Raw genomic sequence first — 104,402 nt, forward strand, 5'->3', positions numbered from 1 at the left:
AGCAGTGACTTTACAGTGATGTCTGGCCCCGGCTGCCCCGAGGCCCTGCCCCCGGCCCTCCCCCTGGCCTAAGGACCTCCCACCAGGCTCGCCCTCTAAACACTGTAACTCGATTAAGCTTTCACCCTCTTGGTACCATCAGTTTATGACTCTGGGCTTTGACGTCCTGCAAATCGTTCGAGAGACAAATCATGTTCAGACCACAGCAGTTTCTACTGGGGTCTCTAACCCGGTCCCAAGGGCATGAGAGCCACAGAGGCTGCTGTGTTAGCACAGGTATGGGTCACACCCTAAGTATTCTAGTCCCTCCAAAATATCCAGCTGGTTCTAATCTATACTCAGGGTGTGGAAGTAGCATGGCTGCATTAGGTGCCAGAATCCAGCTGATTCCTACTTCAATGGGGAGTCTCCAGGTGATTTTCCTGGAGGCTCTGGGGGAGGGGCAGGTAGCCCAGGTGGTGCCTGACCTTGGAATTTCAGCATCCTTGAGACCAGGTGTAAAGCAGGTCTCAGCTGGAGCCCCAGTTCTTTGCTCTTGGAAATCGGCTTCCTCAGTTGGCAGTGTGGCCTCATCTCATTCCTCGGGGGAACCCTGCGCACAGGAGCACAATGACCCCACCTGGGTGTCTGTGTTCAGCCAGTGGCGGCGGTGGGCATAGCCACCGTGTGCGGGCGTCAAGGAGAGAGGCCAGGCAGAAGGGCACCCGCTGCTTCTCAGAGCAGGGGGTAAGAAGCACACCAGCATGGAGACTGCAGGAGACGGCGGCACGGGACCACTGCCGCTGCTCACGCAGAGATAGGCGGTGCCTGCTCCGTGCCATCCCCGGCACCGAGCAGGAACGATCGATCCCGACATAGAGCCCCACGGTCCTGATCATCTGAACTTGAACTGCTCATTGGAAGCAAGGGTGCAATTCACCTTCAGCTTGCGGTTGGGATGGTGGGAGGGGGCAGAGCTGAGCTGTCCAGTAGGAGGCAGCAACCCCATGTGGCTCTCATCACCACTATGAAGCTTTTTTCTTTTTTAAGATTTATTTATTTATTTGAAAGAGTTAAACAGAGAGAAGGAGAGGCAGCGGGGGGGGAGTCTTCCATCTGCTGGTTCACTCCCCAATTGGCTGCAACAGCTAGAGCTCTGCTGATCAGAAGCCAGGAGCCAGGAGCTTCTTCTGGGTCTCCCACAGGGGTGCAGGGACCCAAGGACTTGGGCCATCTTCCACTGCTTTCCCAGGCCATAGCAGAGAGCTGGATTGGAAGTGGAGCAGCTGCTGAGGCACTGGCATCGAACCAGTACCCAGTGCTTCAAGCCAGGGTGTTAACCCGCTGCGCCACAGCGCCGGCCCCCATGAAGATTTCCTAAATAGAAATGTGCTTCAGGTGCAAGATACGCACGGGGTGTTGATTTATATGTGAAAACGGTCATCATTTGAATAGTCAAAGGTGCGTGCCTTGTTCTCAGGTTCTTTAATGTGGCTCCTGGACAGTTTATTTCTTCAAACCTCAGTCGAGTTGTTTTCTCCAGGACAAAGCTAGTGTCAGCTCAGAGCCCCTGCAACACCCAGCTGGTCCAGGCTGGTGGTGGCACAGGCCTGTGGCAGCAGCTGTGAGGCTGAGTAAGTCAACAGCAAACCCACCTCCCCGAGTCCCGAGTAGCCCAGCCTGTGATCTGAGTGAGAGGGGAGAATACGCCCCGTGGCCGGCTGGCTGTTGAGAACCTAGGCCTGCCTACGGCTCCCACAGTGGAGGCCCCATGCCTCTAAGTCCATCCATACTGCCCGGTGTGGGCTGGCTGCAGGCTGCACTTTTTTTTTTTTTTTTTTTTTTTTTGACAGGCAGAGTGGACAGTGAGAGAGAGAGACAGAGAGAAAGGTCTTCCTTTTTCTGTTGGTTCACTCTCCAATGGCCGCTGCGGCCGGCGCACCACACTGATCCGAAGCCAGGAGCCAGGTGCTTCTCCTGGTCTCCCATGGGGTGCAGGGCCCAAGCACTTGGGCCATCCTCCACTGCACTCCCTGGCCACAGCAGAGAGCTGGACTGGAAGAGAAGCCACTGGGACAGAATCTGGCGCCCCGACTGGGACTAGAATCTGGGGTGCCGGCGCCGCAAGGCGGAGGATTAGCCTAGAGAGCCGCAGCGCCGGGCTGCACTTCTTTTTTTAAGGAAGATTTATTTTATTTATTTGAAAGGCAGGGTACGGAGAGAGGGAGATAAAGACAAAGAGAGGTTCACTCCCCAAATGGCAACAATGGCCAGAGCTGGGCCGGTCCAAAGCCAGGAGCTTCATCCAGGTCTCCCCCGTGGATACAGGAGCCCAGGCACCTAGGCCCTCTTCTATTGCATTCCCGGCTGCATTAGCTGGGAGTGGGATTGCAAATGGAGCAGCTAAGACTTGAATGAGCACTTATAGAGGCTGCGGGCACTGCAGGCAGTGGCTGAGCCTGCTGCACCATAGCGCTGGCCCCAAACTTTTTTTTTTTTTTTTAAAGAGTTACTTTGTTTACTTGAAAGGCAAAGTTACAGGGAGAGAGACAGAGAGAAAGGTCTTTCATGTGCTGGTTCACTCCCTAAATGACCACAACGGCTGGAGCTGGGCTGATCTGAAGCCAGGAGCCAGGAGTTTCTTCCGGATCTCCTACATGGATGCTGGGGCCCAAGCACTTGGGCCATCCTCCACTGCTTTCCCAGGCATGCCAGCAGGGAGCTGGGTTGGGAAGAGAGAAGCTCAAATTGTTTTGTTTGTTTGTTTTAAATCACAAAGTAAAACCATCTCATATTGAGGTCAAGGAAATGGAATGAAACCTGACCAGAAATCTTCATAAAATTGCACTCATTAGACCACAATCACTTCTTCCAAAGGGCTTTTTCTGTCCATGACTGTGACAATCTATGTTAAGAAGGTTAGCAAAGGGGCTGGCATTGTAACATCCCATATCAGAACGCAGGTTCAAGTACTGGCTGCTCCACTTCTTCTTTCTTTCTCTCTCTTTTTTTTTTTTTTTTAATATTTATTTATTTGAAAGGCAGAGTTACAGAGAGGCAGAAGCAGAGAGAGAGAGAGATCTTCCATTCACCGGTTCAATGATTCACTCCCCAGATGGCCGCAATGATTGGAGCTGTGCTGATCCGAAGCCAGGAACTTCTTCCGGGTCTCCCACATGGGTGCAGGGGCCCAACGACTTGGGCCATATTTCACTGCTTTTCCAGGCCACAGCAGAGAGCTGGATTGGAAATGGAACAGCCAGGACTCGAACCAGCACCCATATGGGATGCTAACACTGCAGGCGGCAGCTTTACTCACTACGCCACAGCGCCTGCCTCTGCTCCACTTCTGATCCAGCTCCCTGCTAAAGTGCCTAGGAAAGCAGGAGAAGGTGGTCCAAGTTCTTAGGCCCCTGCACCCACGTGGGAGACTCAGATGGAGTTCCAGGCTCCTGGCTTCCACCTGGCCCAGCCCCAGCCATTGCAGCCATTTGGGGAGTGAACCAATGGAAGATCTCCTCCGCCTCCCCTCTCTCTCTAACTCTGTCTTTCAAATAAATATAATATTAAAAAAAGATTAGTGAATAAACCTCATACTCAGGCAATCAGTTGGCCATTCAAGGTCCTGTGTTTATTTTTTCCTGTTAGTCTCCATATCAAAAGTGAAAAAGATGTTTCATAATCTTACTATTTTCCCTATATGACAGTAAATAACATGATATGCATTTATTTTTTAGAGTCTTCAAAAAAGTTCCTTTCGGGGGGCCAGGGCTGTGGCATAGCTGGGAAAGCTGCCGCCTGCAATGCCGGCATCCCATATGGGCGCCAGTTCGAGTCCTAGCTGCTCCACTTCCAATCCAGCTCTCAGCTATGGCCTAGGAAAGCAGTAGAAGACAGCACAAGTCCTTGGGCCCCTGCACCCACGTGGGAGACCCGGAGACACCCTTCTCTGAGCATAGGAGACCCTGGATCGGCACAGCTCCGGCCGTTGTGGCCAACTGTGGAGTGAACCAGCAGATGGAAGACCTCTCTCTCTCTCTCTGCTTCTCATTCTCTCGCTGTAACTCTGAATTTCAAATAAATAAATAAATATTTTAAAAGAAAAAGTTCCTTTCAGGTTTGCGATGACTCACAGATGGTCCAAGGGCAAGGTGACATCAGAGTGAAAACCCTGGGTGGGTGGGGGTAGGGCAGGGAAGATTAGATCACAGGAGATTACTAAGGGATTGGATTTAGTTCTCTTTCACTTCCTGGTGATCATTTGCTGGTTTTTGTCCAGTTGAGGCGAAAATACATCACGAGCTCTAAAAGTCCTGTTCGAGGCCGGGCTTTGTGACTGCTCAGCTTAAGCCGCTGCTTCCCACACCAGCATCCTATCTCAGAGCACCGGTTCAGGTCCCAGCTGCTCTCTGGAGACGTGCCTGGCAAAACAGCAGGTGATGGCTCAAGACCTTGGGCCCCTGCCACCCACGTGATAGACCCCGGTGGAGTTCCAGGCTCTTGGCTTTGGCTTGATCCAAACGGCTGCAATGGCTGGGACTGAGGCAAGGCAAGGCCAAGAGCTTGGAACTCCATCTGAGTTTCCTACATGAGAGGCAGGGGCCTAAGCACTTGGGCCATCATCCACTGCTTTCATAGATGAGTTAGTAGGAGCTGGACTGGAAGTGGAACAGGCAAGACTTGAACTGGCAACCATATGGGATGCCAGTATTGCAGGCGGTGGCTTATTCCCCTGCACTGCTATGCCGGATCCTTGCTATTTTATTATTTTAGATGTCTCTTGTTAACATATACATTTCATTTCCTTTGGTTATATACCCAGGAGTGGGATCTCTGGATCATAGGGAGGTTCCATTTTAAATTTTTTTTAAAGATGTTTATTTATCTATTTGAGAGGTAGAGCTATAGAGAGAGGGAGAAACAAAGAGAAAGATCTTCCATCTGCTGGTTCACTCCCTAAGTGGCTGCAATGACTGGATTTGGGCCAATCTGAAGCCAGGAGCTTCTTTCAAGGTCTCCCACACGGGTGCAGGAGCCCAAGGACTTGGCCCATCTTCCACTGCTTTCCCAGGCCACAGCAGAGAGCTGGTTCGGAAGTGGAGCAGCCAGGCACCACAGGAGTCTGGATATTTAGCCTACTATGCCACAGCGCCGCCCCCCCCCCCCTTTTGAATTTTTTAAAGAATCTCCATACAGTTCCAATTTACACTCCCATTTGAGATAAAACATGCTCACATCTAAGACAATGCTCTGAGCAGTGGGGGTGAAAAATGGAGTCTTTCCAGTTCTGGGTATTTACCCAGTTCTCTGTGCGTCTCTCTCTTTCTCTCTCTCTCTCTCTCTCACACACACACACACACACACACACATTCTACTATGAATGACAGATACTGCACGCCACCCCCCCGCCCCCCGTCGCTTAGGAAATCATGTTATCAACTGGTCACTTACAAAAGTTTATTTAATTCATAATCCCCATAACACAGTAGGTGCAGCTTGCCAGAAATAAAAAAAATAAAAGTAAAACATTGGAAATCCATCTGAGAATATAGGACTTATTCTTTAGCAAACAAAACATAAAACCCAACCAGTTGGGGGTGACAGTAGTCACTAATTATATCCTAACGAATCTCATCACCTTAGTCATGGCCATGAAAAGCTCCATACTTCTCTGCTGTGACCTTGGATGAAATTTGCACCAAGCAGAAAGTTCTGAGGTCCAGCCGCCAAGGGTTTCCCCGTCCAGGCTCCTTCGCAGTGGGGGTTTATCTGTCCTCCCTCTGCTGGTCGGAGGGGTCGGCATCTCCCAGGCGCACAATGGGGCACATGCTCAGGGCGCCCTGAACCCCGTTAGGTGGGATTGAGAGAGCAAAGAACGGGCGCAGCGGCTCCCCCGCAGGAAGTCCCGTGAAGGTAAAGATGTGGGCTTCGTTTTCAACGCAGTAAAAAGAGACGTTTCCCACGTCCACGTCCAGGAAGATCCCCACTTGGTGTAAGAGGGAGTTTGTGCAGAGGGGAATGTGAGGTGTGGTGCTGGCCCAGAAAAAGCCCCTGGCACTCCGACTCAGAGTCCAGAAGCCCTGCTCCGAGGAGAGCTGGATCCGCCCTTGTCGGCAAACAGAATCCCTGCAAACCCCCAGGTTCCACTCTGTGCTCAACCCCACGTCCACCTCCCAGTAGTGGCGGCCGGAGACAAACTGAGGGGTGCCCAGGACGCAGACGGACAAGTCGAACCTCGAAGGGAGCGCTGGCCGATTCTGCCTGATGGGCCCGCACCAGATGCTCTTGAGGTCATCCGAGAGGATGAGGAAGTTGTTGGCCGTGTCTGCGTCCAAGGTCACGTCCACTGGGAAATAAAAGCAAGCACCTCAGCTAACAGACAGGTTCTAGGCCCGCACTTCCTGCCCCAAATGTCACATTTCCTTCCCTCCCTCTCATTTTGCTTTTCCCCAAACCTGTAACTTTTCATAAAGCAACTTCCCCGGGCTCCCTCCCTGGCTCCAATGTTTGGAGGCCCTGGTTCCCAGCAGGAACCCACTGTCACATTACATTACAGACTATGGCGACAGCCTGGAACCTTCCTCCCAGGTGACCAGAGGGTCTCCCAAGGCAGCCGCCAGGCCCCTCCTCTACGGACCCAGGAAGACAAATTAACAGTGAAGACGATGCAAGCTGGCGCAGTAAATGCTACATTTCTGTTTCATTGTTTCACTGTGCCAGTTCTAGGTATCTAGGGCCTAATTTCAGGATGTTTTTTCCAGGTTCAGACACAGTTGCTCTAAATTCCCGCTAATCTGAGCCCAGTCCCCACGCCAGCGATGTCAGCACGCCGAATCTCCCAGAACCTGCGTCCTAACTAAGTCCCCAGGTTGCGTGAGCTCCGTGGGTTTTGCGAGCCCCGGTCTAAGCCGCGCCATAGACGCCGGTATTTTTTGTCAGAAGTCACCAGGTGATTCCGCTTGGTGCGGGGGCTGAGAACCGCCAAGGCCCGAGAGCAGTTCTTGGCTGCAGACAGCGGCTCCTCCGTGTGTGGAGTGGAGCGCCGGGTTCACAGGGGATTTCCCAGCCCCTAGCGGGAGGGAGGCAGCGTGGGCAGGGCCTTACCTCGGAACCTCCGCATCCGGGGATTCATCTGCAGGACGGCTCTCAGCTGGGGCTCCAGCTCCTTCACCTTCGACACCAACTGCCCCAGATGCCGATTGGGCCTGAGGTGGTTCTTCCGCGAGACCTTGGTGCAGAAGCTGCAGACCAAGCCCTCCCCGTGGGGCTCCTGCGGCAATGAGCGGACGCAGTCGGGGCAGAAGCTGCAGCCGCACTCCAGGCTCAGGGGTTGCTCAAGGTAGGCCGGGCAGGTGAGACATCTGCACATCTTTTGCAATAGTTCAGCCATGTCCGCTGCAGGGGGAAACACACACGGGAGTGAGTGACTGCTGGCCGACAGCAGTGACAAGCTGTCCAGCCACAGAGTTATCGTGACCCTGGAGCAAGACCAGGAGACGGCGGCCTTGATGCCTGTCATCAGAGAGCTGACGTCACAGATCGTCACTGGCATTGCACTGAGAAGGAGGCAGGGCCCCCGCTCACCCGGACCCCGCCGCAGGGACCAGCTGTGTGCCTGGACGCCTCACAGGGCGGCATCTATGTGAGACGCCCAGAGTGACCCTAGCAACCGTCTGATGGATGAACAAAAGTGCACCCTGTCTGCAGCCTTGGCCCTGAACACCGGGTCTCCCACCCACCACTCCTGGGCTGGGAGAATCCGGGCTGAGGGATTGGCAAACCCTGGCTGGGCACTCACAGCCCTTGTTGAATTCCTCAGTCACCAGACTCCCCCCCCTCCCCCAGCCCCTGCGCTGACTGCCACCTGCAGACAAGGGAGGACAGACGGACACACGGCACAGGCTCACCTGCTGGGCTCTGGGTTCACTTCATCCTCTGCTGCTTCCACAGTGGCTCAGTCTGGTGGGAGAGGAGGCACCCGTGCCTTTTATGGGTGGGAGCCCTCGCCCCTCCCTAGCCACACCCAGATGGTGTCCCATTAATCCCATGGACTTTGATTTGGTTACAGGATGGTGGGGGCTTTTATCTCCAAGAGGTACTCTGTGGGAATGGTATTTCTTTACTATGGAAATAAGATTAAATTGCCATGGCATAATACAAAGGAGCTTCAAAACATTTATAGAAAAAGAAATTAAAATATTAATTTTGGGGGCCGGTGCTGTTAATCCTCTGCCTGCGGCGCCGGCATCCCATATGGGCACTGAGTTCTAGTCCCGGTTGCTCCTCTTCCAGTCCAGCTCTCTGCTGTGGCCCGGGAAGGCAGTGGAGGATGGCCCAAGAGCTTGGGCCCTGCACCCACATGGGAGACCAGGAGGAAGCACCTGGTTCCTGGCTTCGGATTGGCGTAGCTCTGGCCGTAGTGGCCATTTGGGGGGTGAACCAACAGAAGGAAGACCTTTCTCTCTGTCTCTCTCCCTCACTGTCTCTGTCAAATAAATTAAAAAAAAATATTAATTTTGAGGCAAAAGTTTTTTGAAATTCAAGCATAATTTTTTCATAATACACATTTTCATGAACGTTTTGAAGACCTCTTATATGTATAGATTTCAAAAAAAACCTTTTTTTTGTATCAAAATAGTCCTATTTTGGGGGTCAGCATTGTGGTGCAGCCGAAGCCACGGTCTGCAGTGCTGGCATCCCGTAGGAGCACTGGTCTTCCCGGTACTAGCACTAGTTGGAGACCCGGTTGCTACTCTTCTGATCCAGCTGCCTGCTGATGGCCCTGGAAAGCAGTGAAGATGGCCCACTGCTTGGGCCCCTATACTCATGGGGGAACCTGGAAGAAGCTCCTGGCTCCTGGCTTCAGCCTGGTCCAGCTCTGGCCATTGTGGCCCTTTGGGGAGTGAACCAGAAGATGGAGGATCTCTTTCTCTCGCTCGTTCTTGCTCTCGCTCTCTCGATCTGTAACTCTGCCTTTAAAATAAATATATCTTTTTTTAAAAAAAGAAAGAAAATACTTGGGGGGGTGTGTCTGTATGGAGCATGAACACAGTAATTTACAAACACTATTTTTAATAGATTTTAGTAATTAGAGTGAGGATGAGAGAGGGAGGAGGAAAGGGGTGGAAGCGTGGGAGGCAGGGTGGGAAGAATCACCATGTTCCTAAAGTTGTAATTGTGAAATGTATGAAGTTTGTAACTGTAAAACTGTACAATTCTGCATACATGCCTACGGACTTTCTTCTTTTTTTTTTTTTTTTTTTTTTTTTTTGACAGGCAGAGTGGACAGTGAGAGAGAGAGAGAGAGAGAAAGGTCTTCCTTTGCCATTGGTTCACCCTCCAATGGCCGCCGCGGCTGGTGTGCTGCAGCCGGCGCACCGCGCTGATCCGATGGCAGGAGCCAGGAGCCAGGTGCTTTTCCTGGTCTCCCATGGGGTGCAGGGCCCAAGCACCTGGGCCATCCTCCACTGCACTCCCTGGCCACAGCAGAGGGCTGGCCTGGAAGAGGGGCAACCGGGACAGAATCCGGCGCCCCGACTGGGACTAGAACCTGGTGTGCCGGCGCCGCTAGGCGGAGGATTAGCCTAGTGAGCCGCGGCGCCGGCCCGGACTTTCTTCTAAGGGTACAGTTTAAAGATTTGCGATGGGACCCCAAGTCCCCTTAAGCTGGGTAGTAAAAATATAATTTTAAGTGTTAAAGTGATCATATATATAGGATTAAGAATTTGATAATAATAATAGAATTAAAAAGGAGTGAATGCTCCAACATGGGAAGCAGACCATGTAGCAGACTCATAGAATGACAATTGCTGTAAGTAGTACTCTGACTTCAGAATCAGCCTTTAAGACATTCTGGTTTGGCTGAGAGCATTTCAGGCACGGAAAGCCAAGATACTGTGGCAAAAACTGTCCTACATGAAGGACTTCTGTGGGTGAGACTCCAGTGGAAAGAAGGGGTCATCAAAGAAGGAGGTACTTTTCTCTGAAGGCATAAGAGAACTTCTACTTTGTTTATGGCCGTGTCTAAATACTGACAGAGTTTGTGGACTCAAAAGGCTTCCCTAGCCTAGGCAGCTCATGTCAAGAGCCTCGGGTGGTCACTGATGTCGTACATAAGAGTGTTAATTGTTAAATGAACAACAGGAGTCACTGTGCACTAACTTCCCATGCAGGACCTCTGTCCTCAAAGAGTTGTATTATGAGAATTAACTGTAAAACTTGTTCTCAAAGATCTACTTTGCTTTAGTGTATTAAGTGAAGGATCTTCTTATGTCTCATAAGCTGTAGTTATGTCTAAGTGCTCCCAAAAGATGTATCATTCTTGAGTTCTTCTTCAAAGTTAATTAAGTTTATCTAAAAAAAAAAAAGAATGCTTAAAGTAAAAAAGAATAAAAATTAATTAATTAAACCTTAGAAAGGTTTACTTTTATTGAATTAAAAAGTAATTTTCCTTATTATAAAAATAACCCTTCTGGTGCTCTATTGCATAGTAGGACAACAAGAGTTAATACTAACATAGTGTATATTTCTAAATAGCTGGAAGAAGGACTTTTGAATGTCCACAAAACAAAGAAATCTTGATTATACGAAGTGATGGATATTAATTATGCTAATTTGATCATTACAGTGTATGCATGTATTGAAATATTACATTGTTCCTCATAAATATGTATATTTAATGTGTCAATAAAAACAAATAAACCAAACTAAGCTATTTTTTAATTCCATTTTCCATGGATGTTTAAATTTTTTTAAAATATTTATTTCATGAGGTGGGATATTATGAGAGAGAGGGAGAGAGAATAAGAGAGAGAGGGCATTCCCATCTGCCGGTTCGCTCCCTGCACACCTTCAATAGCCAGAGCTGGGTTGGGGCTGAATCGGGGATCTAGGAACTCAAGTCCAGGTCTCTCTCGTCGGCGGCAGAGACCCAGGTACTTCAGCCATCATGAGGGTGCGCATCAGCAAGAAACGGGACTCAGAAGCAGAGCCCGGAGAAAGCACATGAGGCTCCACAAAAATTAGAACTGGAACTACCATGTGGGTGTCATTCCGCAATCCCAGGGTTCTCACGGGACATGCAGCCAGCTCATCAGAGATCCGTGCACCGCCACTGTCACCCAAGTAGCCAAGGTGTGGTCTGGCGATGGCTGCGTGGACAAAGGAGATTGCATTATATATGTGCATGCAATGGTAGACGATTCAGCCTTAGAAAGGAAATCCAGCCTGTTGCAGTCAATATTCATGAACCAAGAGGACATTACACTAAGTAGAATTAGATAGACAGGTAGGAAGTAGACGATCGTGTTTAGATGTAGAACAGTTGTTTCTAGGGGCTTGGGGTTTAAGGAAATGGAGAAATGCTGGGCAAAGCGTGCAAAGCCTCAGTGTACGCTGGCTGATTCAGTTCGGCTGATCTCACGCAGAGCCAGGTTACTGGAGTTCACAAGGCTGCACTGCATACTTGCAATTTGCTAGGGGACTTGGTCTTTGTGTTCTCATCACACACACACACACAAGATGTAGTAAGCGTATGAGTTGTGTGTTGGTTATCTTGATTGTGGTCATCATTTCACAGTGTGTGTGTCTGTCAGAGCATCACTTGCTATTCCACAGACACATGGATGTGCTGGAAAATTGAATCTTTTAGAGTAATGGTTCCATAAGCACCGTCAGCCGCAGGTACAATAAAGGGTACATTTTGCAATAATTTCGTGGAAAGCCGTCCACGGTCATCGCAGCCAAGAAAGTGCTTTTGAAGAGCAGCTCCACTAGTGTGTGCATCAAAATCGTAAATTCTTTTTTTTTTTTTTTTAACAGGCAGAGTGGACAGTGAGAGAGACAGAGACAGAGAGAAAGGTCTTCCTTTTTGCTGTTGGTTCACCCTCCAATGGCTGCCGCGGCCGGCGCACCACGCTGATCCGATGGCAGGAGCCAGGTACTTATCCTGTTCTCCCATGGGGTGCAGGGCCCAAGCACTTGGGCCATCCTCCACTGCACTCCCGGGCCACAGCAGAGAGCTGGCCTGGAAGAGGGGCAACCGGGACAGAATCCGGCGCCCCAAAATCATAAATTCTTAAAATTATTTGTATTCTTACATTTGTCAAGAATCACATTGCTTTCAAATGCATCAATTAAAAATGACATTCAGAGTAATGTCATAATAAATGAATTTGCATAAACAGGAGCTAGAAAAATCTTGGCACTTAACATATGTTGAAGTGTGATTTTTATACTGTACTCTATTGCTACACTAAAAATGTTTTGGATTATGTAAATGTATGTTGCTACTCGTTTATTTTTCACTCCTATGATGATTTATATTTTAATGTTTTTACAAGCTTTTTTTTTTTTAAACATTTATTTGAAAGGCAGAGTGACAGAGAGGAAGAGACAGACCTTCCATCTGCTGGTTCACTCCCCAAATCGCTACAACAGCAGGGGCTGAGCTAGGTCAAAGCCGGGAACCTGGAGCTCCATCCAGGTCTACCATGTAGGTAGCAGGAGCCCAGGGACTTGGGCCATCTTCTACTGCTTTCCCAGGTGCATGAGCAGGGAGCTGGATCAGAAGCAGAGGAGCTGAGACTCAAACCAGTGCTCCAATATGGGAAGCTGGCATTGCAAGCAGCAGCTTAATTCAACTGCACCACAGCACAGGCCTCTGTAAATCATATTTTATTTATTTATTTATTTGACAGGTAGAGTTACAGACAATGAGAGAGAGAGACAGAGAGAAAGGTCTTCCTTCCATTGGTTCGCTCTCCAAATGGACGCAACGGCCAGAGCTGCGCCGATCCGAAGCCAGGAGCCAGGTGCTTCTTCCAGGTCTCCCACGCGGGTGCAGGGGCCCAAGCACTTGGGCCATCCTCCACTGCCTTCCCAGGCCACAGCAGAGAGCTGGACTGGAAGAGGGGCAACCGGGACAGAACCCGGTGCCCTGACCGGGACTAGAATCTGGGGTGCCGGCGCCGCAGGCGGAGAATTAGCCTAGTGAGCCACGGCGCCGGCCACAAATAAATACATCTTTTTTAAAAAATTGTGGAAAAGTAAAAAAAAAAGATAATTTCATTTTGGTGTGAAAAACAACTTTTGAAGTCCATGCAGTCTTTTCATAATGTGCATTTCTCATGAACTTTTTGAAAACTCTTTGTAGGCATAGGCACCTCAACAAACATTTTTTTTAAGTTTATATTTATTTGAGGGGCAGAGTTAAGAGAGAGGGAGAGACACACAGAGAGAGGTCTTCCATCACTTATTTACTCTCCAAATGGCCACAATGGCAGGAGCTGGGGCAACCTGAAGCCAGGAGGCAGGAAGTTCTTCCAGGTCTCCCATGTGGGTGCAGGGGCCCAAGGACTTGGGCCATCTTCTGCTGCTTTCCCAGGTGCATCAGTAAGGAGCTGGATCAGAAGTGGAGCAGCTGGGACTTGAACTGGTGCCCATGTGGGATGCCGGCACTGCAGGCCAGGGCTTTAACCCACTGTGCCACAAGGCCCGCCCCACGGCTTCTTGAATAAACCTGTTCCCTTGCCTCATCTGGCTTTGGAGTGGCGAGCAGCGGGGCCTCATTTGGGCCAATAACAGAATCTCCATCCAGGTCTGCCATATGGGTGTTGGGAACCCAGCCATCCAAGCCACCACCACTGCCTCCCAGGTCTGCACCAGCAGCAGCTGGGATCAGGAGCGGGAGCCAGGAACCAAACCCGGCACTCCGGTGCAGACAGGCATCTGGGCTAAACGCCTGCTCCTACTTTGATTTGTCAAAGCCTCACAGATTCGTGCAAATCCTCAGATTAGAGAATCAGCCAGGCTGTGTCTGGGGAGAAGACGGCTCCCAGGCCGACTGGGGCCGTGCCCGGCCCTCTGGCGTTTCCCGTCTTCATCCCTGCCCTCGCTCTCCGTGGTGTTTCCATGATGTCCGTGGTGCAGGGCAGGGCAGTGGCCTCCAGGTGGGAGAAGTGGGGCTTCATGGTAATCCGGGTCCTTGCCTTTCAAGTCAGGCACATACACGGTGCACAGGGATAGAGTTTATATAGAAGGTAAGAAAGCAAACACACACACACACACACACACACACACACGCGGGCTAGCGATGGGGAAGTGGAGGGAGGGGGCGCCCTCTGCACCTGCTCTCCTTCTGTCTCCCATGGAAGAGAGCGAGAGCCTCCTTTTATGGGTAGTGGGGTCTCCTAGGAAGTTGATGACACCACTGTGAAATTCCACGTGGAGCCCAATTTCCCCCTCCCCAGGCCCCAGGGGGAAGTAAGGCATCCTGGGAAAGGCGGTGTTCCGGGCCGGGCCCTGTGGTTGGGGGCCTCCAGCTCAGCCAGCTGTCGAATCCCACAGCAGCCTTTCCAATGTGCTGCAGATCAGAGATCCCGCCCACCTCCCTCGGACCACCCCGTGGCCCCCAGGGGGACTGGAGCTAGAAGCCACCTGCTGCTGGCCGGGGTCTCCAGCTGTGGGTAGAGCTTTGTCTTCCCTCTCTGCCCCGGCACCTGCTGCCCCAGCCCACTCTCCTTCGAGGCCCTTCTCTTGGGTGCCCCGGGACCTGTATTCCCAGGCATGCTAAAGCCAAGCCCAGGCCCGCCGTCCAGTCCACCGCCGCTGCCAGCACCGGACCCAGTGCCTGCTGCCAGCCGTCAGTCCCACCGTCTCGGACTCGATCCGCTGCGGCCCCCAGGTGAAGGTCCTCCCCCAGGACTTGTGCCCAGAGCTGGGCGCTGAGGGGTGGGGCCATCAGGAACAGAGCAGACCCGTGAACTGGAAGGGCGAGTGTGAGCCCCTGGGGCTGCAGAGCGGGGCTGCACTCCTGGAGATTCTTAGGAAGCCTGCGGGGCACCTGCTCCTTCCCGGACGCCCAGGCCTCAGGTGCCCTCCGGGAAGAAGGCAGACACGGGCTGAGTCAGCAGCCTGCAGACCACGGCACCCACAGGTCAGCTGGCTGCTGCACACCCAAGCCACGGAACCCCGTCCACGACTTCAACCCAGGGCCGCCGCTCTCTGCAGCCTGCCTCTTGCCATGCACTGCCCTGGGCACTGCAGGCGGGTCCCCTGATTCTCATTTCCTAAGGAAGGACAGGGTGTGCGGCGTGGGGTAGGGCTCAGGTGTGAATTTCGGGTAGAAGTGAGGGCACAAGGGAGCTTTGTCTCTCCTTGTCGGGGGAACATCCATCAGACAGAACCACACTAAAGGACCCTGGCTGAAAAATCCAAACTACAACTCATTACCTGCCATCGTTACGTCTTTTTTTTTGCAAAAGTTTTGGCATTAAAAACTGAAAACAAAACCCCCGTGTGGAGGAACACAGAGCAGTTACTGCAGACACAGGCCCCCCGCACATTGTTGTCACTGTCACAGGGACAGCCACTGGGAGAGCGAGGACTTCTAAAAAGCTCCTCCAGGCCCGCTCCCCTTCGTCCAGCACCTCCGGGGCTGGCTGTGCTCCCCAGTTCCACGCCTGCGGCCTGGCTCCCGTCCTCCCCAACCCTGACACATTTCTCCTTGGGAAGCGGATGCCTTGCAGCCCGCAAGTCTGCTCCGGGCTAACCAGCCAGAATAGCCCAGACCAACAGAGCTGCCTGGGTGACCTTGTGGTCTCATTTCCGTGCTAAGTGACACTGCCACCAGCCCATGGTGCGCTCCCGCCACTCGGAAAATGAGTCCCTTCCTGTGATGCAGTCTTGGGGCCTGGGAGCTGCGCCCCCAATGGCCAAGGAAGGACCAGGTCCTGGGAGCACTGAGGTGGGGTACTGAGGAAAACACCCCCAGGGTGAGCAGGCCTAGGATGCCCCCATTCCAAGACCAGGCCCCTGTGCCCGAGACCTTCCATCCCTTTCCGAGTACGGAGTCTCCAACCTTGAACTCGTGCAGAGGGTGAGAGAGGAGCCGCTAGCTCCTTCCAGAGTGGGAGTCTCACCCCGGGGCCCCCGAAGGGGAGCCAGGGAGCGGCATAGGGCTGCCATGGGGCTCCCAGGACATGAGGCCAGAGACCCTGCGAGCAGGTGAAGGAGTGGAGCGGACAGGTGCGGGCCACGCCCACACCACCTGGTGCCCTCCCGCAGACACCAAGTGCAGGAGTGAGGCTGCAGGAGGCTCAGGAACCCCAGCCCAGCACGGAGCAGCAGGCGCTCCTGACGGTCTCCTGGCCCAGCACAGGAACTTCCCCGAGTCCTCGTGGTTTCCATGTGAGATCCAAGCCCAGGCTCCCGGTCCCTGCTTGGCTGCCGTCTTGTGCTGTTCATAGAGTGTGTCCCCCGCAAGCTTCCTGTTGGCATCCTGTGTGCACCGCGCCCCAGCATCCCCCCAGTAAGCCCGCATTTGAGGCAGTGGGTGAGCAAGAGAGCAGAAGCTGGAGCTGGGAGCGGAGCGGTGACCGACACCTTGCCGTGGCCCGAGGCTGTCCCGTGTCAGGGTGCTGTTCTCAATGTATTTTCCAAGATCACGGCTCAAGGTGTCGAATTATGGGATCCGAGACCTTTCCCAATTAACCCACAAAAGACAGTCACAGGTGCAAGGGCAAGAGGATTGATTATTTTATCGCCAGGAGCTGGGGCTCCCACAGTGCAGTGCGAGGGTGAGAAGCCGCGCCTCTCTCCTTCTCAGCGTTTTTATACACTTGAGTAAACAAGTATGTTTGTCATTACGCATGTACACTAGTTCTTTTATTTTTTTCTGTGTCAATTACCTAAATTTGAGCATTTTATTGGTACATTCCGGAAGTCCAGGACTATGTGTCTCAGAGGGAAGTGGTCACACAAGGAAGTAGGAGACCATTAATTTCAGGAAGTATTTACTAAGTTTCGTTTTCTGAGAATTGGGCCTTCCGGTCTTCCTGGAGTTTGTGAAGCCTGTCGTGGCGGTACAACTATTTCCCCTCCCTCCCTTTTCTTACACTGGACATCCTGCATTAAGTCATTGAGCAAGCAGTGCAGAACAGAAGCAAAAAGCAATTGATACTCAGTATCTGCTAGTTCTATATATATATATATATATATTTCATTTCAACAAAGGATGCACAAAAAAGGCCAAATTTAGGAGACGCGGGGAAAGTGATCTGGTTGAGGAAATCCAGGACCTCGGCAGATAGACACAGCGTCCGGCTCCACACCATGGGGGAGCCGACAACGCCCTCCCTGCCCACGATGGCTCTGCCGGCCCTGGGGCAGTGGAGCCTGGAAGTGCCCTCCTGAGGGCGGCTGTAGTTTGCACACCAGGGACCAGGGTCCAGGAAAGGCACACGCTTGGAGCTGGTGCGGCCACTGCCCGTGCTCAGCCGGGCCCTCATCCGGCTGCTCAGCTCTTTGGTGAAGGAGACGCTGGGGGCTCAGGGCTGGCCTGAGGCACTGAGCACCAGCCTGCAGGCCACACTTCGGCTGTGACTCCTGGCGGCGCATCCACACACCCCCCCCCCCCCGCTCTGGTCCATTGAAGCCGCTGCCACCTCTCAGTGCAACTGTCATGGAATGTCCTGGCTTCTGACAGTTGGGAGTTGAGCACTCGGGGTGGTCACCTGACCCGGGGCAGCCTCAGCGCAGGGCTGAGTCGTGTGTTCTGGGGGAGGGACACCAGTGTGGACCCGGGGGCCTTCGGCTGCCTGAGGGCTGGGGCTTGAAACAGAGAGGCAGGGCCCAGAGTTGAGTCTGGCTGTGGGGCCGGGTGCCTCCTCCAGGACGTCCACCTCCTGGCTGCAGCCACCTTTGGGTGGGCGCGTCCTGGAAAGGGAGGAGAGCCCTTGGCCGTGGCCAGGGTACAATCCAGGGGTGTCAGGTGTCCAGGGATCTTCACGCCCAGGGATCCAGCTGTACTCCCTGGATTCGCCACTCATCGGTGATAGAACGCTAGGGAAGCCACTTCATGGCACTGATGCCAGTGCTGTGAAACCCCAAAGTAGAAGTCAGGGCCCCTGCTCTGCCCGTGCCACCTCTCAAACCGCAGCGGGCTTGGACGGTGCACGGTAGTGCACCGTCCCCATGCCTGCGGGGAAGGGGAAGCCGCATCTCCCTGATTCCTCGCCTTCCACGGACCCTCCCGGAGGCCACCGGTCCCTGAGGTCTTGCTGACTTGGCCAAACACTCCAGAACTGAATAGTCACGTAGGTGGTGCTTACGAAACGCCAGCCATTTTTCTTCAGGCTTTGTGTTTACTTATTTGAACCTCACAGCCCTCCTAATATGGCAGGCCCTGTTGTCCACAGTACAGGGCAGGGCACTGAGCAACAGAGGGACTGAGAACATCCCCGGGGGCACGTGGCTTCGATGCCGGCCAGTGGACGGGGCACCCACGCTCACATTCAGTGCGTGGCGCTGGCTTCTGCACCGTCTCCTCCACGGAAAGCCGTCACTCCCGCCCCACCAGGCTGCTGGGTGCCCCACGGGCACACCCGACTCGAGTCCTCCCGAAGCCCTGTGCTGGCTCAGGTGGCTCCTCTGGGCGGCCAGCGGGAGGGAGACCCAAAGTTTCACCTGAGGGTGAATATCCATACTTTTCCCAGCACTCTTGGGAATGCGTCTCCCAACATCTTGCTGCAGGAATGTAGCCAATAAAAGAAAGACAGCCTAGAGGTCGCTGGCTCCAGGACTGCCCTCCCCCTGCCCCATCAGACACCAAAACCCACGCACGCTCCAGTCTCTTGTATAAAAAGGCAGCGTATTTGCCAAGAACCTATGCAATCTTCCCACATACCTTAAGTCATGTCTACATTATTTTAATACCTAATTTAATGTTGTTTACCTGAAGCCAGCCATAGAGAACTGCCACACAACGAGAATTTGGAATGAGTTCTTTATTTTAGCCAGTGGTGGAAAGCGGGTTCATGCCCTAAAGAATGCTTGACCCCAAAGCTCAAAGCAACAGGGTTTATAAAGGCAAAAACCACAAGGAGAGGAGGGGGAATACATGGTTACTAGGGTCAAGTTGACCTAAAGCATATGCAAAACTCAATCACAATCTTGACAATATCAATTACAATCTTTTTTTTTAAGATTTTATTTATTGCAGAGGTAGAGTTACAGAGAGAGGGAGAGACAGAAAAGTCTTCCATCTGCTGTTTCACTCCTCAAATGACCACAATGGCTGGAGTTGGGCCCATCTGAAGCCAGGAGCCAGGAGCTTCCTCCGAGTCTCCCACACAGGTGCAGGGGCCCAAGCGCTTGGGCCATCTTCTACCGCTTTCCCAGGCCATAGCAGAGAGCCAGGTTGGACTAGAACCAGTGTCCATATGTTATTGGTGCCGCAGGCAGAGGCTTAGCCCACTATGCCACAGTGCCACCCCCCAATGACAGTCTTGACATTAGTCCAGGTACCGACTTAAATTGTATGTGGGGCTTATACAAATTATAACCTTGACATTAGTCCAGGTGCAGCCTATCTGTTTTAAGCTTGAGCAATCATGCTAGGGGATTTCTATGTTCTACCAAGCAAGACGTAGTGTATTGTTATTGTCTTAGTTTCAGACCAGAGACTCACAGTAAGGGGTGCTTTCTCAAGATGGAGTCTCGGGTGCCCTAAAATGGAGTCCCTACTCTTAGGGTGTTACTTCAATGTAAATGCAACAAAAAAGTGGTTGCTATATCACATTGTTTAGGGAATAATGACAAGAAACAAGTCTGTGTTCAATACAGATGCAAATTTTCTGAATGTTTTTCACTAATGGTTGTTTGGGTCTTCAGTCAGGGACCGCAGATATGGAGTCACTGATTCCAAAAAAATACACGCATGGTGTTTGACACTGGGGAGGGGGAGGAATCGCCAGGCCCCACAGTCACTCAGAGGCATCCTAACGGGCTCTGTATAGACCAGGGTTAAACCTCCAGTATCATCTCGTCTGCTGACATCACGGGGCTGACGCATTAGCTGATCCAGGAGCAAGGGGTGGGGTGCATTCCCTGCGCCACATGAAGAGACAAGCTACACCACTGTTTTATTGAGGTATAATTCACATTCCTTAAGTTCACCTTTTCAAGCGTATGATGCAGTGGTTTTGGTGTAGTCAGGCTTTGCAGTCACACAATTTCACTACATTTCTCATCAGCTCATCAGCTCCTTATCAGCCAGCCTTGTTCTCTCCACCTGCCAGGCCCGGCGACCCCTGACTTACTCGCTGTCTCGGTGGCCGACGCTCCTGTCCTGGGCGCTCCGTGAGAATGGAGCCGTCCCCTGTAGCGCCTCCTGTGTTTGACTTCTCTCGGGAAGCACAGCGCCTCCAGGTGCACCCGTGTGGCAGGCAGCTCCCAGCAGTGCTGCTCCCTTCCAGGACCCAACGGCGCTCGCTGGGCCAACGTGGCCTGGTGTGCTTTTCTATTCTCAGTTGCTGGGTGACTGGGTCACTTCCACTTTGGGCTGTTAGCAATGGTGCCACTAGGGCTACTCATGCAGTATGAACGTGATTTTAGTCCTGCTGGGTGTATCCCTAGGAGCAGAATTTCTGGACCATAGGGTACCTCTGTGTTTGACTTCCTACGGAACTGTCAACTTCTTTTGTATTTGCGCAAGCAATGCGTGCGGTTTCCAATTTCTTGACACCATTGGCAGCATTTTTCTGTTAAAAAAAAAATTATAGCCCTCCAGTGTCCCTCGTGTGTGATGAGTCACTCTTGGTTGTTCTCATGAGTCTCTCTTTGCCTTTGGCCTTCAGCTGACTATAATGTGAACTTGCACTACTTGGAGTGCACTGGACTTCTTGTACATTTCCCAGTTACTGAAGAGAAGCAGCAGTCGTGGTTCATCTGCTGGTTCACTCCTGCAATGCCTGCTAGGGCCAAAGCTGGGAGCTTGGAAGGTAACGCAGGTCTTCCACGTGGGCGGCAGGAAGCTGACTACTTAAGCCGTCGCTGCTGCCTCCCAGGGCGCACATTATTAGCAGGAAGATAAGACAGATTGAATCCAAGCATTCCCGTGTGGGACATGGACGTAACTGGTGGCTTAATGGCTAAGCCAAACACCCACCCTTTGCACATTTTTGATAGAAGTGCTTCAAAAAATGTGAGAAGTTTTGAGCTCTCATTCACATATCCTTGCTACCTCTTTTTCTCTGTCATATCTTTCTGATTGTGCCTTGGTTACCCGGGTTGATTGATAGTGTCCCATCGGTCTCCAGGACTCTGTGGCGTCCTCACTATTCATCAGGGTGGGCAATCTCAAGGCCACTGGTGGTTGCTTCTGCCTGCCCAAATCCACCGTCCATCCCTGTTGTGGGGGTTGCTTTTTTTTTTTTTTTTGCCTCTTGTGCATCAGCCTGTGTTGGGCAATCCCCCCACCCCCACCCCTTAGTAGATGTCTCAAGTCCAGTATCTCAAGGATCAAAATGGTTGGCACACGAGCTGCTGTGTCGATAACAGTCAAGACCCTTGGGAGCCCCTTTTATCTGACAAGCGTGCACCTGTGCATTTTCTAGACACTCGCGAATGTGTTGGGAGCCCAGCTTTCCCGCCCTCGCCAAGGCCACGTGGCCCAGCTCCCCTCTGATGCTTTTTGCTTCGTGTATTGTTTGACTCTAGAGGAAACTGTCAACCATTTCGAGCGTCCACACACCGTGGCCCGTGGTGGTTACTGACAGTTGTGCCAGAGACCACATTGTACTTTTTTGCCTCGGGCAAGTTTGAGGTCAAGTCTAAGACAGGCAAATGAAGTCTTGTGCAGCACCAGCATGCACTTCACAAAGGAGCCATTCTCTGGGAACGAGGCTGGGAGCCTCAGGCCCGGTGCTGCTCCCTACAGTGGCTGCCCTGTGGCCCTCTTCGCCACGGCTGTGAGCTGTGCACCTGCAGAGGAGCAGGCTGGGCGAGGGGAAGAGAAACTGCCACGAAGCTCACCGTTCTCCCTGAGATCCAGCTGTGAGTCGGCTTTTTCCGGACTCAGGACTCCTTTGGTTACTGCAAGGGTTTGGTTCATTTCCAGGGTTCTGAAAAAATATTCGTGGTGACTTTTATTTTTGTTGGGAGACAGGGCAAGGTTTCTTGCTTTTTGAGAGGAGGGGATTTTTGAGAGGATTTCTTTCACTGGCCATTTTCTCTAAGGTCACTTGCTAAAATCAGATTCGTGTGATTATCGTGGGAAGTTTGTGACGGTCACGACTCACTGTAAATTGTAATCTCAGACGGACACGTCTCTCGCCGGGGCAGGGGAGTGTTCATCATGTTAGGTCACATGAGGCTCAAACCTCAAAATAGAAGAGATTTTCATTCTAAGTAGAAATTTCTTCAAATGTTATGCTGAATAATAGTACCTGATACCTCTGGCTTATATTGACAATATCCTACAATTGAACAAGCAAAATGTGAAAAACCCTTTGAACTAAAAAATTCTTATATGAAAAATTTCATGCAGCATTTTATTGTGCTTATACATTCATTTTTTTTAAAATAATATTTGAGAAGCAGAGAGAGAGAGAGAGAAGTATCTTCCATCCGCTGGTTCACTCCCCAAATGGCTGCAACGGCCAAAGCTGGGCTGATCCAAAGCTAGGAGCCAGGAGCTTCTTCCGTGTGCAGGGGCCCAAGCTCTTGGGCCATATTACACTGCCTTCCCAGGCCATAGGCAGAAAGCTGGATCAGAAGAGGAGCAGCCGGGACACGAACCAGTGCTCATATGGGACGCCGGCGCCTGAGGCAGAGGCTTCGCCTACTACGCCACAGAGTCGGCTCTGCTTATACATTCATTTAACTGATCCTCTCAATGAAAGAAAAAGCCAATGTAAATCACAAATACTTATTATTAGCCATGTAGACCTTATCAAAGAACACGTTTGATAAAGACTACACCTCATGGGAAAGCAGGAGGGAAATATTTATAGATCCCAGTGTTTCCCGTCAAGAGTCCAGCCACTGAGAAGCCATATTGGGCGTGTAAAGTGTCTGTAAATCTGCCCAGAGCCCTGGGTAGAAGTCAAGAAGATACAGCTGCTTCTTGTCATGCTTTTTTCCCGGAGACAACTCGAAACACACGTCACACAGACGTGTGCCTGTCAGAGTGTCGGTACTGGGGCAGGAAAGAGGGGAGGGTCTCGATTTTTGTCCCTTATGTCGTGAGTGCAGGGCTGACCCTCAAGACTACTGTGTTGTGGCTTTGGGTTAACTCTATTCCATGAGCTGTGTCCAAGGAGCAGGCAAATCCTGCAGCTCAGTTGGCTGATGGCACGTTGTTAGCTGATTGAGAAACACCTCTGTTGCTTTTCGGTCAGTGTGAATTGGCCTTTTCCAGGCGTTTCCGTTACAGGAGTTGTGGATGGTGTAGGATCTGGAGTCCTCTCTCACCAAGCACAATGGTCTTGAAATCCATCCCTGGGCAGTTGGGCAGGGCTCCCCGGGTGATGGCACCATACTGGGCCTCACTCACTAGTGGACGGACACTTGGCTCATTTTACCCGTTAGCTCCAATAAGGAATGCTGCTGAGAACATTCATGCCAAATTCTTTGGGGGGGACATACGTTTTCATTTTTCCATGAAAATTCCTGGGCGTGGAATTGCTGGGTCAAATGGCAGGCAAGTTTCTGTTTCGCTTTTTTGAGAAATCTACTTCTTTTCTAGATGGGCTGGACCACCACAGTCCAGCAACAATGGACCTCACATTACAGGGAATGTGGAAAAATACAGATAGGAAGACGGGGATGAAAGAAATAAGATGGTCATTCACGATCTGGTTATCCTCTGAGTCACAAGCAGTAGGCAATCTAAGACTGCATAACTGTAGGCTTGTACCTGCTTGACAGGTAGCCGACACTACAGTGAGGACGTCATTTAATAGTCCCGTGCTTTTTATCATCGACAATCGGTTTGCAATTGTGTATGGAAAAGTAACATTGTCAATAACACGATTTAAAAAAAAAAAGATTTTATTTATTTGAGCGGTAGAGTTACAGAGAGGGAGACACAGAAACAAAGGTCTTCCATATACTGCCTCACTCCCCAAATGGCCATAGCAGAGTCGATATGAAGCCAGGAGCCAGGAGCTTCCTCCGGGTCTCCCAGGCAGGTGCAGGGGCCCAAGGACTTGGGCCATCCTCCACTGCTTTCCCAGGCCACAGCAGAGAGCTGGACTGGAAGTGAGCAGCAGGGACACAAACCAGTGCCCATCTAGGATGCTGGTGCCGCAGGCTGAGGCTTAGCCTAGTACACCATAGCACCAGCCCCCAATAACACGATGTTAAGAATCCTAAGGGAGGATCCACAGCAGAAACAGGCAAGTCCCGCGTGGCTGCGGGGACGCCTCCTGCGGGGTTTCCCAGGGGGATGAGAGGGAGCAGAGCATGCTCAGGCGGAAGCAGCAGGACCCAGTCTGAGGGGGCGATGAGCTGTGGGCTGGGGGTGAAACTCCCTGGAGGGCCGCAGGGCTCTCGTGAGGAAGGTGTTAGGCACCTGTGTAGGTGCCGAAGGGGCGGGGCCTCCCTCAGGCGATGACAGTGGGCATGGATCCCAGGTGAGGAAGTCCCAGTCCCAGTGTGACAAGGAAACGCACTGAGGTTAACGCCACTGCTGGTGAGAGCAGCCGTGGTACCAAGGGCCAGGCACACGACCTAAGCAGCCCCATCTGCACAGTGCCTTCAGGAGAGGGGGCAGTGGGAGGGGCGGGGAGGGGTGGGTGGCGGGAGGACGGGGTTCACACGTCTCCCCACTCTGCCCTTTCTCCATTTCTCTCCCTGACCTCTGCAGTCCTTTTTGACCTTGGTCTTCATCGCTCTCCCCAGGGGTTAAATCAGCCCTGCACCACACCCAACTGTAAATGAAGGCAACTGGTAAACCTCCTGTCCGCTTTTGGCAGCCCCGGGTTCTCAGGACTCTTTGGGGATGGTTGTAGATCTCACGTGGGCTGGAAGAACTAGCAGAGTGGCCCTGTAGAAAGGGACCCCGTAAGAGCCTCAGTCTTGTTCAGATTTCCCCAGCTTTATCTGTCGTCTGTGACACACGTCACCAGGCAAACAGTACAATGCTAGTAAAAGGCGATGGCCTGCAGGATGTGGCACACGGTGCAGCCAAAGGAACGGAAGGTTTATTCGTATTAATAATGAGGCACACACCAAGAATGTTTCTAACAAAGACAAATGAACAGCGTTGCATCTGGTATGCACCATCTGCGTAATGAAGTCGTCATGGGACCCACGAGTCCCACTCCTAGCCACATGAGAAAGCTTCAAAAATTCATGGGAAGTGGAATTCAAAGAAAAACATGAAATAGATAAACTTTGTCAACATAAGCTGCATCAAGTTCAAGACGCTGTTGTAATAGAGGAAACCAGCCCTTAGGACCCTAGGAAGTTAACCATGTCCATGCAATCTCTCCATTATTAACTAAAGAAAAATGGGCTTTAAAGACATTTTAAGGGGCACGTGTTTGGCACAGCAGTAAGGATGCAGCGTGGGTCGTGTGCGTCCTTTCTCAGGTGCGTGGGCTCAGTCCTGGCTCCCCCCTCCCTCCAGCTTTCTTCCACTGTGCGCTCTTGGAGTGAAGCAGGCGGCGGCTCAAGTACCTGGAATCCTGCCACCCATACGGGAGACCCAGGTAGAGTTCCGGCTCCTGGCCAAGCCCCGTGCCTTTTTGAATAAAAACTACATGAATTTTATAATTTTCAAGATTTTTTTAAGATTAGGAAATGCAAAGTCATATGGAGCCAGTGGGGTGGACGCCGGGCGATTTTCCGTTGAAACGCTTGTAGATTGCCCTGGTCGGAGAGGTGCGAGCAGGCGCATTGTCGCGGCAGAGAAGGGCTCCGCAGTGAGGTTTTCCCGGGTGTCCGGGCTGAAGCTTCGCCTCACTCTCTCACGAAGCCCCCCGCCCCACTAAGGGCAGACGCGATGCTGCGCGGCCCTGCAGAAGGTGAGCTGTGGAACGCGCGCGCCCAGGCCCCGCCGCAGGCTTGCGCTCGCGCTGCGCCCCGACCGGACCTCCCGGCGGCCCGCGACTGCATCGTGCTCGGTCTTCAGGACGCTCCTGGGGGAGCCACGCTCCGTCCTTGAAGGAGCCGTCAGGGCCGCGAGCCTCCTGGCGGAAAGTTTCTGCGGAGAACTCCCTTCTTGTCCGTGGCCGGTCCAGGAAGCTTGCGCCGCTGCAGTTTCTCAGGGGAATGGCGCAAGCGGAGTGGGTTGAGGGGTCCACGGCGCGGGCTCTTGTTTGGCTGCTCGTGGTCCGTCCCCCTCAGCGCGGGCGTGGACAAGAGCAGCGCCCCCGTCCCGGGTGACGCAGGGCTGTGCTTCCTCTGCCCCAGGCGTCCGTTGCTAAAGCGGGTGGCTTTGCGGCACTGCCCCACTCAGGCTCGGGGGACACCAGTGACGTCACCATTCTTCCACCCCAGCTGTGCCAGAAATTGGGTGTTTGTCCTTGGGGCTCTGATTGGGCCTCTCTCCAAACCAGTGTCTTACCCTTCTTAGCGCCCCACACTGGATGCTGCTCAGGCATAGTATCAAAAAGAGTACCAGTTTGTTTTGGTGAAAAAAAAAATAGAAATATATTCATTTTTTGTTTCATAATGACATTTCCCATAAACCTTTTGGAGATCTCTCATAAATCACAGTTATTTTTATTTTCCACGGTAACCTCTTCAGTTTGATAGATGTCTTCAAACTGTTTTTGCTTTTAGTATGCATCCTGTTGTTTAAACTGAACCCTGGACGTGAGGTGCTGGTTAGAAAGGAGCCGCGTGCACAGCCTCAGGTTGAGGTTTTGTGCTTATCCTTGGAGCGGCCAGGCTGGGCTTCCTGCCTGTGGCAAAGGACAGGCAGCAGAAGCTGAAACAGAGCAGGCTGTGTTGCAAGCTCCTGCCTTGCCCCGAGCCAGCCCCGCCTGCTGTGGGCGTTTGGGGAGTGGGCCAGAGGAAGGAAGATCTCTTATCTCCCTGTCTCTCAAATAAAATAAATCTAAAAGGTTTCATTATTAGCCCCTCTGTGGCGTCCTGGCCTCTCCAGCGTGTCCACACGGAGCCCCAGGAATTCACTCACCACCGGTCCGCCTTCTTCTGCCCGACTTCCGGCCCCAGCAGAGGCCTGGGCTCCGCAAGCCACTGCTCTCTGGGTCTGTCATGCACCAGTGCTTGGAGGAGGGCTTTGCCCGTGACCGCAAGTCTCGGCTGGATCCAAGAAGAGAAGTTGATTTCCAGTTTGTTCGGCTCCTTCTCCAGCTGTGAGGCTGGCAGCCCTGATCACCCCCACTTCAGATAACACTGGCCCGCAGCCTGGAGATCCACACATGCCCCTTTTAATTTTATTTTTTTAGGATTTATTTATTTATTGAAAGGCAGAATTACAGAGAGGAAGAGAGGCAGAGGTAGAGGGAGATATCTTCCATTGGCTGGTCCACTCCACAAATGGTTGCAACTGTCAGGGTTGGGCCAGATGGGAGCCCAGAATTTCCTCCCAGTATCCCATGTGAGTGCAGGGCCCCAAGCCCTGGAGAGCCATTCTCCTCTGCCCTCCCAGATCATTAGCAGAGAGCTGGATCAGAAGTGGATCAGCTGGAACTTGAACTGGCGCCCATAAGGGATCCAGCATTGCAGGTGCGCCACAGTGCCAGCCTCTTTTTTTTTTTTTTTTTTTTTTTTTTTTTTTTTTTTTTAATAATGGAACTCCCCCGCCTTTGCTTGTTGGCCCTGCACGTAGTCTCTCCCCTGAGCAACCGGGCGAGGCGCACTCAAGAAAGCTGCCTCCTCTTCAAAGCAGGACCCTGGAAGTCGCAAGAGGAGGTGACGTCCTAGAATTAAAGCTGTCCTCGGTCACAGAGCAGCCGGCAGTTTTCTAACCCTGCTCTCCTTGGCCTGTGAACCTCGGCGCCAGCTCCAGCCTCCCTGGCTGAGACGCATGCGCACATGCGGGGGATTCGCCTGAGAAAACTGGAAAGCGCGGAGCAGAGACACCCGGTGCGCGCAAGGCACGATCCCGGGGCGGCTGCGGGCCCTGGAGGAGGCAAGCCGTGGCGGCCCCCAAAGCCAGGACGAACGAACGCCCCTGTCCGTTCTTTCCCCGAGCGCCCTTGACCCTGGGCCTTGGCTCCTTCAATCAACCCACACCCTTAATGCCCAGGTATCTGCCCTTAGAGCCACTATGCGTTCTGCCCCCCTGCCCCGGCTCTGCACCCCTGCAAGTTTCCCCACCAGAACCCGCCCTCCCCTGAGCAGCACTCACACAGGCCCGGCGCCCGGACACGGGGTCAGCAGAGCGCGGACACTCGCACCTAACCACAGAGTGGAGGCAGCCCGAGGCCACATGCAAGAAGCTGGCAGGGGGGAGGCGTGTCTGTGGGCGTGGCCCGGGAGGCCCTGCCTGGGGCGTGACGCCCACGGAGGTCGGCAGCACCTGTCAGTGCCCACCTGCACTGGAATCTCGGAGTGGAGGGGGCTGGGAGAGGGGCGGACCGGAGGGTGGCCACACGCGTGGACTGGGGAGGCAGCTCTGGAGGGGATGGGGAAGGCAGGGAAGGCAGGCAGGGTAGGGGCGAGGTGTCCATCAGCGCTAGGGGCTCGCGGCCCGACGCTGCCCGGGGTAGGGGAGGAGCGGTGAGGGTGCACGCGCGTGGGAACTAGGGCATTGGGTCTAGAGGTGTGGGGCCAGGCAGCGAAGGGCGGCAAGGGGGCCGAGTGTCCGTGGCAAGGACCCCACTGTGCGGCTGCCTGAGGAGCGCCACCTGCTGACGGGTCCCGAGTCCACCTCTGGCTCTCTGTGCTGGGCACGGGAGCGGACGAGGCGGCTGCGGGCTGCTGGGCCTCGGCCTCACCGCCCCACCTCCCAGCACACTTGTGCTTCGCCGGAGACCCGCCACCCCCTCCCGGTCCAAGTCATCCCAGGTGGCTCTGTGACCCGGCCCGGGGCTGATGGCAGCGCGACGCTCAGGGCCCCTGGCCGAGCTGCAGGATATCTTGGTCAGTTTCGTCTGATGGCGAAGCCTGCGGAGGGGGGTGAGGACTGTAAGGATGGAACCTGGGGTGTCCCCCACGGTACGCCCGCGCTGCAGAAACGTCCTGGAGTACTCCCGAGAGGAGCTCTGGGACCAGGCCATCTGGCTCTGGGTAGCTGAACGCTTCTGGGGTGTCATCACGCCCCCAGGGCCGGGGGCCAGGCGAGAAGGGCAAAGTTTGTCCTGGGAACCGCCCCTAGGGGCAGTGAGGTCAAGTGGGATGCATTGAGACCCTTCTTGCCCTCCAAGTTCAGCCAAAAGTGCCGCAAACAGCGCTGGGACACGACGTGGGGATGGGCGTGCTGGTGACCATGTGCAGCCCTGAGCGTTCCCAGGGCCGGTGCCAGGAACGGCGGGCACCAGGCGAGGCGCGCTCGAAGGCGACGCGGAAGAGAGCGGCGCATCCTCGCCCCGCCCCGCCCTTGCGTCTTCCCCATCACCTGCTGCGGGTGGGGGGCGTTTGGCTTCAGCGCCACGAGCTGCGGGCAGGCGGCGGCCCCTTCTCCTCTCAGCCAGGCCCAGAGCCGGGAGGGCGCCGGGCAGGACCGGACCTGTCCCGGGACCTGCGGGGGGCGGGCAACTGGGTTCCCGGCTGAGCAGCTCTGGGAGCAGCGCCCGCGCGTCTTCCTGCGCCTCCCCCGGGAGCACTGGAGGGGAAGCACCCCGGGACAGAAGTAGGGGTGCCTCCAGAGCCTGCTGGGCTGGCAGCTGGCGGGGGGGGGGGACAGGCTGGGAGGGGCGTCCTCACCGCGTGTCCCCAGGGGGACACCTGTTCGAGAGAGTGCAGGCTGCTCTCGTCCGCTCCTCTAGCTGGGGCGGGGGGGGGGGGGGGAGGCTGGGAGCGGGGGTCCGGTTCTTCTTGAGGTTGTCTGTTTTCCGGTTGTTCTGGATGCGATCCCGTGCACCCTAGCGATTTCCCAGCCTCCTCAGCGTTGCTCTTATGCCGGTTCAATGAACTGGAGAAGCCTCCCCCAGCGGAGGTAGCAGCCAACTTCTGCGCCCCCCCCCCCCTCCCCCGAGAGCCGGACGCGCGCTTTTCCTTCTGCTCCCGGTCCTTTATCATCCTCTCCTGCACTTACCCGGCCAGACCGGCCCGGGGCGGCCCAGGCTGAGCCGCGCACGTCCCGAGGCGCCGCGCCCTGGCGGTCCAGCCTCCTTCCTAACTCTGATTCCGCGCCTGTCTTTCTACCGACCCACAGCTCTGAGTCTCTCCTCCTCGTCCTGCACTCTGCTCGTCTGAGTCCATCCCACGATCTTTCCCTGCGAACACTGCCCGCTCAGTTCTGAAACGTCCACGCGTGTCCTGCCCACGGCTCGCTCTCGGCTGAGCCCTCGTCCCTGCCGGAAATCTCCAGGTGCGGGGACGAGATACTTTCCCTGACCGCGCCGCTCCGAGGGCCGGTCCAGGCGCGCTGTGGTCTTTCCCTTTGAGAACGGTTGGGTTTGCCTGGTCCTCTGTGGCTCGGGTCGCTCGGGTGGTTGTGCTGTGAGGCCCCGTGGAAACCCGGGAGCATGTTCCTTTGCCTTCCAATGTTGCACGCAGCCCACACCCAGCTGCTGCCGGTGCTTTGTGTCCTGTCTGCAGCTGGTGTGCTGAATAGTTTTAAATTTACACAACAAATATAACGAGGTAGTACAGAGTTCCCACATACCCCATATCCAGCTTCCCCTATTTTTTTTTAAGGTTTTATTTGTTAATTTGAGAAGTAGAGTTACAGACAGAGGGAGGGAGAGACAGAAATATCTTCCATCCACTGGTTCACTCCCCAAATGACCGAAACGGACAGGGCTGGGCCAATCTGAAGCCAGGAGCCAGAAGCTGCTTCCTGGTCTCCCAAGTGGGTACAGGGGCCCAAGCACTTGGGCCATCTTCTGCTGCTTTCCCAGGCCATAGCAGAGAGCTGGATTGGGAGAAGAGCAGCTGGGACGCTCACCGGCCCCATATGGGATGCCGGCACCGCAGGTGGGGCTTAGCCCACTATGCCACAGCGCGGGCCTTTCCCCCATTGCTAACCCTCACATTAGTGTGCTCGTCACAGCTGATGGAGTACACACAGCTGTGCCTGTTTTTTAATCCAAGCTCCCTCTGTCCTGTCCACTTCCTTCAACCTCTGGTCCTCACTGCTCCACATTGGGATTGAGACTTTAGCTCCCTGTATGAGGGAGAACATGCAGTATTTGTCTGAGCCTGGCTTATTTGTACTTAACATGATATTCTGCAGTCTCACCCATTTTGCTGCAAACGACAGTATTCATTCTTATGACTGAACAGTATTCCATCGTACATATACGCATTTCCTTTTTTTCCTGTTAAGATATATTTATTTGAAAGGCAGAGGGACAGAGACACAGAGAGGGGAACCATCTACTGGTTCATTCCTCAGACGGTTGCAAGAGTCAGGGCTTGGCCAGACCAAAGCCAGGAGCCCAGGACTCCACCCTGGTCTCCCACGTGGGTGGCAGGGGCCCAAGCACTTGGACCAGCTTCTGCTGCTTATCCAGGAGCAATAGCAGGGAGCTGGGTTGAAAGCAGAACAGCTGGGACTCAAACCAGTGCTCTGTGTGCTACAACGCCGGCTCCATAACTCACTTGCTTTACCCACTTGTCTGATGACACACACCTCGGTGGATTCCGTATTTTGCAATGCGCATGGTGTAGCAGGGATCTCTGACACCCTGTGGTGAGACTGCTGGAGCCTGTGGCCGGTCTCGCTGGAGAACCTGCATGCCAGTCTCCACAGCGGCTGCAGGAATGCATGTTCCCGCTGACCGAGCTTAGGGGCTTCCCTTTCTTTCCACACACACACCTGCATGTGTTACAGGTTTTTGTTGTTGTTGTTTTTGCTTTCTTAAATATTTATTTTATTTATTTGAAAGAGTTAGAGAGGTAGAGGTAGAGGGAGAGAGAGAGAGAGAGAGAGAGGTCTTTCATCCGCTGGTTCACTCCGCAGATAGCCACAATTGCCAGAGCTGAGCTGATCCAAAGCCAGGAGCTTCTTCCAGGTCTCCCACGTGGGTGCAGGGCCCCAAGGACTTGGGCCATCCTTTGCTGCTTTTCCAGGTGCATGAGCAGGGAGCTAGGCTGGAAGTGGAGCAGGCAAGACTCAGGCGCTGTAGGCCAGGGCTTTAACCCACCGTGCCATAGTGCTGGCCCTTAATTACATGAGTGTGTGTGTGTGTGTGTGTGTGTAAAAGATTTATTTATTTTATTTGAAAGCAAAGTTGCAGAGGGAGGGAGAGAGAGAGAGAGAGAGAGAGAGAGAGAGAGAGTCATCTACTGGTTCCCTCCCTAAGTGGCCACAATGTTTTTGACAACAGCCATTCTAACATTAGGGCAAGCGCAGACGGCAAAAACAGGAGGAGACGGATGGGACTGTGTCAACACTCAGCGCAGGAAGCCAGCTAGTGAAGAGGCAGTGACAGGGGAGGGGTGGACGCGTGTGGAAGCGACTGGTCAGGGCGTCTGCAAGCCACACAGCCCCACTCCCCGCCAGACGAGCCTGGAAGGCGAGCGCTTGTTTCCACCGCAGCCCAGTGCTCACAGCCTCGCCTCGGCCTCCTGGCGTCTGCTCTATGCCTGTGTGGCTGTTGGTGGGGGGGGGGAGCAGGACGCCCGTGGGTCCCTACACAGCTCGAAGCCCCCCTCGTTCGCTCTCCCTCAGGGCTGCCCCCACACGCTCAGGCCCGCGTGGGCCCAGAGGAGGCAGTGGCCATCGCAAGTCCGCCATGGTTTTCTTTCCTCGCGATGCCCTCGGCTTTGGTATCAGGGTAACTCAGGTCTGGGACCACGAGTGAGGAAGTGTTTCCTCCTCGGTCCTCTTTCAGCAGAGCACGGACGTCGTCTGGGCCCGCGCTTTGCTTTACTCCCATCGCGGGAGCTCTCAGCGCACCCACATCCTCCTGGGACACAGGCGGGGTGTTGGCCCCTGCCCTGCTGTGGGTGGGTGAAGTATCCTGTAGATGTCCATCACATGACACAGACTGACAGCACTTGTCTTAGCTCTCGGGCTGCTGTAGCAACTTATGCACAAAAAGAACTGCAAAGCTCTGGTGAAAGATCTGCTTAAAGATCTAAATAAAATCGCTAATTCCTATTCAGTACTGAAGGGCTCGATGTTGTGAAATGTCAGATTTTTTCCCAACCTGATCTAGAGGGCCAACACAATGGCCGTCAAAACCCCAGTGCACCATCTTGTGCAGAACGAAGAGCAGTTTCTAAAATTTCCATGGGAAAGCAGCAATCTAGGGTCACCAAAGTGACACTGAAGAAGAACAAGGGCTGGGGACTGCCAGGACCTGGTTCCCAGACTGGCTGTTGTGACGGAGACGTGACCAGTACAGGTGAGAGAACGCACGCACCAGCCGCTGGGGCAGAGAGGGTGCGTGGGAGAGATCAGGGTGCTAGCTAGAGACCTTTGAGAGGAGCAGAGATAACTCAGTGGAGAAAGAATGTTCTTTTCAACCAATGGCGTTGGAGTAGCTGGACAGGCACATATGGAAAAACGAACCTGGATCCACAGGCCCTGCCACCTTTGCACACAGACGCACCTGAAGACAGGTTGGAGACGGAACTACAAAATGCAAAACTGCAAGTCTTCCAGAGGAAACTCGGGAGGGCTCCAGGTGAGGTTAGGCTTGATGGTGAAGCTTTGGACGCTTGGCATGTATTTCTAGATGCTTCTAAGGAGCAATCCGTGGGACAAAAAATGATGGACTGCAATCCACTGAAATGAAAACCTTCTGCTCTGAGAGAATGGGGGGAAAATCCCACAAGATGGGAAAAATATTTGCAAATATTATTCAGCCATAAGACAAGATGACACAAAAGTCATGGCTTAGTACTAAATGCATTAGCAAAGTGAAAGAAGCCGGTCTGAAAAGGCACATGGACTTTTTATTCCAATTATTTGACATCTAGAGAGGCTGGAATCCATGGAGATGGTCAAACCACGCGTGGTTGCCGGGGAATGAGTGGGGTGAGGCAGTAGGGGGGCTGAATGGGAAAACACAGACCAGTGGACCCCTCCCCAGCGGTGGATCAGTGATACCACATGCTTACCAAAGGCCGTACAATTCTCTGGTGCAAAGAGCGAATCTTCACGGACCCACACTTAAATGACATAGATGCACGTTTTGCAGGTTGGTTGATGTGGCAAGGACTGAAGGCTGTGCAGAGAGGACCCGTCTCTATGACAGACTCTGAAGCAGGTGGGGCGGTGGGGCTGCGGATGGAAGGAGTGCCGGAAAGCCTTGTGCTCTGGCTGGGGAGGTGGCTTCCCACAGGGCGAGGGCTAGCAGTGCAGACAGGGTGCACGTGTGTGGGGGGACCGAGACGGTGGGCGAACAGGTGGGGAGTGGGAGAGTCCAGACTGCTCACTAATGTACCAACAAGCAAGGAGAGAACAGAATCATCCACGTGGTTAGGGTTAGAGTTGAGGTTGTCATTACAAGCTTAGACTCTGCTTCATGAAGACACAGGCGATGACATATAATACATATAATAAACATGTATGCATGCGTTTATTTAGTATACATTTATATGTAATACAAATAAAACAATAAACATATACATAAACATGTATAGCTGTGTGCACACAGCCGTTTTCCTTCATGAAGACACAGGTGGCAACGTGTGAACATGTATGATCTGTGTGTACACACAGCTGTTTCCTTCATGAAGACACAGGTGGCGACATGTGAACATGTATGATCTGTGTGTACACACAGCTGTTTCCTTCATGAAGACACAGCTGGCGACGTGTGAACATGTATGATCTGTGTGTACACACACAGGTACTTCCTCGCTCTGTCGGCTCACGGGACTGAGAAGCAGTAGCACCCTAGTAGCAATATCCATACTGACCGCCCAGACCTTGGTCTCCAAAGCCATGTTGCATTCAAAGGAACATGGGCTCCTTGTAGAAAGTCTGCTTTGTATCTTTTTCTCCTATGTGGGTACAGGGGTCCAAGACCTTGGGCTATCTTCCCCCACTTTTCCAAGACATTAGCAGAGAGCTGGATCAGAAGTGGAGCAGCCAGGACTCAAACCGGCGCCCAGATGGGATGCCGGCACAACAGGCGAAGGCTTTACCTGCTAGGCCACAGTGCCAGCCCCAGAAAGTCTGCTTTCTGACAGAGGCAGAAAGCATATGATGCAAGCCTGGCACATTCTCTAGAGCAAAAAAGGAAGGAGGTGCTAAAACAGGCACACACAGGCAGCCTACAATGATGAAGGTACACCAACGGGGCACAGGAAGTCGACAGAGCCCCCAGTGGTCCACGCTGAAATAATTTGAGCAACAAATTAAAGCAGGACTATATTATAACCCAAGGCATAAAATATGAGTCCGTGTTGATATAAATAAACGATTGATGGGGCAGACGTCTGGTGCACTGGTGAAGAAGCTACTTGGGACACCTACATCCCATATTGGAGTGTGTGGATTTGAGTCCCATCTCCACTGCCGATTCTAGCTTTTTTTTTTTAAGATTTATTTTTATTTATTTGAAAGAGTTACACAGAGAGGTAGAGACAGAGAGAGAGAGGTCTTCCCTCCGCTGGTTCACTCCCCAGATGGATGCAACAGCTGGAGCTGAGCTGATCCAGAGCCAGGAGCCTGGAGCTTCTTCTGGGTCTCCCACGTGGGTTCAGGGGCCCAAGGACTTGGGCTATGTTCTACTGCTTACCCAGGCCTTAGCAGAGAGCTGGATCGGAAGAGGAACAGCCAGGACTAGAACCAGTGCCCATATGGGATGCTGGCGCTTCAGGCCAGGGCTTTAACCTGCTGCGCCACAACGCCGGCCCCTGATTCTTTCTACTAACGCAGACCCTGGGAGGCATCAGGTGATGGCCCAAGTAGCTGGGTCTCTGCCACACATGTGAGTGACCTGCATTGGGTTTCCAATTCCTGGGCATTTGGGGACTGGCCTGAACCATCAGATGGGACCTCTATCTCTGTCTAAATAATTTCTAAGCTTTGAAATGTATTTCCATTTTATTGGAAAGGCAGAGAGACAGAGACAGATCTCTGGTTGGCTCCCCAAATGCCTACAACAGCCAGCCTGGACCAGGCTGAAGCCAGGAGCCTGGAACTCCATCTGGGTCCCCACATGGGTGGCAGGGACACAGGTACTTGAGCCATCATCTGCTGCCCCCCAGGGTGAACACTAGCAGGAAGATGGGATTGGAAGTGGATCAGGAACTTGAACCCAATCACTCCAATATGGGATATGGGCATCTCAAGTAGTATCTTAACCACTGTGCCAAACACCTGCCCCTGAAGTATTAAAAAAATTTTTTTGAATAAATAAAAAGTAGGAGAGGGGCTGGTGCTGTGGTGTAGTGTGTAAAGCCGCTGCCCGTGATGCATCCCATATGGGTACCAGTTTGAGTCCTGGCTGCTCTACTTCCAATCCAGTTCCCTGCTAATGCACCTAGAAAAATAGCAGAGGATGGCCCAAGTGCTTGGGACCCTGCACCTGCATGGAAGACCTGGAAGAAGCTCCTGGCTTCAGATCAGCCCAGCTCTGGCCATTTGGGGAGTGAACTAGCAAATGGAAGATTTCTGTCTCTGCCTCTGTAACTCTGCCTTTCAAATAAATCAATCTTTTTTTAAAAAAAAAAAAAAAGAGGAGGGAAGAGTCTTATCCACACAAAAAAATGCCCAAAAATATCCGTAGCGATTCCACGCTCAGTTCAGTGCAGCATCACTCTGCACTCAGTGGCTTGCACAGGGAAGAAGGAGAAATTTACAGTGGAGAAATCCCATGTCGTAACCTTGAGATGACATGACAAAACTTACCTTGTACCTCTGTGTTCTTCCTCCCCCAAAATTGTAACCTCAGACAACTTGTGAAAAACAAAATCAGACATCAACTATCGTGGCATAGCAGGCTACACTGCTGTCTGCGATACTGGCATTCCAGTCCCGGCTGCTCCACTTTCCATCCTGCTCCCTGCTAATGCACCTGGGAAGGCGGTGGAAGATGGCCCAAGTACTTGGGCCCCTGCCACCCATGTGGGAGACCAGGATGAAGCTCCTGGCTCCTGGCTTTGACCTGGCCTAGCCCTGGCTATTTCAGCCACGTAGGGGAGTGAACCAGCAGATGGAAGATTTCTGTCTCCCTGCGCCTTCCTTCTATCACTCTTGTTTTTTTTTTTTTTTTTTAAGATTTTATTTTGGCTGGCACCGCAGCTCACTAGGCTAATCCTCTGCCTTGCGGCGCCGGCATACCAGGTTCTAGTCCCGGTCGGGGCGCCGGATTCTGTCCCGGTTGCTCCTCTTCCAGGCCAGCTCTCTGCTGTGGCCAGGGAGTGCAGTGGAGGATGGCCCAAGTACTTGGGCCCTGCACCCCATGGGAGACCAGGATAAGTACCTGGCTCCTGCCATCGGATCAGCGCGGTGCGCCGGCCGCAGCGGCCATTGGAGGGTGAACCAACGGCAAAGGAAGACCTTTCTCTCTGTCTCTCTCTCTCTCACTGTCCACTCTGCCTGTCAAAAAATAAAAAAAAATTTAAAAAAAAGATTTTATTTATTTGCGAAGAGAGTTACAAACAGATAAAGAGAGATAGAGAAAAAGGTCTTCCTTCTGTTGGTTCACTCCCCAAATGGCCGTAACGGCTGGAGCTGTACTGATCTGAAGCCAAAAGCCAGGAGCTTCTTGGTCCCCCATTTGGGTGCAGAGGCCCAAGCACTTGGGCCATCTTCCACTGCTTTCCCAGGCCATAGCAGAGAGCTGGATTGGAAGAGGAGCAGCCGGGACTAGAATCGGCGCTCATATGGGATGCCGCAGATGATTAACCTACTGTGCCATGGTGCTGGCCCCGTCACTCTTTCAAAATGAATCTTTAAAAATATATATGCCAGCCGGCGCCGCGGCTCACTAGGCTAATCCTCCGCCTAGCGGCGCCGGCACACCGGGTTCTAGTCCCGGTTGGGGCGCCGGATTCTGTCCCGGTTGCCCCTCTTCCAGGCCAGCCCTCTGCTGTGGCCAGGGAGTGCAGTGGAGGATGGCCCAGGTGCTTGGGCCCTGCACCCCATGGGAGACCAGGAAAAGCACCTGGCTCCTGGCTCCTGCCATCGGATCAGCGCGGTGCGCCGGCCGCAACGCGCCGGCCGCGGCGGCCATTGGAGGGTGAACCAACGGCAAAGGAAGACCTTTCTCTCTGTCTCTCTCTCTCACTGTCCACTCTGCCTGTCAAAAAAAAAAAAAAAAATATATATATATATATATATATATATATGCCTGACCAGTATTCCTCAAAAACTCTGTTATCAAAACAAGGAAAGTCTGGGAAAATGTCCTAGCCACGAGGAGCCCAGGCGATGTGACAAGTGTGTGTGGTGTGATGTGCTGTCCCAGAAGGGGCCCCAGAGCAGGACACTGACGTTCAGGGCAAGTAAGAGAGCCTGGCTAAGGTGCAGGCTGAGTGTCCAACAGCACATCCGCATTGCTTTGCTGATTGGAGGAAAGCACAGGTCAGGCTCTGAGCTCCCCCTGGGAATTTCCTGACTGACAGGAGCCCGTCCTGTGGCTCCCCGTGCGCCCTCTCTGACCACACCGAGTTTGTGTTCATGTGGTGATGCGGGGCAGGTGCTGAGGTACAAGGCGGCGCTGGCCACTTGGAAAGCCCAGGGTCATGCTGAGGGCCTCGGGGCTGGGACTGGGGCCTGAGCTTGATCACATGACCATGAGCTCATGTGCCCTGATTACAGTGCGCACGCCCTGAGGGGCTGAGGGGGATGTGCCTGGCACCTTGGAGAAGTCAGCGTGAGGATCCCCTTGGGGCTGGATGGTGTAAGGTCATAGAGAGATGAACCGGAACTCAAAGGGGAAACTGGGTGCTACATGTGGACAGCCTCCCTGGGCAGGCGGTGACACGGGGCCTCATCAGCAGTGGCCAGGGGTAGTGGTGTCATTGAGTCTGAGCAGGGGCAGGTGTCCCTCCAGCGTGGGCTTGCAAAGAATCAGGCTAGGTGGACCCCCAAATAGTCTAAAAAATAATTTATTTGATAGGGTTGGTGCTGTGGTGTAGCAGGTAAAGCCACTGCCTGCAGCACTGGCTCCCATATGGGCACTGGTTTGAGTCCCGGCTGCTCCACTTTCTATCCAGCTCCCTGCTAATGTGCCTGGGAAAGCAGTAGAGGATGGCCCAAGTGTCTGGGCCCCTGCACCTGCATGGGAGACCCCAAATAAGCTCTTGGCTGCTGGCTTTGGTCTGGACCAGCCCTGGCCACTTTAGGCCATTTGGGGAGGAATCAGCAGATGGAAGATTTCTCTCTCTCCCTCCTTCTCCCTGTAACTGTGCCTTTTCCATAAATAAAAATAAATCTTTAGAAAGAAAATAAAAGCACAATGAAATAGCACTTCACACTCCTGAGGATGGCTAGAATCAAAAAGTCCGAGTAACAAGTGTGGGGAGGGAGCTGTTGGTCACAGTGGTTGACATGCTGCTTGCAAAAACCACACCCTGGGGTCTGGTGCTGTGGCATAGTAGGCCAAGTCTCCACCTGCAGTACCGGCATCCCATGTGGGTGCTGGTTCGTGTCCCAGCTGCTCCTCTTCTGATCCAGCTCTCCGCAAGATGGCACAAGTCCTTGGGCCCCTGCACCCACGTGGGAGACCTGGAAGAAGCTCCTGGCTCCTGGCTTCAGATCAGCCCAGCTCTGGTTGTTGAGGCCATTTGGGGAGTGAGCCAGCGGATGGACGATCTCTGTCTTCTCCCTCTAACTCTGCCTTTCAAATAAATAAATTTCAAGAATCCAAAAGATTTGAAAGAGAAAGAGTGCTCCCATCTACTGATTCATTCCCCAAATGCGCACAGCAGCCTGTGCTGAGCCAGGCTGAAGCCAGTAGCTGGGAACTCCACCCAGGCTTCCCACATGGGTGGCAGGGGCCCAGCCACCTGGAGCCATCACCCACCACCTCCCAGGGTCTCCCTAGTGGGAAGCTGGAGTCAGGACAGGAGCTGAGACTCGAACCCAGGCCCTGCCACGCATGTCACAGGCCTCCCAGACAGCATCCCACCTACTGTGTCAGATGCCCACACCCCACCAACCCTAATGAGCACACGGTCTCCTTCACGAGCCTGATCTGCCCTCCTCCGCCCCCATGTTCTGAATGCCATCTCCCCCCAGGGGACAGTGTGCAGCACCCAAGCATGTCAGGCCCTTGTGGAGGGAGCCCTTCCTCACGTCCATGCCCCTGTGCCCTGACGCTCCTCATAGGTAGGTTCCTGGACAGATTTCCCAGAGCTGTCCATCTGGGCTGGTCCAGGTACAGGAGAGCAAACCTTGTAACGGTGCCTCCCGAGGCCATGGTGAGGGTCAGGGGACCAACCTGAGTGCCACTGTGCATCGTGAAGCCCTGCGCCCTCATTCGCAAACTGTGAAGTCTGGTGCCTACATGAACAGACCGTGGAGTCCTGTGCCGACTCGAGCTGGCACATGTGGCACATGGTGAGGGAGAGGGATGCATGGAGGCCAAGATGGGGGTGGGGGTGGGGTTGCAAGACAGAAACAACTACGGTGTGCAACTGGTCGCCACAACTTCGCCCAAGTAGAAAGGAATGAAAGGAGCAAATTGCAACGAGGGCAGGAAGGGAAGCTGTGCGGGCAGGCGATGTGTGCATGGGGTTGAATCCTCTGCGCTCCAGCCAGGGCAAAGAGCCTGTTTATTGTCCAGCCACCAGCAATTCTGCTAGGGCAGGTGGGACAAGTTCTGCACAACCAAGACAGATTCAGATCTTGCCTCTGCCACTGTGACGTTAAGACTCACTTCCCTCACCTGTGAAGTGGGCATCGTAACAGCACCAACCACAGAGTTGTTTGATGCTTCAATGCATTGTGCTGTTGTTATTCAAAAAGACCTCCTCATAACACAAATGTGAAATACATATGCATGAGGGCAGGGGTAGGTATTTGGCACAGTGGTTAAGTCGCTGTTTGGACACCTGCATCCCATAATAGAGTGTCTAGTTCAAGTCCCAGCCACTCTGCTTCCAATCCAGCTTCCTGCTAATGCACACCCTGGGAGGCGGCTAATGATGGACCCAGTGCTTGGGTCCCTGCCACCCATGTAGGAGATATGGATGGAGTTCCAGGCTTCTGGCTTCAGCTGGGCCCAGTTCTGCCCATTGTGGACATTTGAGGAATGAACCAGAGAATGGACAATATCTCTTGATTTCTCTTCCTCTATCTGTATGTCTTTCAAAAAGAAAATCTAAATATTTTGAAAAACATGCATGAGTTCATAGAGATGTCAATAAAAGAATAAACCAATACATAAACGGGAGAGAAAAGACAAATTTCCTTAAAGAAGAATTCCAAAGAACAGATGCCCCTGACTTGAAGCAGAGCTCTACCAGTCTTTCCCCTGAGGGTGTGCAGAGGGATGCAGCCCAGCCTCGCAGGGGAGCTGCCCGGCACAGGTGACCCCCATCCAGCAATGAAGGCCAGGGTCACCAGTGATGCTGCATGGACCTCAGGCACCCCAAGAGCGAGGCGAGGAGAGCTTCCCCTCTGAGCTGGTCTCTCCAACAATCTGTGACGCCAGTGTACTCTTGGCAATGACACCAAACACACCCCACTCCAAGGCACAATCTATGCAACTTTAGCCCAGCACACTTTAACGCTGGGCAAGACCACAAAAACTCCAAAGTCCATAGACACCCAAGTCCCCATGTGCAACGGTGTAGTGTCTGCACAGAACCTGTGCATATTCTTCTGTACGCTTTAGATGGCTTAGAGCATTTACTATCGTGTATGTGCTATGTAAATTGTTTCACTGTATTGTCTAGGGAATAATGACAAGAAAAAAATCTGAACATGTTAAATGCAGTCTACTTTCCCTCCCCAAAATGCTTAAAAATATTTTTTTATTTGAAAGACAGTGACAGAGAGGGGGTAGAAGAAAGAGAAGGGAGGGAGGGAGGGAAAGAGAGAAGCAGAGAAACATATCTTCTATCCACTGATTCACTTCCCAAATGGCTACAACAGCCAGAAATGGGCTAGGCCAAAGCTAGGAGCTCCATCTGGGTCTTCCACATGGGTAACAGGGGCCCAAGTACTTGGGCCATCCTCCACAGCCTTCCCAGGTACAGCAGGAAGCTAGATCAGAAGCAGAGTAGCTGGGACTTGAACCATTGGCTCCAAGTTGGGATGCTGGCATTGCAAACAGTAGCTTAACTCACTGTACCACAATGCACCCCTGAACTATTTTCAATCTGTAGCTGACTAACCACAGATAAGAAGGGCCAAGTATATACTATTTATTCTCTTTTGCCAGTGTCAACAAATTCCTTTTTCTTAAATTATTGTATTGCCATGTGGAGGCCAAATCAATGTCTGACAAACCTTAAATTAGCACCTCCCAATCCCCACTCAGTCATGCAAAACCTAGAAATTTCTATAATGACATCACAGTGCCTACCAGACTTTCTCTCAGAAATACTAAATACCCAGCTTCCTTCATATAACTTATAAAGGACTAATATGCTAATGAAATTAAATGGAAATACTGTTGTAATATTTATCTGAGAAAAGCAAGCTTTCTCTAGTCAGAAGATTGAGAGCTAACGACATTTAAATTTTTTAAAAAAATTGTTACTTGAGGTACAGAGAGCGAAGAAAGAGAGGTATCTTCCACCCCTGGTTCACTCCTCAAATGCCTACAACAGCATTTGGAGCCAAAGCCAGGGTACCCCAATATGGGACACGGGCACCCATGTCAACTACTAGGTCAAAATCCCACACCAGAAGATCACTTTTTTAAAATAATGACACTCAACTCGATGTCTTTTTTTCACATTAGTATCTTCATTGAATGACATCATTTTCAGTTCAGTAGAACAAGAATAGCTTATGGGAATACATATCTCATTTATAGGAAAACATGCTGGAAGTTTTAATAATGACTTTCATTTTATTCCTTCTAAATGATTCTTTTTAAGATCTCTAGAAATATTTTTTCACAAAAATTCTAAATTCAGAAAATAATGTACTGCCTTGGATTTTAATTGTGTATCTATCTTGCAAATTATATTTATCTCTGTTGATAATACGGCTTTCAGTAGGATGTTACCAGGATTCTGCTTTACAAAATGATTTGTTTCAATTTTACTTTACATAGGAGTAGTTCAAATGGTAAACCTAATTTTATTGACATATCATCAAAAATTACATTGTTTTCCAAAATATCCTTCTGGTACATATTTGAAGCTAATCTCTACCCTTCCCCTAAATACCACTCCATTTAGAGGATGACAAAAATTTTCCCACATTGTTTCCTGAGTCTATTTACAAAGTTTTAAGTAGAGGGAGAAGTATGTTTTCTGCAAAAGCATTAATAGCTTCATTTCAACAACTGAAGACTCTTCCGATAACAGTACAGTTAACCTAACAGCATCCCACGGAAGAATACACACATAGAATGAATGAACAGAAATGCTAGGAGACCTCTCCATTTCCCTTCCCTGCGGACAAAGTGGCAAATTGTATGCACATTCCTGAACTGTCAGCCTCTAAGTCACAGGCTCTCCTTGTTACCCCCAAATTCCCACCCCAGAACAAAGCAGAGGTAGTGTATCAGTCATGGCGACTTCTTTCAGGTACAAAAGAACAAACACCACAAATAAGCCCCTATCTAATGTTGTTATTTTTATGTCCTTTTTTTAAAATGTCCTCTCCTGTCCTTTTAAAAAAAACAAACTAGATGTTTCGAAATAAAATAAAAAACAGTTTTCCGAGTAGAAAGGGCTTGTTCACGGCTGTGTTTCCCATGTGACTAAATGCCAAACCGTGTTAGTCAACCCAGTGGCCCTGCTTGGAGAGCAAAGTGTACAGCCACCTCTGGCTGTGAAATCTTTATAACATATTTGAAAGGCAAATTGTGAGACAACATCCACATGGGCAGTTCTCCCCCTGGATACTTGGGGGTCCAATTGACAGCACAGTACATCTCTCTGAACCTCGCTCATGCCCAATCGGGAATGAACAGAATTTAGCTATGGAACTAGGAAAATCTTTCAGCTGTCTGAAAATATTCAGCTTCAGCAACCAAAAAAAAAAAAAAAAAAAAAAGCACTAAATACATGTACCGGCTGGGATTGTCAATATCACATCAAGTCTTCATTCAGAGTTCTGTGGGTCAGATGTAATAGAGGAACTTTGATAATGAGATATGTGGTTTTTCGTGAATACTCTGGCCCACGAGGTAAGCCAGTTTATGGGCATAGTGGCAAGGAGCAGGAACTCGAATGATGCCCTTCATGGTAAGAAGAAAAATAAAGGTTATTGTTTTATATCTGTCCCATTAGTTTTCATAGACAGCAATTCAAAGGTGCAAAACGCTCCATTTCTAACAACGCACTGCAAAGCTCTGAAGGAAAACCCATCACAGCAACAACAAAATACTCACTGGCAAATTGTAGTACATGTGGCAGAGCTGGTAAGTTAAACGCTGTACCTCATCCGGCTTCAAGCCGACTGTGTCGTAGATGACGTTATAATGGGTTGGGGTGACAGTGCCATCCGTCACAGACTGACTCACAATAAAAAAGTCATACCTGCAATTACAGAAAATGTGGGCCTCAGCTTCTTGGAGAAGACAGAGAAGGCAGGAAAGCTGGCCTGTGAAGTGAAAGCATGTAGTGCCTTGTGTTTCACCGTTCTATCTCACCCCATGCACAGTTCCTTTGAACTCAGAAGGCCAGTTAGGGGACAATAGTTTGGTAAGTCTGCAAAGGGCAGTTAAATCATTGGCTCGAGCAGTAATTCTCATGGGATGTGGACTTAAATCATTGCTCCAGCCCCCACAGTAAGAGAATTCACATTGGATATGGCCGTAGGCACACTCAGAAGTCCAGGGGTGGAGGCCTCCTGCTTCTCTCCCTACGTGATGCACCCGGTGGCTGAATCCGTTCACACCTACTGTAGATACTGCATGTGCATGTGTCCACTGGCTGACACTCTGCTTCATGTCCACCGCGCTTTGCATCTGCTGTGTTCTTTGGTCCTGTCCGGCCTGCTGCTGGGTCAGTCAGTGCTCCTGCTTCCCTTTGGCTTTGCTCCATCGCTGCCCTGGTCAGGACGGATGTCCTGTTTTAGCTCCTGCTGTGGTTTCCCATGGACGCTCATTCACACAATGGACTTCACAAGCCACAGGCTCTTCCACTGCCCCCAGCAACGGAAGATTCTGGAACAGCTTTAGCTCCGGAACCTCTCTGATGTAAATATTATTTTTCACCAGGAAGTGCAGTGATTTCTACAAACCCTGTATATTAGTTATTATTTATATAATTTTTAAAAATTTATTTGACAGAGTTAGTGAGAGAGAGACAGAGAGAAAGGTCTTCCTTCCGTTGGTTCACCCCTCAAATGGCTGCTATGGCCGAGTTATGCTGATGCAAAGCCAGGAGCCAGGTGCTTCTCCTGGTCTCCCACATGGGGTGCAGGTGCCCAAGCACTTGGGCCATCCTCCACTGCCCTCCTGGGCCACAGCAGAGAGCTGGATCGGAAGAGGAGCAGCCGGGACTAGAACCTGGTGCCCATATGGGATGCCAGCGCTGCAGGTGGAGGATTAACCAAGTGAGCACAGCGCTGGCCCCTATTTATACAATTTTTAAAAAAGATATTTATTTAAAAGGGAGAGTTACAGAGAAAAGAGAGAGAGGGAGTGAGAGGGAGAGGGAGGGAGGGGGAGGGGGTAGGGAGGGAGAGAGGTAGAGAGAGGGAGGGAGGGAGAGATCTTCCATCTGCTAATTCACTCCCCAAATGGCTGCATTTCAACTGGGCCAGGCTGAAGCCAGGAGCTTCTTCCAGTTCTCCCACATGGGTGCAGGGTCCCAAGCACTTGAGCCATGTTCCTCTGCTTTCCCAGGCACATACGCAGGGAGGTGCATTGGAAGAGGAGCAGCCAGAGCACGAATTGTTGCCCATAGAGGATGCTGGCACTGCAGGCAGAGGCTTAGCCTACTACAACACAGCGCTGGCCCCATGCTTAAGACCTTCAGTTTCTGGATCTGAGGATTCAGAACCTCAGACTTTCTCCACTGGAATACGTCACATCTTATCTCCTGTAGGAGCTTCTAGCTGATACACAGCAAAGTGTGTTTTGCCTTGCATGTTTTTCTTCAACTTTTCTTTTACACCTCACATATCTATGTGGCTTTCTATTGGATTATGGAACTTTTACAATTGCATCTTATTTTTTTTTAAAGATTTTTTTATTTGAGAGTGGGAGACAGAGGGAGAGAGGGAGAGAGAAATGTGCTCTCCCACCCTCTGGTTCACTCACCAAAAGGCTTCAATGGCCAGGGCTGGGCCAGGCAGAAGCCAGGAGCCTGGAGTTTCATCCAGGTCCCCCACATCGGTGTCAGGGGCCCAAACACCCAGGTCTCCCACATGGGTGGCAGGAGCCCAGGTACTTGGACCATTCTGCTGCTTTCCCAGGTGCATTAGCAGGGAGCTGGATCAGAAGTGGAGCAGCTGTGACTCCAACAAGTGCCCACGTGGGATGCCAGTACTGCAGACAGTGCCTTTATCCACTTTGCCACAATGCTGGCCCCTTAAAATGCATTTTCTATTGGGTCTCTTCTGCTGTTTAACCCTGATGCTAATTCCACACTCCCCACCCCCCCACCACTTTGGCTATGATTATTAGATATTCAAATACAAGTTGGCCTTTTAATTCAGCATTTCTTTGTTTTTTTCTTACAACCTTCTTTTTTTTTTTTTAAAGATTTTATTTATTTGAGAGGTAGAGTTACAGACAGTGAGAAGGAGAGAAAGGTCTTCCGTCCATTAGTTCACTCCCCAGATGGCCACAACGGCTGGAGCTGTGCCAATCTGAAGCCAAGAGCCAGGTGCTTTCTCCTGGTCTCCCCCATGCAGGTGCAGGGGCTCAAGCACGTGGGCCATCTTCTGCTGCTTTCCCAGGTCATAGTAGAGAGCTGGATTGGAAGAAGGGCAGCTGGGACTAGAACCAGTGCCCATATGGGATGCTGGCACCACAGGCAGATGATTAACCTACTGCACCACGGTGTCGGTCCCTCTTACAGCCTTTATTACATTTCTGAATCTTCTCATTCAATATATTCATGTGAATAAAGAAGGTCTGCAACCATTTCATTATTTCAGAGTCTGGAGGGTGCAATCCTTTGGTCATTTTGCCTGCTGGCTCTCACTCACAGTGGATTGCTTCCTTGTAACAAGAAACACCAACTCCCAGGTCACCATTCTGAAATACTGCATTATGTTCACTAACAGCAGGGCTAACATTACACGGCTCAAATGTATTTTGTAGTTTATCCATTATGCATAAGATTTTGGCAACATGCCATTCATCCAGGTTCTTGGAGGACAAGTGTCACAAGAGAAACTGGTCCCTACTGTTTGTTTCCTCGTTTCTCCTTTTAAAAGCAGCAAACCATTTTAAAAATAGAAGATGTCCCAAAGCTATTACGAATATAAACATTTTGATGGCTAGGGTATAAATCAATATAATGAGATCTGCGATGACTCCCAATTGTCAATATAAATATAACTTCCTACCTTCTGTATTAAGAAAGCAGTTTTAGGGCTACAGGAAAATTAATGTTTATTTGGCCACAGATATAAACATTAACTTATGAAACACAAGACAATTCACAACTTCTAAACTCAAACAAAGGATCTCTGACCCATTGTCAAAAAAAAATTTGAATTGGCCGTAAAGAATCAGAAATGCTTTAAGATGAAGTTATTGGAAGGAAGTGATCCTGCTGAGCTGAAATGAACCAGAGGTAAAAATGTAAGCGACTTACCATTCATGCTTGGTCAGTTCCACATCGATTACTGTTCCTGGAGACGGATTCCGAAGTCCTCCTTGTTGCTCAAGAAAAAATCTGGTGTTTATTCGTTTCTTCACCACAATGAAAGTGAGATTGATTCTTTAAAAATTAGGAGAAGTGGCATGACAGTGACTTGGTCTCACTCAGCACCATTCACGATGTAAGAACATCACTCACTTAGAGCCTGTCTGAGCAACTCCGTGGATTGCAGCCCTAGCTCCGTGGATGAGGCAGCACCTGTTCAAATTCACCTGCATCCTGGCAACCTCAGGAATGTGTCTGCTGACCTTGCCTGCCTGGCAGAGAGACGGGGCAGGTGGGGCCACAACCCCATATGCAAGGATTTGCACAGCCATTGATAATAAGCTCTGTGCATGGATGGCTATGAATATCTGAGGTCACCACTCCCACCCATATCAGGACTGGTAAGGAAATCGGACAAAGAGAAAGGTTCACTGAGGGGGTGCCACGGGCTACAGCCATGTCCCCATCCTGCTTTGTACTCCCGCTTGCTCTTCGCAGCAGACCCAGAGTCAAAGGGGCAGGGGTTGAGCTCTCCCCTCCTGTCTAAAGAAGCCACTGTTTCTATCAATCCCCTTCCCCTCTCATCTCATACCTTGTTTGCAAATACAAAATCACTCATATTTTAGAAAAAAAAAAAAAAAAACAGAAACATAGAGCTTCCAGAACTCTTGGACAACTTAGCACACCTACCGGACAGGAAAATTGGTTTCTAAGCAATTCACAAGCTGGGGTATCTCATGGTCCAGCAAGGCCTGGAGCTGACCATCTCCCACTCCATCCCGATACACGATAATGTTCATCGGTACCGATGGAATGTTTTCCAGCCAGACAGCGATGGCCCCTGAAAGGAAGCCAGAAATATGTGTGTGAACTCTTCCTGGAGACAGGCCAGCCCTTGCTGTTTGTGACAAGCTCCAGGATCATTTTTTCAATGCTACAGTTTGCAGGACCGCTCTGTTGCTTGTCTCTTCAGTCTAGTTCAAGATTCTCAACAGCAGGACTATTCCAAGTTTGAGCAAGGTAATTCTTCCTGGTGGTGGTAACAGGGGTGGTGGTTCTAAGCATCCTGGCAAGTTAAGCAGCACCCCAGCCTCCATCCCCTAGACTACATGCCAGGAGCATTTCCACTCATTGTGATAACAAGATGTTTTCACTCCTACGCAATGTCTGCTGGAGGCAGTACCTCCCCTAGTGGAGAATCGCTGGTGTGGGGTCCAGTGCAGCCACCTCTGCCAGACACTGACCTTTCAAGCAATCGTCCAACCCGCTCACAAGCTCCTGTCCCGCTTCCTGGATGACGCACTCAGAGTACCACCTATTTGCAGAAAAGTCAATCATCAGTTTGGAAAAACAGGACTCTAAAAATTTAATCATGTGGATTCTGACTTCATCTATGACCAAAAAAAAAAAAAAAATCTGATCAGCATCTGAAGATTCAATCAAGGCTCAATTCTTTCACAGCCCTACAAAGTATTGATGTTTCTCCTGATAGCTTAGGCTGCTGCTAAGTGAATACATTCAAGTGATAAGATAGAATGGAAGGAAGCATGAACTAACAGTACTGTAAGTTATTAATATTTTCAATATGTGTGACTACTGGAAGGTCACCTTCTGGGGAAGGCAACCAAATGACAACTCAGTGTTCCTGGAGTATCCTGATTATGGATCAAGGTCTCCAACAATGACTTATCCATAGTAAGCTTTGAGGGAGCACTTTGCCTTACCAAATGTTGCTTTTTATTGTCTCAAGTTTCTATCACCCTCACTGCATCTTTGTTTAGTGCAGAGTAACCTTATTTGACCACCTGGCATTATGTATTTGTTGGTCTCTGTCTGCCTTTTCCTCTGGATGGAAACTCCAAGAGACATGATCAGGACTCTGGCTCTCCATTTTAACTGCTACATTCCCAGCACCTGTACATGGCAAGTGCTCAAAAACACCTATCCAGTGAATGAAGACTTAATTTCTATCTGCTATCACAACAGTATAAGAGAGAACAGAGAAAACCAATGTTATATTAAAATTGAGTATTATTTCAATAAAAAACTGCTATCACTTGTAGAAATAAAGACGGATCTTCCTCAATGAATATTCTGTAATTTTACTCTTGAGGGCCACCATCATCAGTAAACATAGTAAGTATACAGCTTGTAACACACAAGGTACTACACACTTAAGAGTCTGCAAACTCATTCAAGGTGTACTGTGGTTTCCACTCGAAAGGGAAGGGAAGGGAAGGGAAAAGGAAAAAGGAGAGGTAAAGGACTCCTGGAGAAATGGAGAGGTCCAGGATAGAGAACTGTCTCCCTTGGCAGGTACATTGGTATTAAAGTACCAAGAAGACAAGACCCTTACTTAAAGCCCTTTGGCGATGTTTCCGTGTCTCTTCATCTACTAACATCTTCAGTACTTCCTGTGTTAATGGTTTCCATTAAGGGACTTATCAATCAGAGCCTATGGTAGGTAGAATTCTACCTTTCCTAATCCGTGGAACTTGCAACCCTATCAATAACATAATTCCTGTGATTATGTTCCATGGCTCAGTTGACTTCATGATAAGGACAGTTTCCAGATGGGTCCTATGCTATGAACTCCTGTAAGAGTACAGAGCTTTCTCTGGCCAATGGGAGAAGAGGAATTCAGTGCTAGTCCAAGCAGGACAAGGACTCAATGCACCTTGGCTGATTGGGAGATGGAGAGGTAATGTGGATGACCCCTAGGAGCCAAGACTGGCTTGTAGTAAACAGCCAGCGAGGAGCCAGGGACCTCTGAGCTACTTGTGATGCACAACTACATGAGCTTAGAAGAGGACCCCAAGCAACCAGATGGGAACATGGCTTGGCTGATGCCTTAGTTTCTGTCTCTTAGGGCCTTGAGAGCCATAAAGTACCAGATGTCCAAAGATCCAAAGGATTGTGTAGAAACAAATGGGTATCTTTGAAAGGGGCCAAATTTGTGGTACATTCATTAGGTAGCAAAGAAAATGACCTAGAGTCACTAATTTGTTCAAAATGTTTTGAGAGTACAGTTCAGCATATGTTCACTCAGATTTACCTCTAATGGTAGAGCTAGAAATGTGCCATGGGATTCCAAATCCCATTACGGTGGCATGTATCAATGCCATCTTACTAGTCAAAGCGATCAGTTTAGGTTCATAATTGATCATAAAGATAGGATTAAGTGTCAAAGAGATCACATAAACAAGTCCAGTGTCTGCTAATAACTGATAGAATTAAAAGGTGAGAATGGCGCTATGGCGCAGTGGGTTAATACCCTGGCCTGAAGCGCTGGCATCCCATATGGGCACCAGTTCGAGTCCTGGCTGCTCCACTTTCCATCCAGCTCTCTGCTATGGCCTGAGAAAGCAGTAGAAGATGGCTCAAGTCTTTGGGCCCCTGCACCCGTGTGGGAGACCCAGAAGAAGCTTCTGGCTCCTGGCTTCGGATTGGCACAGTTCCATTCATTGTGGCCAATTGGGGAGAGAACCATCAGATGGAAGACTCTCTCTCTCTCTCTGCCTCTCCTCTATGTGTAACTCTGACTTTCAAGTAAAATAAATAAATCTTTAAAATAAAAAAAGAGAATGATCCAACATGAGAAGCGGGATACACAGCAGACTCATAGAATGGCAGATGCCCTAAACAGCACTCTGGCCTCAGAATCAGCCCTTAAGGCATTTGGATCTGGCTAAAAAGCCCATTAGAGTTTCTCAGGCATGGAAAGCCAAGACACTCTGGCAAAAAAAATGACCTAAATGAAAGATCTCTGTGAGTGAGATCCCAGCAGAAAGAATCGGCCATCAAAGAAGGAGGTATCCTTCTCTGAGGGGAGGAGAGAACTTCCACTTTGTTTATGGCCTTGTCTAAATAAGGTCGGAGTTTGTGAACTCAAGAGGCTTCCATGGCCTTGGCAGCCTATGACAAGAGCCTTGGGTGATTGCTGACATCATAAATAAGAGTGCCAATTGTTAAATCAACAACAGGAGTCACTGTATACTTACTCCTTATGTAGGATATCTGTTCTTAATGTGTTATACTATGTGAATTAACAGTAAAACTAGTATTCAAACAGTACTTTATATTTGGTGTGTCTGTGTGGGTGCAAACTGTTGAAATCTTTACTTAGTATATACTAAGTTGATCTTCTGTATATAAAGATAATTAAAAATGAATCTTAATGAAGAATGGGATGGGAGAGGGAGTAAGAGATGGGATGGGTGGGAGGGAGGTTATGGGGGGAGAAACTGCAATGATCCAAAAGTTGTACTTTCGAAATTTATATTTATTAAATAAAGGGAAAAATGTTTTGGGAGTATAACTGTCAAAAAAAACTTATCCATCCAACTTGCAAACTTCTTTGTCAACAAGCATTAGTCCTATCTCTCCTCTTTGGTCCACAGACAACTACTAATTAACCAACGTTTGCCAAACTTTCCCACTTTGGCCAGCACTGTGGCATAGTGGGTAAAGCTGCTGCCTGCCATGTCGGCATCCATATGGGCACCAGTTGCAGACCCAGCTACTCCACTTCTGATCCAGCTCCTTGCTAATGCACCTGGGAAAACAGCTGAGGATTGCCCAAGTCCCTGCACCCACATGAAAGACCCAGAAGAAGCTCCTGGCTCTTGGCTTCAAATCGGCCCAGCTGTGGCCATTGTAATCATTTGGGGAGTGAACAAGCGCATGGAAGATCTGCTCTGCCTCTGTCTTCCTCTCTCTATATATAACTCTGTCTTTCAAATAAAATAAATAAATCTTAAAAAGACTTTCTCACCTTGTTAATTCTTGATTGGTGCTTGCCACAAATCCTGCAATTGACTTATGTTGGTGTGCAATATCGTGGAAACAATCGATACCAATGAACATTGTTCTCTGCAGCTTTTTGATTAAAAAAAAGTGGTACATTGAGTTAGAACAGCACGAGTGGAAGTGAACCATTAAGCTAAAAAAAATGTAAATTTAATCTTACAGTTCACAACACACAAACCTAAGAGAAGGCAACCAAATCCTACATACACTTATTTCCACCGTCCAGAGGGCTCCTCCCAGTTTGCAGTTTATCTGCTGAACAATCTTTGTAACAATGGTCAGCAGAGTCTGAGGTTTCTCCAAGGTTTTTGCCACCACACACTGGCTTGGAATCGGACAGTCGATACACAGGTATTTTTTTATGTCATCATATCTGTCTTTCTTGTCATTGGGTAGTACACAAACCACCTTGAAAGCAAGCAAACACAAAAATTCTCTGGGAATTTGCTTGAGAAGCAAGCCATCTTGAGGAGGCAATTGAGGTAGAGCATTCACAAACCTGGGTCTCTTATTAAGCAGATATTTCCGTCTTGAGAATGTGAGGCTACAAGATAGGCGATTTGGCAATGCACATCAATTGCTTGAATCTGCTCAATCATTGATTCTGGTTATTCACTTTCAGGAATCATATAGCTAACAAGGATGGGTTAAAAACAGACTGGGGGTCGTTCATTGTGGCATAGTGGGTTAATCTGCCTCCCGCAATGCCAGCATTCAATATTGGAGTGTCTGTTCCTATCCTGACTGCTCTGTTTCTGATCCAGCTTCCTGCTAATGGACCCGGGGAGACAGGGGATGATGGTTTGTGTGCCTGAGAATGCAGCAGGTGATGGCTCAAGTGGAGCTCTAGGCTTCTGGCTTCAGCCTGGCCCAGCCCCGGCTGTTGCAGCCAGTTGGGGAATGAACCCGTGGATGATATGTCTGTCTCTCCCTCTCTCTTGCTTTTCTTACAAATAAATCAATGAATAAATCTTCAAAAAATGTAGATTGAGCAATAACACCACCAGGATAGTCACCATGTATAGGATGATTATTATATATAGGGCACTTGCCCAGTATCTGGCTCAACCCAGTTCTCTCAACAGCCTACCATAGTGAGTACTATCATCCCCATTGCACCTCTGAGCAAACAAGCCTGATGCACAAGGTTTCAAACATCAGACAGGACCTCCAGTTGGACACTAACCAGGTAGGAGGAGTGTGCTCTACTTGGCTTGTTCCTGACCTTAATGGGCAAATCATTGCATTTGTGGCCTATGAGGCCTGTATAAAGTTTTGGGCAGACATCTGCTCAGGAGAAGGGCCTTTTCATTCTCTGTGAGGGTTTTCTTTTTTCCACTAGAAAGGCTGAGGAATTTCATCAGGTGCATTATCTATAGTGGTTAAGGGCAACATTCTTCCTGTAATTCATTGTACTGAACAGTTAGTCATTTATACTTTTTCTAAAAATAGTGCATTTCAAATTTTTGAATTTCTGGCATACTCATGCTATATTAATATTTCTTTAAGATTTGTTTAAAAGTCAGAATTACATAGAGAGAGGGGCAGAGAGACATTGAGTGAGCTTCCATCGGCTGGTTTATTCCCCAAGTGGCTGCAGTGGCCAGAGCTAAGCCAGGAGCCAGGAGCTTCATCTGGGTCTCCTACATGGGTGGCAGGGGCCCAAGTACTCAGACCATCTTCTGCTGCTTTTCTCAGGCCATTAGCAAGAAGCTGGATCAAAAGTGGAACATCTGGGACATGAACCAGTGCCTATATGGGATGCCAGCACTGCAGACAGCAGCATTACCCACTAGGCCACAACACCAGCCCGATCCCTCAATATACATTTTTTACTCTGTAGTGAATGTACACTAAGAAAGCCTATTTGTTCCTGATATTATTTAGCCTGAGACCACCTTTCATTCTTCTTCAGTCTTGACCATTTGGAATTCAGCATTTTCAAAGAATCAGCTTTAAAATTGTGAGTTGTTTCCTATTTAGTTTCTGCTTTTAATTTATCACTTTCATTTTCATTCTGTTTTATTTTCGTTTACTCTGTTCTCAGTGCATTAAAATTCAGAGTTTTTATTGCATTTAGAAAATGTATTCGCTGAGGGCTGTGAGGCCTCCCCCTCCCACAAATGATTTTCTGCTTCCTACAGGTTTAATGTAGAGCACTTGCATGGTCTTGCAGTCCCATAGATATTTTCTCCATCATACAGGTCTGTCTTAGAAGTCCTTGTGTGCACACAGCTCCATAGTTCCTGACTCTAACATACTGTGGTCAATGTGATACAGTTCATTACTTATTAATGGTTTCTCCATACTCAGCGGAATGAATTAAAGACAGAGACAATCCCTTCACTCAAAATACTTACACAGGCCGGCGCCGAGGCTCACTAGGCTAATCCTCCGCCTTGCGGCGCCAGCACACCGTGTTCTAGTCCCAGTCGGGGCACCGGATTCTGTCCCAGTTGCCCCTCTTCCAGGCCAGCTCTCTGCTGTGGCCCGGGAGTGCAGTGGAGGATGGCCCAAGTGCTTGGGCCCTGCACCCCATGGGAGACCAGGAGAAGCACCTGGCTCCTGGCTTCGGATCAGCGCGGTGCGCCGGCCGCAGCGTGCCGGCTGCAGCGGCCATTGGAGGGTGAACCAACGGCAAAGGAAGACCTTTCTCTCTGTCTCTCTCTCTCACACTGTCCACTCTGCCTGTCAAAAAAAAAAAAAAAAATACACAGGTGCTTGCAAAAAGTTCCTAGTCTTTTGGGCATAGATTGAACGTGTGTGTGTGTGTGTGTGTATGTGTAGGTTAGCAGGATTAGCTTTTAAAGTTTTCTAAATACTACCTTTATCTTCTGAGCCCTGAGTTTTCTTAGCGTGGTAAACCAACACTGTCTTCTAAGATTTTAGCTTCTCAGTGGTACAACCTGTCTCTTCCTGAGAAGAGCTAGATAAGCTGGCAGAAAGCACAGGAACACCTTTCAGGCTTAGCAAGCCCAACCAGGCAATTGAGTATTGCAAGGTTATGATGGGAGAGAAGTGGGACCCAGACAGAAAACCACAGTCACTGAAGCTGTATCTGCTACCACAGGAAAGGCGGCTAGGAGATTTATCCAAGAGTCTGACAGTCCCACAGAGGAAGAGGCATAGGAACGGAAGAACCAGGTCCTACAGCAAGGTCAGAGTGTTCAAGTTAAATTTTGATAGCCTACTACTCAAAACTAAACAGATTAGGTTGATCACACTGAGTGTTGACAAAGACAGTTGGCTACTGGAATAGTCAAGTTGGCAGTGAATTTAAACCTGTGGGCAACTGGTTTTGGAAAACTGAGTAGCAGTATATAATGACATTGAGCCTTCTGCTTTCAGGTATATCCCCAACAGGAATGCATACACACATACCTAAAAGATGCATGTGCAAGAATATTTACATGAGTTCTATAAAAGCCAATGTAGGAACATCCCAAATTGTTCACTGATATGTTAAATTTAAAACAATGGAATACTAAATAAAGAAAATGAATGAACCATGACTATATCGAGATGAACCTCAAGACTGAGAGACTCCCCACACTATGCAAATATGATTCTATTAAGATCAAGTTCAAAAACAAAAGGTGTCACCAAGCTACAGAATTAGGAGTCAAGGTAAGAGTTGTATTTGCAGGGTTGTGAGTGTGAAGGAGACAAACTGAGCACTAAATATAAGGAAGTAAAACATTTCACTGTGTTAAGAACCCTTGAATCCATATTTATAGGGGTAAATGAGTAAAGAAATGAAGAATGTAAGAATTCTTCCTTACAGAAGAGTAAGTTAGTAACAAAGATGGAGTACTAAAAGCAGACAAAATATTTGCTAAATACCATACTAATAATTGTTTCAGGCAAGAATTAACGAATGTTAAAATTTAGAGAGTGAAACATCAATGAGGAGCAAGAAATCTGCATAGTCTCAAGGATCTTCTCACAAGAAATATATCAGTTACAAAGGGGAAACATGCCTTTAAGACAATGAAATCTACTGTACTGCTCCATAAACAAATGGTCAGAATTAAAACGATCAGTTAAATCAACATCACATGCCTCCTGATAGGACAGACCGAAAGAACCCAGCATCACTTCTGTGAGAAGGCACGACTTGAATCTCATTATGAAGACAAGGGAAGTTCCAATGAAAGGATGCTCTATGAAGTAGCTGGCTAACACACTTCCAAATGACCAAGGCCACAAAATTCCAAGAAAGACCAAAGGTACTCTCCAGATCCAAAGAGATGATGGTGGAACACGATATTAGGAATGGGACTCTCTGGTGATCTTCTCTGGTCACGCACAAAAATACCTTCACATGAGCTAAGGAATCCAGAGATCACAGCGTGTGGTTAGAGCCAGGAAAGGTCCATGGAAGAAGGCAGGAAGGACAGTTCTACGTTAGTCATGTTACAGGACAGCAGGTCATGATAAAGAAAGCAGTCATCATAGGACTTTGCTTGAATCCTAACACCAGGCCTGCTACAAAAAAATATTCTGCACAGTGAAACAAATAATCTCCAGAAAAAAAATATGGAATTCAAGAAAGCACTTCTAAATCAAACATCTGATAAGGAGCTAATACCTAAAATGTGTAAAGAATTCAGATCAACAGCAAGAAAACAAGTAACCTGATTAAAACATGGGCAGAGGCTGGTGCCGTGGCTCAATAGGCTGATCTTCTGCCTGCGGCGCCAGCACACAAGGTTCTAGTCCTGGTCCGGGCGCCGGATTCTGTCCCAGTTGCCCCTCTTCCAGGCCAGCTCTCTGCTGTGGCCTGGGAGTGCAGTGGAGGATGGCCCAAGTGCTTGGGCCCTGCACCCCATGGGAGACCAGGAGAAGCACCTGGCTCCTGCCTTCGGATCAGCGTGGTGCGCTGGCCACAGCGGCCATTGGAGGGTGAACCAACGGCAAAGGAAGACCTTTCTCTCTGTCTCTCTCTCTCACTGTCCACTCTGCCTGTCAAAAAAAAAAAAAAAAAAAAAAAAAGGGCAAAAATCCAAAAAGGCATTTTGTAAAAGACAATATACAAATGGTCTACAGGTCTATGAAAAAATATTCATTATAACCATCAGGGAAATGCAAATCAGAACCACTTTGAAACATCACCTCACTCCAGTTAGAACAGCTGTTATTAAAAGACCAAAGATAACAAGTATTGGAAGGATGTGGAGAAAAGGAAACACTTGTATATTGTTGGTAGGAATGTAAATTACTACAGCCATTATGGGAAATAGTAGAGAGTTTCCTCAAGAAATTACAAGTAGAACTACAGAACAATCTAGCAATCCCACCACTGGTTAGATGCCCAAGGAAATGAAATCAGCATATTGGAGAGGCAATATGGAAAGAGGTACCTTCCATGTTTATTGCAGCATTAATTGCAACAACCAAGATTCTAGGTATCTGTCAATGGATAAATGATAAGGAATGTGTGTGTGTGTGTGTGTGTGTGTGTATGCGTGCGTGTGTGTGGGTATGTTAAGAAAGGTGAAATCCTATCATTTGTGATGCCATGGATGAACCCAAAGGACATTATATTAAGTGAAATTAGATAAACAAAGAAAAACAAATACCACATGATATCATTCACATGTGGGGTCTATGGAAGTTGATCTACGGAAGTAGAGAGTAGAGTGGTATTTCTTAGAGGTCAGAGTGGTCAGAGGGAAGGGAGAGTGGGAGAGTTGTTGGTCAGAGGATAGGTCACTACAGTTAAGCAGGAGGACCAGTTCAAGTGATCTAGTGTACATCATGGTGACAAAAGTTAATGAGGACAGAATGTATCCTTGAAAAATACTGAGAATGGATGTTTAGCATTCTCATCACAAAATGATAATGGAGTTATTTCGTATACTAATTATTTAACCCTTCCACCATGTATTGACTTCAAATCATGCTGTACAAAATATGTTTTGTATGTCAATGTAAAAAAAATAAACCTGGGTCAAATACTATGACATTTAATTCAAGAAACAGTGTGGCTTACACTAGGTGTTCTTCAGAGCAGTCAACAAGGGTCCCGTGGTGCTGACTAAAAGGGGACGATCTACACTTTATGTAACAGACAATAAGAAAAACATCTTGGTATTTGTGATTAAGAAACAAAGACTTCCCCTCAAGGTCATCCTGGAGGAAGAAGGAAAAATGGGAGATGGGTTAGATGAAAAGAACCCAAGGAACGGGAGAAAAAAATACAGTATAATGACAACTTGGTCTAAGATGCGGGATAGAAGAGAATAAAGATTCTAAGAAAAATAAAAACTAGGAGAGGCCATAGACTTAGCAAGTCACAACTAAGGGTCAAATAATGAATATGTTGGCTACTCTAACCTGCATTACCTGCATGGTGTCTCCTCAACCTTATTTTATACTTCCAAGTTCTCAAGCCTGAGAAGATTGACCTACAATGGTAACACTGCAGAATACTAAGCCCTGGAAACCTGCATCCAGTGATACTGCAGAGATACATTTACATTCCCTGGGTAATTTAGAAACTAATGGCAATGAAATACATGAAATATGTATATCTTAAATGAATTTTTTAAAAAAGGAAACCAATGGAACCATTCTGAATTCTACAATGCACACAAATGAAGTTTTGGAACAAGCACTGAAAAGACTATACACATCAGGTAGACACTTACCATCTGTTTCTGGTTCAGGTCAAGTTTCTTTAACCTGGATATATACGTCTCAAATTCATCAGTTATTATCTCCCTAGAAAACAACCATCATCTGTGTTCAAAAGGTAACAAACCGTGAAACACAATAATCATTTATATTATATGTCATCTATGGTATGAAACCACATGGTAATATCTCAAAATAACCACTTCAGTTCAAAGTCTGTTTCTTTAAAGATTATTTATTTGAAAGGCAAAATTACACACACACACACACACACACACAGAATATGAGAATCTTTTATCTACTGGTTCACTACCCAAACAGCTGCTAGGTCTCCCATGTGGGTATCAGGGACCCAAGCATTTAAGCCATCACCCACTGCCTTCCCATGCACATCAGCATGGAGCTGGATCAGCAGTTGAGCAGCTGGGACTTGAACCAGCACTCTTACAGGATGCTGGCATCACAGACGGTGTGATGCCACTGCACCAAAATGCTAGCACCAAGGGTTTGTTTTCAAGACAATAAACATACTTCTGCTTTCTGATTCCCTTACCAGGAACACAGAAGTCAACCTCTCTGTCCTAACAAGACAGAAGTCTAAAAAACAACCATTCCTGTAGGCTCCCTGAAAGAGGTGGGGACGCAGGGCAGACTGCTGCCCTCAAGAATGAAGTACAGACAGGCAAACCCAACCAAACCCCAAATCTCCCAGAGGAACAGGCTTGGATATTTAAAAACAAAATCAAAATTGTAATTGAAGACTCTATGGAGGCTCAGTGTAGACAATTGACAGTCCTGGGGTGGGGGCAGGGCCACCCTCAGGAGTTCCATTGGGTTCTCTCACAGGTAGTATCAGGGTAATTCTCCAGTGCTTCCAGCAGGGGGAGGAAGAGAACCTAGAGCACTGCTCTTGCCAACAAAGTCTGCCCTGAGGAGAACCTAGACACAAAGCCTAACCTTCTGGGCATCACCAGAAGGAAGGGAAAGTGACTCCAGTCAACCCTAGCCTTCCATAAGGGAGACGAGAAGTACCCAGCTGTGCTCCAGTTTAGCCCTCATGTCGTACCCAAGGGAAAGAAAAACTTAAAAAACACTTGTGAAATTGACAGTCCAGAGGCAGACACTCACCAGGAGAATAAGAACCTCACAATAGAGCCCTGGAACACCCCCTTTTCTCAACAGCTTGCCCCTACATGGCTAAAAACCTGTTACAACAGATCCTTATGCCCAATACATCATACATGGCCGTCAAGAAAAGATTCACAAGGCACACCAAAGGCAAAAAATCATCCTAACCAGACATGGTAGGGATGTAGGAATGATCCAGCGAGACATTTAGCACAGCTCTGATGAATCGGCTTGGGCTGCTATGGATTTTTAAAAGAAAAACTTAAAAAACAAGTTTAACAGAATTTATTGGTGCAGAGAATGGCTCGCATATCAGGAAAACAACTCGCAACAGAAAAGGTTCAGAGAACTTTGCTTTGCAATGTAGGCAGGTGACATTTATGGCTGGAACATGGGCATGAGGCACAGAAACAGCACGATGGGTAACAGTTCATTTGAACATCGACCGGTTGGCAGTCTGTGACTGACTGGAGTTCAACTGCTTGTTATGAAACCATACGGCTAAGTTAATCTTTGCATGTGTTTCCACAGCAAGCTAGGTTGCAGAATGCTCCACAGGGATTCAAGTGCTGAGGTAGCTCTGGGTCACATTTAGTTTAATGAAGTAAGATAAATCAGACAGCAAGAACAAAACAAGCAGAGAAACAGAGATCTTGAAAAATAAATGCTGGAATCAAAAAATACTGTAACAGAATGATGAATGCATTTGATGGCTGAAGAACAAATCTAAGCTTAAGGATCTCCCTTGAGAAGTATCTGAGTATCAAGAAGAACAAAGACTGAAAATAAACCCAACCAGCGAAGACTGTGGGACTACAACAGGTGTAACACGGACGTTGTGGAAATACCAACAGGAGATGAGAAAGGAACAGGAAAATTATTGAAACAATCATGACTGAGAATTCCCTTAAATTAACATCAGACACCAAATCACAGCCTAACAGGAGGAGTACCTAGGGAGCTACATGTAAACATAGCATATTCAAACTACAGAAAACCCAAACACGGGGAAAAATCCCAGAAGATGACAGAGGATTAAAACATCTCCCCTTTAGAGGAACAAGGGTTAGAGTAATATCCAACTTCTCCTCGGACACCAGGCAAGTGAGAGTGACATCAAATGTGTTAAATTTTGAGAAGAAAAACAAAACAAAACCCCATTGACCTAAAATCCTGTACTCTCAAAAGTTATCCTTCAAAAGTAAAGGAGAATTAAGGACTTTCTCAAACAAATAAAAATTGAGGGAACTTGATGCCAGAGTCTTCTCTTGTAACAAGTGTTAAAACGGCTGGTGCCGCGGCTCACTAGGCTAATCCTCTGCCTTGCAGCGCCGGCACACTGGGTTCTAGTCCGGTCAGGGCACAGGATTCTGTCCCGGTTGCCCCTCTTCCAGGCCAGCTCTCTGCTGTGGCCAGGGAGTGCAGTGGAGGATGGCCCAAGTGCTTGGGCCCTGCACCCCATGGGAGACCAGGAGAAGCACCTGGCTCCTGGCTTCGGATCAGCGCGGTGCGCCAGCCGCAGCAGCCATTGGGGGGTGAACCAACGGAAAAGGAAGACCTTTCTCTCTGTCTCTCTCTCTCACTGTCCACTCTGTCAAAAATAAATGAATGAATAAATAAATAAATAAAATTTTAAAAAAAAGGAAATCTGAATACCAGAAAAGTGATTGGGAACCAGTTCTTGACATCCTGTCAAGTTGCTAACTCTGATGCCTGCTTCCATAGGTAGCCCGATAGCCACAAAGCATGTATCACAGAAGCCTGCCTTGATCACACATTTTCAGGGTCTTGATAGAGACAATCACCAATACCTGCAACTGAGTATTTCCATTCCTCCATTTCCATATTGTTGATTGATTTTCAAGTTGGAGTTAATTTCTGCTGTACTTACTTGTCTGGTTTACTTATGGTCATGCCCATGTCAGGTGCAATTTTACTTAGAATATCTAGTAACTTATCAGCTGCTTCACTGCATCTTGTCGAATACATTAGTGTCCACTGATTCACTGTTTCCACACTAAGCATCCGGGTTTTTGTTCCTCTCATCCACTCTGCTTGGTTTTTTATGGCTTCAAACTGGCAAAAAATTACAAGATGCAGTCAAAATGTTATCCTTTAAAGGTCAACATTATCCAAGGTCCTCTTTATTGTAAATTTGCACTATTTCCGATTGAAATAGTACGATTTTAAGTAATAGCTGAATTGCATATTTTTGTTCCTATATATGCATGGAGATATATATCATCTCATTTATATGTGGAGATTTATATATATACATCTCATATAATATATATGAGACTGGAATCCTATCATAGGTTATAAAAAATTTTTAGTTGAGGGGTGGGCATTTGGCCTAGCAGTTAAGACGCCAGCCGGGATGCCCCAGTGCGTCCTGGCTCTATCCCAGACTCCTTGTTTTGCTAATTCACATCTTGAGAGGCAGTGGTAATGCTCAAGTAGTTGGTTCCTTGCCACCCACAGGATATTTACATGGAGCTCCCAGAGCCTGGCTTAGCCTGGCCCAGCCCTAGCTGTTGTGGGCATTTGGGGAGTGAACCAGTGGATAGGAGTTCTATTTCTTTGCCTCTTAGACAATAAAAAAATGTAGAATTTATGGAACTGGGATGGATCTAGACTTTTTTTTTTTTTTTTTTTTGACAGGCAGAGTGGACAGTGAGAGAGAGAGACAGAGAGAAAGGTCTTCCTTTTGCTGTTGGTTCACCCTCCAATGGCCGCTGCGGCCGACGCACCGCGCTGATCTGAAGGCAGGAGCCAGGTACTTATCCTGGTCTCCCATGGGGTGCAGGGCCCAAGTACTTGGGCCATCCTCCACTGCACTCCCTGGCCACAGCAGAGAGCTAGCCTGGAAGAGGGGCAACCAGGACAGAATCCTGTGCCCCGACCGGGACTAGAACCTGGTGTGCCGGCGCCGCAAGGCGGAGGATTAGCCTAGTGAGCTGTGGCACCGGCTTCTTTAGGTTCTTAAAACTCAATGAAGGCACTGGCTCAGTAGGTACTGGAGCCTGTTTGAGTCCTGGATGTTCTGCTTCCAATCCAGCTCCCTACTAATGTGCCTGGGAAAACAGAAGATGGTCCAAATGCTTGGCCCCTGCCGCCATGTGGGAGAGCCAAATGGGGCTGCAGACTCCAGATTTCCACCTGGTCCTGTCCTGGCCTTTGTGGCCATTTGGGTAGTGGATAAGTGGATTGAAGATCTATCTCTGTAATTCTGCCTTTCAAATAAACTCTTTTTTAAAATAAAAAAAGGCCTAATGTAAACAATAAAGTGAAACTGGACATTTTTCCAGCAAGAAACACCAACTAACGTCCAGGTAGGGTCTCTTCACCCACCAGATTTTGTCTTACTCCTGCATCATCTTACAAATGTCTGCTGCACTTACTGCTACCTCATTGCCTCTGGACCTCTTCTGCTCCTGGGGGCTGCCCGATTCATGACTCATTCTTTGCCCAAATGAACTCTGATTTTTAAACTTTTTAAAAATATTTATTTTTATTTTATTTGAGAGGCAGAGTTAGAGAGAGAGAGAGAGAGAGAGAGAGAGAGGCAGGCAGAGACCAAGAGGGAGATCTTCCATCTGCTGGTTCACTCCCCAAATGGCTGCAATGGGCAGAGCTGGACCTGTCTGAAGCCAGGATCCAGGAGCTTCTTACGGGTCTCCCACATGAGTGCAGAGGCCCAAGGACTTGGGCCATCTTCTGCTGCTTTCTCAGGCATATTAGTAGGGAGGTTGTAGGAAGTGGAACAGCCAGGGTTGAACCAGTGCCCACATGGGATGCTGGTGCTATAGGCAGCGGCTTTATCCAATATGCCACCATGCCGACCCCAAAATGAACTCTAAAATTTACTCTGTCTCAAGATTTTCTTTCAACCTTGGTTCCTCTGGATTATTTTGATTCTGAGATATCTCTTTGGAAGGTCCATCTTCCAAATCGACTCCTAATACCAGGAAGAAACGTCTGTGATATTAACTAGATAAAGACACAATCCAGAGCCCTTCATGTACATTCTCACTGAATGCTTGCTTCTTCTCTTATACAGAATAAAGCCGTAGTCTGCTAAGAGGTGGTTTTGGTGTTATGCTTTCCTTGACCCCACCAGGACATGACAATGTTGACACTGTCTTACCCATCCTCTGGGCTGGTGGACTTTGACTTCATCCATAACTCTTCCTGAGAATGTCAAGAAGTTGCTGTCAAATTTCAGATCCCAGAGTTGAAGCTCATCTTGTACAGTCTGATCTCTGGAAAGGAAAATATTTCCAACAGGATCAAACCAAAGAAAATAGGCAAACACCAGTTATTCATTTGTTGAACACAGGACACTTAATTTTCCTCTAACCCAAAGTTCAGGATTGCTTTGCCCTCAATCATTATTGAGACGCTGTCGAGAAGCTCCCTGGATCTCTGAAGTCATCTTGTCTTGACTCTCACGTGTGTACACGCAACTCACAGCCTTTTGTCTCAGTCTCCCCCAGCCCTCCCTTGGCCTCATAACATCACAGTGACCAAAAAATTAGAGTTACTCTTCCCCAAATACTATTTTATTCTCAGATTTTTTTTCTTTAAATTTTTGAAAGGTAGAGATAGGCAGAAACACAGAGGGACATCTCTCTCATTTACCAGTTCACTTCCCAAATGCCTACCGGACCTGGGACTGGGCCATGCCATAGCTAGGAGCCAAGAAATCCATCCAGGCCTCCCATGGGGCAAAAGGGACCCAAGTGCTTGAACCATTGCCTGCTGCTTCCTAGGGTGTGCATTAGAAGGAAGCTGGGATTGGGAATGGAGCCAAAACTTGAATGCAGGCACTCTGATATAGGATGCAGGCACCCCAAGTAGTATCTGAACTTCTGAGCCAAATGCCAGTCCCTGCAACTGTCATTTTCTAATGGAAGAATCTGAGGTACCATAGGACATACATAGGTCTCACTGTGTGTGCAATATTATACACATGCAGATAAACTAAAAAAAAAAAATCAGCACTCACTGTTGTACAGCTTTGATGAATTCTTTCAGTTCATTCTGTCTTCTTTGTGGACCCAAACGTGTATGTAAGGCCAAGTCCCTCATGATTCTTGAGTTTTTACGCATTGGATCTGTTAGACCTTTAAACAAATTCCAAAAGATACAGCTGCGCCAATAATAAGTCTGCATTAGAGAAGACTGAACTATGGTATCTAGTTGACCATCATCAACCCAGAGAATACAACTGTGGGTCACACAGAGTTCTTTCCATAGCTCATTCTTCTCCATCATAATTACATCTGAATTTCAAGAGAAGTTGTCTTCTATAGAGACCACATAAATCAGCAATACCTGTGAGGTAGCACAGCTCAGGGACCAGCAGTATAGGCTCACGTGGTATATCCTGCTGGCCCTTTTTCCATTTTCCTTGGCTGCTCAACAGTGGCTGATTTAAGTCAGTGATACATTCTCTGTAACGCTGCTCAAGAGAAGGAAGACCAGCAAGACTATCAGCAAAACCATAGTAATGTCACATAAATACGGACAAAAGCACCCATTCTGGGTCATATGGAGGCCCTGAGGCATGCTGATGATATTGTCTCCCCTAGCCTAAGAATGCATTATAAATACTTTTAATTCTGATGTCCCAGAGATATCTTCATTTTTTTTCTTATAAGCATGCATGATCAAAGAGTAGGACTTCCACAAAATATTGCACTGGAGCCATTGTGTTACTTAACAATAACAAAAACTTTTGTATATGTAGGAGTAAGAGACTCTCAAAGTAGTTCTTACCATTCTTACCATGGTTGCAACAGCCAGGGCTGGTTCAGGGCAAAGCAAGGAGCCTAGAATTCTATCCAGGTCTCCCATGTGGATGGCAGAGGCCTCAAGGAATTGGGCCATCTTCTGCTTTTCCAGATGCATTAGCAGGGAGCTAGAACTGCCAGGATGCAAACTGGTGCTCCTATAGGATGTCAGCATAGCAGGTGGTGGCTCAACAACGCTGGACACCTTATTGAAAACTTTTGACAGGATCCCCTTCCATAATGGAGGATGGCAAGACCTCTTTTTAATATTGCCATTACAGATCGATCCACAATATTCCTCCTATATTATCTCCCCTCACCTTAGTGTTCATTTCTAGTAAGAAAAGTCATTTTTTTTTAAAATTTTTTGACAGGCAGAGTGGACAGTGAGAGGGAGACAGAAAGGTCTTCCTTTTGCCGTTGGTTCACCCTCCAATGGCCGCCCCGGCCGGCGCACAGCGCTGATCCAAAGGCAGGAGCCAGGTACTTATCCTGGTCTCCCATGGGGTGCAGGGCCCAAGCACTTGGGCCATCCTCCACTGCACTCCCTGGCCACAGCAGAGAGCTGGCCTGGAAGAAGGGCAACCGGGACAGAATCCGGTGCCCTGACCAGGACTAGAACCCCATGTGCCGGCGCCGCTAGGCGGAGGATTAGCCTATTGAGCCGCAGCACCAGCTGGAAAAGTCATTTTCAAAGACATCATGGAGAGAAATTTCTACACTTACAGTGTAATTCTTGAGCAATTCAGTGCCTTTTCTTCTCCAATATGAAGTGGTGACTCTTTAAAGATCCTTCTATGTTGCTTGTTAAATGGTCCAGCCAGTGGTAACTTGGTCACATGAATTCTGGCATCATGTTGTCTTTTAAACATCAGAGAACTTCTGATCCATTGTCCATGGCTCTGTTATCTTGAGCCAGACTACTATGTTCAGTTAGTGTTATATTGTTTCAGATTATGTGTATTTTCCCTTAAGGTGGTCTGCAGTTACTGAAGAGGTATCTAGGACTTATCCCCATATCCCCATCTTTCAGCCTTCTCATGGTAAGAGCTTGGACAGATATTTCTCTATGTGGTAGAATCACAGCAACATTGTCCAGGACTCACCACCACTCCTACCACCCTGTCTGTCAAAGCCTTTGGTTGTGATATTCTTCCTTTAGGGGTCTCTGTAAGTCATACTTCTCATTTTTACAGTCTTCACACAATACCCTATAAGGCCCCTTACAACATCAACTTCCAAGAGGAAAAAAAATCAGTTCTGTTGTTTCTATTTGATCATTAGACTTCTTTTGAAGTCCAGGTTCAAATTTCTCATGACCCATGGCATGAATTCAGCAACTTTTCTAGATCTCATGACAACCCTACATGTGAACTATTGCCTCTTATTAGACTGAATTCCCACTAGAGCAGCTCTGAATAATTATTTCAAGTCTTACAGCAGAATATTCATTTTATTCAAGTGTATTTGCAGAGACAATTTTTTTTTTTTTTTTTTTTTTTTTACACCCAAGACCCTTACCTGTGAACACACACCAGGAAAACAGTTTGCCTCATTATGCCAAATTCTTCCCAACCCCACTGCTCTGGGTTGCTAACATGCACGAATGAACTATTACACCCTATATGTGAACAACTAATATGCACCAGGCATGGCTTGAGGCATGAGAGATATTACAAAGAACAAAAACAATGCTGTTCTATCCCTCTTGAAACTCATTATCTATTGGGGAGAGGAGCAATAAAATAATCACCCAAACATGTGGTTACAAATTGGGATATACGTGATGAAAGAGCAAATATATAACAAAGTAATATTAATTGACCTCAAGCATGTCTGGGATGGTTGATAGGTTGGAGTCTGTATGTGTGTGTTGAGGGTTGGGAACTGTTTGGATATCCACAATAGCTCTACTGATTCAATAATCCTTGAGACAGAATTTATGGAACATACAAATATCATCCCAGGTATAAGAATCAGCACACATAAATTTAGGAGGTGGTGGTCCTTACCTTGTTTGCATCCCAAGCTTGTATTTCAAGGCAAGCCACAATCAATCACTTGTCCAAAATATCACTAATTCCTATCTACTCTATGCCTTCATCAAACTAGGTTGACAGATCTCTAACCCTGGTAAACCCAACTGTGTATTCCATGCCTGAAACCGACCACTAAATCCTCCTAACCAGTTCCATGGTTAGTCTTTACCACAATTTAAAATGGGTACGTTGGCCGGTGCCGCGGCTCACTAGGCTAATCCTCCGCCTTGCAGCGCCGGCACACGGGGTTCTAGTCCCGGTTGGGGCACAGGATTCTGTCCTGGTTGCCCTTCTTCCAGGCCAGCTCTCTGCTGTGGCCAGGGAGTGCAGTGGAGGATGGCCCAAGTACTTGGGCCCTGCACCCCATGGGCGACCAGGAGAAGTACCTGGCTCCTGGCTTCGGATCAGCGCGGTGCGTCGGCTACAGCGCGCCGGCCGGGGCGGCCATTGGAGGGTGAACCAACGGCAAAAGGAAGACCTTTCTCTCTGTCTCTCTCTCTCACTGTCCACTCTGCCTGTCAAAAAAAAAAAAAAAAAAAAAGGGTACTTTATTAAAATTCTCTGGTATGTTTCCTCTCCCATTCAAAAAACCCACTATTTTTAAGATTTTTTAAAAAATTTATTTGACAGAGTTACAGACAGTGAGAGAGAGAGAAAGGTCTTCCTTTCGTTGGTTCACTCCCCAAATGGCTGCAGTGGCTGGAGCTGCGCCGATCCAAAGCCAGGAGCCAGGTGCCTCCTCCTGGTCTTCCATGGGGGTGCAGGAGCCCAAGCACTTGGGGCATCCTGCACTGCCTTCCTGGGCCACAGCAGAGAGCTGGACTGGAAGAGGAGCAACTGGGACTAGAACCGGTGCCCATATGGGATGCTGGCACCACAGGCAGAGGATTAACCTAGTGTGCCATGGCGCCCGCCCCACAAACCTACTATCTTACACTTTCTCCTCTCAAATATCCTTTATGCTCCTGCCCTCCTCCCACCAAGTCAGCCTTGCTTCATACTGAGAAACAGGAGACTTCAGACAGGAGCTCCCTCACCTTGCACCTGCCATTGATCTGCCTCCCTGGAGGCATGCTCTTTATTAGCCCTCTCAATAATACAGGGCAGAGGACTGCTCCAGAGGAAGGATTTATAGTCTCCTAATTGAGCTGAATTTTAGCCTCTTCTCACTTTGGGATTATTGCTCCCACCATTAACCCAATAGAATCTCTTTGCATTCTGTGTTACTAATTTCTCACTCTATTAGATGATTTTCTGCCAGGATACAGGCAGGTTAGAGTTTTCAGTAACCTTTAAAGGTCTTCTCAGCAGGAGGTGGCTTCTCAAAGTGGAAAGAAGCCATCTCCTGCTGGAGCCCCGTCTTGACTGCCCTTCCCAACGATGCCGCTTTTCAACATGAAGCAACCATAGAGATCATCGCTCAATCCCCCTAACAGATGTTAGGGTCCATACTTCTTGAGAGGGGCATTTGAGGAGTCAGATGGGTTAATAGGCAGTCAGGATGGTTCCAGTGGAATTTGGGGTATAGAGGGCTTGCTTCCCCCCAAAAGGTTATCTTTAACAAGATCAAAATGTCTGCACTCCTTCCTAAGGAATTTCCAAATTTGTCATGAGAATAGCAAAGGAATGTGACTCCTGGGCTCACAGTTTATTGTGAAAACAAGTTACCTAACCCACCCTTCTGGATGGCTTTTTTGTTTTATTGGGAGCAAGCCAGACAGGATACAGGATTGTAAATCAGGTCTTTTGTTGGGTTGGCCCCCACCTTATACTGACAGTTTCTTCCCCACTATTGTACTTAGAAACCTCACTACCACCAGCCCTTTGGGTTTTGCCTTTCTAGGAGCCCTCCCCCTCCCCCCCATGCCACTCTGGCTGGAGTTCACTGACTCATAAATCTTGCTTATTCCATCTCCTACAGCATACATATCTTTTCTTTTTGTAGAAAATCTTGCTTTGATTTTTCTTTAGTAATTCTCACCTGGACAATCCTCACTATGACCTGACAAACAAAGTGCATTTGCTTCTTTATCAGCCCTCATATTAAGACTGAAGTGTCCAAGAATTTGGAGATTTGGATATTAACACATGATTGTTATCATTTTAGATTGTATTGTGCATTTTTATTCTTTGAGGCCCAAGCTCTATGAGTTAAGACTTCTAGATAATATTTTCATATCTAAAGTGTTAGGAAACTGGCACAGTTTTAGCCAGGTGGCCACATGGCCCAATCTCTGTGGTCAAGCTCCACCCCCATCCTAATGGGATTCGCTGCTCCTGCTTCCCTGCCCGCCCTCAGGCAAAGTTTTAAAAGGGCCTGAACACATGCTCTCTTGGCCCTTCTCCCCTGCATTCTCTTGGTTCCTCTCTCTAGCCTCCTTTCCTGCCCTCTCGGTTCTTCTCTCTTGGCTTCTCTCTGCTCTCTTGGCTACTCTCCTCCTCTCACTCTCTTCTCTCTCTTCTTACTAGCTCCTCTCCTCTCTGTTTCTCTCTTATACTCTTTCTCTTTCCCTTCGCTGCCCCTTCACTCCAGTCTGTTGGGTGTTCCCCAATAAACCCTTTCCCTTATTCTGGTGTTCGGTGTGTTTTGTGACCGCTAACATTAATTTCTACCTAAGCATTCATCTATACATTTAAAACTAGTATAATCACTTCCAAGACTGACAGAATAGACAGAAGAGGCTATGCTATTTATGTGACACTACCCTATATATAACATTTAAATACACAGACAATAGCATTATTTTCCTTTTGGGGATTTAGCTCTACTTTTATTCCTCATTATGTTTATTATATGTCCACACAGAACACAGACACACACACACACACACACATACACACACACACCTATTCAACTATTCAAATTCAACTTCAGAGAAACCTATATAAATGACATGAAAGGGGCTGGCACTGTGGGGTATCAGGTTAAGCACCTGCCTGTGACACCATCATCCCATATGGGTGCCATTGAGTTCTGGCTGCTCCACTTCCAATCCAGCTCCTTGCTAACATGCCTGAGAAAGCATCGGAAGATGGCCCTAGTGCTTGGGTCCTTGCACCCATGTGGGGGATCTAGAAGAAGCTCCTGGCTTTGAATTGGTCCTGCTCTGGCTTTTGCAGCCATTTGGGGAGTGAATCTGTGGATGGAAGACCTTTCTCTGTAACTCTGCCTCTCAAGCAAATAAATCCTTAAAGAAAAATGACATGAAAAATTTTACAGTTTATATGTAAGAAATAAAATTTCATACCTCCATGTAGTAATCTACAAAGGTGACTACACTGCCATCTGCTCTCTTAAATGTATCTTCAGGATATTGATCCCAATTAATGTTATCAATTCTGTAGGTTCTGTTGTTGTATCTGTGGAATAATTGTAACACATGACATTATTCCAGACTTAATCATTGTATGGAACCATGTAGGAAATAAGACATTGAAAACACTACAGGTAACTGCAAGACACATCAGATTTAGTAAGACAGAAATCATGTACCATATAACTCACTGATTTATCTGAACAATCCATTGAGTTTCAGTATATACAAAGTTGTACAAATATAAGTTTTAGAACACTTGCATCACCCAAAGAAGAAATATTGCCATAAGCAGTCACTCCCTATTTCTGCCCTAATTATCCAGCCCTCAGGCAGCCACAATTCTGCCTCTATACATTTGTTTACTCTTGTACTTCATATAAATTGAGCTACACACCATGTGATCTTTCCTGATGGCTTCTTCCATTTAGCATAGTATTTTCAAAGTTCTTCCATGCTGTACTATGTGTCAGTATTTCATTCCTTTTTATTTCCAAGTAATATTCTGTTGTGTGGATACACTAAATTTCATATATTCACTTGCTAGTTGATAGGTATACCATTGTTTATACTTTCAGTGATTATGAATAACATTAGGAGCACCCATGTCCTAATTTTGGTGGACAAATGTTTTCATTTCCCTTGGGTATAAAACTAGCGCGGAACTTCTGGATCACTTGGTCATGCTATGTTTTTTGAAGCAACTATGTTGTTTTTTACTTCCATCAGCAGTATAAGTAGGTTGGCTCTGATTTTTCCACATCCACACTGATACTTGTTAGCAAATGTTTGCTTTCGCTGTCCTAGTGAGTCTAAGGGGACATCTCATTGTAGTTGTTATTTGCCTCTTCCTTGGGGGTGGCCTAACGATGTTCAATAGTTTTTTGTGTGCTTATTTGTCATTAGTACATTTTCTTTGGAGATTGTCTATTCCTTTGCTTTTCCCATTTTAAGAACTGAGTTGTCTTAAAAACTCAAATTTTCAACGTTTTCACCATCAAAAAATGTTCAACACTTGCTAATCCATAGCAAAACATCACCTGGAACTCCATAGATATGTATAATTTGTATGTGTCTTAAGAGCTTAAAAACAAAAATCAGGTTATTTGTTGCATTGTACATGTGTCATGTATTTTAGATGTAACCTGTGACAGAAGACATTTGTAAATCACCTATTTGTCAGCTGTGTTTATTTCCTTCAACATTGTACTTTGAACAAAAGTTTAATACAGAAAAGTCCCATTTATCTTTTTATTTTGTTATTGTTTACACTTTTTATGTCCCATCTAAGAAGGTTTTGCCTAAAGTTAAGAAGATTTATTCCTGGGGATGGCATTTTGGCACAGCGTGTTAAGTCTCTGCAGTGTTGGCATCCCATATGGGCACCAGTTTGAGTTCTGGCTACTCCACTTTTGATCCAGTTCCCTGCTAATGTGCCCAGGAAGGCAGTGGAAGGTGACTCATGTGGGAGACCTGCAAGAAGCTCCTGGCTCTTGGCTTCAGCTCCTGGAGAGTGAACTAGTGGATGGAAGCTATCTCTCTCTTTCAAATAAATAAATTAATCTTTTTTAAAAGTTTGTATAAAATATTTACTCCTATTTTTCCCCCTAAGAAAATTATACTTTTAGCTCTTACACTTAGGTCTATTTTGAGTTCATTCTTGAGTTAAATTTGAGTTACCACTGTGTGTTGTGTGTGAAGAAGGGGAACGTGGATACTCAGTTGTCCTAGCAATATCTTGAAATGATTCTTCTTTCCCCTGTTAGAACTGTCTTGACACCCTTGTCAAAAGTCAGACTGTTGGGTGTGAGGGTTAACTGTGGGTTCTTAACTATATCCCATAGGTCTATATGTAGCTTAAAGGTAGCTTAATACCTGTAGCACCCTGTTTAATAATTATGGAATTGTCACAAGTTTTGAAGTTGGGCAATATAAGTCACTTTTTTTTTTTTTTTTTTTTTTTTTTACAGGCAGAGTGGACAGGGAGAGAGAGAGAGACAGAGAGAAAGGTCTTTCTTTTGCCGTTGGTTCACCCTCCAATGGCCGCCGCGGCCAGCGCATTGCGGCCAGTGCACCACGCTGATCCGAAGGCAGGAGCCAGGTGCTTCTCTTGGTCTCCCATGGGGTACAGGGCCCAAGGACTTGGGCCAACCTCCACTGCACTCCCGGGCCACAGCAGAGAGCTGGCCTGGAAGAGGGGCAACCAGGACAGAATCCGGTGCCCCGACCGGGACTAGAACCCGGTGTGCCGGCGCTGCAAGGCGGAGGATTAGCCTATTGAGCCGTGGCACCGGCCAGTCACTTGTTCTTAAAGTTAATTTTCTTATTGAGTTAATATCTTTAAGGTAGAAGGGAAGTTCAAAATAAAACTGCCTTTAAATTGAAAGTTGCTGATGGATCACAAAACAGCTAGATATGTACAACAAACAGAAAAAGGAAAGGAATTCTGTTATGTGCAATTAAGGGTTCAGAGCAAAGAGATTCTAAGGATAGCATCAGGCACTGTAAGGACAACATCATCTGTACATATTCTGCCAAGTTGCATGACCAGGCGAGGAAAGTGTCCAATGATCATGCTGTGTTTATACTCTTTCTACTCCCAAACTTCAGCATTTAACTGTTAGAAAACCATAGGCCCATCTGTTGTGGGAAGGTCAAAGTGGTTGCTTTTTGAAAATCAGACTTACTTTGTGATTATAATTGATCCAATTAGTTCTTCCTCCACTCTCTTCTTCCAATCTCCATATTGGGTGTTTTCATAGATCCTTACTATTATATCGTAAGCAGTTTCCATTCGGATCAGTTTGTGACTCACATCAGCACAGAGGGTAAGGCTGTTTTCGTATTGCAGAATAGACGTAATATAGCCAGGCCAGATTTCCATCCTGCAAACAGTAAGTGACATGATGATCTTCAAGTCCAAGTTTGCAACATGAAGCCAAGCTTTTCAGGGCCTGAGCTCTAAGACAAATACTTAGCAGTCATTTGCTCCCAATTCCTTTTTAGTAAGGACTGGCCTTTTTGAAGGATCTCCAAATAAAGATTGACCAGATGTGCTACTTAAAAGTAATACATCATCTTTGTTAGACCATTTTTATTATCACTTATAGGCTTAGCTCTCCATCTGTATACATAAAATATAGAACTTTTACAATTAGCTTCTTTATGTGTCAATAAGGAATATAAACACATACAAATCAGCTTAATTGCTATGATTGAGGTATTTTCAAGGAAAAATTTGTCACCCAGGTTTTAGGGTTCCTGTGATGTTTGCAGAACCAAATACTTTAAAATTTTAGCATAAATCATGAACCATAAACAGGAAACTTTTCACTGCATTTTTTTTTAAATTTTTTGACAGGCAGAGTGGACAGTGAAAGAGAGACAGAGAGAAAGGTCTTCCTTTGCCGTTGGTTCACCCTCCAATGGCCACCGCGGCTGGCGCACCACGCTGATCCGAAGGCAGGAGCCAGGTGCTTCTCCTGGTCTCCCATGGGGTGCAGGGCCCAAGCACTTGGGCCATCCTCCACTGCACAGCCAGGCCACAGCAGAGAGCTGGCCTGGAAGAGGGGCAACCGGGACAGAATCTGGCGCCCCGACCGGGACTAGAACCCGGTGTGCCAGCGCCGCAAGGCGGAGGATTAGCCTAGTGAGCCGTGGCGCCGGCCATTTTCACTGCATTTTAAATTTACATTAAACTGAAAACTTAATTGCTAATGATTGGTGGGTACCACTAAAAAGGCCATCCCTTATAAATCATACCACTTCCCACGAGAGTAACTTTCTCAAAAGAATTATATGGTCAAGTCTATAGAATACAAGATTTCTCCACTTTATACACACTTATGTTCATGGAACTCCATTGCTTTCTTGTTGTTGTAATAGTTGCGACCAATTTGCTTCAAATTCATCAACTTCAGAACTCTAGAAATTGAAAGAACAAGTTTTGTTGGAAATACACTCATTATTAAGCAGTTGGTAACACATAAGAATTCATTAGGAAAAACAAGCTGTCTATGGGTTTGTTAATTTATCAATTAACACAAAATAACAGATAAGTAAATTACATTATGAGGTAGATAGTTTCATTTGATCTCAGTGCTTCTGTCTCCTCATAACAAAAATATCATGTAGATGTCATCTAAATGCCCTTCATTCTGAGAACTGATCACAACATCTTTCACACAGTGTATCCCAAGTTTTAATCTTCAGCATTTGTTCATCACAGTGAGTATGGAATAGAAAACAATTGTGGGCCGGTGTGGTGGCATAGCGGGTAGAGCTGCCGCCTACAGTATTGGCATCCCATATCTGTGCTAGTTCAAGTCCTGGCTGCTCCAATTATGATCCAGTGCTCTGCTATGGTCTGGGAAAGCAGTGGAAGATGGCCCAAGTTATTGGGCCCCTGAACCCACGTGGGAGACCCAGAAGAAGCTCCTGGTTTCAGATCAGCACAGCTCTGGCCGTTGTGGCCAACTGGGGAGTGAACCAGAGGACAGAAGACCTCTCTCTCTCTCTGCCTCTCCCTTCTCTCTATGTAATTCTTTCAAATTAATTAATTAATTAATTAATTTTAAAAAAGGAAAGAAATGTATTTGCACTAGAGAGGAAATATGCATAGACTCCTTCTCAACGGGTACCAGACATGGGAAATAGGGACAGGCAGGGATCAAGTACAGATCAGGGATAAGCTACTGAACTTGCACATTCTGCTTGAGTCTCCAGTATCATTTCATCTCAAAAACCCTTCACTCTCTCAATACCTGGCACTGGCAACGACAAAAACCCTAGAAGTCAATTGACCTCAAAACTGAGACACAGGAATCCACAACTCAATCCCACAGAAAAGAAATCCAATGAACACACCTTCGAAAGAGGATGTTGAAATAGCGTATGCATTCGGGGTGGCTGGGTCGGAGTTCCTTGGAAAATCGCAGTGTAATCTGTATAACTTTATCATCCTCATTTCGGCCGAACATCTTGTCCTTGAGGTACACAACAGCAAACAAGTGTCCAGATGCTCCTCTCAGAAAGCTCATTTCTACATACTACATGGCACAACCGTCTTTCCCCGAGACACAAGCATACAGAAAATGTGTTCCACAAAAATGAAGCATCAGAGTTTAATACTGAAAACATCCTAAATTCCTATAAATTGACTATAGAAAATTTATTGGAGAAAATAAGACCTATGAAAGTGATGGGAATTTGGGGGGCGGGGAGCTGAAGTTTTGAAGGAAATACTAAATTATTCAAAATTTTGTTACTAGCTTTTTTTGGTCATTTGGTGCTTAAACTTCACTTAAATGCCATGGAAGTACTAAAAACTGAGGCATTATTGAGTATCAGTGAAGATGAAACATGCATATGGCCTTTGTCACAAGTGACATGGCCAAGAGGGCCTAAGGATATCTTTATGAACCAATGTAGACAAAGTTTTATTTTGAAAAACAGAAGTGGAGGCCAGTGCCGCGGCTCAACAGGCTAATCCTCCGCCTTGCAGCGCCAGCACACCGGGTTCTAGTCCCGGTCGGGGCACCAGATTCTGTCCTGGTTGCTCTTCTTCCAGGCCAGCTCTCTGCTGTGGCCCAGAAAGGCGGTGGAGGATGGCGCAAGTGCTTGGGCCCTGCACCCCATGGGAGACCAGGAGAAGTACCTGGCTCCTGCCATTGGATCAGTGCGGTGCGCTGGCCACAGCATGCCAGCCATGGCAGCCATTGGAGGGTGAACCAACGGCAAAAGGAAGACCCTTCTCTCTGTCTCTCTCTCTCACTATCCACTCTGCCTGTCAAAAACAAAACAAAACAAAACAAAAAAAACAAACAAAAAACACAGAAGTGGAAATGGGAAAGGAAGGCAAAGGTCCAATAGCAATACTTAACCACATTTTCTACTTTTCTGGGTAATATTAACGAGTTTCCATCCAACAGAAAGTAATTCCCAAGTTCTGACTTGTTTTGAAGAAGTAAATCCGTACGAAGGGCAGTATCTTCTACTTCTGGGTTGAAGTCCACGTTGTATACATAAGCATTCCACTGGGGCCGGGACGTCACCCGGAAATGGTTGGCCATAAGCTTTACCTTTGTACCTTCTGAACCTGGAAGATTGAGCCACATGGCAATAATCAAAGAAGATGACCCACTGAACCAAGGAATTCAGATGCTGCTCTTGTGACAGCGGCAGTTAGCTGCACCAAGGACATAAACAAAACAGTGAATATTTGTCTTTATCTGGTGTCCAGAATGTCACACCAGCAATTTTCAAAGTGCAAGCCCACAAGGATAAAGTTTGAGTAAGATTAAAATATTTAACAATGGGGCCAGCACTGTGGCAGAGTGGGTAAAGCTGCTGCCTATAATGCTGGCATCCCATATGTGCGCCAGTTCAAGACCTGGCTGCTCTACTTCCAATCCAGCTCTCTGCTATGGCCTGGAGGAGCGGTGGAAGATGGCCCAAGTCCTTGGGACCCTACACCCACGTGGGAAACCCAGAGGAAGTTCCTGGCTTCAGATTGGCACAGCTCCGACCGTTGTGGCCAACTGGGGAGTGAACCAGTGGATAGAAGGCGTCTCCCTCTCTCCTTCTGCCTCTCCTTCTCTCTCTGTGTAACTGACTTTCAAGTAAAATAAATCTTTTAAAAATATTTAACAATAAAAATAAGGCAAGAACAAAACTTCTGCTCCTTCCAGAAGGGAATTCAGTGAGCTACCATGTGTAACAATATTTAATTAAAAAAAAAAAAATCTTGGGGCTGGCACTGTGGTGCAGCGGGTTAACACCTTGGCCTGAAGCGCCGGCATCCCATATGGGCACCAGTTCAAAACCTGTCTGTTCCAATTCTGATCCAGCTATCTAATATGGCCTAGGAAAACAGCAGAAAATGGCCCAAGTCCTTGGACCCCTGTACCCGTGTGGGAGACCCGGAAAAAGCTCCTGGCTCCTGACTTCAGATGAGCACAGCTCTGGCTGTTGCAGCCAATTGGGGAGTGAACCATCCGATGGAAGACCTCTCTCTCTCTGCCTCTGTTCTCTGTGAAACTCTGACTTTCAAATAAACAAATTATTTAAAAAAAAAATCAACACAACCAAAGAATCAGTCATTTTACTTAAAGGGCTATAAAAGGAAAAGAATACAGAATTCATTCAAGACTTTGCCAGAATTGTCATTTCTGCACAAGTAAATGCTATTACAAGTATGTGTGTGGTGAGGAGGTGCCTCCACTTAACACTGATGATAGGAAGCTTTAGAGAGTCTGTTACACACAGAATTTCTGTTTCTAACCCAACACTTACAGCCAACAGCTCTATAAAACTAAATTGTTACAGGCCAGCTTACCTATTTTTGATGTTTTAACGTGTTCCATGTTCTGCCTGGTATTTACCACATGGTCTTCAAAGAGTCCGCCAGTCCTCGGCGTCACTGATAATGTCTGCAATTTAGCCGAAAGCTCAGCTTCTCCTAGGGATGAAGAAAGGTAAAAGGCAGAGATTTACTCAGTGAAAAGGGAAATGTAATTAAAAAAAGACATTAGCAACCCCCAGTTACTCCAAGAGGTAAGGTTGAAAAGATGACATCACAGGATCTGAGTGACATCATCTCAATGGGTTGCCATTAAAGCCTTTTTATCAAGTCCCCAGTCTACGCCCGTGGTTGCCTTGGCATTCCAAATATTTCTCTCTCTTTTTAAAGAATTATTTGAAAGTTACAGAGAGAGGGAGAGACAGGTCTTCCACCTGTTAGTTCCCTCTCCAAATGGCCACAACAGCTGGAGCTGTGCTGATCCAAAGTCGGGAGCCAGGAGCTTCTTTCTGGTCTCCCATATGGGTGCAGGGGCCCAAGCACTTGGGCCATCTTCTGTTGCTATCCCAGGCCACAGCCTGGATTGGAAGAAGGGCAGCAGGGGCTTGAACTGGAGCCCATATGGGATGCCAACACTGCAGGCTGGGGCTTTAACCCACTGCACCACAGCGCTGGCCCCTATTCCATCTATTTCTGTTAAGGCGTTTGCTCTGTTTCATCAGGTACTTGCTCACAGGCCAACATTCTAGAAATCTAGGTTCTGGCTCTCCATCTTCCAATCAGCCCACTCCTTGGCACTACACTGCCTTTAGTGGCCATCAGGAAGTGACCGGTGAAATGGGCTTTTGATACGAAATGATCTATTTTTTCTATTAGTAGTAATTGCAATTTTACTAAATTTTAAGATTTAAATAGATTTAGGTGGTTCTACAAAGTCAGCATTTGAATAACACTGCAAAGCAGTTTTTCAGTGAGAAGCGGTATTGCAAAACCAAGACTATATACACGTTCTCTGTAAGTCCTATATCTGAATGGTCAAGAGAGGCCATGTCTTGGGTTACAAATTTTTTTTTTTTACAGGCAGAGTGGACAGTGAGAGAGACAGAAAGGTCTTCCTTTACTGTTGGTTCACCCTCCAATGGCCACTGCAGCCGGTGCACCGCGCTGATCCGAAGGCAGGAGCCAGGTGCTTCTCCTGGTCTCCCATGGGGTGCAGGGCCCAAGCACTTGGGCCATCCTCCACTGCACTCCCAGACCACAGCAGAGAGCTGGACAGGAAGAGGGGCAACTGGGACAGAATCCAGCACCCCGACCGAGACTAGAACCTGGTGTGCCGGCACCGCAAGTGGAGGAATTAGCCTATTGAGCCATAGCGCCAGCCCAAAAATTGTTTTCTTAAAAATGGTAATTCTGGAAACCATTATGCCTAGTTTATGATACTCTTACAAGAGTCTCAATTTTTATAATTGAAAAATTATTTAACTATATTTTATTCATAGAAGTCAGTGATTTTTAACAAACTCTCAACTAATTCCTGACAAATGTAGCAATCAAACACATTAAAATTCATTTATTGACATTTGCAACATCACATGTACTATACAGTTAATCCCAATGCCTCAGAGGTATCATCAGTTAACAAAAAAAGGAGTACTTCAAAAAGTTTATGGACAAGTAGAATTAAGGGAGAACTTTTGGATGGGCCTGTGTTGTGGCATAGTGGGTAAAGCCACTGCCTGTGATACTGGCATCCCATATGGGTGCCAGTTTATATGCTAGTTGCTCCACTTCTGACCCAGCTCCCTGCTAACAGCCTGGGAAAAAGCAGTGGAAAATGGTCCAAGTGTTTGGGTCCTTGCCTCCCATGTGCTTCTGGTTTCAGCCTGGCCCAGCACTGGCTTTTTGCTGCCCTCAGGTTGGAGGGGTGAATCAAAGGATGGAAGATTTCCCTGTCTCTGTGGTGCCAGCATCCCATATGAGCACCGGATCATGTCTCGTCTGCTCTTATTCTGATCCAGTTCTTTGCTGTGGCCTGGGAAAGCGGTAGACCCAGAAGAAGCTCCTGGTTTCGATCTGCTCAGGTTCAGCTGTTGTGGCCATTGGAGAGTGAACCAGCAGATGGAAGATCTGTCTCTCCCTCTCTCATTCTACCTCTCAAATAAGTAAAATATTTTAAAAGGAATTTTTCAAAAATATATTTTGGTGCAAAATATTTTTGAAATCCAGAGCAGACTCTTATCCTACTGGTTAAGTTGCCTGCATACTTCATGGGAATACCTGGTATGATTCCCAGCTCCAACTTCTGACTCAAACTTCCTGCTAATGCAGACCCTGGGAGGCAGCAGGGGAGGGGCTCAAGTAGTTGGATTCCTGCTACATTCACAGGAGACCTGGACTAGGCATTTGGGGAGAAAACCAGCAGATGAGATCTGTCACCCTGTCAGTGCTTCTTATAAAATTCAATTTTTGAAATCTGCATCATTTTAAGATTTATTTATTTGAAAGTTAGAGTTACACAGAGAAAAGGAGAGAGAGAGAGAGGTCAGTCTTCCATCTACTGGTTCACTCCCCAGTTGGCCGCAATGGCTGGAGCTGTGCCGATCCAAAGCCAGGAGCCAGGAGCTTCTTCCCGGTCTCCCACATGGGTGCAGGGCCCAGGGTCTTCAGTCATCTTCTACTGCTTTCCCAGGCCATCGTAGAGAGCTGGATCAGAAGTGGAGCAGCTGGGATATGAACCCACGCCCATATGAAATGCCAGCACTGCAGGTGGAGGCTTTACCCGATATGCCACAGTGCCAACCCCTGCATCGTTTTCATAATATACATCTCCATGAACTTTAAGACCCTTGTATGTATGAATTTATTTTTGGCACCAAAGCAAACTTAAAATTCTCCCTTCTATGAACTTTTTAAATTACCCTCCTCTATATTTTAAGTACTCAAATGTATAGCTTCATTTTAAGGGTTCTGGATTCTGTATTGTTCTAACATTTACCTGTTTTTTTTTTTTTTTCATGTTTACAGTTTGACCCCTCAGAAGCTATTTTTGCTATAAGAAGTGGATAATCAGTTCTGGATATTTTATCACATTAGCTTTGGATATTTTAATCACAAGTTCTTGGCAAATGACAATTCACAAGCCTGTGTGCTCACTTGTACCAGTGTAATGCGGGTCACTTGTGACCTGTGAAGGATGGGACATTGCGGGTGAAACACCCAGAAGGTCAAGGAGTTGTCTGAACTTGCAAATACAGCAATTTAAGAAGTCAAGGAGGAGGCTCGTACTGGTGCTGTGGCATAACAGGTTAAGCCACCGCCTGCAGTGCCGGCATCCTATATGGGCGCTGGTTTGAGTCTCGGCTGCTCCACTTCTGAGCCAGTTCTCTGCTATGGCCTGGGAAAGCACTAGAAGATGGCCCAAGTCCTTGGGCCCCTGCACCTGCATGGGAGACCTGGAGGAAGCTCCTGGCTTCAGGTCAGCCCAGCTCTGGCTGTTGCAGCTATCTGAGGAGTAAGCCAGCGGATGGAAGACCTCTCTTTCTCTCTCTGTGTCTGCCTACTGTAACTGTGCCTTACAAATAAAAATAAATAAATCTTAAAAAAAAAAAAAAGCAGCAGCAAAGAAAAGATGTCCCTAGAATTCCTAGTTAACTGAACTATTTTAGACAAATATTTTGTAAAATTTTGAAAAGCAATTCTATCGAGTTGCCTTATGAAAAACCATCTTTGTCCTAAGCTTTTATGTTTAAGGCCAAACACTGACAGCCTGATAATTCACTGAAGGACAGGACAAAGTCACAGCTGTAAATTCCCCATTCTGCCAAACCTCATGGGAATTTGAGGCTGTGTGTCCACAACTTTCTATCGTTAGAAGGCACCTGCTGCATTAAGCATCCCCTAACCCTCATCTTACCCCCATTCCCCACTCACCTGGAGATGGGACTCCTCCTTCTGCTCCTTTTTGTTGCTCACGTGCAGCCGGCAGGCCTCTCTCCCACGCGGCCCCTGGGCTTCTCCCGCGCACAGCTGCTCTGCCTCTCGAGCGTGCAGCTGCGGGGCCTCTAGTGCGCGCACGGCCTGGGCCTCTGGCACGTGCACGGCCTGGGCCTCTGGCACGCGCATGGCCTGGGCCTCTCTCCCATGCAGCCCCTGGGCCTCTCTCATGCGCAGGGCCTGGGCCTCTCTCCCAGGCAGCCCCTGGGCCTCTCTCATGCGCAGGGCCTGGGCCTCTCTCCCATGCAGCCCCTGGGCGTCTCTCAGGCGCAGGCCCTGGGCCTCTCTCCCATGCAGGCCCTGGGCCTCTCTCCCATGCAGGCCCTGGGCCTCTCTCCCATGCAGCCCCTGGGCCTCTCTCCCATGCAGCCCCTGGGCCTCTCTCCCATGCAGCCCCTGGGCCTCTCTCCCATGCAGCCCCTGGGTGTCTCTCAGGCGCAGGCCCTGGGCCTCTCTCCCATGCAGCCCCTCTCTCTCGTGTGGCTGCTGGGCCTCCCTCTGGTTGTAGCTGACGTCCAGACTGGAATTGAACAGATAGTTGGGTCTGTACATTTTCAGAGATGAAACTAAAGATTAGTGCTTTCTATATGTTCATTCATCACTCCAATGGCATTATCAGGGCATAAAGCCAGAGACCTTCTTTAGAAGAGCTCACATTCCAGTGACAGGAAATAAATTTTATAAACAATTCATAGTACCTTGCATGTTAATTGCTAGAGAAATGAAGAAAGCATGACACACAATGAGGAGGATCAGGAGTTACCAGGAAGGTAAGGTATGAATGGGTGGGTTGCACTGATTAACAGGAACAAAGGAGAGCCTCAGCACAAGGTGACATTGAACCAAAGAGTCAAAGGTGGGGGATGGATTAGCAAAGTGACACAAGCCATGCATGGGGGAAAGCAATGAGTTGCTCAGGTAGGATAATTCAAGGAAGAACGAGGAGGCCTGTAGTTGGAAGAAGGCAAGTGAGGGGAGACTTTGGAGGAGCAGCCAGCAAGAGGAAGGTGGCCTTCTGTCTGATCCCATGAGGGTGGGAGTCCTCCCATGGGTTGGAAACAGGAGCTACTTGATTTATCTGGTACTGCTCTTATTAAAAAAAAAAAAAAGAAAGAAAAAGAAAAGGTTTACTTGAAAGGCAGAGTTACAGAAAGAGGGGGAGAGGCAGAAGCAGAGAGACATCAATCTGCTGGTTCATTCCCCAGATAGTCACAATGGCCAGGGGCGGCATCAGGCCAAAGCCGCAAGCTCCAAACTCCATCCAGGTTGCCCATGTGTGTGGCAGGGGCCCAGGCACCGGGGTGCATCTTCTTCTGCTTTTCCAGGTACATCAGAACGGAGTTGGATGGGAAGTGGAGCAGACTGGGTGGCACCCCCATTGGATGCTGGCGTTGCAGGCAGTGGCTTGACTGCTACACCTTAATGCCAGCCCACCTGGTTCTGCCTCAGAGCACATTCTTGGGTGGGTTGGGGGGACAGGTAAGAGCAAAAACCAGGAAACCAGGAAGCCACTGCATGTCTGGCAAGGGTAGGCATGGTCTGGACCAGAAGGTCCAGGTAAGAAATTGCCAGCCCCTGGGTAGTTTTTGTTGGAAAAAGATAAAGCCGACAGTATTCCCTTGTTGTTTATACAGAAGTTACTGGTGAAGAGAGGAGTTTGAGATGAATCCAGAGACTGACCTAAGCAAGCAAAAGAAGGCAACTCCTTAGAAGGCAGTGGTGTTGGCATGCTGGGGAGGGAAACTGGGAGTGTGGGATGTTTGTGGACATCTGGGGGATCTGTGTAGTACATGAGGGTGTCTGGCTGGATATTTAGGCAGGAGGACCTGCTCACATCCCAGACAGCATTTGAAACCATGGCACCAGGTAATGGCACTGAGGGAGGGAGTGTACATGGGAAACCTGCAGGCTGGAGCCAGGGCAGAGCAAGAGGGCCAGGAGGGGAATCCAGCAGAGGAAAGAACGGATGTGGCCAGCAACGAAGCAGGTGTGCAACGCCACCACGTGGAGGCAGGTCATCAAGGAGGAGAGGGGGCTCTACGAGGCTAAGCACAAAGGACAGGGCAAGCTCAGAGAGATCAGAACCAACCTAAATTTGGGAAAGAGAAGCGAACAGGGAGCAGCTGCAGTAGAGTGGCGCCCAAGAGGCTGCCTGGAGAGAAAGGAGGGGACAAGAGCCAGTGCTCAGAGTGGACAGAAGACTCTGGCAGCCAGAAGCAAGCAAAGACAGACAAGCCAGGAGGGGAATGCAGTAGCTGTGAGGGAAATGGAATCAGGGATGGATTCCTGTGGAATGGGAGGAAACTCAGCGGGTGTGAATGCTGATGGGAATAATCTAGATAAGCAGACTCCTGCTGCCCAGGGAGAAGGGACGGACACTTGCAAGAGAGATGTTCCAGGATAAAGGAGCTGTTAAGAGGCCTGGGTGTAAGTGAAGATATTTCCTCTAGGCGGGCACAGAGCTAGTGCCCCTGGAGTCTCAGGGGATGGCAGGCTGGGCAGGTGCTTTCCCTCTCCCAGTTAAAGTCTCAGGATTAGGAGCAGGGAGGAGGGGTTGAGGTTTGAGGGCAGAAGCAAAGGAGAGAGGAGCAACAATCAGTAGGGAGATTGGGCTTGGATGATGACGTGTGACTGCCAGAAAGGACAGGGTCCCACTAGGGATTGGGAGGCAGGACCCCTTAGCATTGCTGGGGGTCTTCTATATGAATATGGATATTCAGCCACAGACAGCATTGACCCCAAGTTTTTAAACACTCCTGGAAATTCTATCTGCCTTGGACCATGCAAGTACAAGAGCATGTCAACAATTGTGTGGAAAGTGGAATTAATAGACATGTTTATTTTGGTGTCAGCATTTTTGAAATCCATGCATACTAGGGGTTTTCAACAAGTTCATGAAAATTGCATACCATTATTTTTAAAAAACTATGCATGGATTTTGAAAATATTTCACACACACACCTTTTAATTTCATTTTCTCCATGAACTTTGAGAACCCCATTTTACGTTCGTGAGGTAGATCATTTTGAAGTCAGTTTCAAAGAGGAGTCCCCAGCTGAAGGCAAGGAACGTAAAAACCATTGCAACCTGTTTGGGTTGCAAGCAGGTCTGAGTTTGCACACATGAAGCAAACAAGAGCAGGAAGCAGTTGAGAGTGTACCCAGGTGGGTAAGTGCTCCCCCTTGCCAACACCCATGGAATCTGATTTTCTTAGGAATTTTTACAAGCTCTCATTATGCAGGAGACGATCCTGCACCTAAATGACACTGGCTCAACAATGGGCTCCATAGGCCTATCTTTTGTGTACAGGAAGCAGTGAACATTACAGGACTCACTGCGGCAGGTGCCGTGGATTGGGGCCTTGTCTCAGAGAAGAGTCTGCCTTGGAAATTTCTCCTAGACCTGCCGGACATGGTGGTCCTGAAGATGGTGACCCTGAAGGCGGGAAGTCCTGAGAGAGCATGGTTAGATTAGACAAACTTCTGAAGTTCCATTCTCCCACCCCTCTTATTGCTGCTTCAATGGAAGCATCAGACTACTAACTACATGCTGCTCCAATCACACCGATTGAATAAGATGCAATGAGTAGGCAGAGAAGCAGCCCTGTAGTGAAACACAGGGGACCTGGGCAAAATATCCCTAAGGAGTTTACAAGTTTGTTAGCTGCAATTTTTCTCCCCGGATACAGACCCACAAGACACTACAGTTTACTGCGTTTGAAAGTCAGGGGAGTCACAGGTTCTCTCCTACCAGGCAGCCCCTAGACCCCCAGCTCCACCCCGCCACTCAGCGGGTCCTTTACTCATCTCATCTTCTTGGTCCTTCAGGAACCCCTCTCACAGCTCACCTGTCCTCCTCAGGGATCAGGCTGACCTCTGCACCGTGCACCCACACTCTGTGATGTCACCCAGCAACACCTGAGCACAGGTGTCCACAGAGCCAGAGATGCAGCACTCCTTTCTAGGAGGCAGAAGATCAAGGCCGAGCTCAGCTCCCAACACTTGCCAGGATGCAGCCCGGCTCTCCTGTGAGATGATGCCCGGCACACTCAGAACAGACGCAGGTGCCCGCCCACAGGCTCGGCCCAATTTGAGTTCGACGCTGTGAGCCCGGCCTCCTCTGGCGCCGCCTCCATCTCTGCCCCAAGGAGGCCGGCGCTGAGCTGCACCTGGTAAGCTCAGAGATGCTCCCAAGTCTTAGTGGAGTGGGATCGGGGAGGTGGAGGGGGAAGGTGACAGGGAGAGGGTGTTCAGACATTGATTTAGTTCCTCCAAGAGGCAGCATCCATGCTCCTGAAAACTGTTTGGGCTCATACATGAGTCTGAGGAAGAGGCCCATGGTGTCTGGGTAACTGTTAAAAGTGGGTCTTGGAAGGCAGCCTTGGATGGCTGTGGGTCATCGCTGTTGTCAGTGTGTGTACTGCTTTTAAATTCTTATCCATGGAGAGGAGAGTAACCCAGGAAGGAGGGTGTGGGAGGAAGAGGGGAGGAAGAGGAGAAAGATCTGGGGCACTGGGCAGGTGAGATGCTCCCAGACCTCACAGTGTCCGGCCTGGTCCTCAGGTGTAGCAGGTTCTCAGGAAAGGTTTCCTGAGCTTGCATTCATCACACCTGGATTGTTTGATTCCCGGCCTCCCTGGGCTACCTGGGGCACTCTCCAGCACATCTTCTTGAATGCCTTTGGAGAAAGCTGTCCAATTTTGCTTCCTACTGGTATTATAGGTCATATGGCAGATTCATCCCTGGGTATCATGTACTTTACTAATCTGCTTATTGTCAGTTTCTCATAGGTAGAACACAAGGGCCATGCTGGAAGGACCCTGGTCTGTTCTTTCACAGCTCTTAGACACAAGAGTGCTTGGCAAAGAGTAAGTGTTCAATTAATACCCAAAGAGCGAGTAAGTGAACAGTAGTGGTTACATTCAATAATGAATGCAAAAGGAAGTCAGTCTATGCAATAACTCTTATAAATAACTGCATATGCCACGCAGTTCTCATCATGATTGGTTCTGAAGGGATAAAATAAAGAAAAATGCTAGTTTTCCTGGGTCAAAAAGGAAAGAGGAGCAGTGGGAGGTGCAAAAATGGCAATTACAGCGATAAATGACTAAATATAATCTGAGTGTTCATTCATTAGACATATGTTGGAGATATATAGTCACATTTATTTATTTACAACTGCAATGGGAAAACACACTAACACAAACCTGAAGAAAGCCAGTTAATGGAAAAAAATCATAAAACTGGGGATGAAAAACACAGCAAAGTACAGAAAAGGTGGTTCTTAAAAAACAAAAACAAAAACAATGATAGGCAGACCATCCAGCAGCATAATGAAGTAGAAAAGAGGGCTCAGAGTTGAAAAGAGAATGAAGATACCACAAAGAAGTAAAACAGAAACAATTATCAGGGAGCTATTAGCACACCTCTGCCAACTAATAGAGAAACCTGGGTGAAATGAATGGTGTTCTACAAAAATAGGCTACAAAAGGGCCTACTCTGACCACCCAACATAAAACTGCACCTGTCACTCTCTCCCCTTTCTCACCAGGTGACCTGTCCATTAGTGGCAGGTGCCTATCCTGACTCATCAGAAGAGAGACTCCTTGTGCTGCACCCTCAGGACTCAGCAGAGTGACGGCCACCTCGTTGACTCCCAGGGATACTAGTAAATGAAAGAATAAAGGGCCAGGAAAGGAACGTTGTACAAACAACTCCAGTCCCAGAAGTTGCTCCAGGGAATGCTTCCTCATCAAGGATTGGGTAATTCTCATTGAACACATTTGCTTTTAAGGAAAGGCAGCTGAGGGACCAGCACTGTGGCATAGCGGGTAAAGCCGTCACCTGCAATGCCGGCATCCCATATGGGTACCAGTTTGAGTCCTGGGTGCTCCACTTCCAATCCAGCTCTCTGCTGTGGCCTGGGAAAGCAGGAAATGTACCGCATGAGAGACCTGGAAGAAGCTCCTGGCTCCTGGCTCCTGGCTTTGAATCTGTGAAGCTCCAGCCATTGTGGCCATTTAGGGAGTAAACCAGCAGGTGGAAGACCTCTCTCTCTCTCTCTCTCTCTCTCTGCCTCTCCTTCTCTCTCTGTGTAACTCTACCTTTCAAATAAATAAATAAATCTTTTTAAAAATGAGGACTGCAAAAATAATGAGCACCATGGGTCCTTTATGCTGGCTATGCATTGGCATCACCTGGGAGCTTGTAAAGAGCTACCAATTCCCGGTGCCAGCTCTGCAGAGTTCTTGCTTTAGCTGGCCCAAAGTGGAGTCCAGCCTCCTGGATTCATGAAACCTCACAGATGACTGATGCCAGATGAGTTAGAGCGCTGACAACCCTGAGAAGCACTGGTACAAACAGGATTCACACCTGCTGTTAGGTCCCAGTCAGAATACCTGTCTTGTTGCAAATTTCAACTCCAAATACATAATGTCTTCGTCGTATGCTTGGATCAACAGAAACTTGTTACTGTAGTATAGTCAAATTTATCATTTTCCTCTATGCTTTGTGCTTTTTGACTGCCTTAAATTTTTTTCTAGGACCAGTGTTGCAGCAAAGTGGGTAAAAGCTGCCGCCTGTGACGCCGGCATCCCATATGGTTGCCAGGTCAAATCCCAGCTGCTCCACTTCTGATCCAGCTCCCTGTTAATTGCCTGGGAAAAGCAGCAGAAGTTGGCTAAAGTGCTTGAGCCCCTGCACCCATACAGGAGATCCGAATGAAGCTCCTGGCTCCTAGTTCCTGGCTTCTGGCTTTGGCCGGGTCCAGCCCTCGCCATTTCAGCCATTTGTGGAGTGAATCAACAGATTGAAGATTCTCTGTCTCCTTCTTCCCTCCCTCCATCTCCCCCTATCTCTTCCTCTGTAACTCTGACGTTCAAATAAATAAATCTTTAAAAAAAAAAAAAACAGAAATGAAGATTCTCAGACTCTACTGAGTCCTGTTGAATTAAAATGTGATCGTTAATTTGATCCATAAGGAATTCAAGAACATGCTTGCATTGCTCTCTCTGTTTATCAGTTTTAGGCTTTTTCTATTCACACTGAAGTGCCCTGCCTTCCCATTACCGACATCAACTGTCAGAGTTCCCACTTTAGCGGTTACATAAATGCAATTCACAGCGGAGCCATCAGAGAGCCTCTGAGTGCTCTTCTCTGCTTCTGCAGTTTTTGGTTTTCCCTTGAAAACCCTAATTGTTCAAACTCTAAAATTTTCTTGGTAATAATTTTTCATTAAATCTCCAAATCTCTTTCAATACTTGTAGACACAATAAATGTTCAGCCAACTCCTCTCTCACTCTCTCCTGGAGCCTCTAATCTCCCACGTGGGAGGTAAATTTATTATGAACTTGCATTTTTTTTAAAAAAGGTTTATTTGAAAGGCAGAGTTAGAGAGATTTTTTGCATTCATTGGTTAATTCTCCAAATGAGTACAAAGGTGGGGGCTGGGTCTGGCCTCATCCACACGGGTGGCAGGGGCCCAAGCACTTGGGCCATCTTCGGCTGCTGTCCCAGGTGCATTAGCAGCTGGATTGGAAGTAGAGCAGCCAGGACTTGAACTGGCACCCATAGGGGATGCTGGCATCTCAGGTGGCAGCTTAACCCACTGCACCACGATGCTGGCCCTCCATGAACTTGCACATTTCCAAAATGTCTTCCCTCCAACCTTTGCTTACGTGACAGTTGGGCTGTGTACAACCTTCCAGGTTGGAAATAATTTGCCCAAGGAGACAGATTGATTGTTTCCTGACTTCTACTACTGCTGTGAAAAAAGCCTAGCAACATGGGCTGGTTGTAGAATTATAAGCCACAAAGAAGCATGAAGTTGGGGCTGGCAATGTGGACTAGTGGGTTGAGCCACTGCCTGAGATGTCGGCATCCCATACCGGTGCGGTGTTCAAGACCCGGCTGCTCCACTTCTGATCCAGCTCCTTGCTGGTGCACCTGGGAAAGCAGAGAAAGATGGTCCAGGTGTTTGGGCCTCTGCACCCAGGTGGGAGACCCAGGAGAAGCTCCTGGCTCCTAACTTCAGCCTGGCCCGGCCCTAGCTGTTGAAGCCATTTGGGGAGTGAACCAGTGGATGGAAGATCTCTCGCTCTCTGTAATTCTACCTTTCAAATAATAAATCATTTAAAAAAATAGAACACGAAGTAATTGGATGTGATCTTTTTATCTTCTCTGTTCTGAAAATTCACCGTATTGTTCTATTTTCATTCATTGCCATGAACCACGATTTACTGTTTAATCTGGTAATTAGTGCCTTGGGTAATTAAAAATAATTTTGCCTTGGATTTATTACCTTTGGCGATTTTCTGTGTTTGAGTATTGGCCTTCCTGAGGCAGTTCATTTCACCATTTCTTAATCTTTTGCTATATGTTCCCAGAGACTTCCTCATCTCTACCACCTAGTTTTTCTGCTTTTGTATTTTTAATATCCAAGATCTCCTTTTCTTTTCCTTTTATTTTAAAAATTCATCGATTTGTTTGAGAGACAGAGTGGGGGAGAGCTCCTCCCTGCCAGCTCATTCCTTGAAGGCTTGTAATGACAGGGACTGGGCCAGGCTGAAACCAAGAGGTGAGAACTCAACCCAGGCCTCCCACATGGGGGGAAGGGAGCCAACTACTTGGGCCATCACTGCTGCCTCCCAGGGAACACAACAACAGGAAGCTGGAATTGGGAGTAGAGCCAGGACTCGAGCCCAGGCACTCTGACATGGGACGTGGGTTTTCTCAGCAGCATCTTATCTGCTAGGTAAAGCACCTGCCACTTCCCACCCTCCTTCCCCCCCCCCCTTTTTTTAATAACAGCTGACTTTTAAAAAGATTTCTCCTCTCTGAATGGTCTCTGACACTATTAAGCTTATAATTCTAGAACTTTTTTTTAAAAAAAGATGTATTTATTTATTTGAAAGTCAGAGTTACACAGTGAGAAGGAGAGGCAGAGAGAGAGAGAGAGAGGTCTTCCATCCACTGGTTCACTCCCCAATTGGCCGCAATGGCCAGAGCTGTGCCAATCTGAAGCTAGGAGCCAGTAGCTTCTTCTGGGTCTCCCACGCGGGTGCAGGGGTCCAAGGACTTGGGTCATCTTCTACTGCTTTCCCAGGCCACAGCAGAGAGCTGGATCAGAAGTAGAGCAGCCAAGATTCGAACCTGCACCCATATGGAATGCCAGCACTGCAGGCGGTGGCTTTACCTGCTATGCTTTAGTGCCGGCCCCTAATTCAAGAACTTTTAGCCCATCTTAAATCAAGGGTTGCATGATATTATTTTTCTCTATAAAATGAATGATTTTTACAACTATGAAATAATGTATTAGTTTACTGTTGATTTGTATAGCCACGTTTATTGTATCTTTCACCTCTGGACACCTGGCTTGTCACCTGCACACGCCCTCACCTTCACTCTGAGTTCTGATACCCAACCCTGCTGGCCTGCTGACCAGGTGCTCCCTTCACAGTGACTTAACGTCATCTCTCCACCTACCTATTTCTAGCCTTCTGTCTGAAAACTGCCATCGTCCCCTCCTCTCTGAGTGACACAATTGCCATCCCTGAAAGGTTTACCTCTCCAAGGAGAATTAGAAAGAAAAAGATACCTGGTTTTCCCCCCAACAGTCCTTGAGAATGAAAGTATCTGGAAATCATGCCTTGTGGGTAGAAACCCCACTTTGCTAGAAAATTGAGTCAAGAAATTGCGTATCTTAAGGAGGCATATAATATAATACACAACCTGTTCCCCAGGACCGTCGTATTTGATGACTACCAAGATCCTCAGAACAATCTGCAGAAATCCAGCAGCAAGGGTCTCGGGCTCCTGACTTTGGGGTTTCCATAGTGACAGGTCTGATGCCACAGGGAAGCAAATTGCTCCCTACCAGTGGGGAGATGCTGATGGCGTCTCCAATATGAAAGGCACAGCTTAAGCCCCCAACCTGTGATGGGGATCAGCAGTGACAGCTTTGCGCCCAGAGGAGCCCACAGCCCACACTGTAGCCGGGGAGCTGTAACTGTTTTACTAGGAGCAGTTTATTGATTTCTCTGTACTCAGGGCCTTATGTGCATTGTGTCAAACATTCTGCATAGAGATGAGGGCCCTGGGACCCACGGAGGCCACTCACCATGTAAAAAGGGTAGGAATTCATACACCTGCTACACTCCAAAGCCCTCTGTTTCCCATGAGTCATGACATCATTTCTTATTGTAACCTTCACCCTTAAAAAGAGGCCCTCTCCTTGTTGGCAGTCAGTCGTGTTTTCCTGGCAGGTCATCCTACAGCCCTGCCTAGCGGGCAAGGTCATGTCTCAGGCAAAGGCCCCCTGTGTCGTGTGTGTGGATACCTGAAGCTGCTGCCGTCTACCTCAGTGACGGCACAGGGAGTGAACAAGTCCCGGATCCACACGGGCTCTCTCTTGTAGCGTCTGAGTTCCGACAGGTGTGCTGTAGGTACCTGCAAACCTGCATGAACTAGAAAGGTCACTGTGAATGGAACGAGAAGCAGCCTTCCAGGTAGACGGAACAGCTTATGCAGAGGAGTAAAGGAAGCGAAGTCGCCATAACTGATGCTCGGTTTACCTGGCTCGGTGATGCTACCTGCCTGTCTCCAGGAGGCACTTGGACTCTAAGTTCTATCTTGGTGAAGGCATGGGTTTGGATACCGTTATTTTTATTTTTAAGAAATTCCACTTCCGGGCCAGCGCTGCGGCGTAGAAGGTTAAACTTCTACCTGTGAAGCCGGCATCCCATACGCGCGCTGGTTCGAGTCCGGCTGCTCCCCTTCTGATCCAGCTCTCTGCTACGGCCTGGGAAAGCAGCGGAAGATGGCCCATCCTTCTGCTTTCTGTCTCTATGAACCCAGACACACGGAATCATTCAGCGTTTATCTTTTTGTGGGCTTATATCCCTCAGAGCTTAGATGTTCTTCAGTCTGGGCGCAGGAGCGCTCTTTCTCCCTTAAGGAGTGTGGTTCCCCTCAAGGTGCGCGGTCCCCCCCCCCCCACCACCGCGGTCTCCCCCCCCCCACACACACACATAGCGCGCGGTTCCCTTCAGGGCGCGCGGTTCCCCTCACGGCGCGCGGTTCCCCCCACAGCCCGCGGTTCCCCCCACAGCCCGCGGATCTCCTCACAGCGCGCGGTTCCCCTCATAGCCCGCGGTTCCCCTGACGACTCGCGGTTCCCTCACAGCCCGCGGTTCTCCTCACAGCGCGCGGTTCTCCTCATGGCGCGCGGTTCCCTCACAGCACGCGGTTCCCCTGACGACTCGCGGTTCCCTCACAGCCCGCGGTTCCCCTGACGACTCGCGGTTCCCTCACAGCCCGCGGTTCCCCCCACGGCGCGCGGTTCCCCCCACGGCGCGGTGCCCGGGCACGGCCCGCAGGTGTCTCGGTCCGCTCCAGGGAGCAGCTCGGCTGTCGCCACGAGACGGCGCTGTTGTCTCTCTGCAATGACAACCATGACGAAATAGTCCAGTTCGTGCGGCTTGTGGGGGCGGGCGCGGTTGGCGCTGCGCACAGATCCAGTCATTTCACGGGAAAACCACCTCATCCAGGGACAGCAGCGCGCGGGGGGCCCAGGTCACCCGCCCGAGGTCGCTCAGCCGGGCAGCTCTGTAGACAATTCAGGCACACGGACCAGAGTCAGACGTTGTGTGGCAGAAATGTGGGCGAACGGCGACCCACCGCCCCAGCCTGGGAAGGCCACAGGGCCTGTCTGCCTTTCTCGGTCTACAATTCTGTCCTAACTACTCTTTAAGATGGTCTTGGGGGAGGGGGAGGGAGAGTGGGCGAGAGCAGGGGGTGGGGGAGAGGGAGGGTGGGAGGCAGGAAGGGAAAATCACCATCTTCTTAGAATTGTGTCTGGGAACGATATTGAATCTGTTATAAACTCCAACTGAAAATGAATTAAAAAAAAAACGATGGTCTTTCTTTTATAAAGTAATGGAGATAGTAGTATTTTTTCCCTGTTTTTAATAACCAAAAATTGAAGATGAGCTCCGCAGCGCTCCCTGCTCCCCGGCGGGTACGAGGCCCCAGAGACTTAACACGGAAGAGCATCTCACCGAACGGGCAAGCTGTCTTGCTGGCTTAGTAGAAGGTTCAGTGACTTTGGGAACCTTCTGCAACATACTACTGCTATGCAGCCTGTATAATTACGAATACACTACACAATGAAAACCATCACAGCAGAGTAATGAAAGAAGAGAAAGGGGAAAATTTTAAGTGGAATGAAAGGTTAGAGTCTTGGATGCCTTGGTAATCATATTAGTAAAGAGAAGTAAACTCCATCAATACAAGGCAGAAGCACTAAGTAGTTGTAAGCTTTTTTCTTTCTTTTTTTTAAAAATTTATTTGACAGGTAGAGTTATAGACAGTGAAAGAGACAGAGAGAAAGGTCTTCCTTCTGCCAGTTTACTCCCCAAATGGCCGTATACGGCTGGTGCTGTGCCAATCCAAAGCCAGGAGCCAGGTGCTTCTCCTGGTCTCCCATGGGGTGCAGGGCCCAAGCACCTGGGCCATCCTCCACTGCACTCCCGGGCCACAGCAGAGAGCTGGACTGGAAGAGGAGCAACTGGGACTAGAACCAGTGCCCATATGGGATGCCGGCGCCACAGGCAGAGGATTAACCAAGTGAGCCATGACACCGGCCCCAGTTGTAGGCTTTAAAATATGAGTAGATCTTATCCTTCTGGGAAGGAATAAAGTCCACAAGCCCAGGGCTCAATAAGTAGCAACTTCGACATCAATAGGACAACAGCGTATCTTTGACATTTGGACGTCAACAAAAGCCTTTGTCCATTGCAACCACAGCTGTGCAGGTATGGGCTGTGTGACTCAGGGCAGGTCATAGCCTCTCCCTCTGAGCCCCAGCTTCCTTGTATGAGCCATGGGGACCTACATCACAGGTGCATGTGGGGTCACAGCAGCTAATTTGTGAGAAGAGCCTGGTGCATGGTAGGTGTTCAACAGGGGATGACATTGGCATCAGTGTCAGAGAGCCCTGGTGGACACTGTGGCCTGCACTCCACCTCCTGGGAACTCACCAGGACTGGCTGGCCCTGGTTCCCAGGACTACTCGCCCAGGTGTCTGTCTCTAGCACACTAGGCTCCCAGCAATGAAAAATGGTGGTGCCATGGGTGGGTGCGCAGCAGCATCTAGTGGAGGAGAAGGGAAATGGACAAAGTGACACAACTGGGGACAGAAAGTTCTAGGGCTGGGACACAGGTTAGCACAGAAGCCAGGAAGGTGAGCTGCAGGTGTCGGGCGCCCCCAGCAAGGGCGTCAACAGAGATCCTTGAGCAGTGGCAAGGACTCCTGTGTGCCCGAGCCCTGTGTGCTAACGGAGCCGGGGTCTTGCTTCCTCTCCCCAGGCTCCCTGGGCGCTGGGCCTCTGGGTCCCGTGGAGGCAGAAGCCCATTGCTCATGTTGTGCTCCACCTGCCTGGGTTCAGCTGAGAGCCCTGCCTCTGCTGCCTCCGGATCCCAGTGCCCAGGATGCCAGGGCGCCGCCAAGATGTCCAGCTCTGGGCTGCCTGTCCCAGGGTTTCTGCCTCTGCCTGCCCGTGCTCTGAGGCATCCACCACCCACGTGGCTTTGCAGGGACCCCTTGCAGTCCCTTTCCTCTACTCCATACTCTTCTCCTTCATCCGTACCCACAGCCCTCTTCTCTCCTCCTTCTGCCAAAAGAACTCAGAAGAAACCAGCTTTTCTCCCATCTAGGACCCCCTCGTGGAGAGCTGTGGGGAGCCCGGAGCCCAGGCACAGGCACCCAGCGAGAGCTCAGGAGGTGGACGCCATGTTACCAGCTGCATCACCAGAGACGTGGCAGTGGGCCCACGCGGCTATGACAAGGGCTTCAGATTGCCAGCCGTTTATCCCCACAGCCTGAAACAGAGAGGAAATGCTAGCCCAGCGAGTGCAGTTTCTGTTTCCAAACTTGGAGCAGGAAGGAGCTGGTGGGAGGGCTGGCTACTGAGCTGCAGGCCCCCCAGCCCTCTCCTCACCCCAAGCGGAGGAAGGGAAAGTCCCTCGCTGTCCCACGGCGTCCCCTTCCCCTACTCCTGCAGTCCGTCAGCCCCTGGAGAAGGCTGGAAGGCGCCCCTTCCTGTGCCGCGTGGAGCAGGCAGCATCGGATCCAGGAGGCAGCCTGGTCTGCAGAGATGGAGCTCTCGCGGGAGCTGTACGAGACCCCTGGGGACAGGCTGGAAGCCTTCGTGAGGCGCAGCCTGCAGCCCCAGGGGGGCTGGAAGGAGCAGGTGCAGGACGCCTGGCACGGAGTCCAGCAGTTCCTGCAAGATCAGTGCTTCGAGGACGAGCTGGTCCAGGACCGGGAGGTCAGGGTGCTGAAGGTGGTGAAGGTGAGGACTCAGGGACCCAGCTCTGCCCCTCTGGCCTGGGGGGCCCTGGGGGGTGCGTCACTGTGTCTCTCCGAGCCTCAGACTCCTCCTCTGTACGTGGGCTTGTTTTGGTAAAGCATGGGAAAGTGCTCTTAAGCACTGAGTTATGCTACAGATGTGAAGTGAGGATGTGGTGAGGACTCCTAGTGTGCTGTGTTTTAATAGAAGTGCCGTTTGTGCGACTAGAAATACCAGCGTCTTCAGGTCCCCAGCCCCGCTTCTATTGGGGATATTGGTGTGTGTGCTTCGGATGGTGTCTCCTTGGAAATAATAAGAAAAAATACTGCATTTTCCCTTGCTCTCTCAATAATCTTGTTCCCAGTAATAGAGATACCTCTCAAATAAATATCTCCAGTAATTTTCAGCAGAACAGGAAATGCGTAGGACAAAATACGGTTGGGGTGAGTGACGTTCTTCCACCAGGCAGCAGCAAACGGGCGATGGCAGTGGGGACGCCACTGTGTTAAAGCTCAATGTCTCTCCTATGAGCAGGGAGGGGACGCACCCAAGGTATAGGATCCAGCCTCCCTCGTCTTTCCGCCTTTCTGGACCTTGGAAGACACTGGTTTTTCTTCTGACCTCGAGTCTTCCTGATTTGACCCACCTATAGCAGAATGAAAGTGCTATATTTGTGGAGAGTCAAATGTGCCGATTTCTTTTCCCTGTGTCGGGCAGAGTCTCCTGGGAGTGGCAGTAATTCTTGCAAAGACAGCCATTGCTGTACTTAATCTTGCCACCCTGTGACAGCCGCATTGCTCATTTCCTACTATTCTTTTTCCTCCAGTCAGGAAACTCAATTCCTAAATTAGAGTTACATAGGAATTAGGGGGCAGATCTAAAGTAAAAATGGTGTCATGATATTTTTCAAATTAAACAATACCTTTAGATACAAATGATAGAAAATTACAGATTACAAATCAAGTGCTATTAATAAAAAAAGCACTATCAAGACAGGTGTTTGGCATAGTGGTTAAGCTGCTCCTTGGGATACTCATGTCAGGGTGCCTGGTTCAAGTCCCCACTTTGCTGACAGTTCCAGATTCTTGCTAACCTGCACCACCAGAGGCAATAGTGATGACTCAAGGACTTGGGTCCCTGCCACCCATGTGGGAAACCCAAATTAAGTCCAGGTTCCTGACTTTGGCCTGGTCCAGCCCCAGCTTTTGTGGACCTTTGAAGAGTGAACCAGCAGATGAGAGTTATGTCTATTTTTCTCTTCCTTTCAAATAAATAAAAAAATAATAATTACTAGTGACATTTTATTGTCCTATGGTGATATTTAAAATATTTATAAATGACTGCAAAGTTTTTTCTTTCATATGCACTTATAAGCACAGTCATGCACCACATAGCAATGTTCCAGTGATGGCTGTGTACAAAATAGTGGTCCCAAAAGGCTACAACAGAGCTGAGCAATCCTTACTGCCTGGGGATGTGGTGTACTTATAGTGAGTGAGTTGAGAAAGATCCATGCTAATTTTTTAATTTTTTTTTGACAGGCAGAGTAGACAGTGAGAAAGAGAGACAGAGAAAAAGGTCTTCCTTTGCCGTTGGTTCACCCTCCAATAGCCGCCGCGGCCGGTGCACCGCGCTGATCCGATGGCAGGAACCAGGTACTTCTCCTGGTCTCCCATGGGGTGCAGGGCCCAAGCACTTGCACCATCCTCCACTGCACTCCCTGGCCACAGCAGAGAGCTGGCCTGGAAGAGGGGCAACCGGGACAGAATCCAGCGCCCCAACCGGGACTAGAACCCGGTGTGCCGGCGCCACAAGGTGGAGGATTAGCCTACTGAGCCGCGGCACTGGCCCCATGCTAATTTTTTTTAAATGTTTAGTATCATTCACCAGTGTTATTGTTAGAAGGTTTTTAATTGTAGAGTCAATGTGTTTACTTGTTATACTTCCTCTCCTATTTTCTTTTCTCTTTAAAACATTTATTTGAGAGCAAAGAAACAGAGACAGACAGACAGACAGAATTGCCAACTGCTGGTGCACTCCACAAATGTCCACAGCCACCAGGGCCAAAGGTGGGAGCCAGGAACTCAATCCAGGTCTTCAACACAGGTAGCAGGACTCAATCGCTTGATCTATCACCACTGCCTCCCAGGCTGAATAGGCAGGAAGCTGGTAGAGCCAGTAGCCAAAGCTGGGAACCAAACCCAGGCATTCTGATATGGGACACAAACATCTCTTGAAAAATTATTTATTTATTTATTTATTTTCCAAGTTGAATCCCTCCCTCCCTCCCTTCCTCCCTCCCCCTGCCCTTCTCTTTCTTGGGCAGAGAGAGAGAGAGAGAGAGAGAGATCTTCCATCAACTGGTTCACTCCCCAAATGACCACAACAGCCAGGGCTGGGTCAGGTCAAAGCCAAGATTCAGGGAATACCACCCAGGTCTCACATGAGTGCAGGGGGCTCAAGCACTTAGGCCATCTTCTCCTGCCTTCCCAGGCACATTAGTAGGGAGCTGGATTGGGAGCAGAGTAGCCAGGAGTTGTACCCACACTCTGATATGGGATGCTGGCCTCACAGGTGGCTGGTGACTCAACCTGCTGTGCCACAGTGCCAACCCCAAGACACACACATCCTAACTGGGATCTTAACTGCTAGGCTAAACACCTGTTCTTCTAACCCTATTTTCTATTTTTTTCTTTAGTTCTTTAGTCAGTTTTGTTTGCTTTTAGCAGCTTTCCCATTTCTTATCAATAGGTTGCCGATTGATGAAAAAAGCTTTTAACAAAAGGCAGTAGCCTTTTTTTTTTTTTTTTTTTTTTTGACAGGCAGAGTTAGACAGTGAGAGAGAGACAGAGAGAAAGGTCTTCCTTTTCCGTTGGTTCACCCCCCAAATGGCCCCTACGGCCGGCGCGCTGCAGCCGGCGCACTGTGCCCATCTGAAGCCAGGAGCCAGGTGCTTCCTCCTGGTCTCCCATGCGGGTGCAGGGCCCAAGGACTTGGGCCATCCTCCACTGCACTCCCGGGCCACAGCAGAGAGCTGGACTGGAAGAGGAGCAACCAGGATAGAATCCGGTGCCCCGACCGGGACTAGAACCCAGGGTGCCAGCACTGCAGGTGGAGGATCAGCCTAGTGAGCTGTGGCGCTGGCCCTGCAGTAGCCTTTCATGATAAAAACACTCAACCTAGGAATACAAGAGAACATCCAACCTGATAAAGGGGACTTACAGAAAACCCACTGCTAGCACCATGCACAACGGGGAAAGGATGAATGCTTTTCCCCTAAGATCAGGAATAAGACAAGCATGCTGGCTTTTGCCACATTAATTTCATGTTGCATTACAAGTCCTAGCCAAATAAATTGAAAAACACGCTCTGTTTATTGGTTGGAAGTCTTAGTTATGCTCAAGATGGTGATAGTCCCCCCAAACTACCTGCAGATTTAGTGAAGTCTCTATTAAAAATCCCAAAAGGTATTTTTGCAGAGATGGCAAAGCTAAAATTCACATGCAGTGTCAAGTCCCCGCCCCCTGCCAGCCAAAACAATCTTAAAAAAAAAAAAAAAAGATCAAATCTGGAACTCACTAGTAATCAGAGCAGCATGATCCTGCTATGAGGGTGGCTACATGGATAAGTAAATAGAATTTAGAGTCCAGAAATGAGCCCAAACACCTGGGATCCATGGATTTTCTTTCTTTCTTTCTTTTTTTTTTTTTTTTTTTTTTTTTACAGGCAGTGGACAGTGAGAGAGAGAGACAGAGAGAAAGTTCTTCCTTTTGCCATTGGTTCACCCTCCAATGGCTGCCGCAGCCGGCGCACCACACTGATCCGAAGGCAGGAGCCTGGTGCTTCTCCTGGTCTCCCATGGGGTGCAGGGCCCAAGCACTTGGGCCATCCTCCACTGCACTCCCTGGCCACAAGCAGAGAGCTGGCCTGGAAGAGGGGAAACTGGGACAGAATCTGGCGCCCCGACCGGGACTAGAACCCGGTGTGCCGGTGCTGCAAGGCGGAGGATTAGCCTAGTGAGCGGCTGCGCTGGCCCAATCCATTGATTTTCAAGAGATTGCCAAGACCATTTGATGGGGCAAACAACAGTCTTCAACAAATGGTCCTGGGACACTGGGTCAACATCTGCAGGTGAAGCCAGATCCTCACGTCATACAAAAAGTAACTCAAGAAGGATTGGATAAAAGTAATACCAAGAAGAAAATAGAAGGGCAAATATTCACAGTCTTGGGTTTGGCATTGATTTCTTAGCAATGGCACCCAAGGCGAAAGCAACCAAAGAAAAATAAATAAATTTGATTTCATGAAAATGTAAAGAACGTGTGTACTTTTTTTTTTTTTTTTTTTGACAACTTTACCTGCTACATCACAGTGCTGGTCCCAAAGATTTATTGATTGGAAAAGCAGAATTACAGAGAAATGAAGAGAGATAGACAGAGATATTCTATCTGCTGATTCACTTTCCAAATGGCAGCAATGGCAAGGACTGGGCCAAGTGGAAGCCAGGAGCCAAGAGCTTCGTCTGGGTCTACCGTGTGGGTACAGAAGCCCATGGACTTGGGACATTTTGCACTGCTTTCCCAGGCGCACTATCAGGGAGCTGGATTGGAAGTAGAGCAGCCAGGAATCGAGCTGCTGCCCATATGGGATGCCAGCAGTGCAAGTGGCAGCTTAACCCACTAAGCCACAGTGCCAGCCCCTTGTACACTATCTTAACAGACCAGTATCAGGAGAGAGAAAAGACAATATGCAAGATGAGAGAGACTATTTGCAAATCACGTGTATCATAAAGGTCTAGTATCCATAACACTTAAGGAATTGGTATAACACAACAACAAAAAGACAAACACTCCCATTTAAAAATGGGCAAAGGACTTGAATAGATATTACTCCAAAGAAGACATACAAATGACTCACAAGCGTATGAAAAGATGTTCAATATAATTAGTCACTAGGAAAATCCAAACCATAGTAAGATAAGACTTCATACCAACTAACATGACATAATTTTTTAAAATAAGGATTTTTTGAGTCAAAAATATGGAGAAATAAAGCCAGGCTCAAAAGACAAATACTATATATTATCTCTTATTTGTAGTAGTTAATTTAGATGAAGTAGAGGCCATATCATTTAGTATAAAGCCACATATCATGCCTCACTCTATCATTTCATACAAATGACAATGTACTCTTACTTCACCCATTAAAAAAAGAGAAACAAGGGGAGGAAGAGTGAGGGCTCCTGGGGTACTAGTAATGCTTTGCTCTTAATTTGGGTGTTAGTTACGAGTATGAGAAGATGACAAAAAACCTCATTTATCTGTACACTTATGTACATTTCTTGGTATGTATATTGTACTTCAATAAACTATTTAGAGGCTGGCGCTGTGGAGCAGCGGGATAAAGCTGCAGCCTGCAGCACCAGCATCCCATATGGGCACCGGTTCAGGTCCCGGCTACTCCACTTCCAATCCAGCTCTCTGTTTTGGCCTGGGAAAGCAGTAGAAAATGGACCAAGTCCTTGGGCCCCTGCACCTGCGTGGGAGACCTGGAAGAAGCTCCTGGCTCCTGGCTTCAGATCAGCTCTGGCCGTTGTGGTCATTTGGGGAGTGAACCAGCAGGTGGAAGACCTCTCTCTCTCTCTCTCTCTCTCTCTCTCTCTCTCTCTTTCTCTCTGGCTCTATCTCTCTCTGTAAATCTGTCTTTCAAATAAATAAAATAAATCTTTAAAAAAATAAATAAACTATTGAAGAAGTAGGACACATAAAACTACACACTTAAAAATAAGGGGAAACAGGAAGCCTTCTCCACTGTTGGTAGGGGACAAAATGGTATAGTTAATGTGGGAAAGACGTTCAAATTCCTCAAAATGTTGAACATGAAATTACCATGTCACCCACCAACTACTCCTAGGTACATACCCAGGTTCAATGAATAAGTATGTTTATTATGTCCATAAGTATGTTTATTATGTCCACAAAAAATGTGTACACAGATGTTCATAACAGCAATATTCACAGAAGTGAAAAAGTGGAAACAATGAATATATCCATCAACAGAGAACAGGTCTAGCCATATGATGAGACATTATCTAGCCATAAAAAGAGATGAGGTGTGTGGGGTCTTCAAAAGGTTTACAGAAAATGCTATTATGAAAAAAAAGTGTGGATTTCAAAACTGTTTTGCATCAAAACACACACTTTTTTTTTTAAAAGATTTTATTTATTTATTTGAGAGAGAGAGTTACAGACAGAGAGAGGTAGAGACTCAGAGAGAGGTCTTCCTTCTATTAGTTCACTCTCCAGATAGCTGTGCTGATCTGAAGCCAGGAGCCAGGAGCCAGGAGCCAGGAGCTTCCTCCAGGTCTCCCACACGGGCGAGGGGCCAAAGGACTTGGGCCATCTTCCACTGCTATCCCAGGCCATAGCAGAGAGCTGGATTGGAAGAGGAGCAGCCGGGACTAGAACTGGTGCCCATATGGGATGCTGGCACTGCAGGTGGTGGATTAACCTAGTGTGCCACGGCTCCTGCCCAACACACACGTTTTTGAGTCCTACTTTTCACAAGCTCTTGGAGTACTCTTGTGCTGATACATGCCACAACATGGCTGACCCTTGAAAGCATTATGCTGAGTAAGGAAGCCAGGCACAGAAGGCCAGAAGATACAAGTCAACAGAGACAGAAAGCAAATTTGGGGGAGGAGTCATGGGAATGACTGCACAGTGGGAGTACAGGGTTTCCTTTGGGGGTGATGAGAACATTTCAGAACTACATAGTGGATGGTTTCACAACTTTATGAATATAATCAATGCCACTGAACAGTCCACTCTAAGATGGCTACAATGGAGGCGGGTGTTTGACCTAGCAGTTAAGATGGTGACTGGGGTTGAGGGGAGGGACTACTGTTGTGGCTGAGTGGGTTAATGCCAGTGACACCAGCGTTCAATATGGATGCTCATTCCAGTTCCTAGTGCCTCACTTCCAATCCAGCTCCCTGCTAATGTGTCGCTCCCCCTCTTCGTGGAGGAACGACACAGGACCCTGCGCTGTTCTTTCGTCTGCTCGGCCCTCCCCGGGTTTGCTGCTGGTTCTTCCCGGGTTGGCTACTATCCCTTCCACCTCCGTGGAAGGGCAGTTCCCCCTGGCCACATTCCCCACTTCCGCAGGGGAGCGGCACACCGCCGGCCGGTTCTCTCGGGGGCTGCACGGGTTCCCTTAGATGTTCCCCATAGATGTTCCTGGTGCATGCCGTCTCTCTCCTCCTTTATAGTCCTCCTCCGCCAATCCTAACTCGGCTGCCCACACGCCGAGTACGCTGCTCTCCAATCA

The 104,402-nt window shown here is 48.5% G+C and overlaps 2 protein-coding genes across 3 annotated transcripts; both read right to left on the reverse strand.

Annotated features, from left to right (window-relative positions):
• Positions 1–5,402: 5,402 nt before the first annotated feature.
• LOC100349961 (ret finger protein-like 3) lies at positions 5,403–17,407 on the reverse strand. 2 transcript variants are annotated; one of them, XM_051835467.2, is made up of 3 exons: positions 7,887–17,407; positions 7,084–7,374; positions 5,403–6,325 (listed from the first exon to the last, which is right to left on the reverse strand). In XM_051835467.2, the coding sequence occupies exons 2-3, from the start codon at positions 7,367–7,369 to the stop codon at positions 5,745–5,747; spliced, it is 867 nt and encodes a 288-aa protein (XP_051691427.2). In that variant the 5' UTR covers positions 7,370–7,374; positions 7,887–17,407; the 3' UTR covers positions 5,403–5,744. The 2 variants fall into 2 exon arrangements, with proteins under 2 accessions (XP_051691427.2, XP_002722037.3); XM_002721991.4 differs by having other exon boundaries at positions 5,404–6,325; positions 7,084–17,407.
• Positions 17,408–42,206: 24,799 nt separating this feature from the next.
• Positions 42,207–78,992, reverse strand: PIWIL3 (piwi like RNA-mediated gene silencing 3). The gene is made up of 18 exons (XM_051835466.2): positions 78,770–78,992; positions 77,316–77,530; positions 76,300–76,418; positions 75,277–75,357; positions 74,121–74,318; positions 71,368–71,479; positions 65,623–65,749; positions 65,294–65,411; positions 64,433–64,547; positions 62,177–62,361; positions 59,172–59,244; positions 52,726–52,926; positions 52,484–52,587; positions 48,954–49,024; positions 48,400–48,550; positions 47,659–47,784; positions 44,274–44,421; positions 42,207–44,120 (listed from the first exon to the last, which is right to left on the reverse strand). Exons 1-18 carry the CDS (start codon positions 78,795–78,797, stop codon positions 44,004–44,006), a joined length of 2,289 nt encoding a protein of 762 aa, XP_051691426.1. The 5' UTR covers positions 78,798–78,992; the 3' UTR covers positions 42,207–44,003.
• Between the last annotated feature and the right edge of the window lie 25,410 nt (positions 78,993–104,402).

This window comes from Oryctolagus cuniculus, chromosome 21 (assembly GCF_964237555.1).
Source record: "Oryctolagus cuniculus chromosome 21, mOryCun1.1, whole genome shotgun sequence".
In the NCBI taxonomy this organism is placed as follows: Eukaryota; Metazoa; Chordata; class Mammalia; order Lagomorpha; family Leporidae; genus Oryctolagus; species Oryctolagus cuniculus.

Excerpts from the sequence above, each read along its gene's own strand:
- LOC100349961 (XM_002721991.4), bottom strand. The coding sequence starts at position 7,531 with ATGCCAGTGACGATCTGTGACGTCAGCTCTCTGATGACAGGCATCAAG. Across the intron at positions 6,326-7,083 it reads CCGGATGCGGAGGTTCCGAG|TGGACGTGACCTTGGACGCA; the intron begins GTAAGGCCCTGC and ends TTTATTTCCCAG.
- PIWIL3 (XM_051835466.2), bottom strand. The coding sequence starts at position 78,797 with ATGGAACACGTTAAAACATCAAAAATAG. Across the intron at positions 77,531-78,769 it reads CGTTAAAACATCAAAAATAG|GTTCAGAAGGTACAAAGGTA; the intron begins GTAAGCTGGCCT and ends TCAATCTTCCAG. Across the intron at positions 48,551-48,953 it reads GTTGGACGATTGCTTGAAAG|GGGCCATCGCTGTCTGGCTG; the intron begins GTCAGTGTCTGG and ends GCTTCCTTTCAG.